General features: G+C 41.0%; 2 protein-coding genes and 1 long non-coding RNA gene across 8 annotated transcripts; 2 read left to right on the forward strand and 1 right to left on the reverse strand.

The window, feature by feature from the left end:
* The first annotated feature begins 6929 nt into the window (after window positions 1–6929).
* Window positions 6930–83900, forward strand: EEA1 (early endosome antigen 1). Of its 6 annotated transcripts, XM_052774236.1 has the most exons (31): window positions 6930–7089; window positions 15629–15721; window positions 18717–18839; window positions 29742–29869; window positions 33491–33545; window positions 33669–33734; window positions 34573–34612; window positions 35498–35605; window positions 35692–35813; window positions 37424–37579; window positions 41243–41257; window positions 42566–42682; window positions 48410–48748; window positions 52974–53123; window positions 54143–54262; window positions 54492–54695; window positions 55890–56090; window positions 56962–57075; window positions 58296–58451; window positions 60386–60525; window positions 61133–61463; window positions 62958–63059; window positions 64536–64730; window positions 65580–65762; window positions 71938–72123; window positions 72582–72713; window positions 74559–74744; window positions 75048–75286; window positions 76749–76869; window positions 77214–77312; window positions 78338–83900. In XM_052774236.1, exons 1-31 carry the CDS (start codon window positions 7066–7068, stop codon window positions 78458–78460), a joined length of 4368 nt encoding a protein of 1455 aa, XP_052630196.1. In that variant the 5' UTR covers window positions 6930–7065; the 3' UTR covers window positions 78461–83900. The 6 variants fall into 6 exon arrangements, with proteins under 6 accessions (XP_052630196.1, XP_052630198.1, XP_052630197.1 ...); XM_052774238.1 differs by lacking the exon at window positions 18717–18839 and having other exon boundaries at window positions 15629–15733; XM_052774237.1 differs by lacking the exon at window positions 41243–41257.
* A 3418-nt stretch (window positions 83901–87318) lies between these two features.
* PLEKHG7 (pleckstrin homology and RhoGEF domain containing G7) lies at window positions 87319–120439 on the reverse strand. Its single transcript, XM_052774163.1, has 15 exons — window positions 119795–120439; window positions 113159–113354; window positions 111806–111846; window positions 109822–109917; window positions 108365–108514; window positions 106292–106387; window positions 103921–104016; window positions 102616–102729; window positions 100753–100927; window positions 98682–98797; window positions 97790–97886; window positions 94586–94665; window positions 93129–93288; window positions 89863–89960; window positions 87319–87854 (listed from the first exon to the last, which is right to left on the reverse strand). The coding sequence occupies exons 1-15, from the start codon at window positions 120314–120316 to the stop codon at window positions 87747–87749; spliced, it is 2145 nt and encodes a 714-aa protein (XP_052630123.1). The 5' UTR covers window positions 120317–120439; the 3' UTR covers window positions 87319–87746.
* A 19379-nt stretch (window positions 120440–139818) lies between these two features.
* LOC128135523 (uncharacterized) lies at window positions 139819–142819 on the forward strand. Its single transcript, XR_008233104.1, has 3 exons — window positions 139819–139892; window positions 141900–142133; window positions 142442–142819. It is a non-coding gene; the product is annotated as an uncharacterized LOC128135523 (long non-coding RNA).
* The last annotated feature ends 798 nt before the right edge of the window (window positions 142820–143617 follow it).

Here is a 143617-nt window from a genome sequence, read left to right on the forward strand (position 1 = left end):
ATTAAGCATTGCATGATTACTGTAAAGCTACAGGAGTATTTGTTTACTGTTTTAAGAAAGCCTGTCAACCTCCTTTTATAGTTAAAATTTGCCCTCTTTATTTAGCAGCCTCTATTCTGACCATTTAAAAATATTTAACTGAATTGCTGATGCAAAGCATGTATACAGTGATTCCAACAAAGCCAACATTTATTGCATCTGATTATATACAAAGCCATAAACAAATAGGACATTAATTTTCAGAGAGAGAGGACAGTGTTTGAATCAGTGCTGTATGGACATTCGTATATTAAAAAAAAAAAAAAAAAAGCTTGTTATTACATTTGGTTGGATTTGTGTTTGAAAAAAAGGAAAAACCCCACAGACCTTCAGCTTTTTTGCAATTATGCAGAAAGGTGATCAAAAGAATGCCCATAACCCTATTATCACTAAATCTTCATACATGACATTGAAAAAATCCATCTTGTGCTTCTGGTGTAGCTAGGAGAGTCCTAATAAGATTAATTTAAATGATCAGTACTACTGGCATCCCCTACAGCCTGCATAACTAAGGGCTCCCCTGCTTATTTCATTTGCATTTCAAGCATTTTGCTGAAAAATCTTTGAAATAGCCTCAGATGTGCCTAGACTGATGGAGATGTGTCTAAGACCCAAAGACAGAGAAGCTACATATATATATTAGCACATACCAAAGTAAGCAGATAAGTAACCCCAAAGAATGTGTTCTTTAAAGTATTTGAATTTTACTCTGCAGTGGAATTCCATCAATCCCCTTTCTTGTTCCTATTTACCCATTTTCTTTGACATTTACTGGAAAGTGCCTAGGAAACTTGCCAGCAAGAGCTAACGTCTCTGAAGTAAAGGGATCAGAATGGCCATGGTATCACCACAGCTGAATTTGAAAGTGTTTGTTTTGTGGCAGGCTTTCAACTTTATACGGAATAATTTCTTAGCTGAGGCATTTGGCAAAGTGCTCTGCATGACTCAGCAGCAGTTCTTCTCTATCTCAGATTTTGGTTATATTAATATCAGGTTTATTTTTTACATGAACTCATACATATTTATGACTTAAGTTCTCTTGCATGCTGCTGGGCTTTCTCTAGTTCCAATGCCTGTCTCTCCAGCTACTCCAGCAAAGCTACGTGGCACGCTCCACACAGTGATTCAGTCTTGGGGTGGGTGGGGAAAAAATCAGTCACTGGAGCGATTTTTTGTTGTTAGTAGAGCTAATTCTATTATTTCTGTCTTTAATGGGGGTTACCTGGGGGGAGCTGTGCAAAACCTACAACGTTGAGGTTCTGTAACACTAGATAGAAGTCATGACTTTGAGCTCTTGGATTTGGTATTAATGCTAGCCACGCAACCTTTATTAGTACACATGCTCGTTACTCATGCAAGTAATTGCACTGACTTGAAAGAGGCTTTCTGTAGCACAGGAGCCGGCCTGCAGTCGTCAGCTCTTTGTTACAGACATCATCACAGAGTCAGCCTGGTTCTAAAGTAGCCGAGCAAACACACTCACCCTAACACATGCAGGGGGAAGTACTGATGCTCTGGCCAACCCCTTCAGTACCTTGAGTGAAGAATTGATGAGCTGTTATTTTTCTTTGTAGTGAGAAGGGAATGGGTCAGGAATGATTGGTGACTAGTTTGCACATAGACTAAAACCACCCTATGGGTTTTGCCTAGCTCCTTAGGGAAGCAGAGGTGACCTCTTGTGTCCTTCAACGTCCTTCCCCTCTGCTCCCCACCACATACCTTTTGAACCCATGGGGCAGCTTAAGTCTAAACTGAAAGAGGCATAGATGTCTCAAAGGTAGTTACATTTCCTGAGTTTCTGAAAAAATTGACGACTGGGTAGAGGTAAAAGGTCCACATTTATGCTACTGGAAAGATCAGTGAGCCAAGCTGATGTACAGGAGCTGCTGTGCAGCTCTGGACTGACCACAGCACGTCCTGTCGCCTGTGTGGTGGGAGCCCTGAGTGGCCTTGGAGAGAAAGAAGATGGAGTTTCTGTAAAGATGAAGCTGTGGGATATGTTCTTCATGGGAAGCTACACTTCATTTCTTTCACTGCTCATAAGTCATTTGGTTATCATCACCTAATTGATTGCCAATACATTTACATTAGTAGTAATATTTGACTCTTCTATAATGCTTTTCATCACAAGATTCCAATTTCTTTTCACAGTAGACAGGTATCAGTATTTCCTTTTTTACAGGTGGGGAGTGTTACTCAGAGGACTAGTTTTGGGCTGAGTACAAAATTATATGCAGTCTCCCAGGTCTTAGACCAGTGCCCAAGCCACTGGATAATCTTGATTTGCTAACACCAGTTTAAAACCACCCTAAATATTTTTCCAGGCTAAACACATTTGTTTCCCCTAAAAAAGCTGAGGGGGAGCCAAATGGTAAATAATGAAATACTGGGAGTTCAGTCCAAACTGTCAAACTCTTTTGAAGGCAAGATAGATGCTGTCATTTCAATACTCAGCCATTGTCCGTTTTAAAGTACATTCCTACATAAATAGTAAGATCAGTAACAAATACAGATTTTCATATTTTGAGAACTCTGAGAAGCCTTTTAGCTGTTCTTAATTGGATACCGTAGATCTCCTATGGCTATTGTGGAGCAGATGCGCCCTATATATACAGGTGGCAGGCAGGGAGGGACTGGCAGCTGCTTTCCTTAGCACTGTCTGGCAAGGTCCGTCTACCCCCATTACATGGCAGTGGCCCATCTGTGCTGCTAAGCAGCCCTGCCTTCACCTGAAAATGCATTTGTGCCCAAATCTCTACTTCATAAAACTTCCAAATTTTGTCATATGCTTTTATGACTTGGTGTCTTTGTAAGTCTACAAAGATTGTAACAAAATGTGGAATTTCTGTGGTTTCCAATCTTTTCCACCCTTTTGACTTTTCGCCTTTATATGTCACTTTTAAAATTAGTTTTTCTTGATGTACTGTGAGTGTCGCTGATGTCTCATCCCAACCATGTAACACTTATTTCTCCATATCACTAGTTTCACCAAGAACTTCTCTTTCATCAAGTGTTTTCTGCCGTTGGCCTCTTCAAGCTTATTGGTGCTGCCTGCAAGAATGACAGGTTTCAGTTGTAGTTTTTCAGCAAAATGAAGAAAACATGAATGCGAATTGCACTCTGCATACTTTGTTTGCAAATATTTTTGAGGGATAAGCGTATCAATAGCTGAAACATTCTTCCTTCACAAATTTTCTTTTGTCCAGCCATGTTCTTCTTAAATGACAATTCCTAGTAGGCATTTTGATGAAACGCTGCTTTGATTTAGGAACACCCAAATCCCTAATTTTCTGTGAAATACATGCTCGAAAGCCACTTGGAGGAATTTGAAAATCCCAGATGTATGTTTTCTCTTGGTTTCAGCAATGTTGTAACTTAGGCTGTACAACACTTACTTATGAATTACAGTTTTGCACTTACAATAGCTTGCTGCTTTTTCTAGTCACAAATTTACTAACTTAATCTGTTTATGAAATGTTAGGTACTTTACCATCATTGTAGAATCCAAACTCCAGGTGGCAGGTTTTCTAAATCATTGAGGATCGAACAGGAGATGATGGCCATAATCTTAACCTCTGTATTGACTCCTTGGCCACCATTTCATAAATATGCACAGTAGTTGTTGCATGAATATTACAAACAATTTCCAAAAGCTAACAAATTTGCTGTGCTTGTATGAAGTATTTTAAGATAAAATACTTCTTTTGATCAGTAATTTCCATACGGTAAGTTGTATCATTTCTTGGGGCTTGGGGGTGTGGTGTGTGTTCATATTTAAATTGTGTGTAGAAGGCAGTTTTCTCCAATACCTCAAACATGGGTTTATTGGAAGAGCTTGGCTGAGGAGAAAAAGGGGAGTTTATGGCAAGTTTTAATCTTTGAAGAAAGATGGCAACTTTTTAATACTCTTTTATCTTATTATTTCTCTTTGTCTGTTCCATGGTTTGTGATGTGGATTTTTAACATGATACTACTTTTACCTGCTAGTTATTATGGTTTTTAACGTACCAATCCTTTAAACAAACTGTTTTCAACTAAGTTTCATAGTTTAACGTGAAAGGAGAGAGCCTCAGAAAAAGATGTGGGTAAATTTGAAAGCTACTTGATGAAAGTACATGAGCAGCATATAGTGACAGTCAAAAATGCACAGTTAAAGAGCTAGGAAAAAAAACCCCAACCCACCAGAGGCTGATACCTCTTATAAATATGATACTTAAAAGCAACATCTTGAAAAAATGGGATACTTTTGCAGTGCAGCACACCATAAACCCAAGGAGCTTGTGACCAAGAGATTTTGAGGTCAGGAACCTTACATGACTGAAAATAATCATCCGTATGAACACTGAAAACATGTAGGACAGTAGCGCAGCATCTTTGCAAATTTATAGGCCACAAGTCTAAAGTGAGCATATGTGGTATGAGCATACCACACATTATTTTCCCTGCCATTTTATACCAAGCGGTGGTGGTTCCTTGTGGCCCTCAGTCATGGCAGCAGGCTGCATGGGCGCTCATTCCTGTGAGTCATGGTCTAGTAATCATTGCTTTTATTTGGCTATATGCATAGCCATTTAAAAAAAAAAAAAAAAAAGGCAGTTATCTGTTGGAATGTCTGAGAGGTGCTGGTGTATGCTGGGCCATCCTGAATACTGCTTGTACAGTCAAAAGATTGATTTCAGTTCTCTACTGAAATAAAGGCATGCTGTCTTCTGCAGGTGTGCAAAAGCTTGATGTAGTTCAGACTTCCAGCCTTTGGCTCCTGTTTAGAGGATGAAGTACCTGCTTCCAGCTGGATTCGGGAAAGTCTTTGCTGTGATTGTAGCGTGAAACTTTCTGCCACCAATGGACTCCATAGAAAGGCACCTTTTAACCTTCCTGTCACCAAACCTGTCACAGAATTTATGAGGTTGGATGAAATGAAAATTTACAACTCCCATGCCTGAGGACATAACCTATATTCGAACAGCCTGAGATTTCAATATTAGGGCAGCACATGATGCGAATTCATAGGCATTATCATACAAACAATAATTAAACCCAAGGACTTCCACTGGAAATGGGACTAATTTAATCTTTTTTTTCCTAGATCTCTGCCCCAAGGGTGAATTTTTATGTGCGTTCTCTGGTATTTAGTAAAGGCAGTCACGCTGTAGCCTTTCCTTTACAGGTGGGCATCAATAGGGTCTCTTTCTTCTCCCTGGCTGTCTATTTGCATTTGTAGGAACTTAGTGTCTTTGAGCCTTATCTGGCTCTGTTGCATTTGATTGAAATTGGCCAGTGGATTCATATGTTACTGAGGGAATGATGGGTGGACAGGGAGATGGATGCATATGTTCACACAAACATCCACACAAATAAAGGGTCATGTATTTCCTCGCAAGAGTTGTCTAAGAAAATCCTCCTCTGATGCAAGGCTTTTAACTAGTGTCCTCAAATCTCTATCACCCTCCTCTAAGCACTCAGGATTGCTAACCTAGGAGAGTAAAAAATATGTTGCAAAGATGGGCTGCTTAAGTTACCTGGATATGGCAAATTGAGCACTTCAGCATTCATCGTCGAGGCTGTCACTTGCTCTTGTTGAAATATCTGGTAAAGGGAGCGAGATATTAAAATTTGCAGTCATTCTGATTAGATCTACGTCTACAGGCTGCCTAGATATTTAAAGAACTGTACAGCTGTACAAAACCAATCCTATTCCCATTATTAATCCCATGTATGAAATTCAGAAACAACCCCAACTGCCAAATTTAAAAGCCATTTCATACTGTGGACACGTAAATGAAAATGATGTGATGGATGTGACCAAAGACGTCACCACTCATCAGCTGAAGCCGTTACCAACTGCGTGTGCGCTCTTAACCCGCCCCAGTTGTGGACTAAACGACATTAGCATGAAACACGCTGGAGCCTGTAGCTGGAGCAAACCGAGTTCAATCACATAACGCCGCTGTGCCTCGAGCCTTAAGCTGCTGCAGCCGAATCCTTCTGGTCATGCGCTCGTAACTCACGCTAAGTCTGAGGACTTGAGAGCGCTTAGAAATGTCAACCTTTGAGTAGAAAAATGTTTTCCATCTTTGCAGCACAGCTGGCGCTCTGCTATGATATTTGTTCTACGCGGCACAATCAGCCGTTGAAGGGATTTATTATTTACTTGTGGCCCTTTGTCTTGCATGCAGTGTGTAAAAGTTGCAGCTTTGGAACAGAACAGGGAACCGTAGCGTGCTGAGCTACGTATTCTGGCGGATACTGGTATTCCAGCAACTCTCCCGCTACTTCTCATGGGGGTTTTTGCCTCAGCACCTACAGATGCGGATTCTTTCTCGGTCGAACTGACGTTTTTGGGCTGTACTTCTTTTTCTGAAGGCAGGCGTGCGTTTGCGCGAGCGTTTAACAAACACCTCATGGGTCACGCCACGAGGTCGGGGCTCGAAGGCAGCGGCTGCTCCTTCCCAATTAAATTCCCAGCCACTTATCCAAACGAGCGCGCTTCAACGATGCTCCTCCGACGTGCGTTCCTCGGCGCTCTCAACACCGCACGGCTAACAAAATCAACACGGAGCTGCCTTTGCGCTTCGCCTCACGCAGCCGAGCCCTCAGCTGCAAGTTCCAAACGAGCTTTTCCTCCCTTCCTTCCCGGGGCCAGGGCCCGCTTCCAGAGAACGTTGTGAGGCCACAACAGAAGGAAAGCGCCCGGGCCCCCCCCGCCGGCCGGGCCTCCTCCTCCTCCTCCCGCCCCGGCCTCCCGTTTTTCCCTTCCCCCGGCTCCCCGCGGCCGGGCGGCAGCCCCGTCCCTCCTCCTCCTCCTCCTCCTCCTCCTCCCCCTGAGGCGGGCCGGCGCCGGTCCCGCCCCGGCGCGGTGGCTGCCCCCGCCTCCCCGGCCGCGGCGGCGGCGGCGGCGGCTGCTGCTGCTGCTGCTCCTGTCACGGGGCGAACGGGCCGCGCCGGGCTCCTGCGGGGGCGGGAGCTCTCCCTCCTCGGCTTGGCCGCCGTCGCCCGTGAGGGGAGGCATCCGGGGGCTCCGCCACCATGTTCAGGCGCATTCTGCAGCGGGTAAGGCAGCGAGATCCGCCCCGGCGGCGCTGAGGGTGGCGTGCCTTGCCGTGGCGTGGCGGGGAGGTGCCGCTTCCTGGTGCCGGCCGTTCCCCCCTCGGCGGGGCCGCAGCCGCCGCGGCCCAACCCGGCCCGGCCTGCGGCGCGGGGGAAAGGGGCTGGGGGGGGGGGTAGGCCCGTGGCGGAGGCCGTGGGCTCGTCCGCCTCCCCCGCCGCGGGTGGGTGCTCGGCCCGACGGTAACGGGACGGGGCCCGCGCTTCGCCGCGCTTCGTCCCCGGGTCGTCCGCCGAGGCTGGGCGGGCGAAGGAGGCGGAGGGGGGGGGGGGGCCCTGCCCCGGCGCGGCGGTGGCGTCTGCGCCCGCCGCCTTCGCTGGTCGCCGCGGCCGAGGGCCGGCCCGCGCTTGGGGCAGGCTCAGGCGATAAGCCCGGCCTGGGGAGAGCCGCCGGCGGCGAGCTGGGGTTCTCTCCCTGGCGGGCAAACAGGCTCCGAAGGCCGAAAGGCAGCCCGGCAGCCGCCGGCCAGCCGTCTGCCTCGTGCCGGGAACCGGCTTTCCCGTCAGCTCTGCCTGGTTGGAAAAACCCAAGTTGTGGCAGTCGTTGAGGAAACCCTTCTGGCCTTCCAAAACCCTCGCGCGTCGATCTCCGCCGCGGTGCTGGACCGCCTCGCGGTTGGGTTGCGGCCGGGGTGGAAGCCGTCAAGGGAGGTGCTGCTGGCGAAGGGCAGGTGTCGGCGGTGGTTCTTCCTTGCTGGCGCTCGGCTGGAGGATGCAACCGAAAAGGGTTGAGTCACGCCGGGCCGGCCGTGGGAAGGCATCGCTCCAGATCCCACGTCGCAGGAGAGCGGTGTCGTGCCGCAGGCGCTCGCGGATGGAGGGGGAACCGGCTGCCCTCCGTCTTTTATCCGGCGTCTCTTTCGACGCGCGCTGTCTGCGTAACGCCTCTGTGAAAGGGTGTTTTGTTGGAAATGCTGGCACGCTTTCCTTGTCTGCCGTGCAAGGGAGCGTTGCTGCGAGAATGAGAGTTGACGGAGGGGAAGAAAGTACGTCGGTATGCGTACCGCCAACTTTTTCAGCGTGAAGCGTGCCTCAAATTGTGTTTCGGTCGTGGACCCTGAGCAGGTGAAGATCGCTCGTAGTCTCTTTGGACCTTTGTGTTTACGGGGAAGAACTTCCTTCCTGAAGTTTGATGGGAAGCCCTGCTAACAAGCAGGGAAACTCAGTACGGACCTAATTAAATATTGGCAGCATTTAACTGGGTGTTTATTGATTCTGACAAATAACAGGCCGTCAAGGAAAGCTTCTGTGATAGAGGAAAACTTGATGCAGTGCCAAAGGAAATTTGCCCCTAAGTTCAGCTAAACGCTTCCTATAAAAATGTAAATTCAGTGCAAAAGTTTTCGTGTGTTAGAAACAGCGATCTTCTCTGAAAAGTTTAAACAAATAACTATTCCCCAGTGGCTCCCGAAAATTACAGGATTACAGCAGAGCCGATTGCCAACAAAGGTGAAACAGACTTCTTCCTGCCCAAAAAATAAATAGAGAAATGCCAAGATTTTTAAAAGTGTTAATCTTCTAATTGGTGCAAATAACTATGCTTTTAAAAATCCACCTCTTATTAAAAGGGCTTTAGGCCTTTTATAAAAGTAGTGATTGCATGCACAACCTCATGCATACCTTTTTGACTTAAAATCTGTGGCTGGCAAAGTATGAAAAAGACTTTTGATGTACTTTGGTGTTAAAAGTGAGCCTTAGCTCGCTGTCAGATTTGTTCATAAAGAGCATAAGTATTAAAATCTTTCACATCTGTGAGGCAGTAATTGGAAGGCCAAGGAACATCCTCTTGCCCCTTTTCTTGTGCATCATTAATGTAGCTGGCAACCCCCCTCTTTCCAGTCACTGAAATGTAGTTTCTTGTATATGTACTGGGTTTATTATTTGATTATAGGTGATGCCATCCTTTCTAGCTGGATGGCTAGTCATTACTGGTGATACAACTTGAGTTATGAAAGTATGTTTAAAAAAAAAAAAAAAAAAGGAATTCTTTGTTGCATTCCTTTTTTTTTTTTTTTTGTAACTCAGCTGGCCATCAAGCTGCAAAGGAGGAAGACAAAAGCTACAAAGATACTGTTTATAGTTTTAGTCAGTTATTTGAAATTCTGATTCCTGAAGTTTTAAAACACGAGATGTTTCTTTTTTATACTTCTTCTGTTCCCTGATCACCTTTTTATTTCTTCCACAGTTGTAATTTCTGTTTTTAAAAGCATCTTCATGGTGACTTTGAATGGCATATTTTCCAAATAGAAAGTATTATATACTTGTTACTACTGAACATTGCTCATTTAGTTTTTGAAGTTAGTATCTCCATGCTGTCTTCAACTAGGTCCTCGTTTTAGGTCCTTTTCCTGCAAGCTGTTTCTAAATTTTACGTATGTTTTCAATGTGACATCTCAGGAATCCATCTGTTGTGTACATTTGCACTCTACCCTCTTTCATGCATTCTTGCCACTTTTTGGTTTCATGCATTGTTTGTCGTGCTCATCTAGAAAAAGGTAGTCTTTCCCAAAAACCATCTGTGTGGAATGTCCAAGACACAACTTTCCTGCCCACATACTTTGATTTTTGTCAACATATTCTTTAGAGAGCTGTCTTTTCTTTATTGTGTTCAACTCTGAAGGCCCTTTGTGGCCATTGTGTCCCCTCTCTGTTGTTCATCTACTACTGGGACAGTGGCTGTTGCCTCTGGTTTCTTAAAGCAGACCTCACTTCTTATATTTGCAAGATACCAAGACTTGAAAAAAAACACTTTTTGTAAGGAGGAGGCATTTATTTTCAGCTGGTGGAAAACTGATTACTTTGACCTTCTTCTGAGCCTTCTTCCTGTCACTCATGTTTTGTAGTGTAGGAGTCATCTGTTGGGCCAGCATGACTACTGTTTACATTAGTTTTTGTCTTCGTTCTTTGTGTTTAACTGGCTGTCTACAACTGTTAGTGATTGTGCTGTGTTTGGGTGGTAAGATCCTATTGCTCTGTTTCTAACAATGCTTGAATTCTTGGTCTTGAGTCTGGGTGGAGAACAGGGCTTTGCAGGCATTGCTGCAGCTTGGGTAGTACAGTCGCCTTTTCCCTTACTCCAAGCCCGGGAGCAGAGGTATTTATTTGTCTGGGATGCATTGCATCTCATGCCTTACCTATAATTTTCTTTTTACATTTATAATTGCAGGACTCGGTAGATAGTGTATTTACTCAGATGGATGCTGAACTGCAGCTGTGCTCGTGCCCTCCCTGTGGGGTTGAAGGGTCTTCCTGGGCACAAGGTCTGCTTGCGTGGAACCGATGGCACGATGGGAAAGAAAGGTTTTATGTCCTGTGAACTCAGGAGTCGTTTCATTTTAGAGTCATAAAATAGCATCACACTTCTTTAGAAGTAAACAACATTACTGTTCTGTATTGCACTGTACTCTGTTTCTAGCACCGAGAGCTGTTTGATAACAAGGGCTTTGGCCTTCTTACCTTCTCATTCTTGTGTCTTGTTTGTTGCTTCAGGACCTTAATAGGTTTGGACAATAGTACCCTTCTGTAGTATTTAAATCTGTGCTGGGAGAACTGTATAAATTGATATTTTTTCAGACTTTCTCAAGGCTTAACATATTTTTTCAAAGGTTTAATTTATTCTGAATTTAAAACTGCTGAAAAGGGTATCATGACTGAATGGAGTGTGGCTATAGACAGATAAATGACTATGCAAAAATGACACGGTAGCGATCCATATTTATACTCCGTCACTTTAATGGATTAGCTCAACTCATTCATTATATAATTTTCTATTCCTTTTCAGAAAACAAGCTGCAATCGTTGTCATCCTTTTGTTGTTAATGATGTTTCTTTATATTAGCTTACAGTTTTGCGAAAACACAGAGAACAACATTATGAAGTTTAGCATATTACTTCTACAACTCTAGTGCTAGTAGTAGAAACATATGCTTCTCCACAAAGTAAACAAATATAACTCTGACAGCTAGGAAAGAAATATGCTGGGTGAGAGACTAATTTTGCATCAGTCTTTCAACTCCAGGTGTGCCTTTAAGGGTCAAATGTTAATTTTGTAAAAATACATATGCAGTAGCCTGTGTGAAAATTTACTTTTCCTATGGGATTCATAAGTCATTCTTTTCCTCCTCTGTATAGTCCAACTGAAAACAAAGAGCATCATTCTGAGTCTTCCCTTAGTTCACAAAGTCTAAGTTGTTTGATGTGTTGTGATTTGATTTTTTTTTTTTTTTTTTTTTGTGGAACGTGATATAACGGTGGTCTGGGACTCTAGCTTAAACGTGTGTGAACCTATTTGATCATGCAATGATCAATTAAAAAAAATGTTCCCAATCCCTCATTCTTTATTTGCCTAGTGAAGGATGTTTCAATTATATTACAGCCTTGAAAGATAAGTTAATTGCATTTATGGTCTTGGTTTCCAGAACATCCTTCCAAATTTGTTTCAACTTTTTCTTGCTAGTCAGTATTACTTTGCAAATGGATGCTATGGGGTGTTTCTCCTGGTCTTGAAAGTTACTTAATGTCCTCTTTCCTTCCCACCCTCCTTCCCTTTGCATGCCACTCACCAGAAGATGCCACCTATTTGTACTAAGCTTTCTAAATCTAGCTTGGAAATATGCTTTCTCGCACATTGTTTTTTGAAAGGTTAAAGGGATTTTACCAGGTACTGTTTAATAATTTCTGCCTTGTATATTGTGTGTAATAAGACATGCCGTGCGGTGCCTTTTAGTACGATTATAGCATGTCTGTAGTGTTTTTTAAAGCAAATACTTTAATCAACCACATAGTAATAACACTGTACTTTTAATATAAGAGCTTTCATCCTGGAGGTTGTAGTAATCTCCAATTTGTAGTGCTAGAACTAGCAGAACTTAATATGCAAATCTTGCTGTGAAATGCAGTCAACTCTGGGGTGAAATGTGATGAGTGATTAACAATGCAGAGCAGCATCGTATAGGAAGTTACGATATAAAGTGAAGAAAATACTGTGTTAATTGTCTCAGGAGATTCTTGGGTTTGGGACGAAATGACTCATTAGGTATGCTGGAAGCATCTGCTCAGGTATTGCAGAAGTGGAAGGTATATGCTGCCCATCTAAAGAGATGGTTGGACCATCTCGTATTGCCATTGCCCAGGCTATCAGGTCTTGTTCAGGTTCTCCCTCTGCTCTTGTGTCTTTCTGTCCAAGGCTACGTGAAGGTACATTGTTCAGTTTTTGGAGCTGAAGAGTGGAACGAGTCTTTTTGTAAAGCATTAGTAAAGAAGTGCATATCCATTAACGCTGATGCTTTCTCCATTTCAAACCATCCCATTTCTACTTGTGGATGTAGATGCTGGGACAGACAGGGGTCCCAGTTTCCAGGCTTTCTAGAACAGAAGAGCCGCCATAGTTAACTGCCCTACAAAAGCCTTTTTATCATGTTGAGATTTCTAAAGCCTTTTTAAAAATTCCTCTCAATAAGAAAATGATTCTTATATCATGAAAGTTCAGCTCCTTTATAGAAGAAAGCTTTAACACCTGACCTCTTCATCTTCCCTTAGGCAGACAGAAGTGTATATATATATATCTTCTTTGGATTCTTTGTTCTTGCACAAAATGGGTTCACAAGTGAGCCTTACCTCTGGGTTGCATGAGTGTGGTTTCTGGATTGCATGGAAAGGGAACTTCTGAACTATATAAACTGAAGAAACCTGTTTATGCAATATTCTATTAGATTATGCAATAACTGTTTAGATGCAATATTCTAACTTATCTGCCTTACTGAGAAACTTGGCTACGCCTTACCAATTGTTTTAGATATTGTTCCTCCGACCGTCAATGCACACAATCCATGTCTTCATTAACTAAACTTGGGTTTCGGAGCTCTCCTGCAGGACGTGGGTTTCCGCAGGGCAGCGCCTCAGAGCTCGCACAACAATTTGGGCGAGAAGGGAGCTCAGGGGCTCTCTCGTCTGAGCTCCTGCTGCGAGCAGGACCATCTCGGAGGTCAGGAGCAGGCTGCTCAGGCCTGGCCTCATGGTGGAGAAGCTTCTACTTACGTCCAGTGGGAACCTCTCGTGTTCCAGTTTTTGTGTCCTGTCCTCCCACTGTGCGCTGGTGGGAGCAGCCTGGCCTCCTCTTTTTGATGACCTCCTCATAGGTGATGGTGGGGCTGCTGCTAGGCCCCCCCAGAGCTGTCTCTGCCCCAGGCTGAGCCAGCCCCCTTCCCTCAGGGCAGGTACTCCAGCCCCAGTTTGTCTTGGTGGCCTTTTGCTGAACCCGCTCTGGTTTATCAATGTCCTCCCCGGACTGGGAGAGCCCAAACTGGTTGCGGTATCTCAGTGTGGATCAACGTGTGCTGGCCAGTGGGGGATGATCGCTTCCCTTGGTCGGTTGGCCGGGCTCCTGTTAATACCGCCCAGGGTGCTGGTGGCCCTCTCTGCTGCCAGGGCACACTGCTGGCTCCTCTTCAGCTTGCTGTCTGACGTGAGCCCCGGGTCCTTTTCAGCAGAGAGGCCTCTTGCTGCCAGGGATTTTCCTTCCCAGGCACAGGACTCTGCGTTTGTCCTTGTTGAATGGCATGAGGTTCCCGTTGGCCCGTTCCTCCAGCCCATCTAGGTCCCTCTGAATGGCAGTCCTGCCCTTGAGGGTATCAACTGGTCCTCCCAGTTTGATGTCGTATGAAAACTTGATGAGCGTGCAGCCGTGGTCCATGCTGGGATGTGCCTTGTTTACGGTCTATATCAGTGACCTGGAGGAGAAGGGCTAATGCCTTCGTTTTGACGTCCTCGCATGTACGTTGTATTCTTTGCTTACACCCTTTTTTGCCTCTCCTATTATTAACTTGGAGAGCTTGTGTCACCTTGCCTATTGCTTTTGTATGCTGTACTAGAAGGAAACTATGTTGTGTTCTCATTTTCTTTAGAAACATAAACCAGCTAAAATAAAAAAGACACAGGAGCAGGAAAGCCAGCATATGTTGATCACTTAACTGGTGATGCCAGAGAAGGCTGGAATGAGGAGAGATGGTCCTCTCCTTCACTTACTGTCACCAGCCCTGATAGCTTGCTGTGTCACTCCTCCTCACTTCCCCTTGGCCAGTCTTCGGAGCTTTTCTAAAACTGAACTGCATCTCGCTGGGAATTAAGTCCTTAATCAGTAAACTTGACCTTTTTATTACATATTTTTTTATTTGCTCAGTAATAAAAGGCTGTTATCTTTATGAAAGTTGGAAATACAACATTCTTTACAAAACAAAGCAGGAAAATGGACTTAATTTTCAAAGTATGGAGAAGCACACGTGCTGCAGGTATCTTATAAAAGGTTATATAGCTGAGTTGTCTGGAAAAAAAAAAGGATATATTTGAGGAAGAAAATTCTAAAACAAGTAAGATTTTGGAGACACCAAGATCTAGAAACTAAAACTGTTTATCTGCTTCTGTCCCTCTCTCTGTAGATTTCCATATATATATTTAAAATTCTGTACCTTTAATCCCCCTATATTAAATTAGAAAATCCCTTATAACATTACAAGTATTTCCAGAAGGGCTAAAATACAGCAGTAGCATTACTTCATCCCATTTGCAATTGTCGTCATGGAACTGGATAATGAACTTCTATTTTTTGTTGAAACTAGGATTGCATATCAGTATTAAGATAATTTCTTTACTGATGTTTGCTTTGAGAATGCTAACTTTTCTGCCATTGGTCAAGCAGTGGTGTTCTGGAGATGAGTAAGAGAAGTTAAATCAAATTTAAATCAAAGTTACAGTTAAATAAGGATTATAAGCTGTGATCCATCTATCCAGATGTTGAATCATGTAGTTTTTCAAATTTATTTGGTTATTTTCTCTAAATCTATAGTTTCAAATCAATACTGTTCTGATTGTCAACATATTCAAAGGAGTTTATTTTTATAGGTTGTCTTATTGATTAAGATGTTTTAACTTTACTACAGGCTTGATTTTTATTTTTATTTTTTCCAAATCAAGCCAGTGTACCTGCTTGCATGCTTATTGTATCAGCAGAGTCCTCACTCTTTAGTTTTCTGTCTTTCGATTATTTAAAGGCTTGTTCAGATTGTAGACAAGTTGTCAAGAAAGTAGTATGATACTATTTACTGCTTCTGAAACTGTAACTTCTAGTGTTTTCCTATTGGATATAGAGACTTAATTTAACATCAGATTGAGTGATATAAGGGCAGAGTTTAGCCCAATTCTTTGTTTTGTGTTGAGCGTTCATGAGAGGAAGTGGTTTAAAGTCCTGGCCTTTGCTTCTGGTGTTTGCCTGTCCTTTGATGCATGGAGAGTCTTGGATAAAAGCTTTTGTTGAAGCGTTGCACTGAAAATTACGTAATTACTCATCAGTTTGTTCACTTCATTACTCTTTTGGAGGGAAAATACTTCTGTATTCCAGCAAGTAGAAGAGAGGCCTTTACATAGGATATGTACCATGCTTTATTAAATACAGTCTGTAGACACTCATTTTTCTCTCCCCCTTCTATTTCAGACTCCGGGTAGAGGTGGGTCTCAGAGCTCGGATTCGGATTCATCTGCCACACCAGGAAATGCCGTGGATGTGAACAACGAAGGCTCCTCCGAGGTACTGTACACTGTACGTGGGACTGGAGTCTTAAACCTTGGGTGCTCTTGGGAGTAACTTTTGATGCCCTGCCTAAATAAATGAAATGCTGTACTAAATAAACAGAAGTGTCATCTTCTAAGAATTGGTTGTTACTTAAATAAAAAACGGAAGGCTAGGCCATATTTATATGTGACCGTGAATTAGCTTTATCTATCTAGATGGTCACAAGCAATCCTTTCTGTAATCCTAGAGATGAATTATTAAAATTAAAAGCAATGAGACATAAGCTTAAGACTCCTCGTTAATAAATCTTTTATGAGAGTTCCGAAAAATGAGGCTTAACATTTTATCACACTTGTACTCCCTTTCCACCTTGCTTCTGCTAAGCTAAAATGTATACTGGAAACCACCTCCTCCTCCTTGTGAAATATCAAACATGTTGGGTTTTGTTTGGTATTGGTGTATAAATGTACCACTTGTAAATCCTACCCTTTTTTTTATGTGCTGTATGCCATGCTTAACCAGCAGAATAAGTTGTTATTCTTGCTTCAATCCCATATTACAATGTCTTTGGATTTACAGTGTTGTCAAATATTAACTCTGAAAAATGCAAACTGACTTCACTGGCTGTTGAAGCTAGTTTGTGCTAATGTAGCCTGATTACCTAGCTTGAAAATGTTTCAAGCTTAGCATACAAATGCAGTGCAAGGTTAATGACTCCTATTACAGCATTAAAGGGAGCAAAGTGCCCTTTCTTACACTGAATAAAGTGTATGATGACTCAAATACTCCTATGTCTGCTATGATAAGAGATAAGAGAAACTTTCACTGCGCTGTTTAAAATCCTAATTGTGTTCGATCTGTGCATCTGCTTTTTCTTATTTCTTGAAGCCTTATTACAGTCAGTATGATCAGACATTCCTTAATATTTTGCTGCATGTTATACATTTCACGCATTTGTGAGTCCAGATCTGTTTTGTACGCGTATTTACACTGTCCCTGAAGCAAATAAATATTCTTAAATTGCAGACTAAAATCTCATTACTTTTGTAGTTAATTAAGGCATAAAAATGTGCAATGACATAATTGCTTCTTTCCAAAGTTTGGCTAAAATTGCACAATTCTGTTAACAGGAGTGCAATATCAGTGACTGTACAGCTGGTGGGTGTCACAAGATACCTCAATACTAATGTAGTAGTATTTTCTTGACATAGGACGAGCTTTCAAAGTGGTGGTGTGCCTGCACTATTGCACCATTGCTACTGAGTTGAAAACGGGCCAGACCAAAGGCTGCCGTGTCACTTCTGGTTGATACTGTATAACACGAAAAAGTATCTTTTAGTTGTCAGTAATTCCACCATCTGTTGCGTTAATTACAAATGGGGTGTTCTCCTTAGCATACTATTTCAAAAACTATTTGAAACTGAGCTCTGAAGCTGGTGACGGGTTTTTACTCTCCTGCGATTCACGTGTTACCGCATGCAACTCAAGCCTTTCTGTTGGTCTTCCTTTTCCTGCGCAGCTGGCCTGAGGTGTTGGCTCTCTGAGAGCTTCTCTCCAGGAGCACCGTAGCCAGACTTTGCAGAACGTTTGCTCTCCGTTTTATCGTTACGTTCCCGCCTGGTTCTCCAGTATTACGTAAAGTCAGAAATCCAGTTGACTTATTTTCACTCCAGTTTCTTGGCTAGAGTTTCTAATTTGTATTGCTGCAAGATTCAAGTGGAGAGTAATTATTAAATCCGTGCAGATTCTCATGTTTTCTACCTCCTCAAGCCTGGTGGAAATCAATCCTGATTTTTGAGAATAGTAATATGAGACAAAAGGAGTGGGGAAGTCTGAATTCAAACTGTTCCTCGCTCAAGGAGAGGTGAAGGTCTCTTTTAATCCCATCTGTGGCCGCGTCAGTACTTAAGATCACACGTAGACCTGTAGTCCAGTGTAGATACATCTTTTATTCACTGTGCAGTCTGCCCAAGGAGGAAGCGTTTGAACCTATCCTACATTTGTAGCTTAGGTCCCAGTGCAACTCTGCCTGCAGTACAGGGTTGCTAAATATTCGATGCTTGCAGCGAGTCCACTGGCGTGCTTACGCTTTCATTAGTGTAATGTGGCTGTGTTAGCTAGACGCGGGTGCCACAGACATCCTTTTTGGAAGGGGCCTTAACCTTTCCATGCACGCACGGAGGGTTGTGTTCAGTCTGTTCTGCCTGCCTCTGTAGTGCTCTGCCACCGAGGCGCAGGCATCCTCCGGCCAGCGGCGTGGGGCAGAGCACTTGACTCTCCACCCTGCTTTTTCTAGGGGTTTAAGCATGTAGCACGTGTCTTGAAGATGTAAAGCTGTTGTTCTTCAGAAACCAATTTAACTTTTGGCTTTGGTAAATGTCTGGTGAGCATACTGAGGTGGTTCGTTTTTTTTTTTTCATTCTACCGAGGTGGTTTGTTTTTGTTTTTTTTTTTTTTTTTTTTCATTCTACCAAGGAAGGTACGTATTTTTCCCTAAGTGACCATGCCAGCCAGGCGTGCAGCTGTGCTGGCGCCTAGGCCTCTCCTGCTGCAGCAAACTTGCTTATTAATTTAGAGGGGTATTTCTGCAATTTCACCGCACCACTCTTGTCTCCCTCTGTGAAACATCTGAACACCCTTGTGGGAAACTGCGCGATGGATCTGACATGAAGCCTTATAATGGTCCATTCACAATTTGTTATGCAACTTATTCCTCTGTCACATGAAGGGGGTACCAAGAGTGTCTGGAAAACATAGTAGTGCGCAGCATGGTGCTAGCTTTTAAAGTGTGTTTTAGATTTGTTTTTTTTCATGTTCTTAATAACTGTTCCTTCTTGCCTTTTCTGTGGTATCGATATGTGGTTTGCAAAAACTATCTTTCCAAAAGGAAAACAGACTTTGCTTTTGGTGATTGTAGAGAACTTTCAGCGTAAGAATTTGAACAGCACTTGATTCCAGATCTGCTTTTTTGTCTTTATTAGTTTCTTAAAAACAAATATACATTCCACAGGGCTTCATCTGTCCACTATGTATGAAAGTGTGTGTAACTCCCACTGATCTGTCTGAACATTACCAGAATGAGCACGCTGGGACAGAAGGAAGACAGGAGCTTCGTGACCTCCCAGCTGTTACTGTGGGTCTTGTTTATTTTGTTTCAATAGCTTTGGTAATGGGCTGCTTTAAATGAACATACATCTTTTCTCGTGTCTTGGGTGTCAGCTTTTTAAATTGTTTCATTTGATTCCTTGCTGATACATAATTTGATCTCTTATGCATGATTCCAAAGTATACATTCAGCAGAAGAATGAATCTGTGTTTAGCTTTCTGGTTTGCAGTTGTCTCTCACATGAAACACTTGCAGTATTGGGAGACTTGCAGTCACCAATGTATTCTTTTTGAGCAGCTTTTGCTGACTCAGTATAGTGATAAATGTGGTATTGGATCTGGTACATCCTTTGTGAAAAGAAATGTTTCGAGCTCTTATTAGCTAACTATTTTTAAAGCAGATTTCTAGTGGGAGATAGGTACATTGGGTAAAAGATGGAACAGAGGACAGGAATATAAAAAATTTAGAAGCTTCTCTTCTTGAACATGTTTAAGAGCCTTATGTATTGCAGCAACATTATAAAAATAATTATAAAACCAATTTTTTACTTAGAATTTTATTGGAATTTTTTATGCCCCCAACAAAATGCAAAGGCTGTCTCAGACATTATAAATAGTGCATTTCTACATTCTTCCAATTGTGGAGCGTAAAACTGCACAATTAAAGTATGCAGTTTTACGCTCCTTAATTGGAAGAATTTAGATTCTGTAAGGTAACAGCCTCCAGCTGCACTAGGCTATCTGAATTTTTCCTGCTGTGAACCTTCAGAGAGTAGATTTGACTTCTGGGAGCAGGCAGCTTGCCATGCACAAAATGGGTTTGTATGGAGGTGAAGTTTTGCATTCTTTCTGCAGATGTTACTTTTGTTTAGTTTTGAAATCAAAGTGTTTATTCTAGGCTGTGCGAGTGATGTGATTTTATTGTGTTTGTTGCTGTATGCATTTGCTAAGTAGGGCTTTTTTCCTTCCCTACACTTGCTATGTATTTACACTTTATTTTTGAAGGGAAAACTTCAAATTGTGGGATGTTATTCCCAAAGATGATGAAAGCCATCAATACACTGATTGTCCTAGAGTTACTTGAGATCTCTTTTCAAGGGTGAAGTGTCATCTGTTAAAGTGAGCAGGATCTGTGGTAAAACTAGCCTGTGCTGCTCTGCTGGAGTGCTGGGGGACCTCCTCAGAGCCAGGACAACTGGGGACTGGCTTTCGCTTGACTCCTCACTGCCTCCTGTTGAAGCAGGGACCATCTGTAGGGCTCTGATCGTGGTCAAGTCAGCTTTTTATTTTCTTTATTATCTGGTCACAGCGCAAATGCCTTACTTGAATAAGCTGTGACTTACCGGTGACAGACTGTGGCATTCCTGATGCAATGGTATCAGTTGGTTGTGGGATGTGAGCCATCAGAGGTGGTTTGGTTATCTGAAGAAGTTACTCTTTTATTTAAGCTGGGTTGTGTTTAACGTAGTTTCATGGAGCTGACTGCTGGTTCTTGCCCACTTTGAGTTTTTGTTTTTCCACCACCATTACTTGTCAATAGCTGATTACAGCTTTTTAACTTGATTAGAACTTGTGTATTGAGTGTAACACATGAAATGCAAATTCAGTCATTTCTAGCTGTTGCTGTTTCCTGTTGCTAAAGCTGTTCTTCTTGGTACAGCGGTTAAGTAAATATCTGGAAGAGGTGAGAAACAAAGAATGCAAATATATATGGGGTTTTTTTTTCAGTTTGATCTTTTGTTATATCAGCATGCATAGAAGCATTGAAAAAGTGGGGAAATCTGTTAATGGCTTTCATCATTACTAGTATGTAAAGTTTAAAATACTTGACTACTGAGAAGCTGATGGTTTGCATTTGTTGATGGAAACTGATAGTCTGCATTTGCAGCAAGCACACTGTGATCCTGTAACAGCAACACAACCAGGTTGTCAACCTTCATTCCATCTTTGCCGTTCCTGGGGCAGCATTGTAAGAATAATATGATGTTATCAATGTCATCTTATGTAGCAGGCACATGAAGCATTGCTAAGCTTGGCTTACTTAAACTGGTGTTTGGCTTTCTATTGTGTGTGGATACTACTCTGAAAAGTTCAAATACATTTTGTTGGAAACAATGCCGAAGAAGCTCCCAAGTTCAGTTTTTTTGCCAGTGCATTCTCCTTGAACATGGAGATAGGATGTGCTGCAAGGCCAGTGTTTAGTCACACTTTGAGAGACCTGAAAAATTATCACTTGGTTGACAAAAGCATTAGTAGTTTGCTCTTAATTTTGCCTATAGCCTTCTTTACTTACCTGTCTTCCACTGATAGAACCTCCTGGCTGATGAAAATTTTAGTAAATCAGATCATTTGCCCCTCTGTTCTCCTTGCCCTTCCCTCCTCTCCATCCTCCACGCAGTGAGAGTTGGTCTTGTTCTTCAGACAGGTGTCCACACCTGCAGTTTCCAAAGGTGTCTGATGTCCTGTTGTGGGAAGGGATCCTCGCCCCTCACCTACCGCCTTATTTATGGTCTTCCTCTTAAACAGCTCCCTGTGCAGCCCTCATTTTTCTAACTAGGGGTTGCACCATATGATGACTGGTGAAAATGACAGTGAAATACTTTCCCCTGCCCCCTAAACACTGATGAAGCCTTACTTTAAAAGACAAAGGCTTATTCAGCTGCAGGAGCAACCACCAAGATGTTGGCAACTCTCTCTGTCTGTATATAGCCAACTCAGCCAAACAAATGCCGTGTGGAAGTCACACGCGTTGCCATGTTCCCAAACAGGGACATTGTTCCCCAACTTTCTTGTATACAGTGGTGTCAATAACAAAAGCTGTGTGGCTTCTTCTGTTTTGTTTTCTTTTTCCTAAAGGAATGATACATTTCTAAACCATGTCCAGCATTTCCTGACTGTGTCTGTTGGATGCTCAGGACATCTAAACAGTGAGTCAGTTAGAGAGGCTTAGTTTCAGACTTCCCTTCCCAGTTTCTCATGAGGCATCCAAAAAACCCACTGTATGATACCCCTGCAATGTTTAGAATATAGTGGCTGTTAATATCTAGTCTTATCTACAACTAGGCTAAATCTAAGGCAATTTTTAAACAGGTCTTTTGGGTAGTCCTCATAACTTTCCAGATGTTTAGTAAATACGTGGTTCTTGGCCGATAGGAGCAAGATATGACCCTGATGTTTTCTGAATAGGCTTTTCATAGCAGGATTGCCTAGAGTGTAAATTGGCATACTAGTTGTGCAAAAATGTGGGGGTTTTTTGTCTTTCTTTGAAAAGACCTCATTCCTTATGGTGTTTTTTTTCCTACTTGTCTCTTATTGTAGACGCAATTGGTTGCATCTTCTGTTATTATGGATGCTGTTAGAATGTTGCGGGCTGGTTTTGCACAGAACATTGTGTCAATGCTTTAATGCTGATATTTTATTCTCTTTGGCTGCTCTTTTAGTTCCTTCTCAAATTAGGTTGTGGCAGCTGTTTTCACCTTGCTTGCTTTCCACAGGAACAAAAATCGCTGGTTGAACTACATTAGTACATTAGTTTGCTGCAACATCTGAACAATACTAAGAGAATGAGGAATTAGAGATACTGGATTGATTTGACTTAGCTATGTGATGCGACTTTTCTTTAAGAAACAGAGAATCCACTGGATTAGAACTTCTAATTCGTGACAAAATTGTAGTCTTGTAGGTTGTGACAGAATTGTAGTCTTACTCATCAATACTAATAACAACAGAAGAGAACTGAACTAGAAATTACGTTGGTTCTATTCTTCTCAGGAAGAATCCAGCTTCTTTTCTGGGAATACAGAGAATCTGCAGTCTGGTATAAAATAAACTGTAGCAAGACACCTTTTTTCTTTTTGTCCAGAAAGTTAAATACTTAGTTGTAAAATTGAAATGGACTGCAGGTCTTAATTATATAAAACATGACCTTTTAACCTACTTTTCTAATGATTAAATAGAGATGTTATCTGAGGAAGCCACTGTCATCTTATTGTTTATGTAAACACAGGGGAAAGGGCTTTTTCTGGTGGAAGGCATGGAAAAAATGTCAACTGTATTTTCCTTTTAACAATATATAAAGGGAGTGGCCTAATTTATTTATTCTTTAACTTAAAATCTCTCTTTTTTTTTTTAATTAGTATGTAAGACTTCTGAAATAAATTACAAAATGTGGTCTTACCCTTGCTGTCTAGGCAGACAGTTTAATGTGCCTCTGAGAACTTCCTGAGGGTTCAGTTAATTGTGTCAATACATATTTGGGAAATAAAACCTAGAAAATACTTGATACATCTTTCAGCTCTGAAACATCAGTACGTTTCTGTCCTCTGGCCCTAAGTATATACAGTTCCTAATCTTCTGTCGTGTAAAATGTTTCAGCCTTTAAATCACTGTAACTGGAGAATATCTGAGTTTTAGTTTAGAGTTACTGTTTAAATGCTGGTGAAGATGCGTATCTTCTATCAGGGAAGGTTGTGGAGGTTCACCTGCAGTGGGAAAATGTGAATGGTGAATTTAGAATTTTTCCAAATATTCACGACACACAGAAAATAAAATCAGCTCCAGGAAAGCGTTTATGCCTCTGAGCATGTGAACATGCCATACAGCTCTTGAACTTACTTTCAGTTTTTAAACAGGCTGGACTTTATTCACGGCATACAGCTTATCGTACCAATACAGTTGTGAAAGAGCTGTTAATGTAAGACTGGATTCTGAGACATGGGCAAACATAGGTCATGGCTGGAAGGTGTTACAGCTCTGGGCTTGAATCACAGCTCTTGCTTTTTCTTCATGTAGCTCACTGAAACAGGCTGTAGGCTTGAGTGCTTGCCCAGTATTTCTGGAAGGTCAAAGACGAAGCCAGAAACTCGAATTTATTTAAACTTAAAGCTGGGCATGTGGATGCCAAGCATGTTAAAGTGCATACTGGATTGGGCTTAGCTGTCCTATAGCATCTATATGGTAGAATAGTCACTGATCTTTTCCATATGGTACAAGTATCAATTATACTGAAATTCTGTGGAGTTTTTTTTTGGGGGGGTGAGGTGGTGGTGTGTGGGGTGTTTGTTCACCACAGTACTTAAATATTTTCCAAGAAGAGTGTTTGTGGAATAAAACTGACTTCTCAGTGGAAAACAGCAAAGTTCCTTGGTTCTTTAAGCTTGACTCACGACATAATTGCTGGAATAAAAATTCAAGATGTTGCAGGAGCTGTGTGCGCGCTATCCATGCTATATGGCTCTTGAACACATACAGCTGTAGATCAGCAGCAATCATAGCAGCCTGAATGGGACCACTTGTTCACTTCTATGCAGTATTAAAATGGGATTGGAGAATAGACTAGACAGTCATCACATATTTCAAGAAAATGCAAAGGAAGCTGGGTAGATATGGCTGTGACTTTCAAACTTAAATAGGGTGCCTTTTTTCTTGGACTTCAACTAGATGAGCAAATCTGAATTCCATCCTGTAAAAACTGTTTTGCCCGTGGGACTGTTCTTCAAGAAGTCATCTTCTTTCTGCCAGATAACTGCAGGTGTTTTGGGGTTTTTTTGTGAAAAAGGAGCTTTGAATAAAGTAAGCTGTGCTTTCACTCATTAATTGCTTAAGACAAGATTTCATATTAGCTCTACAAAGACCATTTCATTAAAGCTCTGGGGAAAAAAGAGCAGTTGGCAGATGAAGACAGATTTAATGCATGTATATGTAGGTGTCTCAAGCTCCAGTTATTGATGATGGAGCCCAGGGAGCTGTTATGCTGACCCTACATATGGTATACACATTTATTAGGTCAGCTGACTGGTTTCTTCCTCCATTAACTGTGTTGAATAGCTCTCCATTGGTAGTGATTGAGGAGTAGACACCTACATGTAAATGTTTGATTATTTTTTAAACCTCAAGTGGAAGGCTTCAGCCTGTTGAGGATATATCTTTGAAAATCTTCAATTTTCTTTGCTAGTGAGTAAGGAAAATACTGCTTTTCAAAATGTCTTGTCATACTACACAACTCCGTTACATCAGGTTTGCGCAGAATGGTGAGGAAAAAACCATTACAAGTAAGACAATATTCTGAGAAGGCTGAAATTTTCAGAAATACATTTTTATACCACTACCCTGCTCCCCCCCAGTCCTACAGAGTAATACAAGGAGAACCCAGAGAAACAGAATCCATTCAGTCCTGTACCTTAATTTTTTTGTTACGTATACTATTTCTGAATCAGTTTTAAAATAGCCTGAGGACTAGGGGGGCTCTACGGTAGCCTGCAGTCAGCCTGGCTGTGTGCCATGTGCCTGTGGGTCTGCGCCCCTGCTCCGCTGGGCAGCGTGTTTCGATGTGGGAGGCCAAAGTTCTTCCAACAGTTAATAGCCCTGTAAATTATATTGGTACAATAAAAATAAATACGGTATTTCTTGTGGCGAGAATTTCCTTCCAGTGTTGCTTTTGGCATCCTGGCATACTTCCCAAAGAATACTGTATTAATGGTTCGTACGAATATTAATGTTACCCGAAAGGAATCATTTATCTCGTATGCCTTTTAGGAGAGAGAGCACTGAGAAGCTTAACTTTATCAGGCCTGAAAGTAAATTTTAACTATTAGAAGGGGAAAAATAGCTACAAACGTTCTTCTACAGACTTACTCGAAAGTCTGTCTTGAGAAAGGCAAGTAAAGAAGCCTCTGGTGCTTCCATGGAGTCTGAGATCTTTGGTAAATTTGGCGTTATAACTCAAGCTGAGGTGAGACACTTTCCTACAAAACTTCTATGTAGCAGTTTCTGTTCTGCTCCGAGTGGAACTGGTGTGTTTTGGGGTCTTTGCTCCGAGGAAGGCCTGTCCCACCGTGAACAGCATGGTGCTGTGGAGGTGCTGGGTGCTAGGCATGGCTCACAGGCGTCCACCTGAAAAAGAACATTTCCCTTGGGATCAGAAAATTGGGATTTGAAGTTTATCACCTCTCTCGTTCTCACTGGAGTGCCTTGACTGCTGGGCCAGGGGCTATTTTGAGCTGTAAATTGTGTGCTGACTCCTAGGGGCTTGTTTGTGCATGTATATGGGGTTTCGGTTTGGATTCCTTTTCTTTTTTACCGTTCTTGCTCTGTCTTGCTTCAGCAATTTTGTGGTGATCTTAAGAACTCTTTCCTCATAAAAACTTGTGCATGTGGTGGTTGTGGTTTTATTTTTATTTTCTGTTAACTGACAGGTGTCTGCAAAACGCTTTGGATTCAAGAAATTGTCATTTCCTGGTGGAAAGATTCTGTATTTATAAAAACAAAACCCAACTAATCATCCTTTAACTTCTTTTGGGCTTTTTTCTCCCTATGTAGAGCGAAAGATAAAGCCCAATTAGAAACATCAATTAGGGAGTTATGAGTTACGATGCAGTGCTGCAGGGGCTGTAAGTGATGTCTTTGCTTTTATTAAATGAAGAATATGAATTGCCTTTCACTTCTCTGTGGCTGTGCTTTATGCAGAGTAACTCCTAAATGCATTTTAAAATGAAATCTACCAAGTGTCTCTTGGCAAATACAGCCTTTTGAAAAGTGTAACTGTGCATGTTTTATATGGTAGCTTCCTTCTTCAAATATAAGAACGTTGCTCTCATACTTGCTGCTTCTGTAAAGAAGTCTGGTACTTAGGGGAGCCAAGTGCAGACTTACTGGAAAGGACACCTCACCGCGGTGACCAGTGTCACATCTCATGGTTGTAACTGCACAATCTCCTCTTTGTCCAGGGCAGGCATGGTCCCAATATAGGAATATCTTGCACTTGATATAAATTCCTGCAAACTAACAAAAATGCCTACAAGATTTAAGCATCTCGGACCATCAGGTTTCTTCCCCTCTTCCTTCTTCTTACACATTTGTCTTTAGGTTAGTAAAATACACTTTTGCATTTATTTTCAAATTCATCTCAAGATGATGCTGAGAGAGAGATGTTTTTATGACCGTATTCGAAATTTTTTAAAAAGAGCTAAAGCAAGAGACCCACCAGTTCAAGTCCCCGAACAAGATTGTCACCTGGGGCTAATAGTTGCAGCGTGGGGAACCTTTACACTTCTGTGTTTCACTGTCTGGTGCCCAGGAAGATCCTGATGATTCTGATTTTCTTACTCTAAAGAGAACTGAATTAACGCTGCTGACGTCAGAGTCGACATTTGAATATTACCAGCCTGCGAGACGCAGCTGGGCCCTGGGTTCGTGCAGTTTAAGGCTCTGATGTGTGAGCGGTGGTGCCTGCAGCTGCAGGAGCCCGTATTCCTGCCCACCCCAGCTCTGCGGAGGAAGGAGGACGTTTTCCATGGTGAGGATGCCCCGTTGCAGAAGGGTGACGTCTTACTCTGTTAGAGCTTGTGCCTCTGACCTCAAGGAGACGCTGCATTGGGGTAAGGGTGTGCGTGAGAGCTGTAACCCAGCGCTGCCTCCCAACAGCACCAGGTCTCCCAAAAGCGAGGCTAGCCACGGTCACGGCAGTGCTGGTGGAGAGGCTGGGGCTGGTGGGTGATGCGTTTTTATCCCTCCTTGTGTGAGAGGAAGGGGGTTTCTACCATGAAAAGGAGGTTTTGTCCGTGCTTCCCCCCTGTGCTGGTGACAGCACGCCTGCCTCCCCGGAGCTCCCGTCCACCCCACGGGCTCTCAGCTGCAGCATTTTCCCTTGTCCTTGCAGCCTTTGCCTTCAGATCTGCCTGCCTGGGAAATCTTAGGCTGGCTTTGCCTAATAATTGAGACAAATGATTGCTGTCCCCTTGGGCTAATTGCACATGTCATCTATTCTTTCCTCTACTCCAGGGCTCCTCTTTCTGCGGGATAAAACCCAACCACAAAAAAACCCACCAAAAAAAAAAGCGCAAAGAAAACAGATTTTGCTGTTTAAATGAAAAGAAATAAAGGGCAAAAGGAAGGAGAGGCCAGAGCAATTTTCTACAGTCGTTCTTTCTAGATGCACTCACTGGTGCTATGAGGAACATTTGCTTTTCTCTGTGAACAGCAGACCTTCCCATCACTGGGAAACTAAACACAACACTGAGAACTGCTTAGTAGCATTTCGTCCCAAAAGGATGCTGTTGCCCTGTCATTGTATGAGACTGACTACTTTCACCTACTAGGAAAAAGAAATCCGTTGCTTTTTGACCCCTCCTATAGTTCATTGCCCTTGCTGTTTGCCAGGAATCTCCCTCTGGTTCTTTTGCTTAGAGTGACTGTCACTGCCATCATGTAATTAAACGCTAATTGTATCAGATAAACATTACCGGGAACCTAGCAGATCAACCAATATTCTGTACCTATTTTGGCATGTATACACACATGTGAGTTAACTTTGTTTAATCTGGAGTGAAACTGTGCTGATCAATTTTGGAAATAAATAAATGGTTGTTAAGGGTAAATGCCTGTTTTCTGCTTAGGAAGGAGTATACTGTTTTGTTTGATCTAGTTGTGCCAAAAATTAGTCTTCAATATGATCTGTGGTGGGTTTGACAAGCAACTGTATTCAGTTATTTCTGAAGGACTAAACAAGTAATAGCAGTTAGGAGGTCCCTGTTCAGTGCTCTGGAGCTCTGGCCATGTTTGAGTAGCTGAATGTGATGGTTCTCCTGGGATAAATCCGTGTAAGTGTTTGGTTGTTGAATTCTTAGTGACTAGTGAAACAAAATACTATGAGTGTTGAGTTAGAAAATGAGTGCTATTGTGGTTATCAACATACACGTTCAGTATGTTCATTTTGTGCTAGTATTTAAAGTTTTGTGGCTTGTCGTGTAACATCCAAATGCAAAGTTAAGAAAAGGAGTGTCGAAACTCTTCATATATCCTTCAGAAATTGTACAGGAGCATATGTTACGTGAAGTGTGATAATCCCACAGGAGTACTCTCATCTTGGATGCTGGAGAGCCTTGCTTTAGCGTTGGAGTGCACTACAATTTATACTGGCGTAAGGGCCTTAAGGGTAACATATAAATATGCAAAAGCACATTTGAAATTAATTTGAGAAACAGGGGCCTTAATCTCACTTACACAAGGTTCTCTCTGCACAGCTTGGAATTACAGGGAGCCTTTAACGTGAGATTAAGTTGTTGCCTCTCACTCTGAAATGTCTCTCTTTTGCCACCGTGGTGCAAATGGGCTGTAGTGTAAATGGGAATTGGGCTTGGAGTTGGCATGGTAGCCAAATGAGTGAAGGACCAATATAAAGTCCAGCACTTAAAAGCAGGTGTAATAGGTTGCTAGATAAAATGAGATGGATGGTACTTCTGATAAATGGCAATTTGGACACTCCACAAATGTTTAGAGGTACATAATATATATACTGTTTTCATTTGTCTGTGGGCTAATGGGTAGAATGAGGGCATTGCTCTGCTAAATTTCACTCTGGTAAGCTTGCAGTAAATAAGCTGGAATGAAAATGGATGATTTCTGATTCTTTAGGCTGTAGAGATCTGATTTTCTTGAGGTAGTATTTCTCTTAATTGCATTTAATAATTAATAGCCTAAATATGGTGGTAATAGGTATATGAATAGCTGTGCTTTAGAGTGGTTTTTTGTATCTCCTTTTTCTAAGACCAAACTCCAAACCCTCCCTCCTCTTTGGAAGAAGAATCTGATTTTATGAAAAGTTGTATGGAAAAATATTTTCTTGGGGGGCAGAAATTGCAGAGCAGTCCTTCTGAAATGACTCCTTATTTTTCTAAATAAAGGTTTTGTTGCTAATATGTAATGCTGTTGGGAAAAACCTCACTGAATAATGAAATATGACTTTTGTAGGCATTTTCTAACTTTTTCATTGCCAAAACTGTTATCGGAGCACAAAATAATTAGTATGAATCTTAACAATTGTATTTGCTACCTTTTAGATTTGCAAACAAAATTTAGAATTCTTTGTAAAAATAAGATGGAAAAACCTAAAACTTTACTTCTAATCTCTCTTTTTTTTTTCTTTTTATAATAGGGCTTTATTTGTCCTCTCTGTATGAAGTCTCATGGATCAGCTGAGGAGCTGTTCAAGCACTATGAAGCAGTTCATAATTCTGGCATTGATTCAACTCATGGAGGGGAAGGTCATCTGTCACCGGAAAGGTGCAACAGTACTCATTTGTGCATGTGCTTTTGTGTCAGTGTTGAGCTGCTTCTAATTACACTGAAGGCTGTATTAATTTGAACACTTAATTATGTAGTCAAGTATTTAAATGTTCATGCCCCATTTCCAACTACAATTAAAAAGCAGCTTGAAACTTACATTGGCTGATATTGATCTGACAATAAATGAAAACCAGATACACATGTTTACATTGTTAATTAAGTCACCTGTTTCTCATGCAGCTGACAATGCAGTATTTCAGTCCGGAATGATTTTTAGGAGTGTGGCAGAAAAAATACAGGTTCCTTCTAATTTCCAGCATAGAGCTGAAATTTCATCTTTTGAAGGTGGGGGAGGACAACCCTGAAGATAAGAGAAGGAACCTGATTTTGTCCCTGGGTAGTAGTTAGAGTACTTACTGGGTAATTACAACATCAGTATTTGCCTAACTAGGTTCCCATATTACCTAGTTATTTGCAAATCTGAGAAGTTTCTGTCTGTCTCGCTAATTGTCCTTCTGTGTTCCAGAAACTCCATGTTGATCTTCAGAAATCTTTTCTGATTTATTTTATTTGACTGTTTGGTCAAAACTGTATTGTTAAATATATTCCTAGGAAACATATCAGGTTGTTTTATTTTTGAGAGCAGCGGTATGTAGCAGGAACTGATAATGTGAAACCGCGGGTGGTCACCTGCTAACAGAGCTGGCTTCTGCCAATGCTGGGAAGTAAATGGTTCAAATGTTTTGTCACTAGTAGAATTGTGACTCCAAATGGTAAATAATTCCATTGACAGAAATACATATATTTATGTAATTAACTCAAGAGAGGGTAGTTCTTCAGTGAGAAGAGTGTGGAAGGTAACATATTTCAGTTGTTACCCGAATGAAGATCTGTATCTCCCCAGTATTGTGCAGAGCTGGCAAGCCAGTAAGAGCCAGCATTAGCAGAGGTCTTGACTTCGTGCATGGATCGGCCCTTCCTTGTGGATAGCTGCCTCCTCTCCCAGCTGCTGCAACAAAAGGAATTAAAATTAGGGCTTTATATAGGCGAAAATGGTAGGGTACTAGTGAGGCTATATTGGGTTTCCTATGTGCACATTTATTCAAGAATGAGTATTTCTTTTCTGTCTGATTTAAGCTTTTTTGGAGTGGTATAACTTGGACCTGAAATGATACTCTTAGTAGAGTAATAACATTCACATGGGGGAATTATTGGTCATAACTATATTGTTTATATAGTTTATGAAATATTTATTTTTATGCCTGCAAGTTTCCAATGTCAACCAGATGTTGGCTGGTGAAATTTATTTTTTTTTTTCCTGGCTCTTGACAGTTTAAGGACAAGTGGTTTTGTTTTTTCTCATATAATTGAAAAAGGGGACAAGGTCAGGGAGTTTGGATGGAGTGAAGGGAGTCTGGTGAGAGCTGTTGTGTAACACATGAGCTATTTCTTCCTATTAGTGTGGCATTCTTTAATGTTTCTCAGTTGCATGCTTGCTTGAGAAAACTCTCATTCAACATAAACATGTTTCTCCAAGACTTGGAATCCCGTATTAAGGAAATATTGCAGCCTGCAGCAGGGAGCCACTCTGTTAGCCGTCTAGGAGTGAAGCTTCCATGTAATTCATGGGACCAAAACTGGGAGGTGAAATTCCTCATTTAGTCAATAGAGAAAGCTAGGTGCTATGAATTACATTGTGTCCTCTTCCTCCCACCCACCAATAAACTACCATGATTAAGTGCCAAGAGTACATCAGGTAACTCAGGCTATTGGTACTCGGTGCTAGGATGGAGGCACTGGCATTACAGGTGGGGAGCGGAGTGGAGCATAAGGAAAAGGTAGTAAGGATTTGCCAGATGGTGAGGCTCAGCTGTGCTGAGAGAAGGAAGGGATTGTAACAGCCGTAGCAGAAAGGGAGATTTGGTAAGGATTTGGATGGCAGTAAGAAAAACAAACTTACAGTGTCTAGAGTGATCCCTTACACTTTTTTTCCCCATTCATTTTCCACTAGTCAGCTAAGCTGAATTTAGTTTTCAGCTTAAAATTGTCAAGCAAAACTGTGTTGGGAATATCGAGGCAACTACTGTAGAAGGGTCCTTACTTTACAAACTCTCTCTCTTCCCCTCCTCCTTCCCTTCTACTACAAACTGTTTTTATACAGCTCAAAACCTTTTATGTGGTACGAAGACCAGAGCATCTTAAATGCTTTAGTAGCGCAGATCTGGTATATGTTCAGCCCAACTTCAGTATAGTTGACTGTTTAACCTGCCTGAGATTCTGTTTATAATCTTGGGTGTGAATATTAGTTGATTTAGTTACTCATACTGGTGAGAAAGCTGCTCCCTCCTCTCCACCCACAACCAACGTATGGGTTTTGGATTACAGCTACACCTGCCTCAGTAAAGTTGTATCTGCAAACCTCCAGTGAATGTCTCACACAGGCAGAATAATGTGTAAATAGCAGAAAATCTTCCTCTGAAAAAAATTCGCCTCTCAATGTCCCATGTTTGTTTTGCCATTAAAAATGGCCCACCCTGGAGTTCTTGCTTCACTGGTTCAAGTGCATGTGTTTCACTTGCTGCTTGATGACCCTGACCTGATGTTAATATGCTAGTGTATATTGAATCTATTCCTTCCCAGTTTAGCTAAGGAATAGCTTGCTTTGGGTTTTTTTTTCTTCCTAAGCATGAGATAATTTAAAAGAACATCTGTGGGGGAGGGGATAATGCAGCACAGTAGCAATAAAATTGTATAGTATAAAACTGAGTGAATTTGTTGGCATCAGCACCGACACACATATATTCTGTGTACTCCTCAGTGTTGCCGCCGTACAAACAACAAGAAAGGGTATGTTTGCATTATTTTAATGACCTGTGTATTCTAGATTTGGAGTGGCTGTATAGCAGTAATGCAACATTATCCTTATATGTATAGTTGTACAATTCTGTAAGGAGACCTGTGATTTAGAAGGGTGCTGTCTAAATCAATTAGTAACAGTAGTAGTTGTGGATCTTGGGCTCTTGCATGGCTGGAGGCTTGAGCACGAAATTTGAGAATTTAAAATCCCAAGGCTTTAAACATTCAGACCATTAAGTGAGTGTGTCTGTGGGACATACTGAATTGCTGTGTGGATGAAAAATTATGTAACTGCGTATTTCAAAAGGAGTAGGATAGCATGCTGTCTCTTAGCAGTGTTCTTTTACGTGATACGGGAAGTCAAGGAGAATAAACCTGTCCTTTTCATAAAAAGGCATGTAAAACAGTTAAATGTCACAATGCACAGCTTTGCCGTTCTGAACTCATGTGGTTGACCTGATGCACCGATTTAGATTTACATTCTGTTTTCATGAGCCTTTTTGCATACCTGTTTCTCTACTTATCCAATTAATATGTTTAGCATTTTTCAAGTGATGTGCAAAGTGAACTAAGTATCTATTAATCCAGTTTGTTCCAAGTTTCAAAAAATTTTAAAATAACTATTTATAGTTATGTAACTTATATTTATGTAGTACATGGCTATCACTCCAGTTATTTAATACATGTTATAAACTGTATGTAATTGACAAAATGTAACCACTGCATATTCATTTTCTCCACTCCGTGGATATATATATTCAGAGATGAAGTATCACTGCTCCGACAAGAAGTCCAAGACTTGCAAGCTTCGCTGAAGGTTGGAAATGTATTTTACTTGCACTTGGTTCTTTGTTTCAAATTGCAAAGTGCTCCACTGTCTCAAGCAACCAAATTTACAGTTCTTTCTCCCCCATCTCCTTTTTTTTTTTTCCTCCCCCAGGAGGAGAGGTGGTATTCAGAAGAGCTGAAGAAAGAACTAGAGAAATTGCAGGGGCAGCGGCAGCAAGTAATTGCTTTAAAATACTTGAAGCAGGTTTATCATCAGCATTGACATTGAAGATTAATACCTTTTTTGTAAGGCACGTGGCCTGATTTAGTTAGTTCCATAATTTGAATATTGACATGTTCTTGAAAACAAAGCTAGCTGTCTCTCCACAATGCAACTGAATACATAAATCTGAAGAACAAAGTCAGAACAGATAATGATTCTCCTATACTACTCCGTACAAGTTCAGTTCAGACTTTTGCTTCTGTTGGGCTTATTCAGAACTCAGTTTATTAAAGAAAATAAATTGAATGTGGTGTTTCATCTGTTATGAGAAAGGGTGATGGGGTCTTTCTTGTAAGAACTTTTGGAGAACAGTAGTGTGATTTCACAGATGTCCAGATGAACTGAACAAACAAGGCAAGGCAAATTGTGGTGTGCTGTGCCGTAAGGAAGCTCTCACTTCTTTTATTACTGTGAGCTACTTAAATACTAGATTGTCACAAACCTCAGAAATTGCTTTCTGACAGAATGTCTTCTCAGAATGTATTTAATGATGTCTGTAACCTCTGTCTTTAGGGCAGATTTCAATATTGAGGAAAGGGAAGGGAGGGGATTGTTACTGGAGTCTTGCAAGTCTGGAAGCCTGATAGTGTAGTGATACATGAAATGGAAAATCGTCTTGGCCTTTTCCAGTTTTCCAGATGTAATGGTTTGAAGTCTGGTATTTTTATACTGCTGTGCAGTATTTAAGCACAGAAGTCTTTATTTCCCTGTCTTTTCCAAAAATGGGGTGAGCTTTGGAAGTAGTAGTTTTTATTCCTACTGTCTAATGATGTGTTTATTCTGTTTTCTTAAGGATTCTAAGTCTGATGGATTGACAACGGCTACATCTGCAGGTGGCTAACATTTTATTATATTAATTTCTGCACTGTTCTGGAATTTCTGATTTTTTTTTTTTCACTGTAGCTTTTAGGTTTAGGAAAAAGCACTTTTTATAAATTAAAGAGCTAGAAAGCTGGAATGGTGCAATTACTGGAAAAAAAGTTCATTGTAAGTGCTTAAGATAGATAGCTCTTGATAGCTGTAGTCTGGAGAAATGTTCCAGAGGCTCGGTGTCTGTAATGTCTAGAAGTGAGACAGGAGTTCTCCTGACTCTGAAAGCAGTTCTCATGAGTAGTTTTGAACATGTTTTTAATTATTTCTTATATTCAAGTGTTCAGTACAAGTCTTTTGCTGAGAAAGACAGTGATAGTTGATACTTAAACTCTAGCATTTGTCAGGGCTGGTTTTATTTAGTGTTTTTCTGTACTCATTGCTAGCAAAGAAAACCATGAATTTTTGGGGTTTTTTTGGTTTGGTTTTTTTTTGTTTTATTTTGTTTTGCAGACCAATAATTTTTGCTCTTTGTTTTTCTCCATGAGGCACTCATGGAATAAAATTTTCCTTATGTACGCATGAAGTATCTGACTGATGATGATTAAAGAGCTTTTAATTGCAGTTCGGGGCTCAGAATTCAGCAGCATGTTGCAGTGATCTCAAGAGCTATTTGTGACCAGTGAAAACCAATATGTACTTAATCCTGCAGAGTACTCGACTAGTGACAGGTTCCAGTATCATGCTTGTAGATATTTAACTTCAATAAAGTTGTTCACTTTGCTAAGCTAATTGAGTGTTAGGTGAATTTGGATTATTTATTTCCCTGCTCTGGTTCATTACGGGTGTGAGTAACTGTGTTGTCCTAGCTCTTCCAGAAAATAATACTATTCTTTTTATGGAAATAGAATCATTAGAACGGCAACTAGAAGAGATCCAAGTAGAAAATTTTAACATTAAGCAAATGAAAGACTTATTTGAGCAAAAAGCAGCACAACTGGCCACTGAAATTGTGGGTAAGTATATTAACATGAAGTCTGATTCTGTTCTCTACTTGTACAACTTGTGCAAGTGATCATTTATTCAACTTCCTTCTTATTAGATCTTAAATCAAAGTATGATGAAGAAATCAGCCTTCGGGAAAGTGCAGAACAGAAAGTGACAAACCTGACACAAGAACTGCAGAAGGAGAGAAGTACAGTGGAAGACTTAAAGACAGAGCTGGTATTCACGTCACACTAGTGTTTTTGTTATTTTCAAGTCAAGGGAGGGATATACTTAAATGCTTGCAAATGCAGTTTGGAGACATCTGTTTGTGGGCTGAAAAAGTTCAGAACACCATTGTTTCTGATCTGTTTCACTGACCTACATTTTCAGTGTTTTTCCAGTGAGGAAATGTATGTTGTTTCTGACTTGTATATTAAAATTTACCCTATGTTATATTATAGTCTGCTTGTTTGATGCTCTAACCCTCAGCGATTTTGCAGAGTATTACACACATAGATGTGCTGTGCAGACCTGTACTTGGAGCATGCCATTGCTGACTTCCACAGCTGTCTTTAGATCACCCTTTTTCCATGAGATGTCATGCTCTGACTGTCCCTGGACAGCTGCATTCGTAAGAAGTGCTCAGAGAGGTATTTTGTGACATGGTGGCTGAAAGGCTGGCAGCTGTCACCACCGTGTCTATGTTAATGTTGTCCCTCTTGCGCTTGGCTGATAATACCAATGTGCGTGTATTCCAGGATTTTTGGCTCCTGGTGACTTTTATATACAGCCATGGCTCCAGGGAGCAAGCCCAGTGACTCAGCAGTCGTGCCGCTTCTAAAGAGTAGTGAAGGGGACTTCCTAGTTTATCCCACTCGGCCACTGCTTAGACTCTGGAGGAAAGAAGGACTCGTTTATCCCTCTTCTTCCTTGTAGTCGGCTGCCCTGAAGGGCTCATGAGTCCCTCTGGCCCTGCCCAGCCATTGGACCTTTCTATTCCTCTCTGTTTAGGTGTTTGTCTTCCCTTCTCCTGCATTCCTACCCTTTTCCTGTACCTTTTCTCTTCTAGATGCCAGCACTCCTTTTCTCTGCTTTGTTTGGTGCCCACTATTGCCTTCCCTCTCTTTTCCCTTTATAGCTTTTCATTTTGAGGGAAGTTACGGTGCTTTAGATGTAATTACCAACAGATTTACCTATGGGTCTGGTATGAGGCATGTCTGACAGTACCTTCAAGACATTTCCTTCAGCTGCCCTTTTTTTGTCTGTTCTTGTGGTTTTCCAAAATAGTTCTTGAAGACAGAGGCAGTATCATTATAAAAGTCTGTGTAGCACTGGATTGTTATGTGTCTCAGCCCTGAGATGGGCTTGTGAGTATTACAGCAGCAAAGCATATATGGTAATCCGTTCTGTAGAGTAGAGGAGTCAATACAGCCTACTTCTCAGAGTATTGTGACTTCAGATAAATTTCTTGCATGGATTCCCTGTCACTTCAGTGTTTTGTCCCAGGGAAGCTTTCCCTCCTGTACCTAGTCATCTACACACATAAAAATTACAGAAATTTAATCTTTGGGACCTTTTCCCGTTTGTGAGATTTGGTTGAAATCAATGAACAAGTTCAAAGTTTAGCAGGCAAGAACTGACAACCAGCCATTAAATCCTGTTTCCTTTGGGAGTGATAAGTACTTTTCTTTTTCTTTCTTTTTTTTTTTTTTGTGTGCACAGCTATAATACTGTATATGTCACCTTGTCTATAAATTAATGATTTGTAAGATTTTTAGAGATGATATCGACACTGGAAGCATGTCTGCCAACAGTGTGTTGCTCACTGCTACTCTTCTACTTTTCAGCTACAAAGGCCTGGTGTGGAAGATGTGGCTGTCCTGAAAAAGGAGCTGGTCCAAGTTCAGACACTGATGGACAAAATGACGCTGGAACGTGAGAGAGAATCTGAAAAGCTGAAAGATGAGTGCAAGCACTTGCAGGCAGAACAGGCTAACTCGGAGGTAATAATTATACCTAAAGATGTGTGTGCTAGCTTTGCCATGATTTTCATATGAAAGTGGAAATACTAATTCATCATGATGAAAAAGCCTCTTTCTTAACTGAATCTTGTAATTTATCTGGTAGACATGTTTCTTCATTCCAGTAAATTGCATAATTCTGTCAATATCTACCCTCCAAAAGCCCTCATGCTTTTTGTTGCAAAGCCTTTTCTTGGCATAAAAAGTTATTACAAGAGCCCAATAGCAGAGGAAAAAACCTTCTGACAGAGCTGTGCTCTTTCTACTGGGAGAGAGAAATAGAGCAATACCTGTGTGATTCAAAGACTTATTTCTCTTATTGAGCTACATGCAGCTAAAAACAGTTGTTACTGAAAATAATGGTTTTGGTTAATGTTTGAGTTGATGTGCCTGAAAATGGATGCTAGTGTGTTAAAATACATAAAAAATTATTAATACAAGGTCGATAATAGTTTCAGTATTCTTATAGGACATATATAATTCTTGAACTTACAAAAGATTTGAAAATCTCAAAGGATATTGTAAACTGGTTTTCATTTTTGTTTTTTCTAGTTCTTACTGTCAAATGGGAGGCCTTTTTACTCCTATTATTTATTGTAGGAATATTTTGTGTGTAAGGTACAAATCTGTTCTGCACACATACCCCACAATCCACTGCATAATGGCCTCCGAGTGTTGCCTGTTGCTGACTAGAGCAGAAAGTGAGTGACTGCCAGGCCTCACCATGTCCGAAGGTCAAGATGTCAGGATGTCACCTGTAATCTGTTTCCAGGCAACACCACCTTAGTTTTCCTCTCTTTGTTGCTGCAGTCTAAAGTATGAAAGAAAATCTATTGTTCTCATGTTAGTTGAGGTTTTTTTAATTTTATTTTACATTTTTTCTCCATATTTTCCTGAATTTGAACTTCTAAAATTCATCTCATTTAAAAGGGACCTCACTGTCTACTTGAGTTGCAGAATATGCTGGTTTCTTCAGAAGTACTTTGTGAAGGCTTGCCCTGCTTTGGCTGAGTCAGTGGAAGAAGCTTTAAATTGCTGATGGGAGATTTGAAAACATTTGTCCGTTTTTGTTGTTCTTGCTTATAGAATTGATGATAACTCTGTGTTTAAGGAAGCAAAGCTAACTGCCTTTCCCATAGCAAATATTCAGTTTTCTTGGTTTTGATTCCGCTGCTTTTCCACCAGTGAACACTTCTGCTTCCATACAAGATGGAGAAAAAGGGATGCAACAGCTCTGACTTGGATCTTTGAGAAGAAACCTTACTCCTCAAACTGTCTCAGATCACTCCTGGCTAAAGCCTGTTTGATGTTGTTTACCATGACAGTGAGGGAAATCTCTGACAAAGAGAATGGCAAGAAATCCTGGTAAAAATACAGTATCACCAAAAAGGCTTTTGTCCAACATGTAATTTATTCTACTGAGGAGTTGGTAAATCCATACCTGCAGAAGAATTCTCTTGCTGCATGTTGTTGCACCTCACTGATGTGTTGGTTGGTATAGTTTTACTAATGGATGACTTGACAGTGTAACAGTCTTCACCGAAGGCTGTCAGCTGTGTTTGAGACCTTTTAATTTTGCCTTCCTCCTTTTCCGTTTTGCCCTGCCAATGCAGCAATGCCAGGTAAATGTCAATGCAGAGCTGTGGTCCCTAGTGAAGTGGGGTCCTTGCAGAATTCACCAGCTTACGTGAGGAAATGCCTAGGGTTTCTGTAGGACTTCTAGTATCCTCTGTCCTGTTGTGAAGGATTTTTATTATGGGGTTTCATGTGCCCTAGAATTCAGAACCACAGTTTTAACTTTCTGTTTCTTCATTTGCACTGCAGAGCTTTAGAGAAGTGCTGCCCGGCATTATTCTAAACTCCTTAGGGCTTTCCCTCCTGCCTCCCCTCACAACAGATATGTTGAGCTCCAGGAATTGTACAAGGGTACAGTATTGTACTAAACATGAATCTACCATTGTTTTCAAGTTAAAATTATGTATGCCAAGAGCTTCATCAGACATGAAAAAAGGAATATCACAGTTGGAGTTATGAATATAATGTGGTTATGTGGCCATGTAAGTTGCTGCATAATTGTAATTTGGTTTTAACTGTGAGATCCCACAACTATGCTGCAGAATTTAAATTTCATTTCAAAATACTGTCTCTGTAGCCTTTTGTGGTTTTGGATATTTAGTTTTCATGTGAAGATAAAATGACATAGTGACATGGGTGTAACAAAAATCTTTCATCTTAAAACATCCTCACAGAAGCATGCATTGGTCCTGTTCCCCCAAATTAGGTATGTTTAAGTTTTGACATAACTAGCCATTTTAAAATGTAGCTTTAAAGTGCAGCCTTTAACAGGAAAAAAGACAAGTGAAGAAGGTTTTTTTCAGTACTCCTGGAAGTAACGACAGCTTGGGGAGAAGGCTGCATGACACCCCTAGCTGTTACGATGTGTTCACATAAGAAGTCTTAGATGTATAGAAGGATTATAAACTACATTGCAGCAATTATAATAATATCAGATGTCTGTGTAGTATCATCAGTATGTAGGCTGAACCAGAGAAGACTGAGTTGCTGCGTGGCAGAACGTGGTAAGCAGTGGCAGTCTGGTTCTTCTCAGAAGTGTTACTGTCTTCTCTGCTTAATTCCAACATATGGCAAGAATAGCCCAGGATGTGTTCAAAATAAAAGGTTTTCTGTTGATGTAAAGTGACAGATCAGACATTTTAAAAAAATAAAAATTACTCAAAGTCACAGTGGTGAAAACTTTTCTACTTTTCTTAAAAAGAATGCAATTGTGAAAAGTGTTAGCCATAAGAAAACAAGAAATGGAAGTCCTTCATTGGCAGAATGGGTACAGTTCTGGCCATAAAACTTTGGCCATGTTTCATCTCAGGTTTGCTCTTTAAGACCACCTCAAGGGCTGAAAGCGTAAAGTGGTTCTTACGCCATCCTTGGCTATTTTGCCAAGCTGGCTGAGGATACCTACATTAATATTGGTTCCCAAAGTGAGCTGTCTTTAAAATGTTAAATTCGTGGTGTAGGTGAAGAGAATAACAAAGATCATCTTAACCCTACATGAGCATCTTCAAATGCTGCAGGAGAGGGATGTGAAGAATAGTATAGCTCTACAATTGTCACCTAAATGTATTCATTGCTGTCCTTTTTTTTTGTTTGTTTGTTTTGGTTTTTTTTGTTGGGTGTTTATGTCTTATGTCAGAATTGTGCCTGAAACTGGTGTCGAGAGATCTCAGATGAATGCTCATTCTGAGCTACTCCTTCCATGTTTACTTTTTCACTATAGTGACTCCTGCATAGTAAACACATTATGAAAACAGCTGCACTGCTGTGGAGCTAGGCGTTTCTATGAATCTCTGCAGATTGGGATTTGTTTCAGTGTCTGATAGATCTTCATAAAATACAGGGCCTAGGCTTGACTGTTAACTTGAGTGCCCACAGAATTAAACAAGATGAGTAGATTAAATTATGTGTAAATTTAATAAAGCCAGGACTGTTTTTTTTTCCACTAAGCAAAGGCATTAAAAACACCGGAATACTTCAAAAAAAATTTGAGGAAGTGTGTCTACTAACAGCTTTTGTGACTGCTTATTTCCATCTTTCATCCATCCATTTTATTTTTTCTGCTTTCTAATGGAGACACTTAAATTTGAGGTAATTTTTTTTGAAAGCTTTTTATTCTTATAGTAGATGTCTGTTGTATCAAGATAATTTCAAGAGGTTAAACAGATACATTCCTGTTTGCTTATTGGTTCATTAATCATACAGACACATCAGCCAGACAATATCAGGAATGAATATTCATCCATGATGTATTTTCATGTTAAGAATGAAATGTAGGATGGGCTTATTGAATTGTGAATGAGAGAAATGTATCTTTATGCATATAAATTACGATTCTAGTTTGAAAGGCTGCAGTGGTGTCCTTAGCAAGCTTTTGCACGTTTTCTGCATTATATTCTCTCAGTAGTGAAATATTCATACACCGTTTTCTGAGAACATCCTGGAATGTTTGTCTGCCAAAGACAGATCTCAGGATGTGTTTTAGCTCATAGCTTTGTAATGAAACAGTCTTGTAAAGCACAGCATTACAGAAAGTCAGAATTAATCACTATATGTAGTCATATAATGCGTTCATATGTTCTCTTCGGTCTTCCTTTTTCTGTAGGAAGGTTGTAAATAGTATGTTTATTGTCTACTACTTCTGCTCTGCTTTAGTTCATTCTTGAATTCAGTATTTATACATTTCTGCTGAAATCTGTGGTTATGAGAACAATAGGAAAGAAAACTTCTTTAAAAAGGTCACTATTATATAGTGTATTCAAAGTGAGTGCATTCATACACGGCATGCTTTAGGGCAGCCATTGTTACCCATCTAAAGTGCTTTTCTTGTTTGCTTCCATTACTGTATTCAAATACTGTGCAGTCACTGATATGTTCTGTTTTGTACCAATCCTGTTTAATGGGGTAGTATTGTTCCCCTGATTATGCTGACCAGCAGGGCTGATGTGCCCAAAAGTCACACACCAAGTTTGCATCGGATGCCAGACTCGCTTCTAGTGCCTTTTCCAGTACATTTTCCTTACCAGGGAGGCAAAGATTTTGGCCATGTAACTGCAATGACTTGGGGGGGTTTCACCTTGAGCTAGAACTGTGATAACAATTAACGGATAATCTGTTGTGATTTTCATCAGTTGTGGGCTCAACCTGGCATTCTCTATTGGACTGGGGCCAATTTTTGTCTTCTGAAGTAGGACATGAATGAATCTCAGCTGGGAAATTATGCTCAGTGGTACTTCTGTAGCTGATGGTGCTCTGAGATTAGTTTGCAGGTGATTTTTTTCTTCAGCTGTTTATCTGTATGCAAGATGCTTTTTATTTTGCTACCAGACATCTTGCTTGTGTTGGGTTATGCATGCAAAGCTTTGTTTTAAATGTGGATTTTTTTGTTTGTCTGTTCAGGCTACCATTAACCAGTTAAGAGCTGAGCTTGCCAAAGGACCTCAGGAGGTAGCTGTGTATGTTCAGGAGCTGGAAAAACTTCAAAGTTCAGTCAAAGAGCTGGAACAGAAAAACCAGGTGAGAATGCTGTTATTTCCTATGCTTATCAGCTCACATTAAAATGGAAACACGTCACACATTGCCTTGGGAAGCACTGAAGACTGCAACAAAACACTTCTTGGTGTTGCAGAAGTTGAGAATTCCTTTGCCATTTTGCTTAACACAAGGGTTATCATAATGTACAAGCAAACGCTGTATTTTAACGATCATCAGTATGTTACAACTGAAATCCTATGGGTTGTTATGATTGCAGATTTCTAATTGCTGCAGTTTATGCTTACCTATTATTAAGCAGTATTGCCATCTCACACATTAAAAGAAAAAAGAAGTACCCTTTGAAATATTACGATGTTTGCCTAAAAATCATAATTCAGAAGACATATTGAGCTCTCTTCATTGGTTTTCCCGTTTCTTAGCTTTTAGATTGTACTCCTTTCATATTTTCTGGCCATTTATCAGTCATGCATGGTAGAAAATGGAAATAAATTCCAGAAGCTTCTCAACTTATAAGTATTCCTTGAGAGCTTTCATCAAAGCGCTTTAACCTTGCTGTATTTTGTATTTGCATTAAGAAGGCATATGTTGTGGGGTGATAAATGGAGGTAAGGGAGGAAAGGAGACAAAGAGAAAGATGCATACTGCTTTTTGTTGCGTGTATATATAACACTGTATCTGAACTGTACACATTACACATATGTATTTACCTGCAACCTTGTCAATCTTGGAAAATAGGAAAGGGCAAAGACCAAACAGTGTGTATTTAGTGTAATCAGTATTGGAACCGGTGCTGTTTAATATCTTTGTCGGCGACATGGACAGTGGGATTGAGTGCACCCTCAGCAAGTTTGCTGATGACACCAAGCTGTGTGGTGCGGTCGACACGCTGGAGGGAAGGGATGCCATCCAGAGGGACCTGGACAGGCTTGAGAGGTGGGCCCGTGCGAACCTCATGAAGTTAAGGCCAAGTGCAAAGTCCTGCACATGGGTCGGGGCAATCCCAACCACAAATACAGGCTGGGCGATGAGTGGGTTGAGAGCAGCCCTGCAGAGAAGGACTCGGGGATGTTGGTTGATGAGAAGCTCAACATGAGCCGGCAGTGTGCGCTCGCAGCCCAGAAAGCCAACCGTATCCTGGGCTGTATCAGAAGGAGCGTGACCAGCAGGTCGAGGGAGGGGATTCTGCCCCTCTGCTCCGCTCTGGTGAGACCCCCCCTGCAGTACTGCGTCCAGTTCTGGGGTCCCCAACGTAAGAAGGACATGGACCTGTTGGAGCGAGTCCGGAGGTGGGCCATGAAGATGATCAGAGGGCTGGAGCACCTCTCCTATGAAGACAGGCTGAGAGAGTTGGGGTTGTTCAGCCTGGAGAAGAGAAGGCTCCGGGGAGACCTTGTAGCAGCCTTTCAGTACTTAAAGGGGGCCTACAGGAAAGATGGAGGAAGACTTCTTACCAGGGTCTGTAGTGATAGGATGAGGGGCAATGGTTTGAAACTGCAGGAGGGTAGATTTAAATTAGATATAAGAAGAAATTCTTTACGATATGGGTGGTGAGACACTGGAACAGGTTGCCCAGAGAAGTTGTGGCTGCCCCATCCCTGGCAGTGTTCAAGGCCAGGTTGGATGGGGCTTTGAGCAACCTGGTCTAGTGGAAGGTGTCCCTGCCCAGGGCAGGGGGGTTGGAACTAGATGGTCTTTAAGGTCCCTTGCAACCCAAACCATTCTATGATGATAATCTAATATTAAAGCAGCATTTGCGAAGAATATAAGAAGGTGCAATTAAAATTCGGTAAATTAAACTTGCCTTTAGTAGCATGACTCTTGGTTTGGCTCATTCAATCAGGTGCAGAACTGAGGTGGCAAGAATTGTCATGCTGTACTTTTCCGCAGACCAGCAACACTGAATCAAGCTTCTGGCAAAATTACTGCTATACAGTAGAGAGCCCTTGCCTGAATATCTTGCTATCCCATTAACAATGTGGAGTGAAACAGATCGATGCATAAGATAACCATACTTCAAGAGAGTGTCCTCTGCTGTGTCAGGTTAATGCAAATACTACCTGAGGAATAGGAAGAAGTGGCAGCGAGTTACTCTTCCTCTTTCAGTTTCAGTGACTTAAAGCAGTTTACAGCCACCTCTTTATGCAGCTTTTTGGAAAAGTGATATCCATAAGAATGGTATGCTAGCCAAGGAATCTTGGCCCTGGAGGACTTGGACCTAGAATTGGAAAAGACTGGACTAGCTTCCCAAATAACAGAAATTGCTCCCACTTCAAACAGTTTACTGTCCTTGACGAAGCTGTAAGCGAAGAGGGAGGAGCCATTAATGCAGGATAGAATATATTGCATTTTGATATGTACATCCATTTATAATCCCATTGCAATGTGGGAAGATATTTCTGTGCATTGACGCAGAGTTTTTCAAGCTTATGTACAACCTCAAGCAAGCAAGCTGTTTCTTACATTTTCAGGAGCTATACTGAGAAGAGCAGATGACGAGTAGATAAGATCAGTTCTCTGAGACCAGCAGGAACTGCCTTTCCTTCATTTATAAAACACTGTAATTACGGGGTTTGGCTTGTCTTGCAGAGGCCAGTAATGTCCTGTAGCCCAGGAGAGACCTAGTGTGTAAAACCAGCGTATTCCCTGAAGTATAAGACTTGCTGTAATTCTAAACCCATTGCATGTGGGTTTTTTTGTTTGCTTTTAGGGAAATTGTGATCCATTATCTACAGGGAAAAATGCTTAGTTTCTAGCCTTCTACTGACGTAACTATTCCGAAATTTGATCACTGACCACAGAGTTCGTTCTTTAATGCCTGGCCACTGTCACTACTGACATGTATCCCATGTATTTTTCCAAGGAGCAGTTATAAAAGAAGGGATCAGTGTGGTGTTCCCCCTTGTACCTTGTGAGCTTTGAAGGCTCACGGCTCTTTGTTGAGTCCTGTAACATACTCTCATTTTCTTTTCTGTGGAAATCAAGGCTTGGGGAAGAGAGGTGGCTCCTGTGTGCCCACATATCCCTTGATATATCTGGGATGCAGCTGGGACACGCATCCAAGTAGGAAACACCGCTGAGTCCGCTGACGTAACCTAAACGACCATGGCTTGGCAGCTCTGTGGCCTCGAGTCTGCTCATGGGCTGCAGTCACGCATGGAGGTAGCAGGCTGTCGCGCAAACCCAGCTCTTCTCTCGTGAAAGCAGCAGTAGCTGTTTGCGGCTCTGGCCGTTCGTGACTGCAGAGGGTGTTCGGCTGCCAGGGGCAGTGGCTTTAAACACTGGTATTCGTTGCTGTATCGGTCGTCAGACCAGGGAGGAGGAGAGTAGTGCACGATGTGGAGCAGCATCTCCAGCTGTGTGTACGTACCTGCTGCTCTTGGCTGTCCTTTGGATCGCTTGTAAGGTGATGGGTAAGACGCTTTGCTGCTTTTTGTTTTACATAGCGTTCCTGAAAGCTTCCCAGAGTCTCAGTCTGCTTCAAGACAACACTAACTGTTTCTCTTCCCCCTCACCTCCTTGAAAATTTAAGTTAGTGCCCTGCAGTGTCTCTTCATAAAGTAACTCACGGCAGTTCTATGTGACGTGTGGATCTTGTTATGAAATAATAGCGAGATTAATACCTTAGCTCTAACTTGCCCAGCTATGATAAAGAAGGTTCTGTGGTGTGGTGTTATTTCAGGAACACTATTCAGTTCAAATATTAATGATCCTGTCTGGTCGTTAATGAAAAGAGAATTGCAACTTTATTTTACGTTCTGAGGGTGAAATATATTCTAAAAGCAGTGGGAGCCTTGCCACTGACTTCAGGAGGGTTAAGAGGGCACCTGGCCTCAGTATCTTCCTTATGTGCTCTATTCCTGCATTTTATATATGCGTATATAAAAACTTCTGCATAACTGTAACAGCAACAAGTTGTTTTATTTTTCAAGAAACATTGCAAAATATACTACTGCAGGGCTAGAATTCAATAGCCAGACTTTAATCTTGACCCATAATTTTTGGCTAAGTTGTATGCTTTAGAAAGCATGTATTTTTTTTCAGTGGACACATAGGGTATTAACTATATTTGTTCTCACATGGGTTGTTGGACTGCTGGAGTTGTCATTTGCAAGATTGCTTGTTTTCTAACCTCTCTTTTTGTTACAGATTCTTCTGTTTCTTTTGTCACAATTGTAAAATAAAAGTGTTTTATAACTACCAATATAGTCATCATTTGTTAAAATCTGTAAAGAATAAAACTGTTCAACTTATTTGAATAATTTTGCAGCTTTTTCTTCTGGCAAAACAGGTTTCTTCCCTGGATACCGTGCAGAAGTGCACTTCTAAGATGCCCAGCATAGCTAGAATTGCGGCACTATCTATCTTCTCTTTGGAGAAGAAACTGTCTGAAATTTTGATACATAAAACTGACCTCAGTGTTGGCATTATTTCAGGCTGACGTGCTAGATGTGTCCTTTATTTTTCTGTATTTAATTGAAAGGGTCACTAGAGAATATAGTAGTCACTAAAACTGCAGGAATAACACAGGCATTTAAAAGATGTGCACAGTAACGCTCCACTGAGAGAGATATCAGTGAGATGCTGCAATAAATGGAACCTGCTGGTACATTTCAAGAAGATGGAATGAATTACCTGGGTTGGATGATGACCAGGGCCTCCCTGCAACTGTATTTCTGTGCTTCAAAAAGTGCCACTGGAAAATTGAAATGGTTCTCATGGCTTCTTTGTCCTGCTTTGAGATCTCTGAAATTCTAGTTACTGCCCCAGCTAAGCTTGGGGGAAACCCCAAGCTTTCTGGAATTATATCTTGTCCATGAAGATATATATTTCTATCTGAATATAGTTTTGATTAATTAATGAAATTTGATAAAAAGAATTATGTAACTGCTGAAAATTATCTGTAAATATTTTTTTTTCAAGTATTTGTCTCAGCGTGTAAATTCAATAGTATGACCTTAGACCCTGCAGTATTTACTGTTGTTAATGTGGGAATTAAAATCTGGTGCTCAGTGATGTTCATGTCTTTCCTTTAGGGAATCCTGATTTTTAGTGTTTTCAAACTCAAAGCAACCATCCTCTTTGAGCTGATTTGTATGCAAGGAAATTAGATGGTATGAATTAAAATGTAAAAACATCATCTTCTAAAATGAAGGTTAAGTAATGAGTGTTTCATTCTGTGATTTATCAACATCACAGATGTTCTTAGTTTTCACAGGTTCTCTTCCATAATTTGGATAGCAGATCATGCTGTTAAGTGTAGTGACAGGGCAAAATTAGGATACTTCTGAAAATGACCAGCATGATGACCGCACAGTGTTACACAGGAATTAAACCACAAATGTTGTTGCTTAGGAAGTTGTGTGATACTTGAAAACTTTTTCTGTATACTAATAACTCAGATTAGTATTGCAGCTTTTCCCCAAGCAAATGCAGTTGTAATAACCTAGAATTTGAACGTTCAGGGAAAGCAAATTAGTCTTCAGGATAGAGAAATAGTTTGTGTGGTGTTCTCGGAGGAGGTAGATTTATGTGAGAATATGAAAAATAGTATTTCTAGTTGAAACCGTGTGCTGTATGGGCTCCAGAATTAACTTGTGTAATATGAAATAGAGGTCAATATTTTCTTTAATAATGTTTTTGAGCAAGTTCTTCACTGTTCAGGATGAACACTTGAGAAGAAATTTGAATAATGCATTGAACAGCTGTAAGCAGAATTGCACCTGAATTGCTGTGTAACTCTCTTCATAGAGTCTGACTGAGAAGCTGCTGAAGAAAGAACAGGACTACACCCAGCTTGAAGAAAAACACAATGAAGTATCTGTGAGTAAGAAGAACGTGCAGGCAAGCTTTCACCAGAAAGACCTGGACTGCCAACAGCTTCAGGCAAAGCTGTCTGCATCTGAAGCCTCGATACAGAGATTACAGACAGAGCTAGGTGAGAAGGGGGAGGCAAGCCAGAAACTTAAAGAAGAGTTGTCCGAAGTAGAGACAAAGTACCAGCACCTCAAGGCAGAATGTAAACAGCTCCAGCAGCAGAGGGAGGAAAAAGAGCAGCATGGCCTGCAACTCCAAAGTGAGCTCAGTCAGGTAAGGTTCCTTAAGCCTCCTAGACCATCCTACCATCCCATTAGGGTTTTTTAACTGTGCATGCATATTTTTCATGCACATGCATCTGCATTTCCTTAAGCTAGCTGGTATTGGAATAAATATAAAGCATTCATCCTAACACTGCAGAGAATGAAGTACAATCACCTCTTCCCCTTAGAGAAGTGAAGAAAAGAACAGGCAGAAAGAAGAAGCTGTGATAAGAGTGCAGAAATCCTTTGGTATTTGTTTGTCTGAATCTTTTTAGTAGGTCCAAACTCTTGTCAGGGACAAATGACGATAGTTGTAGATCCTGTGTCACAATCAAACTTAGCAAGATCTACAGTTATAACCACCTTTGTATGTTTTTATTTCTGGGAAGGCTAATGTAAAATCTGTCTATCTGTAGTATAATTCCCCTTTCTCTGAAAGGGAAAAAGCTTACTAATTCTATTCTGTCCGGAACTTCTTAAAACTATGTTTATAATTTCAGTTTTGAAGATTAAGGCTGAATGAGCATAAACTTTGTAGCTTATTTCTCATGTTCTGATATGACTTTTTTTTGTATGTGAAGAAAAAAGGTTTTAGCTGATCTGAGGCAGGTTTTTTGTCTACTCTTTTTCTCTTACAGTGTTAAATGAACTCTTCTTTCATCCTGCAGTTTTTCCCCTCCCCTTTTTTTGTTGATGCATTCCCTGAAATAAGGGAAGTATTGTCAAACGACAGGGCAAACCAGAATACTGAGTTTCCATGACAAATATGGTAATAGACAAATCCTAAGAAGTCAGCAAGGTTATTTATTCTGGTTCAGTAAGGTAGCTGAAGTTATAATGAATTCAGGTTATGAGAAAAACAAATTCAGGTAGAGTATCAGAAGTAGTTTCACTTCTAGTAGTGATTTTACTACTCTATAAGAAGTTTCGGAAAAGCGAGTCTTCGTTTTACATTAGAACGGAAGAATGCTTGATTTGCTTTAAAATTGAATAGTGAATACAGTAGGGAATACTTAGTGTGAAAAGCAGGGTCATGTGAAGTCTTAATATTGCTTCCTTTTATGTCTCTCCACAAAGACCTTCCCTTTATATTGCTAATAGCTATGAGAACACACAGAGCATATGTCCCCCCACCGTTTACGTATTGTTCTGCTGAGTCCAATGAGTTACGGAAGCAGGACTTCCATACAACATTGAGCATACTGAAATTTGAGGCTGGTTGAACTCTGTTTTATCTAGTGTCTTGGGGAGTAGTGTGTTAAACTGGATAAATATTTGTACATCAGGAATCATGTCCAGTCCTAAGATGGAAAAAATAATCTTTTATTTTTTTGTTAGTGTGACATAATTCATTTTAATCTCTCGCTAAAGCTTTATCATTTTGAAGTGAGCATTTCTCAATTTTCAACCCTTTGTCAAGTCTGAAATAGATTAAGTTGCAGGCTGTGCATGTATAGTTTATCTTGGAAGAACTGTGGCTTGGCAAAACTCCATTTATGTATGTACTACATCCCCAGAATGACTTTCCTTCTCTCATCAGTCTTCTGTCAGGGGGAGGGGAGATAATTATATTAGTTACCTGCTTAGGAATCCTCACTTGGTAAAACTGCCTCAGTCTGCCTAGGCAACATCTATGCAAGTTCAGAAGCACAGCCAAGAGGTTGAGCTGAATTCTGGCTTCAGCCTGAGGAAGGATTTTTGGGTGGGAAAATGAAGGAGGAGGAAGGTGAATAAAGCGTTGCAGAATGAATTCCTATGAAAGGAAATGGAGGCATTGCACATTCTCTGGTGATACCATTGGGAAGGAAGACAGTCTAAGCAAGAAAACCTGAACAAGCTGCTGGATCTCAGGATGTGTTTTAGAATTGTATTGTAAAAGAATAGTGGAGGAAAAAAAAGCCCTTCATACATGGTATAAAGTAAAATTAAAGCCAAGCAAAAACTTCTCTTCCTCTCTCTCCCTTCAAACAAGAGTTTGGTTACTACTGTGAAAAGACTAAATTTCTTGTATTTGTTCACTTAATACCTTGAGGGATTTATCTTTTTATGCATGTAGTCCAATAGTTTATGTTGACACAATGAATGCTGCTTATGAAGGAATATGTATAGCTGTTTAGTCAAACTACATTTTCAAAGAATCCTTGCCATCTTATCAAAATTCAGTTGAACAGATGCATGTCTGGTTGAGTTTGTATATTTTAGAATTTGGGTGATGTCAACAAAGCGATCTTCACAATGGAAGGAAACTTCAATGATAATGTTGGTTCCAGCACAACAATAGGAAGTGGGTAACACAAGAAAATATGGGCTGCTTCAGTCCTGAAGAAATGTTAATTGCTAATAAATACTGTTGTTGAGAAAATTTGAATCTACTTGATTGTCTTGAAAGTCTAAATATTTTTTATGATTTTTGTATTCTGTAACATAGGTTAATCCTGGATTTTATGGTTCTGTTTACTTAAAGTCAGTCTTAAAGTCCTTCAGAAATACTTAACTGTGCCTGTAATAGCAGTGACTTTTGTAAAATGTTGTTTGCTGATTTCCCCCTTTCCAAATATTCTCTCCGAGTATCAACATAACCATGAGCAGTCATAATAGTTATCTTGTTGCACCTTTCTTCATTAGGTTTCTTCCTCCAGCTCTTGTTCGTATTTTCAGTGAGGAGGAAGTATTAATAATTTAGTGGTTCCTGTGGAAAAAGACAAATGTTCTTGATCACTGGAGGAGAGATTATGGTCTCTTTCCTCACCCTGTCCTCCCTCTTCTCTTATGTCTCTCTGAACTGTGCAGTCACAGTTAGCAATCAGCATCTTGGCCATGTGCCGAACAGCTTTTCCTTCACAGTTTTTGTGGTTGTGGACATATAAACAAATAATTTAACTTGGTTTCCTAAGAAAATAAGGCATAGACACATTTGTTTCCCCTGTCTCCATCCCCTGTAACTTTTGCATTGTTTGATAACTTTAGACGAATTTTGACAGATAGCCCAAAGGTCTTCAGTGTTAGGTTCTTCAGTTTTAATTTCTTGTGGAAACAGGCGGCTGGGTAAAGGAGAGAGACTTATGTTCATGCCTCACCCCCTCAATGGCTGGGGGCAAGATTTAGTGTTATAAAACCCACTCTTCCTTTTTCTGTCCTGCTAGGCAGCCAGCTGGTCAACAAGTGGTAGCTTGCAGCGAGCAGCAAAGTTGTGCTGCCTTTTGCCTACGTATTAGGAATTTGAGGAAAGCATGAGAGAGGTTTAGGGATATCGAAGGGAGGACCTGGAGTTAAAAGGTGGGTGGTTCAAGGGTCTTGGACATAAATTCGTAGGGAAGCAACCTTCATTCATCCTGATAGCTGTAGAAAGTTCTTGCTGTGCCGCAAGGCCTGATCCATCCTCTGTTTTTGCCTTGAGTTGAAAGTTCATTTGTGTATCTGTGAACGTGTTCATGTAGAAGCAGGCAGGAGGTAACCCAGGACCTATAGTGACAGTTTCAAATAGAAGAACAGCTGATTTTATAGAGAGCGCTTTTTATAACAGTGAATAGTAAAAGGCTATCCTTGCACTTTGAAGACGGTGCAGTACTGCTTTTGATGACTGAAAAAATGACGAGGCAGGCTTACGTCCAGCTGGAAGAGTGCATGTCCCTACTTACTCTTTGCTCCTAGGAGGTGCTGGACTATAAGCCATGGAAGTTACTGCGTACCCTACGTTGAAGGTTCATCTGTCTCTTCTCCGCAGAGATACATGCCATTGACGCAGCCAGGTCAAGCTAAGAATTATGCTCTTACTAGTCTAGCAATGCAGAACAGTATATTGTGGGAGCCAGCGGGGCAGGTAAAGGCATGGTGCTTCAGCCACTGGATCTGCAGGAGTGAGGGTGTGCGCTGTGCAAGATGAGCATCACTGTTTTACGTGATAGTCCTTATGCCTTTGAAGGATTGCCCTCTTTGTGTTTCTGTTAAATCTCTGTAACTCATATTGAAGGGCTTCTGTAGATAAATGAGGATGTTTCTGAGTCCATCCAACCTACTTTTTTGAGTATTTGTTATGCTTGTGCAGTTGATGCTGTTCTTTAACATGATTTGTTTTTCTGAGGTGTATGATGTACATACATGACTTCAGGAGCTCATGTAGTTGTTTTACTCTGGGTTATGAAAACTTAAGGTAAACACTGCACAAAGCGAGTCTAAAATACAGCGCTGTTGGCTAAAGAATGACTAAAAAAAAGACTTTTTTTTTTTTTTTCCAGTTGCACAGTAAACTTCTCGAAACAGAGCGCCAGCTAGGGGAAGCGCATGGGCGGCTCAAGGAACAGAGGCAGCTCTCTAGCGAGAAACTGATGGACAAAGAGCAGCAGGTCGCTGATCTGCAATTAAAACTTTCTCGTGCTGAAGAGCAGGTAGGGGCTTTTATGCAGACTCTAGTTTGTTCTGGTTCTGATAGTAGCCTGTATATAGACTTGTGGTGATGTTGCAGTTTATAAAGTTTGTCCTTACGGGAATTTCATTTGACTAATACTGTTAAAGTCTTACAGTAAAATTGTCAAAATCTGCCTAAATGCCACTTGCATTACAGATTTTTGTAAGGCTAAATGCTCATCGGATGCATGTACGTTCATGGTGCTTTACAGATGAACAGAAGATGTGCATATTGCGCTTACGAGCTTTGTCTAAGGATCTTAAGAAAAAAAGACTTAGATGCACCTTAGCCTATATGGGTAAAGTTTTGTGTGTAGATATTTTTGTAAGATAAAGCCCTACATGAAGAAAAAGTAAACATGGCACAGCAGGTCATTGATAGTTAAGAACCTGAGTGGGGTGGATGGGCAGAAAACACTTGTTTTAATAATTTTTGTTTGTTTTAATGAGCATCTTGTATATGTTGCTGATTTTCTGCTGCCTGTATGGGGATTGGCCAAATATGTAAGTGGTACGTTGTCAAAGCTTTAAAGCTTTTCTGTAGCTAATTTGCAAAGCCTTGACCAGTATAGAAGTGGAGAGACTGCTAAACTGAAGTTGCTACTAAAACTGCTAATAATAGTAATAATAATGTTGTTTTACAGGTACCTATATTATCAGTCATGTTACACCTTAACAACTGTTGGAAAAAACTTACTAAAAATCTCTTGCGTTTTAGATTTTTGAGAGCTAAAATACATATATGTCTGATAGTTGTTTTATAGTTTTTGCTTGTGATATAGAATCTCACCTATTAATAGTAATGAATGCTTTGGTTAGATTTTGATTCTTTAACTAGCATTACACACTTTTATTTTTATACCAGTTTTCAAATATTAATGTTTAGACTAAAATCTTTTAGCATCAGAATGAACATGGAGCACTATTGGCATACTGACTGGTACTTGTTCACTCATTAGTCTGGTTTGTTTGTTTGTTTTCTGGTTTTGTTTTTTTTCAGCTAAAGGAAAAAGCAGCAAATTCCACAGAATTGCAACATCAATTAGACAAGGCAAAACAGCAGCACCAGGAACAGCAGACACTTCAGCAAAATACTACAGCAAAACTACGAGAAGCCCAGGTAACATAGTTATGTGTCCTAATATGAAAGTGTATTTCAGATTTCATTATTTTAAATATGTTTTCTCTGTAAAAGTGACTTGCATGACTTATACTAGTTTCAATAAAGTAACTTGTAAATCTAGAACAGAATATACAGAAGGTGTTTAATAAATTTATCCAACATTTTATGCATTAGGAATAACTTCTAAGGTCCTTATAATTAAGGAAGCTATTATGCGATTTTCTAGAATGATTTGGAGCAAGTACTACGACAAATTGGAGATAAGGACCAAAAAATTCAAAATCTTGAGGCTTTGCTTCAAAAAAGCAAGGAAAACATCTCTCTGCTAGAAAAAGAAAGAGAGGACTTATATGCAAAAATTCAAGCTGGTGAAGGAGAAACTGCAGTTCTTAACCAGCTGCAAGAGAAAAACCATGCATTACAAATACAGGTAAGAACTCGGAGACTTGTTTCCTTTCTTTCATTCTAATTATTGAATCCTGTTTCCATTTTTTCTATCATCAGATATGACACTAATCTTTTCTGTAGTTTGCTGTTTCTTTGATACTTACTGTAAAGATCTTATTGTAAATTTCACAGGACTCATCTTTTGGTGTCTTCCTTGCTATCAGCATAGGGGAAAGAATTCCTAGACGTTTCCTATGTACATATGTGTCCTGCTTTCAGCTGGGATAGAGTTAATTTTCTTTCTAGTAGGTGGTATAGTGTTGTGTTTTGGGTTCAGTATGAGAAGAATGTTGATAACACACCGATGTGTTCAGTTTTGGCTGAGTAGTGTTTAGACCAAGTCAAGGATTTTTCAGCTTCTCATGCCCAGCCAGCAGGAAGGCTGGAGGGGCACAAGAAGCTGGGAGGGGACACAGCCAGGACAGCTGACCCCAACTGGCCAAAGGGGTATTCCATACCATGTGATGTCATGCCCAGTATATAAACTGGGGGGGAGTTGGCCTGTGGGCTGGATCGCTGCTCAGGAACTAACTGGGCATTTGTCGGTGAGTGGTGAGCAATTGCATTGTGCATCACTTGTTTTGTATATTCCAATCCTTTTATTATTATTGTCATTTTATTATTGTTGTTGTTGTCATTATTAGTTTCTTCTTCCTTTCTGTTCTACTAAACTGTTCTTATCTCAACTCACCAGTTTTACCTTTTTTTTTTCCCAATTCTCTCCCCCATCCCACTGAGTGAGGGGGAGGTGAATGAGCAGCTGCCTGGTACTTAGTTGCTGGCTGGGGTTAAACCACAACAATATGCTAGTAATATGTACTTACAAATAATTTTTGGATACATATACATGTTTGTTTTTCTTATTTTAAAAAGAGGCTTAATTCCCACTTTCAACACCAAAATTTAGTTTAGTCTGCATCTGTTGTCCCCTTAGTATTTTGGTTTTATTACAATAGGGCCAAATTGATGATTCCCTTTTGCTTACATTTTCCACTGGTAACCTATTTAAATTGTGGTATTGTGTACAATATATCTTTACTGTAATAGTTCAGAAAAAGCAATGTGATAGTGTTGAGTCTCCAGAGCCATGATAAGACATGCTAAAATTTAAAAGATACATGACTTCCTTGGACATGCTTTTCCAGCTTTCTCTTCTCCTTACCTCCTTTCACTGCAGGTAACTCAGCTGACAGAGAAGCTGAAGAATCAGTCAGAAAGTCATAAACAAGCCCAAGAGAATTTGCATGAGCAAGTGCAGGAGCAAAAGGCACATCTAAGAGCTGCTCAAGACCGTGTGCTTTCCCTGGAAGCAAACATCACTGAACTAACCAGCCAGCTAAATGAAAGTAAAGAGAAAGTATCACAACTTGATGTACAGGTAAAGGAACTCTATACTGTCTGGTGATGCTAAATCCTGCTTGTGATTTCTGTATTCTCTCCAGAGAATGTACAAAGCAATTGAGGAAAAATTGCATGTTTCTACTAGCAGATCAATAAAGTAGAATAAGGCAGATAAAACTGAGGAAAATGTAAGTGCATTCAGAATAGCAATAGATAGCAAGTGTTGGTTTTTTTGTTGGTTTTTTTTGTCTCTATTGGGTTTTTCTGGTTTTTGTTTGTTTGTTTGTTTGTTTTGGTTTGGTTTTTTTTTTTTAATTTAAAACCCCCCAAGTTCACAACTGAGTTGGGAGAATCTGTCCTCAAGCACCTCTTGCTGTATTTGTAATGATTAGCCATCCAAACCCCTGCTGAGTGTTTTGGAAGGAAGGGAGGCTGTTCCCTAACAGGCAGGTAGGAGCAGAGAAAGATAGTATGCATGTGGAAGCATATTTTTGTTGTTTCTTATTCTTTTTGCTTTTAAAAATTTTGGAGGGTCTTAAATGTGCGTATAGTCTGAGGTTATCAATGTATACATGGGTGTGAATGCAGTAAGTATATCCCATTGTTCCTTGTTAGTAAGTAAAAATATTTTCCTAGAGTAGATGGTGAGTGGGACTGGTGGTTTGTTCTGGGGTTTTTTTTTGTTTTGTCTTTTTTTCAGCTCAAAGTAAGAACTCACTTTGGCTTAAAATCCTGATATTTGTCTAAACCTTGAAAATCTTTCTTTCTTTTTTTTTTTTTTTTTTTTTTTTTTACACTAGCACATGAAAGCTACTGATGTTACTATTAAACTTACTGATGAGTATAAAAAAATTTAAAATGAGTTACGGTAAAATAGATGTTTTAGCGAAATACAACTTGTCTTTCAGGTAAAAGCAAAGACTGAATTGCTACTTTCAGCAGAAGCATCGAAAGCTGCTCAAAGAGCGGATCTTCAGAATCATCTGGACACTGCCCAGCACGCACTGCAAGATAAGCAACAGGTTATAAGCAACATATAAACATAAAGTTTGTGTGTTACCTAAAAAACTACTTAAAAACCTAAGAATAGTCTGTTTACAAACTAAACAAACGTGAATACGCATTTAGAAATTGTGACTTAGGATATTTTAACCATATGATATGTATTCAGTTCTTTTTGCTGTAATCTGGACCAGATATATTTTGCAGTGTAAAGAATTTACTTGAAAATCTACTCCTTCCTGTACAATTATGGTTCAGAATCTAAGCTGTCCTATTGGGCTATAATTGAATTTTTACCTGTATATTATGAAGAAAAGATTGTAGAATGCACTGCCTAAAAGTGAAAACTCTTAACTGTTATTGCAGATTCAGATAAATTCAGAATCAGATGCCTGAACTCAGAAATAATTATCTGTGTGCCAACTGACACAAAAAACCAAAAGGCTGTTGTTAAAATTGCATGTTTTAATGTGTGTTAATCCTAGTGAAGCATTCCACTGGCTGCTGAATCAAATATTTGCATTGTTAGAATCGGTGCTGCTGTGGTCTTCATGGAAACATCCAGCAGATGCTAACATAGCACCATTTTTTAGCGTGGCAACGTAATTAATTGCTGTAAACAGAAGACCTCTTTTTGCAACTGTTAAATAATTGATTAATAATTAAATAAATCAGCTTGGTTGGAGAGCAGTGAGCTTTGATGTAGATGTCATCATAGTGGTTACTAGGTGAATGTGTTCATGTCTCTTGCAGAAATTACATTGTTTTGTGTTGAACAAAATGGTTTGAAATCATCTCTGGTATGTGGAGAACTGACTGTTTCCATGGTATTGGCTTTCCTCTTCAGTGGTGCTTGATTTCATGAAGACAGCAAAAAATTTCTCTGAGGTTTTGTAGTGTTACTTTCTAGTTAATGTTGTGCGAACTGCAGGATCTAGTGTATTTATTATCTACAATTCCTCTTTCATTTATAACTTAAAATACCTTTGTTAAGATTTAGCCCACAGCCTGTAATGTTTGAGAGGAATATTGAGGCTTCAAAAGAAATTTCATCAGTTTAACAGAGAGAATTTTTGCACATGTTTGTTTCCCCTCTCAATTTCCTGTCCCTCAGAATAAAAAAGAAACATTATTTTCCTTTTTAATTTGAACATGTTACATCATTTAAAGCATATATGACATTAGTCATTTTTGGAATTTATTTAAAAACTAACAACCTTGTATTTTTATTTTACCTCAGGAGTTAAATAAGGTCAGCGTTCAGTTGGATCAGGTTACAGCTAAGCTAAATGACAAGCAGGAATACTGTGCTCAGCTGGAAGCCAATCTTAAAGAGTACAAGGAGAAACATCTTTATTTAGAACAGAAAACTGAAGAGCTAGAAGGACAGCTTAAGGTTTGTATTGAATTCGGTATCTGAGCTTACAGAAACTGATGTTCTCTGCTGTTTGGTAGTATGTGATAAAAGCTGTGCTCAAATTATGGGGGAAGGATTTGTAGGTTTTCTTTTTTCACTAGTGTTTCCTGATCCACCATTTAATCCTATTCTCCTCTTCTTCCATGCTAGCACATCACACTAAGAAGCTGGGCTTAGGACATTGCCACTATACTGTCATTTTCCTGTATGTGTGCTTCTGCCAACCTCTGTGCTACCTGGAAAGTGTTATGAGACGAATACATCCCAAAATTAGAGTCTTCAAGTTCAAGCTTATACACTTTACAAGTGGTAGCAGGGAGTACGTGTTACATTGGTTAGCCCAAGTTAACACTACCTGTCTGGTTTAATTTGTTTCTAAAGCCTTCCAGTAGGCTTCTACAGAGGCTTTTTATCAAGATTTATTTATCAGTATTTTTCCTCTAACTTGATCTTCAGTTTTGCATTCCAGTTCTGGAATCAGTTTTTCTTTTACAGCGCACATAATTCTGGCAGGTTTGCAGAACCTTTTGGTGTTTTGAGATACTAGTATTTTCAGTTAAGGATATGAATGAGTCCTAATGCTTGAGAGCTTTTAAATTTGGGCTTTAACCTTTGTTCAGTATTTTTTTAAAATTCTTGGTAGTCAAAATTCACAATATATAAAAGCATATGATACAGGGATCTCAGGAGCAATGCAGAATTGGTTTTGCAGTGTTGTCTGTCTGTTTTGAGGGAGATTAGCAGTATATATGCTCAAGACTGAGTTAAGTGGTTTTCCTAGCTTATGTGGACTATAGAAGAGAAGGAAGATTGTTTTCCCCATATGAAATTTTAAATCCAATGCTATTAAAAAATAATGCTGTCATACATTTGCATTGTCAGCATAATTATTTTGTGCTTCCATCTCTCTTCTTCTGCACACTGTTTTTTTCTCTGCCCACTTTGATTTGTGCTTTTATTTTTCATCCTTTTGCTAAAGTTTCACAAGTAACCAACAGACACAAATGCTTGGGAGGAATACAGTGCTTGCTTGCACAAGATTTTACGAGGTTCCTGGTAGCTGAAGTGTGAAACTGAGCAGGGTTGTTGATGCTGTCAACAGGAATGTAATTCTGTGTAAAATCTTGGCGTCATCACCATTCTTTGGGATTATTCCAGTTGAATGCATGGTATTTAAAAAAAATAGAAAGAAAAAATAGAAAACAAAAAGCCCTTGGGAATTTTCTTGGAGAAACTTGGCCATTTTGTTTTATGGCCACTGCGTGAAAGCAGAAGTGCCTGTAAAACAGTCAGTGTGTTGAAGAGTCTAAGCAGTGCCCATTTGCTGAAGACTCCTGTGTTCTTTATACTCCATGTAAATGAACAAATACCTTTGGGAAAAAAAAAACCCCAAAACCTCTTCCAGGCGAGCACAGGGTTTCTTCACAGCTGTAGTTCATGTCTTTGTTTTTGTTATAAAGAATGGCAGAGTTCTTGGGATATGTAAATCAGCAGTCATTTGAAACTGCTGAAACTACTTGATGGTGGCTGAGAACCCAGCACCAAAGCTGAGCACTGTGTATGGCCTTTTTTTGTATAGGTGTTTTCGATAAGCTCTTTAAAGATTCTGCTTTTAATCTATTATTTTGCAGTAAAATGGCTGCTTGGTCTTTAATTTAAAGATGATTTCAGAATGTTTTACCAAAATAGTTTGGTTCTGGAGGAGCAAGAGATTTGCAGGAACTCAATAATGAAAGATAAATAGCAAACTAATGAAATAGGGAGGTGATGCCTGAGAATTGTGACTGCTTTCTACAGTAAAGACTTTCTACAGTAAATGCTACTCACAGACTAGATGACTTCTGCTTTCTATTACTGTTTTTATTTTGTTGGTTGTGTTCTGATGGCTCTAACTTTTTATTTTTCTCTCTCAGAAACTTGAAGCTGACATTCTTGACGCTAAAGCAAGCAAAGAACAAGCTCTTCAGGAGTTACAGCAGCAGCGACAGCAATCTACAGAATTAGACCTCCGAACAGCAGAACTGAGTAAACAACTTGAAGCAGCAAGAGAAGCGTATGCATTTCCTTTGTTACAGTACTTTTCAAAGTCAGACATAAAACCAGAGTGCCTTGGACTAGAGTTGAGATTTTGCTGTTCTCTCCTGTGGTTTCTTAAAATCGTAGATAATTGATGTGTTCCCTCTGCTCTGAGAACTGAGTTTTATCCCACCTGTTTTCTTTCACTCTATATGCCAAGCAGACTCCATCTGCCATGTTGTCTCATGTGAATCACTGACTGCTGTGATTCAATACATTTCTTCAATTTATTCACTGTGCTTGTTGTCAGCTAAATATCTGAACAGTTTGATGTACTGAGGTCCATCTTTAAATATCCATAGCTCTGCAACTTTTTTCAAAGACTAATTTGCAATTTATGCATAAGCAGCAAAGGGGTAGTTTCTGTACATTATAGTTGAGGAAGAAAAATCCATCTCAAAATAGTTTTTAGAGTTGCTGACATATCTTCATTGGAGAGACAAAATGCCCGTGCTCTGGATGAAAAAGCTATGCTTTGAAGTAGTTCTACAGTTAATATATGAAATAATAGAGGTATTTAATGATACAAAAGAACCTGTGAAGAATAATAATTAAAAAAAAAAAAATTCTCTTTGTATTTGCAGGATGTCTAATGCTAAATTGGATTTGCAGAAGAAATCTGAGGCCCTTGAACAAGCGAAACAGCAAATTTCAAAGCAAGAGGAGGAGAAGGCCAGCCTGAAACAAAACCTTGAGAAATCAAATCAAGATACAAGTAAACAACTCAAGGAATTAGACTGTAAAATGCAAGCAGCAACATCAGAGCTCCAACAAGTGAAATTAGAGAAGGATACTCTATTAAAGGACCTTACAGCTACCAAAGACAAGCTCTCAAAAAGTTCTGAATCCTTCAAAAAAAAAAAGGAGGAATTAGAAAAAGAAATACAAAAAGGAAAAGCTGCTGTGGCAGAAATGGTTAGTGGTTTCTTTCGTTAGACATTAAGTTTGGTGTATTTACAGTCTGATAAAATGACTTTGCTTTCTGTCTGAAAGCAGCGTACACGCAATGACAATGCATGGAAATTAATTGCCTTAAGGAGAAACAAATTTTGATTTTTAGTAGCTCATACATGTGTCCTACCTTAAATTTTGTCCGGATGTTTACAGTAGTAAACATCAATCGTATCACACAACAGGATCCCTTTTTCTTGCTGCATGCCTTTAATATGGTGAAGAAACTAAGTGGAGACAATTGGTGAAACAGTTTGATGGGAAATGTCCCCCTTTTTAAAAATACATCAGCCTTCTTATAACAGCACAAAGTTATAAACCCTTCGCTAAAGTGCCACCGTATTGAAGAAGATGTTATTTTTCTGAGGCCATTTTAGTTTCCTTTCTGGAGTCTTTGTACATAGAACCTTTCTGTGCACTTGTCTGGGCATGCTGGAAGGCTGCGTACTGCAGGCAGAGAAACATTTGTCTGTTGTTTGGGGAGATGCCTAGCTTAAGGTATTATCAGAGTACTAGAATTATTTGAGTTTCAGAAAGGTCTCATGAGTGGCGGTGTAACAACAAGTGCTTGGTCACCAGAGCAGCCTATTATGGTAAAGAAAGTGAACTCTTACGAGCCTTAAAATACACCTTTTTCTTCCCACTTTTGCTTTGTTGGTGATACGAATGGGCACTATATGAATACATGTTTTATAGATTTTCTTGTACAGTTGTTCTGACGCCCATGCCTCAGACATGGTAGGGGTGTCTTTCTCGTTCCTTTCTCATCTTACATATCACCATTTCCCAGAACCCGGTCAGAGGTGCTTTTATTCCGATCTAAAAAAAATTCTGCTCCTAGTTAAAAATAACATTTTTTCCTTTACTCTTTCACCTTTTTAAGATAAGCCTTTTTGTTTGCTTTACTTAGTTACTGCTGTTTAAATATTTGTTTCTGCTAAAAACTTGAAGGATTTTCTCCCCAATTTAGACTTAAAGATAGGAGTCCAGATTCTGCTTCTAATTCTGTAGTCATTTGGAGGCTTACCACTGTCTTAAGTGCATAGTATTTGGGCTTAAAATGTAATTGTATTTGCATACAAGTCCCCCAAATGTACTTGCTCATGAGTTTTAGAACATCAAGAAATTTTGGATCCTGAGGAGTGTGATGAGCCTACTGCTTCCCACAAGAAGGAGAAGGGCTGCCAACAGCAGGTTCGAACAGGGAGACTGTCCCTAATCAGAAAAACTCTTTGGCACAGGGCTGCATTTCTTAGTACAGGGTATCAGCTGTGTTCAGATTTACCACTGTTAAAGTTTTGAGAAGTTTTGAGCTGGAAATATGTCTGCAACTGAGAAGGAAAGCTTTTTCACTGAGAAGGAAAGCATTATTTTTCAAGGCTTTGTAGATCCTGCAAAAATACCGGGTACCTGGTCTTAGAAGCTCACAGGAATATTTCCTTGTCTTATGTTTTTTAGGAAAAATCTTGTCAAGAAGCAAAACACCAGCTCCAGCTACAAACAGAGTCTGTAGCTAAAGAGAGGAATGAATTGAAAAACTCACTGGAAAAAAAGGAGGGGGTAAGCTGTCCGCTTAGTTTCAAAAATCTAGAAACCAATAACAATGAATGTTTAAAAGGTTTGTTTTCAGTTTCATGTGCTGGGACTGATGAGAGATAAAGAGGATGCAGTTCTCAAATTGTAATCTACCTGGGGCACTAAGGTCTTACTAAAAGGTGATATAAGTTGTGGATATAAGGAAATAAGGTGATACTAAAAATTTCCTAGATGTTAATATGAAGCTTTAAAATACAAGTTTTAATCCTAACTTCTGTGCCTCACATACCTTAGGGGATTTTAGCCCTTCAGGTTTTTTCATTAGTGAAACAGTTACTTGATATTACCATGTCCTCATTTTTTTTCATACAATAAAAGTTGTTATCTCATATCCTTAGATCTGTTTCAGTCTCAGACTTAATCAGTACGTTCTCTGTGTGGTTGACAGGATATTTTTCAGATATCCTTGAAGGATTTAGTTGCTTTTGCAGACTTGTGTTAAGTCACTTAGCTGTGACTGCATAAGGACCAAATGCACTTCTTTTTTAAAGATGAGCATTCAGGCTGCAAAATCCTGTAGTCCAGTTGGCAGCCTGAAGGCCAAATCCGCTTTTGTGGATTTCTTTACCCAACCTGTCAGCTGTTTCCTAAAGGAATCAGAAGAGGTACGATCAGTGGACACAGTTTGATGGGCTGTGATGGACTCTTACTGCCTGGAAGAGGGTTTGTGGATGTGGAGGTGCGATGGCGATTGCTCTGTGACTGCTACTGCTGCTCTCCTGGCTACTCTCTCGTTCAGCAGAAGCACTATGGTCCTCTGTGGCAAGGGCAGGAGGATGAGTTTGGTATCTGCTGCAGTCAGCAGCAGGAGAGCCCAGACCACTGCTGGCTTGAGAAGAGTTGCCTACTCTTAATTTTGAATGGTGAAAAAAGACTGCAGTTGCTCTAAGGTGTAGGAAATTGGGAATAACAGATGATTTTAATGTGTTACTGTAGCTCTCAAAATCTACTTGCCAGTGTTCAGTCAGCTAGCTCTGAAGCAGAAGGTAGCAGCAGCGACACTGTGGGATGGTCTGGTTCTATGTTCAGGAAATAACAGTACCATGCTTGGAAACTGTTTCCTGCAAATAATCTGCAACTCTTTGTAAAAATGTAAGAGTGGGCATACTGGATTGTAAGAAAGGTATAGCTTAGCATCTGGTCTCTGGCAGAGGAAAACAGATGCCTAGAGAAAAGTAGAGTAGGGCAAAGCTTTCAGGTTCCTACAATCAGGGGATTCTCCCCAACTTCTAGCAGTCTTTTGGGAGCTGATTTCCTAAAGCTGTATCTTCAGCTTTAACAGCTTTGACTAGTTTTTAATCTGTGAAGTTGTCTGTTTGCTTTTTGAACTATGTAATTTGTCATCCACACAGTTCAATAGGCAGTTTCACACACTACAGCATGTACAAATAGTGATTTAAATTAAAATTATATACAGTTATTTAATATTTTTGAATATAGATTTCTAAGCAGTTGTCGATAGAACTTGATTCAGCACGAGCACAAGTACTGGAAATTCAGGGTCTTCTGAAGGAGAAAGAAAAAAGTGAGCAACATCTCCAGGGAAAGCTGAGAGAGTTAAAGGAATCTTTTGAGCAGAAGAAAAAACATAGTGAGACACTGCAAGCTGAATTAAAAACTGCCCTTTTAGAAAAGGTAAGACTGGCCTCTCTTACTCCTTTAAGAAAACTAATGTAAATTTCTCTGATAAACGCGGCAGCTTTTATGTCAATAACTTTGTGATAAACAGCTGTTTGCTGTAGTCTAGTTGGAAATGATAAGGTCAGGATGTGGAAACAAGGTCTTCAGATGCTGTTGGAGACAGAAACAACATCAACAACAACAATAATAAAGTAAAAAGAACCAGTGCTGAAATATGAATTCTGTAGGAATTGAGTTTCAATAAAGTGATAAAAATGGCTAGATTGTGTTTATTTTGCTTCAGGAGCATGCTATGAGGCAAGAGCTGCCATTTTCTTGTAAAGCAGTAGAATTTTGTGAGAGTAGTTTAGACAAACCCCACAGTGTTTTGGAACGTTCATGGCAGCTTTAAACCAAGTCTTCTCTTATTATACCAAAAGAATTTATCTGAGTGACAGTATGAAACTCATAAACCATAATGGAAAGAGTTCAGATGTCTTACAACATTAGGGAATGTTGTGTTCTGTGCCATGCACTGTTAAATGTTGCTCCAGCTTTGGCTGCCCTATGCTACGTGATCATATTTGTGCTTTAGACAGTCTGTGGAAACTTGGAAACATTATTTAGATTTTTAATGTTTGGTCTTAATGTGTTTCACTTAGTCTTTTGACATGAATTAAATTTTGTTGTTAACTTTAAAACTAAATATTAAATGTAAAATCACAAACATCAGATTACCGAACTGCTATTTTGTAAGTGGAAAAAAAAAATCTTGTCTTGCAGTAGAAATGCAGTTTATTGAAATGTTTAAGCTTACTTTACTGTCTCTAACTTTGACTGAAACTTCCTATGCTTATGTTTCAGGCAGAACTGGAGAATAAACTGCAACAGCAGTCTATTTTGTCAGCACAGGAGCTTAAAGCAGAGAAAGTCAAGCTAGCAGACTTACAGAAGACCCATGAAAAACATAAGGAAAACATGGAGAAGCTGCAGCTGGACCTTTATGGGAAAGAGTCTGAGCTGCTGGCAACTAGGCAAGACCTTAAGGTACTTACAGTCATTTTAATGTTATATGTGATTCAGTAGATACAAACAGATCTTGAAGTAGATATACAGATTTTGAAGACCAAGAAGCAGTGCAAGAACTGTATAGGCAGAAAAAAGCTCTTCTGCTATATATAGAATTTAGTGCTGTTCAATCCCTTCCTCTGGGACAAAGGATATCTTGAAACTAATTTAAAGCCAAGGGTATTTGCCAGTTTACCTGAAATACCCTTGCATTTGTGCAGCAGCAAAGTGAAAGGTGATTTATTTTTGTGTTATTGTAAGAGTTAATTTTTTGTGTTGCTTTTCCTTGTTATATATTGTAGCTTTCAATGACTTTAAACAGCATAGCTGTTTAGGGCAAAGTCTGCCAGCATGTGAGTAACCGCTATCTTCTAGATGATTGAACTAGAATTTTAGTTGTCAGTCTTTTCCCGTGTCCTTGCCCTTTCTGCTTCTTCCCGGCTGACTGTGGACGTTCAGAGATGTCAAACTAATAGAAACAGTAGGTTTAGAGTCCTGCCTGGAATACAAGTGTCCAAACTTAGTCCTTGAAGTTTTTGCTATTCCTAAGCTGAATTTATCTGATTTATCTGGCATTAGGGTGTAGTGCCTTCAAAGAGGTATTGCTGGGAGTCGAGTCAGTTAGCAAAGGTGCTTTTTGTGCTTTCGGCCCCCCTCCTTCATGTCAGTGCTAAGCCAATGCTCCAGTTAGTCCCAGGACATGCTGTGCTGCAGATACTGGCTGTCTGCTGGCAAGATGTGTAGCTTTGGCACTTCTCACTTCAGACGAATCCCACTGCAGCTTTGTCTGTGTCTGACGCTGTTGTTCTAGGCTCTTCTGAAGTTTATGGAGAGAAATAGGCACTTGGGGAGGACAGATCGTCTGATCTGGTTTAGATGTCAGCTTCTCTTTGCTTCGGGATGTATAAAGGGAGCCTTTTGTGACTGCTTAGATGTCATCGCTCCCTTTCACCTGTCCCAGTGGAGCCTTTCAGTCCCACCACTGAAATCGTTAAAGGTCTTGTGGCTGTTTCAGGTAGGCCCATGTGAGTTGTGGAGCCCTGGCCAAACTCCAGGTTTGGGTTATTTTAAGAAAAAGACAAATAGCTCCTTTACGTACAGGCCATTGGAGTTTTATTAATCTTACTCCTCCTCCGTAGCATTAGATTACCTGCCACATTTCCCTGCAGGTTACAGAAGCTTTTCTTTCAGTGCAGCTTCGTTGAATCAGTGTGTTAAATTGTGAAGAAATTCCACATGGTTAACAAGCAATGGTGGTTTAAAGATACTCTTTTTTACAGTTAGTTACTATAGCACACATACCTCTGTGAGTTAATTTCCTGCAATGCATTTAGGTCAACATTTGGTAATGCAATGACCTGTAAAAGCATTGGATGTGCTCGGTAACTGGGATTTTTGGTATAGTTTTCATTTAAGTACTGCTTGGTGCAAAAAATAGCTCTGAAGAAGTATTATTAAACCAGCCTGATGACTTCTAGTTCTGGCAAGTATAAAATAGGATGGTATGCGTCTCACATGCTTTGAAACTTGAATGGGGATGGTAGCAAGAAAGAGAGAGAACATCCATGCAAAAAGGTAAAATAAGGTGATGGCAACAGGAAAACAAGATTTTCAAGATGAGAAGTCAGGTAACTTGATTTATTGTGTAAGTCTCAGTGGAGCCTAGAGAGCCTGAGGAAGATTGGGGTCCTCAGTACTGATGCGATATAGAACTTGGAGGCTGTTTGCTTGATTTTAAAAAGATTTCTAAAAACATATATTAATTGGAGTTAGTGAAGTCTGCTTGCCACCACATTTTTCTGTAAAATGTAGAAGAGGGAAAAGGTGGGGAGCCGATCTTCATTCATGGATGTGCTGCCTCATTGCAATGTTGACCTAAAGAAGCAGTGATAACTTGTCTTACAAGACTGCAAAGGAAAAAGCACATTCAGAAAGCCTCAGCGTGATAATGTTGGTCTTGAGAGCTGAATATCAAAATGCCACTCACGTCAGAAGAACTTTATGGTAGAGTTTCACAGTCCAATTCAAAGTCAGTTGTCTGGCTTGTTTTGCTTTGGGCAAGTTACTTAAAAAAAAAAAATGGATAGTTTGAGCCAGAGCTATGGCTTTTGATTAAAATTTGGAACCGAAGCTGGTGGGTGGGCTGGGGTTCAGACTGGTCTTAGTCTTATTAGTAGGCAGTAGTAGAAGTTTTTAAAATGCGTATGTGTGGTGAGCTTGGGTGTCTTTCGGTGCAGGATTTTTAGTGGAGATATGAACTCCCTACACAGCTGTGTTGAGCCAGCACGGTTTGAAGCCCAGCATTGTCCGGGACAGGCATGGCCAGGCTGTATCGAGAGATCCTTAGCAGTGCTGGGTTTTCTTTAGTTAAAAACACTACGAGGGAAAACTTAAATATTCTCCCGTGGTGTAGCACCATGCCATTGGTGAGGCCAAGGTCTCAGGCGTGGGGACAGACGGTACAGTGTATGGGTGACGTGAGTAGGGTGGTAGGTCTGGTTCTTGGGGGGGTGGCAGGAGCTGGGCTGTACACCGAGCACCATCTGCTGGCATCTGCTCAGAATATCACTGCTGGGATGGCTGGGTGTGATTGAAAAGTAAATGTATGCCTCAGTGAAGTTTTGCAGTTGGAGATACAGCACTGCGTGAGGGAGAGCAGCAGGGCGGGCAGCCGCTCTCTGGAGTGCCAGCAGCATGGCTGCACCCTGGTTTCTGGTTCCCTAAGAGAAGATCCGAGCTATGTAGCTATATCCAGATGCGAACTTTGAAGCTGTTAAGTCTTGCAGAGGAAAAGCGAGAAGTGTTGTAACAAAATCAGAAGTGAGAATGTAGTTATAATTTTATGGGTACTGTTTGCTGCAAATTTACTTTGGTTTAAAAATGCACAGTCTATAACAGTAACTACACTCATACATTTTTGTCTCTGTGACTGGAAAAAGAAATTGGGTAGGATTTGAGTGCTTGTTGGAAAAGCTATGGTTTTTGATAAAAAAAGAATACATAGATAATAAAGAATACTACTAAATATTTTTTGTATATATATGCACATATATATAAATATATGTGTGTATATGCATATATGTATAATATATAAATATCTTTTGTATATGCACGCACAAAATTTTTTTTTTTTTTGTGGAAAAGGCATATAGAAGCATTAATGAAAATGCAGAACTGTTATTTTTGCCTTGATTTTGAGTTAGTGCAAACATACTTTGTGTGAATCCTGCTCTCCTGAGCTCTGCCAAGTATCCTTCAGTCTTGGCATTTGTGCTTTTTGTAGTCAGTCCTGGTTTCCTCTGTGTTCTCAAAAGAATGTTTCTTTGCCGCCAATATTGGCATCGCTGTCAGTGTATCTTCAGCGGACGTTCTGGGACAATATTCGTGCTGCCAAACCTCAGGTCTGTACGTCAGGAGCCAAAGTTGCCTACAGTCAGTCTAACCCTTCTTCTTAGGAAGTGAAGAGAGATCAGGTTAGCATCTGTGAATAATTTCATGTCTCTCCTTGTGGACTGGGATCAGGGAGCACGCAGACTAAAACACTCATTTGTGCACCTCACTTAGGTGGAATGAATCCAGGTCTTATCACCCAGCTAGGACCAGTTCTGGTGTTGGCACTATTATTTGTACTGCAACGGCCCAAGTTGTAGTGAATCAGACTGTGCTATCTTATCTTTTTATTTATTTAAACTCTGTACCTGTCATCCTAGCATCTGTTTTTATTTAAAAAAATAAGTACAGATTGGCTTCTTTTGTTCTGTACCTTTTCCTCGCATTCAGTTTGTCTGTCATCCTAAAGAGCAATCTCATGACTGAGGGTACCTTGTTGGGAGAATACCTGTCATATTCTGGGAGCAATGGCAAAACTGAATGGTAATTAAATAAGGTAAATGCCATCAGATGTTTTGAGAGGTGATTTTATGTTAAAGATGTGAGCTCCTCAGCAGTCCAAAAGAATCGGGCTGAATTACGGTCTCAGTGGAGACTGGGACAGGAGCAAGGATAATAACTGGAATGTTTAACCATGTGCCAGAAGATTTCTGCTCATTTCCAAAGGATGCTGTGAGAGACTTTTGAGCAAAGCAGAAAGGAAGGCATAAATAGATAGAAGGTTGATTTACTGTTAAAATTATATTGAATGGTTTCCCAGTTAAGCTAGGTAGCATCATTAATCACAGCACAATTAAGAGGCACTTATATATGTAAGCTATAGTATGCTAAATTGTATGCAAAATTCCAAGTCTCTTATATAACAAACTACTGAATTATAGAAATATTTGTGCATAATACAGTGCAGAGTAGGCTGAATACTGGCTCCCCTTATAAGAACGTTTACATTGTCTTAGCCTAGGTATAGACACAATGAGATAACCTGTCCAGTGGACACTTTGGGGGGCGGGGGGGGTTGAGAGAGGAGTATCCCCTACGCGAGGCTTTTAATTTGGGTGTCACTATCCACTTCATCAAATTTCATCATCCTGTGCTAACAAATTGGATGTAACCACATTTCTTCTACTGGACACAAATTTGAATAAAAGCTGTGGCTTCATTATGTTTCTCTCTAAAACTGCAGAGACTATTGGGTTTTCCCATGAAAATGTTATATGATGATGCTGCACTTCCCATCCTTTCTTATTGTTAGGAAAATACGGTACTCCACTGCCCACAGTAGAGCAGAGGGGGATAATTTTGCTTTCTGAAAGACCCACACTGCTGAAAGCTTGAAATTGCAAAAGCACCTCCTATTTTGCTTAAAAAAATTTCTGAGTTAACACCTTGTGAAGTGTTAAACTCTAATAGCTCAAAAAGCAAATAAAATAATTTGTCTGCAAATTAATTTCAGAAGCCAGTGTGAGCTTTCTGAGAGCCACTGGAGTTGTTGAAAATGCTATTGAATCAGCTGTGTTCCATCATTGGTGTTTCAAACTGAGTCTGACTGAGGCAAAATCCGTCAGATATTCCAAGGGAGGTTTAGGAGGCATTAGAAATCAATTTGTTTTTAAATCAAAACAGGAGTGGCTAAAGCATATGCATAATTAAGTGCAGTCAAAGTTGTGCTTATTGTTCCTTTTAAAATCACTAACCTTCAACAAGAGGTTTGATTAGGATTTAAGTAAGAGCTTCAAAAAGAATTTAGTTTATCTTGAAAGAATTTAAATACTTACTGGTGCACTAAAGGTAATAAACTTACTACTACTACTAAATCTCCTCACCTCATGTTCTGTATCTTAGCATCAAAAATTTTCATAGAATACGAATATTTTGGAGGAGTGGAGGATGAGTTTTGTATTTTTCTTTTTCATTGGTTCTTTGTGAAAGAACATCCTTCTAAGTGGAGCTAGTCCTTGCCTAAGCCGAAGGCTTTTAAAAAAATAACCTCCAGAATACTAACTCAGGAAGAACCCCAAAGTTTGACTTTGCTGTGAGCAAACAGAATGAGCCTTGGGTGCAAATTTTAGGTTGTTTCTTGGGTTTTTGTGACCTGTTGTAGAAAGATAAATCTGGGTTCTTTTTCTAGGTAATGAGGAGAGTTGGAGACAAACTAAAATATAATCTGTAGTAGACTTTGAATGGAATTTTAAATTTTGTGTTTAAAATGCTGGTGCAGCTGAGACTGTGAAACGTTTTGTCCTGATAGTAGCGTTTTTAGCTTGTACATTTCACTTCAGGATTTTCAAAAATTTTACAATTGTCCTAGCACTAGCTTCATTAAGTCATTGGTAAAAAATAGCATTGAATGACTTTTGAAATCTTCACAGTATAGCTTCACTGCCTCTTAAGGAACAGCTGTCTAGAGTTATAGAGCAGCTGATTTGCCCAGAGAATAGAACAAATTTGTGTGAACAAATTCAAGTTCATTCTCTCTTTATCAGTCGCCTTTCATTCTCTGCCCTTCTGTATGTTTTCACCTTATCTCTGTGGAAGGATGCAAGCTGGAATATGTACAGTAAGGTATTGCTGCTGGAAATGGTACTGTGGTAGTTTCTTTTTACTTAGGGTGACCTTGTAACCTAGAGGTTTCTGTAAGTATGCTTTGTCAACATTTGGAGCTAAATGTTGCACACTAGATAACGATTTTTCCGTGTGGAAAATGTTTAAGCGACTGTTGAGTATCTGAAGCTCTTATACTGACAGATACTCTCTTTGTAATCAGTCCACAGAAGAAAAACTTGCTCTAGCTCAAGAAGAATTAGTTTCCAGCAGAAATCGAATTGCTAGCAATAATCAGCAGATTCAGGAACTGAAGAAAGCAAAGTCTACACTGGAGCAGGATGCATCAAAGAAGGAGCAGCAGCTGGGTGAGAAGACCAAAATGTTACAGGATCTTCAGAATGACAGGGTAAATGCCTCTGTCTCTTGAAATCTTCACACAGACACATCAACCCCACGCAGGCACCCTTTATTAATTTCTGTTACATCTCTAAACAAGGGGTATTTTGAGGGCATAGCACTGTTGTAGTGCATAGCAGTGGCAGTTTTTCTGAACCTCTGGTGCAAAGACTTTCAACAGACAGTTGAAGTGAATTTGGTTTGAAATAGGCTGTTAATTTTTTCTAAGTGGCTAGACAGATGGAAAAACGTTATTAGTTTTAAATCTAAAACTGCAAACATGCTGCTAATTGTTTGCACTATGAACTGTGGGTAGAGATATGTGGCAGTTGTTTCCCCTTAATTACAAAGTCTCCAAGTAGGTTTTGGGCTCTGGATATTTTTTGTTTGGTTGGGTTTGGTTTTGGTGGGGTTTTTTTGTGAACTTGGAAGAAGTAACTTTTCTAGCATTTTTTATTTCTCTTCAAGATTTTGAAAGAAAAAGACTTGGCTAATGAAAAATGTAAAACAACAGAGCTCCAGGAAATAAGGAGTAGACTTGAAAAAGAAAGTGCTAAGCTGGGTGAAGAGCTTAGAGCCTGCAAGCAAGAATTTGAGAAGGTATATCGAGACAAACTGAGTCTTCATGTGGTTGGTTATCTGATAAGAAATATGTGCCTGCTCAGTAGGTGTTATCTGGATTGGCTTTGCAAAGATGGTTGCTGTAAATGTCAGTATTACAGGGAAGGGAACCAAAGCACAGATTTTGTTGAGGTTCCTGAGCAATGCTGACCTGATTAGTGATAATCCTGTAGCACCGGTGCCCAGTGTTCTTGGCCAGGTGGACCACATAACTTGTCTTAGCTTCAGGATGGGTTGTATGTCCTGGCTTTTCTTCTGTTCCACTGTAGATTCACTGTGCATACCCTTGCTTGACTATTCTGAAGTGCAGAAAAGATGTCCAAAAGTGTAATGAATGTGAAGTTTCCCAGATATTCTAGGCACATCTGGTACTTCTCAAGGATATGTGATAGAACTGAAACTCCCTTGATGTGCTGAGGTTTCTTAAAATGCCTTAAAATGTCACAGTTGGGGAAGAAACAATGTCAGGAGCCTCATAAAAGACTAACTCTCTGCCAAAATTGTAACAATCAAATGAGCTCTCTAAAGGGTAAAAGTTTGGAGGCTTTAATTAAATAATTTTAAGTCTTCAGTAAAACAAACTATTTCTCGCCACATTCTACGTATTTCATTTTTTAGTCTCTGTAGAAACAATCACTCCTAAAAGTCCACAGTTTGTGTTGTCCATATTATACTATTAGTAGTTATATTTGCATCTGTTAAGCACACAGGGTTTAAGTTGCTGCACAAGTATAAATGAAGGGACATTCCCTATATGCTAATAAAAAGAAAGTAACGTGATATCTTATGAGTTTCAGATGTTCTTTTGTTCTCCAGTGTTTAGAAAATGGTCTCTTATTTTTAGATAGAAGTTTGTACTTTGTTTCTGTCAAGCAATCTATGCCCAGTACTTTCTTGGATTTTGGGGAAAGTTTATTATAATTCTCTACATTCTTAAAATCTCTATTCTAAAGAAGAAAATTTATAAAGATGTATATAAAACGTGTGCACACCAATGGCAGCTTAATATTCATCTCTGGATCTCCCTACAAGCAATCAGACTAAACCAGAAATTCTTTCCTAAAGGCTTATACTCTGTTTCCCATCTCCTACAAAGGAATGGATAGATATACATCTATAGGGCATCCCCCTGTCCTCAGGATATGTTCTCTTGCTGTCTTTGGTCGATTTTAATTTGTGATGCAAATTCTGATTTATGGAAAACTGGCAACCCCGTTAGTCTGTTAGTACCTGCATGCTTGTCTGTGTAATTTTAAAGAAAATGATTCCTATAAGTTTAACTAACTATTTGACTCCAGGATCTTTTATGTTTTATTACAGAAGAACAAGTAAAACTAATATTTAAAACCAATTGTATCATCCTACTTGCTTAAAACATAGGGTAATTATTTATACATTTAAGACTAGTAGAAACTAGCTTTCTTCCATCAGTGTTTGGTTTTTACATTGTCATTACAAAGCTTTTAACCTCATTATTGCGACCAGAGAACAATGTGAAGTAAATTTTAGAACAGACTCTAGAAGATGATGATGGATGTATCTTTTCAAAGAACTGTAGAAAATAAGCCAACAGAGCTTCCACTACTTTAGTAGAAACATATATTAAATTTATTTTAAAAATTGAATGTTGTTCATAATATAAAGTTTAAAATCTTTGATCATGAAAATCACTGACACTTTGTGCTATAAAATCATCCTTTCTTCCAGTGATAAAACTAAAGATTATTGCTGTCCTCTCCTTGGAAACTATTACAGTAGATTTGAATTTAAATCATTTAGACTTTCAGTGTTGCTACTTTAACTTTGAGCTTTGTATCCTAACAGGAGGTGGCAAATCTCAAGGATGCAAAACAGCTATTGATTCATCAAAAGCTAGAGCTGCAGGGCAAAATAGATAATATGAATTCAGCTCTGGAACAGGAGAAGAAAAACCATCAAGCTGTCAAAGATCAGCTGAAAAAGAGAGAAGAGGAGCTGAAGAAAGAATGTGCTGAAATTGAAGCTAAACTGGTTAGTATGTTAGAGAGTATAAGACTGTTGTTTTGAGAACACGCCTTTGGATTCTTTCAGGGACAGAGAGGGAGCAAAGAGTTCACTTTAGTTCCACGTTACATTAATTTTTAAATGACAAGGTCTGAAATCTGAGGCGTTAATGGTGTAGGAAAATTCAGCGGGATGACAGCCTTGTCTAATAGAGTTTGTTGATTTAAAGTAGTGATTCTAGTACAGTAAGATTCTTTGCCTCAATTAAATGTAGGAAATAGGGAAAGAATACTTGGAAGGTTGTTTTTCATTGTTCCGTTGTTTTCTTAGCACACAGAGAAAAAAGAGAAAGAAGAAGAAAACCGGAAACATGAGGAAAAGGAGACCAAGCTCACCATGCAGGTCACAGCCCTGAACGAAAACCTGGCTACCATGAAGAAAGAGTGGCAAAGCAGTCAGAGGCGAGTGAGCGAGCTGGAGAAACAGACGGATGATTTACGTGGGGACATTGCCGTCTTGGAAGCAACGGTGCAGAATAATCAGGATGAGAGAAGAGCGTTGCTGGAGAGGTAAGCTGTGGTCATGACTATGTGGAAGCATGGTCTGGGAAGTGCATAGCCTCACGCTGAAAACTTGTTTCAGTTGATTCAGGATTCTTTATGCATGCTTTATTTAAATCTGTGTTTGTTCCTAGTGCCTGGGCTGTGGGTGCAGTTTCCAGAGTGCAACCTTCTGTCGTCCCTGCCAAAGCACAGCAAGGGGTGTTGGGAACTAACTGTGCTCTTTGTGGCTTTGACGGGGTGACGGTTTTGTAGAAAATCGGGCAGGCTTATCAGGACCTTACTTATCACCAAAGCCACAGCTCTGTGCTTGTGCTGGAGGATTTATGCTCATCTGTAAGAGCCTTCTAAATCCATTGGGCTCCTCTGAACTTTGAGGTGTATAGGTTGTGGCTTCTCATCTCAGCTGTTGTGTGAACCTGGCAGAGAGAGCTTCTCTTACCTGAGTTAACTATCCTTCTCCATCACTCCGAGGCCCCCCTGCCTTGACTCCAAGTAGATGCACTAGTCATCCCGAAGCCTGGAGAGACTCCTTAGTGCCTCCAGTAACATAGAATTTGCTTAGGGACTTCTGGGTATGCCCACGGCTCAGTGATAGGAGATTGAACGTGTAATTGGATTAGATAGGCTAAGGTTTACACAGGAGGCATTTTCTTCCTCCTGAAAACCGACAGTCGTCTTTTCTCCAGTTCTGCTGTTGTCTCTACAATGTATTTAAATCTTAAGTAAGCAGAGCACCTTTTCTTCAGGCAGCAGAAGGCATGCAAGGCAGCAGGACTTACCTGAAAGCGGCGATTGCAAGGGTAGAAGAAACACCTGTGAGACAGGAAGCTTTCTTCGTCCTTGTTTCCTGACATGTTTGGTGAAGGCAGAGTGGAAAACTTTTTTTGATACTGTCAAGCTTGCTGATTTGGGTTTTGAGCAGGAGACCTTGGGAAAAGATGGGATCAGTTCAAGTGAGATCCTCTTTCTTTGGCAATCCTTTGCCATAATGTGCTGAACTCATCCAGTAGCTCTTTACAGCTTGGCAGAAAAACACCCTTTGAAATTTGGATTTCAACAGTTAACTGAATTTCAGCTGATGGGAGGTGGCCTTGCTAAAAGAAAAAGGTTTCTTTTCTGCTCTGTTGTCTGACCTGATCTGCTGCAACTGGTTCGTGCGAGTGTCCTGTGGCGCAGGGATGCTTTTTGGGGCTTGCTGTTGATGGACTGCATTCAGTACTGTCACTGGTTTGGGGAGTAACTCCAGGTATTAATAAGCCACAGATATTTGGGAGCAATGCCAGATAATCTTAAACTGGTTGTTACAAAAGAACATTTTTCCAATCAAGGCATCCAAGAACTTTTCACAGCAAAGATATTTTTGGCTGGATTTTATGAGAGTAACTTCTCAGACATGACAACCTGCCCAAAGGAGGCAGTGTACATTGCCTCATATGCTTTGAGCTGACTATTTACTATTTTTCCTCAGGTGTATAAAAAGTGAGGGGGAAATTGAAAAGCTTCAAGCCAAACTTGTAGAAATGAAGAAAAAGCTGGACAACACTACTGCAGCAATGCAGGAACTTGGCCGAGAAAACCAGTCATTACAGGTATAATTTCATTTGAAGCAATTCAACCTGTTGTTTTTCTGCGTAGGAACTTATGAGCATTTCAAGTTCATGCCAGGGTGGTGGTGGGTTACCTTTCCAGAGTGATTAAGATGTTACACTTGCGGTGTACAAGGGCCATATTGCTGTCTGTGGGTTCTTAAATCTGTTCATAGTTTTGAAACTTAGAAGATTTTTCTCCCTGAACAAATACAAGCTCTCAGTATCATGTCAGAATTGATGCTTTTATACTGCACTGGGTAGTGTGTGCAGTGAAAATAGAGGACATTAGTAGGCATTAGACATGCATTTTTAAAAAAATGCTTTTTTTTATATCTTCTATATAGATCAAACACACCCAAGCTCTCAACAGGAAGTGGGCAGAAGACAATGAGGTACAGAATTGTATGGCCTGTGGAAAAGGCTTTTCGGTGACAGTGAGAAGGGTAGGTGTGTTTTACTGTGTGTCTGTGGGGATTTTCTTGCTCTATTGTGTTCAAACACTTAGATGGGATACAAACTTCAGAAAATGGCCTTAATAGTGTTGTTATACTCAGGACATCTCAGAATACAGTTAATGGCATGCAGTGCCTTAAATATTAAAAATAAAGTTTGTGGAGCTTACTTTATTCATGATTCTTTTGCCATTTTAACAGCATCAGCTTATAAACAGTGTTATAATAGCTCAGTCCCCTAGGCAAGCAAGCAAAATTACACCGTTTTAAGGGTATTTACAGTATTTATAAGCAGTCTGAACTGGATTTACAGGTATAAAAGGAATGTAAGTTTGTTGAAATTAGATATATGTGAAAATACAAGGCATCAACATGATCTGGTGCTTTGTGACTCTGTATTTCTGCACACTAACTCAACATGGAACAGAAGAAACAACTGGATGTGTTTTAGGTGTGTAGTCAGACCTTCTTTGTAAAAACAGCTGTGGTCAGCTAAGGTGTTGGCATCCCTCAATTGACGGGGTCTGCCCCTCATCCAGAGATAACCGTCCCTTCAACAAGTGACTTGGCAGTGAAGTAGATGAGGGATATTCATGAGGTTCATTTTGCAGTGCTTCCTGACTTGGTCTTAGGTGGCTCTCCCTGTCCTGCATTATTTCAGTGATGTTCTTTGGGTAGTCTTTGAACAAAGGCTGCTGGATCCTTTGATTCAAGGATACTTCTCTATGTGAAAGCAGGTAGTTACATGTGAGAAGAACATGTTCTATGTGACCAGAACAAGTTCATTTCTGAAACTGGTATAGCCTCCCGACTCAGTGAAGCACTTCTGAATATTTTACTCCTATACCCCTTAGAAAGGATTTACACCTTTGCCCTTCTGTGTGCTGTGTAACTACTATTGAAAAATTCAAACTAACTTCTGAAACATGAGAGTTGACTCGACATGATAGTGATCTCTATTAGTGATCGATGCCCTATTATTGATGTTTAGCATATATGTTTCTTCTCTTTCACAGCATCACTGTAGACAGTGTGGAAATATCTTTTGTGCCGAGTGCTCAGCAAAGAATGCCTTAACTCCTTCTTCTAAGAAGCCTGTCCGAGTCTGTGATACTTGCTTTAATGACTTGCAAGGATAACTGGCTATCGTGAGTGACAAAGAAATGTTACACTAAAATTTATAATTTCTGTTGATGCACTTCGTTCAGCACTCAGACTACTATTCAGTTTGGACAATGATTGTAACACTTGGCAAAATTTAGTATATTTTAAAATGTTTATTGATACCAAGTAAAACTATTGTATTTTTTGTGAGACATGGGCTCAGATCATCCATAGCTTATTGCCATTTATCCTGGAAAGAGCTTCTATGTCTAGCTTAGAAATACCCAGTTATTTGTAAATAAAGTTTAAACAGAGGAGTAACAATGTATTTTTTTATCTTTTATTTTTTTGTTCAAGAGAAACAGTGTTTATGTGATATTGCAGTTTATTCTTGTTTCCTTCAAAAAAAAGGAAGATGCAAAAACTTGTGAGGATTTTATGTATCAAATGTTGCTGTAAAAGCGTAATTAATTGTTGCATTTGATTGCATATCTGATGTTCTTTATAACCCCTTGTGAATTTGTTTCCTTTCTATCTCTCTGGTTCTTGGACTTTCTCTCTGAAGTTCGAACTCCACAGTGAGGGTAACGGCTGGACTTGACTCTAACTCAGTTTTATTTGCCCACTTAGAACTTGTTGTAGTATCAGCACCCGAGTCGTTATCCAACTACAGTGCTTGGATGCTGGAACATCTTTACACATACTGTATTGCATAGTTTGTGTGTGTGTGTCTGAGAGAGAGTATGTGTGAACAAATGATGAGACAAAGTTTAGCTGGCATTGTAGGAATGTTACATGATGCATTACGATATTCCATCCTGTATTGATTGATTTCACTTTTACATATTCAGTTGGATGGATTTTAATATTCCAGAAACCCTTATATGTGGGTTTTAAAAAGCAAAGAAACAATACTGGTAGTAGCCTGTAGCGCGTCTCTCACCCTGCCAATACCCTGGAAGCCCTGAGAGGTCCTTGTGCTTCTAAGGGACATCCAGACGCTAGGTATCCTACTAAGAAAAAGTCTTTTTTGAGACTGCTGCAGTTTATCTGACCTTTTCTTCTGTCCCTTCCCTCAGCTTTTGGTGGAAGAAGCTGAACTCCTGCTACACCTAACAAACCTCAGTTTTCCATTTCTCCATCTGACCCTCGTTATCAGGGGGTCTTAAATGTTACGTTAGTCATGTGATTTAGTCTGCTCAGAACGCTGGTGTGAATGTCCTGCTACTGGCTTAGTTGTAAGCCAAACAGCTCTAACTAAGAGGCCAATATATATGTCTTTAGATATTTATTCATATTGTCTTTTCTGTACTTGCGACAGAGGTTTCTTGTAGAGTTCATGTAGGCTCCAAAATTCTTTTTTGTTGTGACTTTATTTACACCTGTTTGTTCTTGCCTGCCTGCCTGTCTCTAACTACTTCCCTTTGTATCTGGTATTTCAAAAACCTTAAGGTTATTTCTTTCGAGCGGGGGTTATGCCTTCCAATATTTAGGGACCCTTTGTCTTAAATACCCTAATAAATTCCCCACGCCCCAAGCCCTTCTGTGTCTTAGAAAATTTTGCTAGCTGTTCAGAGAAAAGGACTGTGTCCTGAATTCCTCTACTTTTTGCCCAAGGTAAGGAATCAAATTCTGTAACAGTGGTGGAAGCTTAGCCATCGTTAGGCAGGTTTGTTTGCTTTTATCTATTGACAGCTCTATATGTGAATGAAGAAGAGTCTCTTTTATGAAAAATGTCTAGTCCTGATTAACTCTCAAGTGAAAAAACTTCTTAACCCCTCTTCTCCAGAAGTAGTGATCTATATGTTTCATATCCCTTCTTAGCTTACCTGTGTAGTTCTACATTTGCAGCCTCAAGGAGTCTTCCTCAAGAATGTGTCTTAAAATTAAATTCTTATTTCCCAAAAGCCAGCTGAATTACGTAACTGGTTTTCCTCGCTGTAAAAGGGTTTGGGATACAACCGTGGTTTATATGAAATACTGACCTGCCTTTCTGGTTCAAACTTGATTGTTGCTTGCTCAAAAGAAACAGTTGCTGCAATGATTCCATATGAACAGAGCCTCTGGACTCGCTGTTTCTCCTCGTCAGCGTAACCGTTTGGCATAAGAATCTTTTGAATAGAAAATATGAATAGAATCTCTGCCTCTGGGAATTGTTTTTCTACTTATTTATTGAGAGAATCCGAAGAGTTTGCTTTCAAGCCTTTCTTTGTCTGACACGTGACTTCAGAAATGTGGGAAAAGTGAAGATGTGACAGTCGTGCTCCAGCGTCGATGCGCTCTGCCGTGTTGTGTGACAAGCGGAGCCTTGTGCTGCTCTCAGGGTGAAGGACAACCACGTGGAGCAGAAGCGATTTTGAGAGGGAAGAGAGGAGCTTCCCGTGACTGCACAAGGACAAAATGCGTGAGGCAGAGGAAGACGGAAAACTTTCAGGGGGAGCAAGGAAGATGGTTCAAAGACTCACTTGTATTCAGGCATTTTGCTTTTGAATGGGAACGCGTGAAGGGTGAGGAGAGAGCTCTGCAGTAAAGAGGAAGAGGTAGAAGCTGTAGTAGGGTTGTTCTTCATTCAGCCTTTTGGGATGCCTTGGTGTAAAGACAAGCAGAGTCACCTCACTCAGCTGGCTGCTGAAGCAGTGCGGTTGGTTGACCGCAGGTCAGACCTTGGTCTGGAGCTCCTCAGCTTCAGGGGCAAAACCAGCTCCGTTTCCGAAGGTTGCTTTGTGCTGACCAGTTAATACGAGCAACTTTTCGAGGGGATGGAAATGCTTTTCAAATACACATTTGTAGAAAAAAGGATTGTTAAAATCTGGAAGAACAGTGGTGGGGTAGAAGCTTTCATGCTTGAGCTTTGAGCCTGCAGCAACAGGTCAGGATTTCTACAGCTTTTCACTGGAGTAAATTTATGACTCCATTGCTAAATCTTATGCTCCTTCTTTTGTGCTTCTGATTCTTAGTGCTGGTCTGTATTTGTTGACAAGTTGATGGCTTACTAGACCCTATAATGCCCTTGGCCTGACTGCCAGGTTGGAAGTTTTGCTCAAGCTCAGTAAAATGACCTGTGAGAGACATAATAAGGGAAACTGGAACGTGAAAAGCTTTGTATTTATAAATCTGCTTGCAGAATCTGACTGTTTTGATGGGCATGTTTCGGTAGGAATGTGGGGGTTTTGTTGTGCTGCTTTAAAATATAAATAATAGGAAAACCTGGTAAAGAGCCTGGTAACTTTTACCACTCTGAGTTAAAGGATTCCAGACAAAATAGTTTAATGCACTGATTTTTCAGCCTGCAAACACAAGAACAGCGGGAGAACCTAATAAAATGGCAGAAGAGACGAGAGCCTCGGAACTGGAGGACGCACAATGATGTGTTTTAACAGCCTCTAGCAAGAATCAGATTGCTCTGATTCACTGAGGAGAGGCCGTTATAGAGCAAGAGGTGGAAATAACGGTACAACCAGCGCTCGAACCAGTAGGTGTGTGGGATCCTCAAGCTGCCTTTGATTTCTAGCCATTACCACGGCATCAGGAATGGGACAGTGAAGCGTGGAGTTTGTTCCTGAAACTGTCCCCTCTGCAGGACACTCCATCCGCATTCAGAATTGCTGGGGGAGCAGAATATGAGAGACCAGCTGCTACAGGGGCTGAGACGAGCTACAGAGGCAATCGGAAAAGTGTAAAGGATAGTCTTGTTAAGGATGGGGAGAGGTTCTTTAACTTCCTGCAGACATCACCTCACTTGCCAGTCAAAGAGCCACAATCCCTCGCGTTGTTGCCTCCAAAATGCCAGATCCTACTGTTCTGCGCCGGCCTCGTGTCAGCAATACATACTTCATACTTGTGTCCTGCAACCCCTCTGGAGGCAGGTAGCGTTGCAGAGGTCAGTGGCAGGCTTTTGCTTGGGTGGCTGTGCTTCACTGGTATTTATTTCTTCTCCCCATGTATTCCTTCCCTCCAGTAATCTTCCCCTTTCTGCAAAGGTTGAACAAAGGGGATAAAATTAATGAGTCACAGTAGGAAAAGTTGCTGTCTGCAGATGAAGAGACAAAAGGAATTTTCTGCTGCAGCTTCCAACAGAGGCAAGAGGTTTAGAGGGATCTTGTTTTTCAGCTGGCTTCACGCTCTGGCACAAGAGTCTGAGGCTTGAGGGTACAGTGTGGGTTTTTTTCCTCTGTTTTTCGAAGGTATCAAGTAACCAAGTTGCCATGGAGTGTGGAGCGCTAGGTACACAAGAACAACAAATAACTATTTTTGTTGGGTTTGGGACGATTAGGATTATTTGTGAATCCTCACTGGAAAAGCTTTCTTAGTGAAGCAAGAAGGGATTTGGGAGCAGAAACCTTGCTGTGTTTGTATTACATTAGCAAGAACAATTGAGTCTCTCATGCTAGATGTAAGAGAAGTGACATTCCTAAAGAAGGGACCTGGAAAACTCAAGTACTTTTCTGGATTGTTAAATGTCAGTTAAATGTGAAATGGGAACAAATGCTTGTTGCAAAACTTAAAAAATTTATGACCAGTACTCAGTGGCAGACAGAAAACTGCTGGAACTTAAGTTCAAACAGAATATGAACTATGCCAAGAAGAATGATACCATGGTTTGAGTATGTTGAAACTGATAAATTACTCCTCCAAGTACCACCCCTCCCACTCTGATATTCTTGGAGGACTACAAAACGTCACTGTCATTTGCACTACGCACTTTTTGCTCTCTAACTGTATATAATCTACAGTAAGTGGAATGGTATAATTTGCATTGCATGTGTTAGCTGTAATCAATGGACAGAAGGTTTATCTTCAGCTGGACTTTTCACTGTATTACATTTGGCCCCTTGCTATGTAAGGAGAATTGCACTCATAATTCCTTTGTACCAAAAATGCGATCATCATCTGTGAGCACATATAACAACAAAACCCATGTAATCGCGCACACGTTGTCTTTGTAGAGCTTCATTTTAAGATTATAAAATGAAAAAACGTGGATTTTATGTATTTTCAGGGGTCTTGCCAGTTGTCCAGTTCTTAATTTTTGAAGTCTTGACCTCAGCATCTCTTCTAGGATAAGTTTAAAATTATTGTCCAACCACAGCCTCTCCAAAAGCACTAAATGGTGTACTTTTCAAAACCAGCAATAATTGGATAGTAAAGTCCTGCCACAGAAACTCAGTTTTGGGGGATGGGTTTTTGGTTTTTTTAAGGGGCACTGAATAAAGAGGTTTTCTTCTTTAGAGAGAACATTAGATGCCACAAGATCACAATAATGAAGAGGATAGGTACTAGTTAATGTAATAAACTCTGCCTTTTGTCTGTAGCTCACCACATACTATGCACTCACTGTGCAGCAGATATAGGAGTATCTGCTCATTTGAAGATCACTGAAGCCCTGCTAACCCTCTTGGATCAACGTTACTATGAAAGCAGAAGCCTGGTAGGCGTGTTTTCCAATTCTTCCTCCCCCTGTGACCTAAACTAAAAGCAAATTCATCTGTATTTCCTGCCTTTTTTGGGTAAAGAGGTCTGGGAAAGAGTGTTCGTCGTTACATGTCAACAGGCCAGTGCTGGCAGGTCCAGGCTCCTGCTGTTGGCTTTATGGCAAAGTACTCTGTTGTATCACGCTAAAGCTTGATTCCTGGCACAAAAGGGATGTTTGAAAGAATGTCTCGCTGGGTTAGCAAATACCAGAACTTTTTATAGTAATGTGTCCAAAATGCTGCTTGTATAGGATTTGTCACTTTTGTAAGAAAAGGAAAAAAAAAAATTACAAAAAAAAAAAAATCTTAAAACCCCACCATGTGATGCCGTTACATAAGATTTCATTTAAACTACCTCTCAGCGTGAAATTCAAACATTAGGTAAGTTTAATAAGATTTGCTCACTGTCATGTTCTGTAAAAGTTATAGTGAATGCCAAAATTGCAAAAGTTTATCACCAAAAAGGAAAAAAGTTAAGTCTTTCTTTTTCTATGTGTTTGAAAGTATCCGATAGTTTCAAGTTGTTGTAAACTCTGTTGTATTCTTTTAACTTCTGTAGTTTCAATCTTGCAAACTCTAGCTGCTGGACAGGAAATAAATCATAACCACAAGCTTACATAATCACGGTCTGCTGGATAAAAACAATTTTGTATGCAGCTTTGTCATTTGGCTATAGATAGCCTCATTCACCAAATGTACCATTAATTTAGTCGTCTTTTTTTTCTTCAGTACTCGAGATGTGAACTTGATGAATGGTATTCTGTAATGGATGCGTGCCACAAATTATGTTGTCTTGTTTGCCTCTTTTCTGAATTTTAATGATGAGTTTATTATTGCAGATGTGAATATTGCTCATACAGCTTAATTTCTGTCTAACTGTATGAAATACAAATGGAAGAAGTTTTAAGTTCTTACCCAGTATTTAGAGGTAATGTATTGTAATAGCCTTATGTTGCAGTTTTACCTACAGAGTACTGCACTTTTAAACTGGATCATACCACCTTGGTAGGTGTAGATAGCTTTTTTGCATGAGTGTGTTTTGGTTTTGTTTCTTTTTAATTGAATTTTGATTCTCTTAAGTTCTATTTTCAGTGTTTGTGTTTACTACTTGTGATCATGTAGTTGTGCCTTACATTGTGAAAGAATTTAGTCCAGCGTGCACTGTAATTCCTAAACTCTGCGGTTTGGAAGGTGGCTGTGGATTTGGATGAGGAGGTGACACCATGCATCAACCAGTTCTGTATAAACTATGATGAAATGTTATTGAAGTGTCATTTTTGTTTTCTAACCTGTTAAAGGAATGATTAATGACAATAAAAAAAAATAAATTAGACCTTTCTAATAGACCAGTTCTGTCATTCAAAACTACCTTGCCCCATTTCCGACAGCAAAGGTACTTTGAAATGGGGGATATATCATTTTACAAATGAACTGTTGGGAAGCCACACATCTAAGAACAAGCTAAATCCTCCAGTTTCTTAGACTTACAAGGAGCTGCAACAAAAGCTTCTGTGTTCCCGAGGAGGCAGTGATAATGACTGTTTTTCAAATCTGTTTTTTTCCCAGGTTAAATTCAGAGTAGTTTTTCCATTCCCAATGATTGCACAAGGCTGCTGGGTATCCCGCGTTCAGTCAAAGTCCTTCTGTCACCGGCTGTGTTCAGACATCGCGTGCAATGCAGTCAGACAACTGGTGTAACTGGAAGACTCGGAAGTAGCACTTGTTCTAGTTCTTTAGACTAATGAAGGGCTTGCTTGTCAGATGGAAACCTCTCAGGGTGGAGCTGCGTTGCAGGGGGAAGCCAGGTGATTAACGTGTGTGTGATCAGTCTCATGACAAAGCCACTGTTGAATGGTGGGGGCATTCACGAAAAAAATGTGTTTAGCTATTGAAGCAGACCTTCCTAGGGGCTTTGTGTAGACAGTGGAGAAAGACAGAGAGAAGAGGTCTCCTCTGGGAAGTTAATTTCTGCCTCGACTGCTTTTCGAGGCGTCTTTGTCTCCAGACCACAGAAGAGCCTGTTGAACTTATGTCTCCCTAAAGCTTATGTCTCTGTGTGTGAATACTTCCTTCCCCTCAGGTGTCCTCCTTGGAGATGTGCTGGCCTCCTGGAAATACTGAATCTCTGGGACTACTTAGTTGTCTGGTAAACTGAGCAGGCCTGGCTTAAGGTCGTTTTTGCAAAAATACACAGAGATGCAAAGCCCCCCCCCTGCTTCTGCCAGCGCACAAAGGGCAGAGCTTAGTCTGCCAGGTGTGACTTCTCTGGGCTTGAAATATCTTTCTGTCCTCTCATCATTGGTTTCAAGATAGTGTGAGGTTCTTGGGGGGCACCAGGGGTGGAAGGGGGAGGTGTGACACGATGTGCAGCTGAGCTTGGGGTTGCAGAAATTGAGCGCAGCTGTGGTGTGGCTAAGTGGTTGCAGCTTGCGCGGTGTCCTGGAGCAGATCTGCCCTCTCCACCCTGTTCTGCTCTCCTGCCTTACACATTGACCACTTGGCATGGAGCCTCGAGTGGCTGTTCTTTTCCCAGGAAGCTGTGACAAAAATCTTGCCCACCACAGGCACAGGGGGAAGAGCAGGAACGTGTACCGCAGTGGCCTAGGCTGCATCTGGAGGGTGCTGAACCAGGTAAGTACCTACATACATACATATGTACATACAGCCTCCAGACCGTAGCTTGTATGTACAGATGAACCAGCTCGAGTGGATAAAAGGTACCGCCACGTCCTCATCTGGGTGGCTTCTCTGTTCAGTTCCCCCGAAGTAATCTCTGACACCGAGGGGATGTTCTAAGGGCTACCTCTTCTGCTGAGGGAGACTAGCTGATTGGGGATGGAAAGTGGGAGAAGTGACGGAGTCACTTAAAGTGGCTGTAGGGCAGTCTCCTTTTCTCTCTTGACTGTGACTAGTCTCAGGGGATTAGCCAAGACTAACCTGGTGAGAGCACCCTCCCTCCACGGTAGTAACCTGCATGAATGTTGTGGCAAGCAGTTTTAGGCTGTTCTATGGATCTCTTCCAGTACCTCAAAAAGAGGGAAAGATGAAGTGATCAACATGGGCATGCTTCTGCTATGTGGACCACAGATCTGGGATAGCAGTCAGCCATTGAATGGTTTAATGCAAAAGGAACACTCAAGTTTGGGGAGCAAACAGGAACTCTGAAGGCTGCAATGGGTATAAACGATGCATAATGACAGATAATAAAGTTGTGAAAAACCTCAGGTAAAAAAAAAAAATCCCAATAAAGCAGGGCATCCTTGCACTTTTGTTCTTTCTTTTTATATACTCTGTAGCATCTCTAGTTAAACTGAATGTTATATGCAATTATGACCTTTTTCAAAGAAACTTTAAAAACCTCATTTTAAAAATTAATGAGGAGTCAACACAATATCTGCTTTTACTGCTTCCACAAGCTCAGTGTTAATGCAAAAAACATCGTGATATTATAGTTTAGTAGGTAGAGAGGCATAACTATCGTGAGCTATGGCTACGCGGTTTTAATTTCATTAAATTTATTAATGAAGTTTGAATGATCTCAGAGTAACCCTTCTAGACTTTTCTGGTGAATAGGTTTTTTTCCTCTGTCCCACTTTCTAGGAAATGACAAGCTGTGTTAAAGCTTCCCTGGATGGCGAGAGCCTTCCCCTAGCTGAAGCAAAGGAGCATTTAAGAGCGGTACACTTATTGCATGGCTCATTTTCCCCTTCCAGTATAATTCCTACATCCTGTGGTCAGAACTCCTCATTTCTGTCGAGTCAAGTCAGAAATCTGGTAGCTTCAGAAACTTCAGGCATGCTGGAAGAAATAACTGTCTTCCACTGGCTCTGTCGGTGCTGTGCTGACATTATTAAATTTCAGAGGATTCAGCTGGGAAGCAGAAAGCAGTGCTTTTCTTGGTTTCATGATGTGCGGTATAATTGGAGATTGCCGTTTCTATCTGTGACATCCATGTTTTCTGTAACAAGAACAAATAATTTGTAAACCACGACAATCTAAAAAAGTTCCAGTAATTCAGATACATAAACACCGAGAGCCAGTTTAATTTAGCCTTTCTTGAGGTCCATGCTCATAATTCCTGAAGTGAACGTGAATTATCCCAGAACCGAGACTCTCCCAGTTGCTCAGGCCGCTAGACGCTGCTGGAATCTGTGTCTGGGGCCGGGGATTTCCAGTGAAGGTTTCCTTTTTGGTTGGAAGGCAGGATTTTAATGCTCTGTTTGCTTGTAATGGTGAAGTTTGCTGCAGGCTATTTCACCCGGTTTTGTGTAATATTTATTAGTTTAATGCTGTCCCTGCAGTTTGGGCTCCCTGTTCCTCTGATTAAGACAGCCCCAGTGCTATCAGCATCGCAAGTTCTGTCCCCCTCCGAGATCTGTCATGTGCTGCTACGTGAATTTCAGTTTCTAGCATCACGCTGACAACGTTCGGCTCTATATCCTCTGCCATCCAGGTATGAGGGCAGGGGGTGATGGCTGGAGAGATGGATTTTAAAATACGTAACTTCCTTCTCTCTGTGCTAGTCCAGATGGTCTGGGTCATAGAAGCTGAGTTGTCTCTGAGTTGCTATGATTAGACATTACAAATTAGTTGGCAGCAATACGAGCTTAAGGTCTAGCTGTGCTTCTCCCACCCCAGGGTTTTTATTTTGCCTAGTCAGGAGCTGCTCTCCCCGCTGTAACGCGTGTAGAGACGCTGAGCTTTCACGCAAAGAGCTAGAAACGCGTGAGAAGGGGCAGCCTGCTCTACTTCACGCTGTGCTGGGGTTCATAGATTTTGTTATTGACCCTCTCTGCGTGGGCAAACTGTCTGTGCCTGGCAGAGCAGGAGCCCGGCTTTGGCGTGGGGCTGCGGTGGTTGCTCTGGCCCCACTGGAGCTGCTGGTGGACGAGGGTCCGATGCGGGGGGGGTGGTGGTTACACAGGGGTTTGCCCGGCAGTAGTGGGCCCGCGGAGGCAGGATTTAAACTGTTGAGCTTTTCGCTTCATGGAGCCGGTGCTGGAACGTCTACCTTTCCGAGGGCTCAGAGCGCCCAAAGTCAACAAAATGCGGTCATGCCACCACATCCGCGTGAAAAGAACCTTTCACAGCAGGGTTTTCTCCTTTGATAAACTGGGCTTGGGGGACGTCGAGAAGATGGTAGCCACCTGGTGAGAAGGCAGCTTTGGAAGGGAAAGGTAATATTTTAGTAACGGGAGAAGGTAACGACTTCTTCAGTAGATACCTATAGTAGATACCTATTCCAAGTACCAGCCCAGTGACTTGGAAATGGAAAGAATTCAGTCATTGCTTTTCCCTGAAAAAGTCTATCTACTGCGATTTACTTTTAAGAATTAGTATTAGTGGTAGTCAAATTTCCATGCATTAGGTATTAGAGCATGAAATTCAACTTACAGGAGAAAAAAACCACTTCTGTGAAGTGCCTACCGCACTTTCAGATGTTACATACAGCGCTGTTACTAGAAGTGTGATGTGGTGTGAAAATGAGGGGTAAATTTATATAACAGTGGAATTAATCATACCATCTGTTCAATCTGAAATTGCAAGATGTGTGTCATGTGTAGATGAGCATGATACAGTTGTCTCGTCTGAGTACTACTGCATATGATTTGGGGGGGGGTTGTTTTGGTGTTGACTTCTCTGGAGGGGCTGACCATCTTCCTTTCTGTGACACAAGAAATGGCATATTATTTTTTTTTTTTAGCAATCAGAAACGATAATGTTTTTCAACAAGAATAAGACCTGCTATCAACCCTGATATAAAATTGGTATGTGTTCAACAGCAAAGATTCTGTAACAAGTGTGTGAGCCAGAGCACTGGGGTGTTATTTTGTTTTGGTTTGGTTTTGGTCAAATGTCACAACTGTAACAGATTCTTATCACAGCATGGCCTGTGCCTGCAATCCTCCTTTAGGGAAAGCGTAGTTGTGTAATTAGAGAGGAAAAAAAAAAAGTGTGCTACTTACCTTGGCAGTCTCTGTCTGAGCTTGTAGCAAGAAAACTGCTATGCACTGACGATACCTATTTTCATGCTGTATCAGGAAGGCATTTCGCAGGCTGAAGACTGGGGGAAAAATATAAAGAAGTGATGTAAATTTCCTCATGCAGCTGTCAGTCTGATTTTACATCACATTGATTATGATTGAAGAAATGATAGATGTAATCATCTTTTCTGATTCTTAATAGGGCAATGCACCCTGATAGGGTTAGTTTTTTGTTGTGCGGGAAGCTTTGTTATTTCAAAAAGTTAATTCCGCTTGCATTTGTTTTGTTTTTAATTACTTTATCATTGTGCAGCTAAGGTGCAGGGCCAGGCACGTTACCAGCAGCCCTTCGGTTCCTGCCAAACTTCTGCAGAAGTTAATTGGTGACTCTGGGTGTGACAGCAGCATCTCCTGGGTCCTGCAGATAACTTTGGGCGTTACGGGGCAGGTTTCCCCGCGAGGGGATAAATCGGCAGCAACGTCGCGTGTCCGGAGTGAAGGGGTGGCTTAAGTCTGCTACAAAGCAAGTTTGGGGCAAGAGGAGGGGAAAGCATCTTCAGGCAGCCAAAATCCTGCGGCAGGCGGCAGGTGTGCTTGGGCGGGCTGGTTGTGGCAGGGAGGAGGGCACGGTAACCTGTTGCAATGCACTGGATTTGCACGGCGTTGCTTTTTTTAGCTGTAAACGTTGCTGTCAACGAAGCGACGGCGAGCGAGGAGCAGGATTGCCTCCCTGTGAGCGGTGGCCCTAAGCCGAGCCCTGGCTCCTGAACCCACGCAGCCCGAGGGGAACGCAGATCTCGAGCTGCCAAGACAAGGCAGCGTTTTTCTGAGTCTGCTAGAGTTGACATATCTTTTTGATAAACTTATCTACTTCATATAGTTTGCTCTGAAGCCTTGTACTAGGTAGAATATCTTGCTGCTGTGTAATGCTTCTTGTCCAAGCATTTCCAGGTGCTCTACAGTCAGACCGCAAAATGTTTCTGGAAGATAAAGTGTCCTATAATCCTAGTTTTATGGGAAAGGAAAGTGGAGCACAGACTGGTTAAATTGCTGCAGCAAATCAGTTAGCAGTGGAAATTCGTAGCAGCAGAGGGGCTGTGTCTCAGAACTCATGCCTTATGTCTGTCTGTGGTCAACGGAAAATAAACTTTGCAGTCCTAAAAGTGAATTTTCTAGGCAATGCTCAGCATCAGGCTCTCAGTAGTGTTTTCTAAAAGAAATTCTGTGGCTGTAAAGATTACCAGTCTTTGATATAGCGACGTACCAGTGGGTCTGGCCCCTTCAAACTTAGTGTAAAGCATTATTAGCGGAGTGATAATAAGTAATTGCAAAGATTAAATCCAGAGCGGAATGTTAAAAGGAAAGCGGTTTCCTAATCAGAAAGTATGTTGCTGCTTATGATCTTCAGAGATGGGTTCCTACTGTTACACTTATTCGTAAAGTTACATCTCTTGTACAAGGTGCTGGCATTTGCAGATAGTTCTGTTTTTAGGGTAGCTTCCCAGTGTTATGAGCACACCATTATATCTCTTATCCCTTCACTGATACGTAGCAGGCTTTGGGCTAGAATTATCCTGCATAATTATCAGCCTCCTGCCTGCTGCCAAAAGCGTATTTCTATGATATTGCAAGAAACATATTGTTTTTCTAGTCCTTGTATAGAGAGATCTCCAAAGTGAGATCAACCCTCAGCAAACTAGTGGATGCAAAAGTACTTGTTAGGTCAAAAATCAGGGTTTCATTTCTGATTAATGTGATGGATCACTAGAATTCACATGCTGCCCTTTCTGAGAACGTGCCAACTAATCTTTTACTGCCACCAGTAGTAAAAGTCTCCTTGAGACTACAAATAAATTGGCAGCATTCCCCAAGGTCACACTTTCCTGACAATATTTAATCTTTTCTTTTTTTTTTTTTCTTGTAAAGGGAGGACATTTTCCATTGACACTGCAAGTTTTGGTTTTGGGGTTTTTTTACGCAAAATGGTGGAAATCTGAACTGCAAGCTCCTTTTAGTCATTTTTCTCACAATTTTTATTGTACCCTTCTCCAAGAGGTCCTGGATTAGGATGGGGCTTCCAAGGTGTTACAAGACTACAGGCAAGTAAGGGAGACTGCCATAGCTACAGCTGTAATAAAGCTGGTAGGAATATATGGGAGAGAAGTTGGGCAGTGAGGTCCAGAGTGCAGGGAAGGGCCATAACCGGTGGCCAGAGCCTGGGCTGGGATGCAGCAAGGAACTTTGTCTATTCTGCTGGTTGCAGCTGGATCACGGGGATGGAAGGACCCTGGTTAGAAATCTCTGAATGTAGGAAATGCTGGCTTGGAAAAAAAAAAAAAAATCCCGAAACCTTATTCCCTTCTCCATTATGGCTTTCATGCCCAAACTTGTATGTGCAAACTGGTGGCTGCACGCCCTCTCCAGCACCCAGAAGCTGTCGACCTTGCATCTACTCGGGGTTTAGGCAGGAACATGGGGCTGCCCTCCCCTCCACCCTGCAGGCGAGAGGCGGCCGCTGCCTTTGCTTCGTTTCTGCTGGGTTGGTAGGGAGACTCGTTAGGCAGACAGACAGTGCCTGGAGCGTGTTTAAAAAAAGGTTGTTGTTCTCTGTGTTCATCCCCCTACCTCATCTTTACTCACTCACCTTTTATTGCCAATGTTTGTCTCCTATCAGCATTGATGCAGAACGCTAATTACTCTGGGTGAATATAGTTGAAAGTTATCATAAATTTTACGGGCTCTAGGTTTATTTTCCATATCTTTCTATTTCCTACAGAGCACTCTAGCTCCCTGAGCTTTTCCTCCCAGTCTTTAGGATTAGGATGGCTGACAGGCCCTGCAGCCCAGAGATTTGCTTTTCTCTTATTTCTTTTTGATATAGGAGGCTCCTGGGATCTGGGCAGCATTAGACGGAGGTGTGTGAGAGCCTGCATGAGCGGCTCAGACCAAGGGGAGGCCTGATGGTTTCATGCCTGCTCCCTCACCCAAGCTCTGATTTGGTGACTCGAGGGACGTTGTTTTGGCAGGGTAAAGCTGCTCACTCTCTGTGGAGGTCAGTCCTCCTCCCCTCCTCACCCAAGGACACAGCAGCAAAAGTTATTGCAGCAATTTCCTCTAACGATGCGTTTGAGGCACTGGTGTTTGCACTCCAGGCATCTGGGCGTGGGTTGTGGGCAAACGGCGTCTTGTCCTTTACGCTGCGTTGAGCTGGTGGTAATGAAGACGTTCAAATGCGCACGGGCACGTACCTGTAACGTGGATGGGGTCAACGTTTTTCAGTATCAGTCTGTCTAGCGGGATGGGCTGGTCTAGGACTGTGCAAAATCCTCCCTCCCTTATGAAGGACTGCAGCTCAGGAGTGAGGGAAGGACAGACAGGGATTAAGCTGGTGTCTGAGCCCCCGTATTTCTGGGAATAGAAAATGGAGTTGGTTAGCTGGCTGTCTGCCATCTGCTCATGAAGTATACACGCTAAACAGCCCTAAATTATGTGTTTTCTCTTATCAAAGGGACTCAGCTTATTTGCCTGAGGAACCTCAGAAAAACTCATCGGTACCTGGAGTTCTCCTGCAAGGTCACACCTTGTACTAAAAAACTACAATTGAAGCACAATACAAGTCCAGAGGCAAAAAAAAGTCAGTCTAAGGTGCTCAAAGGTCTTTTTTCCCTCCTTCCCCCTGTCCCCCCCCCCCCCCCTTTAATAGCAGGACTTTTTCTCTGTTCCTTGGAGGTGCGTTTCCCCATCTCCCCTTGCATACTTGCAGAACACACAATCGCTGGGGCCCCAGATGGGTCGCAGCCCCTCACGGAAGGATCACCACCACATGCACGTGGGGCAGCTCTCAAAGAGACTTGCCTGTGGGCACCAGGTCCCTTGAATCCCGGCTCCCTTCATTCCCCCTGTACCAGGGGATGGTGATGCTGTTCTACCATCTCCCACTGCCTGCCTTCTCTACCTCCTACAAAGGCAGAACAGGTGCCTCTTTTAAAAAAACCCAAGGAGTCTTTAAATCAGACACAAACTTCTTGGGATTTAGCATAGGTCAGCTCAGCCTTAATTTACATCATCTTCATAGCCTTCATTTACATCGTCTTCATAACCTTAATTAGCTAGATATACTCCTACACTGAAGCTTTAGGAATTTCAAGTCATCCAGTGCCTTTTTTTGGTGGCTAAATACGGATATTTATCATCTATAGAACTCTGTCTATAGCATCTTTCATCAATAAAAATTTCCTTAAGAAGAGTCATTATATTTCCATTTTAAACTAGGGGAAATCAAGGCAAAGAGAGGACACATACAACAGTTTTCTCAATTTTTAAACTTCTTTCCAACAGTTCTGATACCTTTGGGATAAAATTTTCTCAGGTTGCTGGACTGAGTCATGAGGGGAGCATTAGAAAACTTCTTGCATTCTTGAAACTTCTGATCTTTAGGAATTCAGCACATCAGAACACCAGGGAAATATTAAGGTCTTGTAACATAAATTCTGTAAGCATTCCTGTGACATACTAAGCCTAGAAGCAGGGTTTGAATCAGTGTTATGGTTTGTTATTAGCATAAGGAGGTATCACCCGTCCTTCATATGCCGATTAGTCATCTTGTATTTTTATCATTAGATCAATCTTCCAAAGTACATTCAAAATATTTACCAAGCTAAAAAACATAACAACTGCAACCATGTATATGTCTATCCATTATTACCTTTTTGTTACGTTTAATTTTGGTAATTAATAGGAAATCATCGAATAGGAAGAGGTAGGCATCAAGCAGTCTTGTGCTTTCTGAGGAGGAAAACAAAAAAAATCAATTTGATGGTGTGATTATTGTAAGGAATTGCTACTTCTAAGATGAGGCACATCTATGAATCACTGCATCTTACAAAACGCTTCCAACAAAGAATCGTGGTTTCCAACATAGTACACAACTACTCATCCCCTAGTCTGCACTCTCAAATGCAGCATGTAAAAAATCATACGTCTCGTGATGATTTTGGCTACTAATACTTGTACCTTGTAGCAGCTACCTCATTCTGAAAAAACAACTACTTGCCTGCCAGGAAAAGCGACCTGGATCACCTGGAATACCCACAAATGCAACAACCGGCATGCTATAAATTAGCAAATCCTACCTGGCAAACAGCGAACCTTCTGAAAATGGTGGAGATAAAGAAAGAGGGAAGTGCCACCTTTTCCTGGTACCTTTAAATATTGGTATGCTGCCCTCTTCACAGGCTTTTGTAGCGATGAAATGTTAACTGATAGCATCACAAAAGCCTTTCAAAAACTACACAAAATAGTGTTGGTTTATCTTTTGTTCCTAGCTTAGAGGTCATGACGATGTGAGGAATATAACAACAGATGTCTGTGAGAATGCTTCAAAGTCTTTCAGGCTGATCTCCAAGCTGTGTTGAAAACTCAGGTATTATTATAATAAATAATAGGGAGCAATTTAACAAAAACAGGAGTAACTTTTTAAGCAACTTCCTGCAGGAAACCTGGACTCTACTGGATTTGCAGTTTGGTCCTTTGACCTCTTCCTTGTTTATGGCTCCTTCTATCCCTTTCCATGAATCTTTCTTTCATTTCCCTTTTTGGTCCCAACTTGCTGTCCTATTTCACTTCCAGAATCACCTCCTTTCTCTGCTGCAGGCTTTATCCTTTATAATTTGTCCTCTGGCTACTCTGTACCAATAGGGCATCTCTGGGCGTGAAAAGTAGGCATGAAACGCCCAGCTACTCTTCACAGCAAATGGAGTTGGTCAGAGCTATCGCTTCCAGGCAATCCTGCAGGATCCTAAAATACTTTCTTGGGTGTTTGGTTCTGAAAGGTTTGGCTTGGAAACTTCTTGTCTCATTAATGTTGCGCAAAGCAACATCAGCAACTACTGAAAATTAAAATTCAAACTAGGTCATGGATCAGCTAGATGCACGGAGAACAAAGAAACTGCCGTGAGGACCTTCTTAGGTGCCACTGGAGATTCAGAAGACTACAAACAAGCAAGTTAATGTCTATTAGACATCGTATAAAAACTATCCTTCTGTAAGTTTCTGTGAAGTCACAAACTTCGTAGAGGGCTCTCCACAGCATCTCTTGTACAACAGTAGGCTTTTGTGGGTGTTACACAGGAAAGAATTACTTGTTGTAAACTCTGTCTACTGCTGTGGACAAACTTTTCTGTGTCTTTGATTTATACTGTGTTCACAGAGTCATTCAATGGCAACAGTTGGAAGGAGCCTCTGGAGGTGTCTGGTCCAACCCACTGCTCCAAGCAGGCCAGGCTAGAGCAGGTTGTTCAGTCAAGTTTTGAATATGTCCAAGAAAGGAGATTCTGCAACATCTCTGGTCCCCTGTACCAATATTTGACCACCCTAATCGTTAGCAAGTTTTTCCAAATATCTAATGGGGGAATACCCCATGCTGCAACTTGCATTGTTATGTCTCATCCTTTCTCTGGGCAACTCCAAGATGCCTTTAGCTCCATCTGCCTTAAGCCAGCCATTAGGCAGTTGAAGACAAGGGTAATGTCTTCCCTGAGCCTTCTCTTCCTACACCTGATCAAACCCACTTCTCCCAGCTGCTCCTTTTCTCAATTACAGGATTACAAAAAACCATGCAACTGTGGTCTCGGTGATCTTGGTTTCATTCAAGCACAGTTCACCTTAATACCAAATTTGTGTGAGTCTGTTCAGAGTGGTGACTTTAGGATATGCTTCTTTCTGTTGTGTAGCATTCTATTTGACTTGTGATTTCATTTTTTTGTCTTGAGAGATACTTAATTCAGACACGTGGCCAAATGCCAGGCACTTTTATATTGCAGATCGCAGACAGCTGGCTGTCTTGGTGGGTAAGAGTTATGCTCACACCTCCTTCTTCTCCATTTTCTAGTTACATATTGCACAAAGAACTGCGGACACCTGACGGCCACCCTTACCTCCTGCATTGGGGGCTGATGTCTCCCCAAGAGCACAAACAAGAGTGCAGAAGGAAGCATTGGCAGGAGAGGACTCGGTGGCTTTGTTTCTCCTCTGCCCGCCACCCCCTAAACATCAGCAGCAACCTTTTCTTCTGCTCTCCGTGTCCCTCCCGTTGCGCCTTCTCCTCTGCTACTGTAATTCTCCTCATGTGGGAAGGAAAACAAAAACACTGAAAAACGGACCATGTCCCTTTTGCTGCTCCCTTTATAACAGTAATAATGGGGGTGGGAGACAGAGAGCGTTGCGTGCTTATTCTCTTCCCCTCTGCTCCCGAGAAAGTGGTGAAGGAAATGTAAGACCATTGCTACAGCTCTGCAGCCACCACGGCACGCAGCCTCCAGCATCCTTTCAGATGATGATCTTCTCCAAACCGCCCGGGCTCTGGTTCCTGCTCGTGCCAGGAGAAAATCCTCCTCTCCTGCGCACGTAGATGTTCTGCAGCAGCTCCCCAGCAAGCAACCTGTGCCCTGCTACAAAATGGTGCCTGTGTGTCTGGAGACGTGGACTTTTCAGTAATTTTCAATGAAACACATAGCGGATATGGTGCCAGAGAGGTGAGGTATGTTGACATTGGTCCCTGGGTACGTGGGGCACCTCATATAGGACAGTCTAAACTTCCAGTGTTCCTATTGCCACGCTGTTGAACGTGACAGTAAAACGCTCCCTTTGAGGGGCAGGCATTAACCAGTCAAGCTGATTTCTTCAGCACCTGGCAGACTGAATACCCAGATGTGACAATAAACAATCACGCCGATTACTCATCCTTTTGGCAGTTTGGCTGTTTCTCAGTCTCTCTCTGACAAGCTGTACGTTTGCTTTTTCTTTCCCGCACCTGCCCACGTACTGCTGCAGAGGTTCATTCTGGACCTGCCGTAACAAAATATGATCCTATTAAGCTAATTCCTGATACAGGGACATTTAGGGACGTTACCTGCTAGTGTTAGTCTCCCTTCGTGAAGGAGAAGTCTGTTCGCTGAAGACAAAATGTTTTCACTGCTGTTGTTTTCTCTTATGCTTTGCTTCAAACACTTGACCCAAAAAAGAGAGAGAGAGAGACAGAATGGGGAATCTTCCATATCTAATGATGAACTGGGAGGCAACCGGCAGTTAAACAAACTGAGCACACGTGTGCTCTTATCTCAGGCTAAATACATCACACAGCTAATAACTGGCCATGGCTGTGTTTCTTCAGCAGTGCTATTGCTTAAACGTGTTTACGCTTTTGAAATGTTAAGCTGGGTTTTTCTTTTCTGGAGTGAGTTTAATGGTTTTTGCAGCCTTGCATGTTAACAGACATAATCCTTGAGGTGAGACCCACTTGCTGTTACCATAATGCTGCTTAAAGTCTGTCTGTCTGGGTAAGGGGGCAGCCACAGCAGGAAGGTGCACAGGTTTCCAGGTATGCTGTGTAATTTTCTGTAATGCTATTTAAATATAAGGAGAAATTTCTTTGGCTCAGCTTGAGGAGTGAAAGAGGCGAATAATTTCTACTCCGTATCCTTATAAAAAGGTAGTAATGCTTACATCTATCCCATTTCATTCTGCCCCCTAAAAGCGAACGCTGGAGAGTCCTCCTGGACCATACAATCGCACTCTCTTGGATGCTAGCTGAGAGCAACCCACGCACCATCCAAGGCCCTGCGGGCAGCCTGCGTGTTCAGCCGCAGCGTTTGCAGGGCTCAGGCTGCAGCTGCTCCCGTTAGAGCAGAGCCATCCCCAGTAACTAGAATATAGACAACCAGCCAACTTTAGACAGCCCTATAAAGATAGATAGGAAACTAAAGCTTCCTCAAGGAAAAAATGCCCTTTAAAAAGCCGCTTACCTCTGGAACAAAGAATCTCTTGTCACGATCCCAGACCTGAGGCCAAATTATGACCTCTTGCAGCTGCCTGAACTTCTGAAAGTTGTCCAACCACTTGACTTTACCTTCCAGATCCCCTGAAATATGTGAAACATCAGTTATTGCCAAGGCTGGCAAAAACAGTCCTGTTTCTAGAAGATGCTGAACACTGATTTTCTCCAGTGGAAGCCAAAGCGCCTCACATGTGAAGCCCCAGATGAAATCTTGGCCTCATTATAAGAAGTGCCTAAACTCTGCTCTGGTCAGCAGAGCCAGGATTTCAAACCATGCGTTAAAACATGCTTAAATTCACTGCTAAATGAAAAGGTTGTGTTTACTAATCTGACTGGGGAACAGGGGGAATCATACAAAACTCAAACGGTATTCTTAAAAAGTGCTTTAAAAAAAAAATCCTGCCTTTCTAAACTGTCTGGGGTAGTGAGAGAAAAATAATCTTCAGTATATACAGCCTGATCAAAAGACTGTTTAAATGAATGAGAATTAATTTTGGGGGAAGTGGTGCCAGAAGTGACTGAAGTATTTAACTGGGATGGGGGCACCTCAGAATGTGAAAATTGGGGACTAAGTCTTTGCTGATTCAGGGCTGTTATGGGGAAAACTTTAATGGACCTGCAACTTAAATTCCAAGTTTGAGTGTTGAGTGATATTGCAAATAATGGTTTCAGACACACACACGCACACATATATACACCAGGAGGGGAATGCTGGGACTGCAAGTGTTCCTTATGTCGCTGATTCAAAAAATGAAGGCAGATCTTTGTCAGGTGTCTGTGAATAAAGAGGGGTCATCCCTCTCTCTTTGGTTTCCTTGACCCAGAGGTATCTAAACTGTGGAAGGAGCTATTTCTTTGCCAGTAATATTCCCTAGATATTTGGGGCCATACCTAAAACTGCTCTCCTCCCAGCAGAAGTCCCCAGACTAGCGACAAAACCATCTTCTTTTCCTATGGGACCCGTTCTGTGCTGAAAAATGTGCTCCTTGCGTGGCCGTTAGGCTAGACTCCTTGTAAGACTTGGCTAGAACAGAAGGAACCTGAGTATCTCTTTTAGGTGGTAATTCTGTCATTAGAGTATTTACCCCAGAAGAAGGAGCCCCAGATTTATCTATCTTTAGAAGCCATTAACTCTCTCTCTGCCTCATCTCCCAAGGAGATGCTCGAGCCTTCAGCCTCCAGGATGGGGAGAAGGACGGTGGCAGAGAGCGAGCCGCCGTGCTGGGTGGCTGGAGGCCCTGGTGTGCTGCTGGTGAGGATGAAGTGCTGCCCGGCTCCTCTCCCTGCCAAGAGTGGCAGGATAAGTGTTTTGCTGATGGACTGTCTTGTCTTTGATTTCAGTGGAGGCTGCAGGAGGCCTTTTGGGGGATAAACCTATCTGCTGGTGTACTATATGACCATAAGACACTTAGAGATGCATTTATAGCTTCCTGAACAAGACTGAATTACTAAATTATTTAGAATTAATAAATTATTTACTTGCAACAAAATGCAGGGGGGGGAAAAAAAATCCTGGACCAGCCCCTTCGTTTTCCACAATAGCTAGAGAAAATCTGTAGGTGAGAGAACTCTTCAGCTACTTTACGTGGTAGGACCCTGTCATTTAGTGGAAGGTCACTGACATAATATTCCCCTTGTGAGTGCAATTTTATCCTATTAAGGATTAGCCCCAACAAATCCTCCCTAGACATAAATCCAACTCAAAGACCTCTTTGTTCGAGATCTTTCTTGATTTGTTCCAATTTGTGCTCTGCTGTTAATTGTTTGCCTGTCACTGCGGATGATTCTGAGCAAATACAAGTGACTCACTGATTTGGGAGTCCTGTGACCTTGCTCAGAGAGGCTTTGACAGAACAAGGGTGGCACCAATCATTTCCTACAGAACGAGGAAGGGCTCAGGGTTGCAGAAAGGCATGTACATCCTCATTGCATCTCTGCAGGGAGACCGGACCCATTCACGCTCAAAGGACACGTACAAAAAGGCCACATAACTTGCTAAGTGTTAATTGCACGCTTGGCTTTTAACCTTAGCTACTTACGTATGGACTTTTCCACCTTCTCTTTGAGTGACCGGACAAAGCCTTTCTCTGTTTCGTCAGCGCTCCTCTTCCAGATGTTGTCCAGGAGGAGCGGGTAGCGCGTCAGTCGATGCAAAGGAGCGACCAGCAGCTCCGGCAGATGCAGCCTCTTGCACTGTTCGTTTTGTTCACACCACTGCTGAAGACAAGGAAAACCTGCCTTAGGCCTCAGCTTGCTCCCTGCCAGGGAGGTAGCAAAGAGGTTTCTGCATCAGCAGCTGACTGTAATGAGACAGGGGCTAATTAAAGATGAACTTCTCGCACAGGGAGAGCAAGGGTAGCGTAAAAGCTCTGTACGGGGGGAATCGCTTCGCTCCTCCAGGTTCACTTTCTGCATTGCTGCTTCCCAACGCTTTCAGACGCTGTGGCCATGCTTGCAGATCAAGCAGCACTCTTAATTATCTACCATTTTAATTTCATCAGAAAAGCCTTGATACGTTTGAGGCCCACCTTAGGTTTTAGGGTCACCTGCTACTTCCCACTGGGGAACTTTTTCCTAGGCGTGAGCGTATCCTTCTCGGGGATTTCCATGAGAAATCCTTCTCGGAGAAAAAGCAATGCGAAACTCCCAGGCCCTACAAGCTGCAGAGTTTGGCTACTACAAAGAGGCGTCCTCCCAGGCCGGTGAGAAAAGCCCGCTTCTTCAGGTTTCTCTTTCTAAGTCTGTAATGTAGTGATTGTAATGATCAAGCTTAAGTATTTTCAGGACACACTGGCCTGCTAAGAATAAGTGAGAAAGAGCAGAGCCCTCTCCCCGGGGCCCCACCGCTGCGCTGGCTGGAGTTGTCGCTTCAGGCAGATGCGGTGTTGGCAAAGGCAGAACCCGCTCTAGTGCTGTAACTTTACAAAGACATCACTGATAGCTCTTTCCAGCCTTAGAGGGAGGTAAACGCTCACTTACTGGTAGTGTTTTGATACCGAGTTCTATATTTCCTTTATCTACGTTAAGCAAAACCTGTCCGAGGAGCTAAACCACTGCCATTGCAGAGGGGTTGCTGGCTGTTCTGTCCAGCCTGTTCCTTCGTCCCTGCGGGCACTTGGGTCAGCAAATACCCGTGAGCGAGGAAAGCAGCCCGGCTTTTTTGGCAGGGCTCAGCCAAAACCCACCCCGCTCTCTCATCGCCGGCTCCCCAAGACACACGAAAGCACTGGGGTGCTCCTGGATTTCTATTCCCCTTGTTTTGGCTTTTATCATATACCGCTTTCCTTAAGCAGAAGGAAGCCATCGTAGGCTTTTTCAGTTTTGAGGTTTGGGTTTGGGTATGTCACTGTGGCACAGCGTAGAGGCTGGGGGCTGGTTTGTACCCAGGGAACGTGAGCCCTCTCGCCTGCTAAAGCATATAATACGCTACATACTGTGCTCCCACCCAACATCTAAACCAAGCTGATATGCAGGACGTGTATCAAAGTAAAACACTTGAGAGAGATTTTACAATCTGGCTTGATTTTTGTTTCTTTTTTTCTGTAGCCATTTCACTTTGTTAAGGTGGAGGTCACCAAGTCAAGGGATTACGCGTGAAACATCTGAATGATAGAGGCTGGCAGAACATATTTTCTGCCTGCAAAAATGCAGCCAGTTGTTCCCTTTTGGCTTCTCCCTCTTGCTTGTTCTAAATTACAAGTATGGACTTTCACACGTGCAAGGGAACCCACACTCAGAAGGGTGACTTCATATCTGTGATACCCTCTGCAGTGCAAAAAAAATCTGTGTAAAATGCTATTTACACAGTTTTGCTTCCAATGAACTCTCCTGGTCTGCTGTTAAAATCCTGTCATAAGGCAGGAAGGTTGAAGACAATAACAACAACAAAACCATCACTTTACTTTCAGGTAGATGCCAAAATCTTCTCTCTGTCTCAGGTTTTCCAAGTAGAAGACAGCGGAGGTATAATTAAGGCAATAAATCTGGTGTGTCTGGCAGAGGTCACCCTGGAAAAACTGCAGAAAAGACTTGGAAACTTATCAAGAAAGAAAAATGTCATGACAAAGGGAGGAACAACAGTTTTGGTTTTGTAATGTGCATTTTACCTGAGATTTCCTCGTGCCTAGGAAAATAGAGGAAGAGGGAAATGGGGAGTTAAAAAAAGTAAAGGGCAAGTTAAAAAGTAGTGAAAGTGGGAAACTGGTAAAAACCCCACAACAGTGCTCAAGCAGTGCATGGGAGCACAGTTCTAACAGCTCTGCAGAGGTGTGAAGCATTCTTAGACTTCGTTCTCATTAAAAATAAATAATGTGAAATTCATGTAGAAGCTGAAGATAAAAACCGCTATCTATGCAACAGCTTTACACGACCTCATATAGCATGTCCCTTTATATCCGAGTGTGTTAGATAGCTCTTAGAAATGTTGCATGCTGTCCGTGATAAAACTCACACAAACATTATCGATAAGAACGCCTGGAGTCGGAGGTAATGGGGGTGAGAAGCCGAGCTCTTGGAGAAGCCAAGTTTTCTAATGGCCTCTACTGCTCAGGAAAGTTCAGGTCCATGAATTGATTTTCTGTCTGTATTAATATTTCCAACTTTTCAGTCATTGGGAAGCTGTGTGGAGCTGGAGGCAGTTGGACGACCGCCTCGTTTACCACGCAGGCTGCCCCAAAGGGTTGCAGGGCAGTGCTTGGCAGCGGCAGGACAGCCCTGGCTGTGCTTAGCAGACACAGGCCAAGAGTGCAAGAGGTATTTCAGTCCCATTGAGCTCTTAATTAAGCACTTCAATACGCTTGCGGGTCTGGTCCACGGAGTAAAGGAAAGATCTATGCGATGGAGTGGAAGGAGGCAGGGAAGATCCAGCGATGGGGCTGGGATCTGGTCTCTTCCATAGAGCGAGGAGCTCGCCTCTGCCAGTGGCAAAGTCTCCTCGGGGTCTGGGCTACTGTTCCCCAGGAAGGGAAAAATCTTTCCGCGATTTGTTCCACATCCAGAGCACCTTTCCACGACCACCTCAAACTTGCCAATGAATAAAAAGAAAAACATCCTGCTGACAGAAGGTGCTTGAGGCTGAGACCAAACTGCCTGTGACAGATGGCACGTCCTTGCCTGACTTGATTGCTCTAAGGCACCTGCATGCCATGATAAGTGGTCTGCTGCAAGCACCTGCTGATATTAAGCAAAAATACTTCTAATTATGTTACCTTTCTGAGTATGGAGCTGAAATCCATAGCAGAGTCTGACTTGCTGACGTGCTCCTTCACAGTTTCAAAAAAAGTTTTCAGAAAACTGTGACTTATCTAAGCAAGGGGAAAAAAAGAGAAATTGGCATTAGTGATCTTCTGAAGTTAAGTTTAAAACAACTTTATTTCCCATCCCTTGTCTCTTCAAAGGCTCCAAGCCTAATGGGGTGCCTATACTTATCTCCTTAACGTTGCCAGAATTAGCTTCAGAATTACGCCCGGAATGCTTTAATTAGAAGCTAAAATAAATCTATACAAATACCCACTTACGTCATGCTAATGCCATATGACAAAAGCTTTGAAACAAGATTAGTTACTCCATTTAAACTAATTTAGGGTAGCAGCTGTATTTAACATGAATTGACATGAAAAATTACAATGGATGAATGGTATCTACTGGAAAACACTGATTGTGTATGACAGAGCTGTGACAGTTAAGGAAGACTTCACGGTCATTTGAAGAAGATACCATCTTTCATAGTCTGGGTTTGTTTCATGCTATTGGAGGTGAGGGAAATTTCTATCAAATGCTATAAAAAGTCACATACTTGCCATAAGTTAACTTTATGTTTGCACTGGATTCGAGTGTGCCCACACTGTCAGTCAGATGCAGGTGAAAGCCCGCTCCTAAGCCCACACTTGCGTCCTGAACACACTCTTTGCACGCAAATTCATGACCACGCTCAGCTTTAGGCCAAATTTTAGGCCAGAAGAGAACATCATCCTCTGTGATACTGCTATGAACTGCTGTCGTAGCTGCACATGCTGCTTTGTTTGGTGTATTTATGGGGGCAGGGTTGCTTATAGGATGATGCTTATTCTTTCATTTTGACAAGGAATGCATTTTACACCTTGTACAGCATGCATTTTTTCATGGATTCAGCCTGCTGTCAAGAAGAAATGCATGCTGTAAAATGCATGAAAAAAGGCATAAAAGGCATTGCGAGCAGCTACTTTCTCCTACATCTGATCACTATTTTATACACAAGTATGCATAAACAGATGATCATTTGTCATCCTCATTAATAAGGACAACAAAATTAGAAAACAAAATAGAAAAATGTATTAAAGATAATTCTCTCAAGACATGGCCAAGCTCAAAGCTTTTGTGATCGCTAAATGGCACACAGCAATATACCCCACTCCCTTCTTTGAACAAAACCGAAAGAATCAGCAACCACACATCAGCTGAACTCTCGTAGCTGACTGCAGGTATGGTCTTAGCCCGCAACAAGCACAAGGTGAAACACATCAGCTAAAAATCTCTTTCCTGGTATCTCCAAACCTGCTCGGGTGGTCACATACAGCAGCTCACCTGGTGTGCGGTCAGTCACTGAGCAGAGGTGACTTGCTCATGTGTTTGAGCTCTGGCTAGTTGTCCCTACTCTGAAAAGCTTTCCTGCTTTTCTTGGTTTTGGCTAAAAAGGCAGGTGTTAACTGTTAAGGCAAAGGAATTAGAATAAGGGAAAGAACTTGAAGTAAGCAGCTGCTTTAGGTTATGTGATGTGATTGGGAGCAGCCATTCAACTCATACAGCTGAAGAGCCCCTTCCAAAATTCACTTTGCTATTAAGGGTGAGGTGTCCTATAAAAGAGCTCGTAAGCTAAGAAAAGCTCCTGTTTTGCTTCTAAAGTTATGTAAGATTTTGGACTTATGGGTTCCTTTAACTTTCAGGAGTTGAAAATGGTCTCTGGGGAAGTGGCCACAAGCAAGAAAGAGCTTGAGCACCTCACAGCCGAGCCTCGTGGTCTCCCTCCTCCTGGAAGCTGGAAGGTGAGTAGCACACGGACACGGCGCATCCAGTCCGTGCGGGAGATACTCTTGTACCTGCACGGAGCAAAACTCCAGCCGGAGAGGGGTGGTCATCGTTTTATTTTAACTTGCTCTACCGGAGTGGTGTAATAGATAGCAAAGTCTTTGTGCCCATCTATTTGTGAAAGGAAACTTGTTATTGGAGTTCTATTGCCATTTGTACTGTTTTGCTGTAAGGGTTGTGCAGTCGGAGTTTATCTTCACAAATTCTTTTAAAAGGATGCTGCTTACGAGAATTAGTCTCAAACTCGTGTTTACTTCAGAAACAACTGCCAAACGAGCTCTCCTCCATGTTCCATGCCTGTTTATCTTTTACTGGAGGCATATGAGAATAATTTGCACTGGTGAGATTTGACCCCCACTGATATATCAAATAGAAATGCAGGAAAGATGAATTATTTGAGCTAAGATCCAAATATGAGTATTGAATCTGAATAGAAGTTTTATGGATGGTTTCTTGTTTGCTTTTATTGGGCTGGTTGATTTCTGATCTCAGGAAGACTTTTATTTTCTTACTCACCTTATTTAACTCCTCTAAGTTTGCGAAAAGTCTCCACAAATCCACATCCAAGAGAAATTCATTACTCTGCAGGTATTTTAAAGTGTTCATAAATATCTTCAAAAACAAAACAAATCCATGTTATTTACTATTTGTGCCAATTCCATTTTTTTTTTTTTTTTTCCTGAAAAGAACATGTTTGCACTGTAATTCTCATGGAATGATCATTTGAAACTTTTCCTGACCTGCCTGAAGGATAAATACTGGGATTTGTGCGATGAGGAGGGTATGAGTGATGTCTCTGGGGTGTCTCTGCGGCTGCCATGGGGGCAGCTGTGTCCCTGCTGTGCTCTTTGGCAGAAGAGAGGCAACCGAGCCCCCTGCAGATCCATGTGAAGGAACTAATAACATCAGAGTCATAGTTACAGATTTCTGTGACCTTTCTAAATGCTTTTCTACCCACCCCATGCATCTGCTGCTATATAAGTTGCTTAGAGTTACTAGGGGGGGGGGGGGGAATGTTGGAATAGTGTTAAGTAAAGGATTCAGGAAGGTTTTTCATCTCTTTGGATTGTTTTATTAACCTGTATTGAGTGAAACCTGCATGTGTATTTATTGGCTGTTTAAGATTTTATATTATTTAAGCTCTGATGGTGATCTGGGAGCTGTGCTGAATCTCACCTAAATCTGAAAAAGGCTTAAAAAATGTAGATTACTGAGTAGACTTTTTTTGCGTCTGTGTGGAAAGCATTAATGAAAAAACCCATCACCCAGGTGCCAAGACTGAAGAGCTAGTGAGAGTGTTTGCTTAGCCTCATGTAATTCTTTGGCCGCCACGAACAGTTGACCTGAGAGCTTAAAGGGGATTTATGGTGGTCTTAAAGCTCCCTGTGGAGATTCATTAAAATCAGTGGAATATTTCTATACTGGGAAGTATTTAGAGTAGCGGGTATCTGTAAAACTGGCTACCCAAATTCAATGGGTTCGTTCTTTGGCAGGAGAGTTTGGGAAGGTGGCATGGCCCGAGTAGTTTATCATTCATGGGTCGCGCAGGGCTGGCTAAGGCTTGTCTGTGGGTTCCGACATCAGACTCGCCACTGGGCCTCCATGTCTCCTGCTATCCTCATCCTTCCCAGGCTTTACCTGGTTTTAATCTTCTGAGATCTCTGAACAAAGTGTGTAGAAGGAAGGTGGCTTCCATCCTGCCTTGGGCCAATACCTGCTCCTGTCATCCCCTTTCTTCTCCTTTCCCGTTCTGCCCCACCAAGGAGGAATCCAGCCCTCTCCTCTACTTATTCCCTTTACTTTGCAGTACTTCTTGTACTGCCTAGGCTAATTTTCAGCAACATGGAAAATCTTTCACTGATTTTTTTTTTCCTTTGACTAGTAAGAAAACAGAAATTGTCTGTGCAGAATAAGAGAAAAATGATAGGAAGATATTTAGGGAAGCTTCCACTCTTTTCAACGGATACACTAACTTTTGATGTGTGATGAATATAAATAGTGCAGCTATTCTTGTAACAGTGTGTAATATTCTTGTCCATATTTCAAAGCTCTTAAAATTCACCGTGATGGAGGCAATTTGGAGTTTTGGGGAGAGTTGTTGGTTTTTAGTTTGTTTTCTTGTAATATTAGAACTACAGGTCTGCTGAATTCTGAGTTTTTCATGCTCTAGTCAGGATAATCTAACCAGAGCTTCATATGAAGTTAAATGAAGAGTATAATGTTACAGACTAGTGGTAAAGAAATATCCAGTATAGTCCCAGTATAGTCAATTGGAGAGTGGCTTCAGTTTAGCGTTAGTGAGAGGAATGGTGGAATATCAGCTGAAAACACTGGAAGGCTCTGCAATCAGATGGTGTTTGCAAAGCACTAGAAAGTGATGTCCAGAAGAAGAGATGCCATTGAGAAGATAAAAAACAAAGGGAACTGTAGGAACAGGATGAGCAGGCAAGATGGGAAAAAACCCAAGCACTTAAGTCGTTCCCCCATAGAGACCCAATGAGAGGTTACAGGTGGCTTTACGTCTGCCGTGCTGCCAGCAGGGCAAATAATGTTTCATCTTCATTTTTGAGATGCGAAATCTGAAGTTACCGTCTTGAGAACCAGCAAATGATCCAGAAAGTAAGTGCATTCACTTGTGAAAAGTTCCCACACTGCTGCTTCTTTTTTCACGTCTAACCGGCTGTCGACATCTTTCTGCTCAGTCTGTTGCTCTTTTATAAATTCATGCCAAGATTTACTCTATTGATTGAAGAAGAAAGAAAACCACTGACTGTTGCATCAACTGCTTCAGACCTTATGAAAAGAATCTATGATCTATTTGCCCATGTAAAGAGCCTGACTGCCAGTATTAGTGATTCTTCTTCTGAAAGCTTAAAGATTCCTTTAAAAAGATTAAAACCCCTGTCATTTTCCTCCAAAATATTTATAATATAAACACACTAAATTTGGAAGTAACACAGTATGATAGTGTATGTCTGTAGGATGCTATATCAAAAAATGGTGGACAGCTTGCAAATGCTAAGGAATTTAATCTGTCATGCTGTTGGAAAGTAGGGATGGATGATAGCTTCCTATTTTCCAGATGGCAAAATCAAATTACCAAAGGACTAGGTCTCCATAGGTACTTGGATATTGTTTTGTTTAGCCCTAAGGTGGCCACTATCACCTTGCTGACCTGCTCCAAAGTCAGATGTTCACATATAATTTATCACAGAATCGTTTAGGTTGGAAAAGACCTTTAAGATCGAGTCCAACCGTCAACGCAACACCACCATGCCCACTGAACCACGTCCTGAAGTGCCACATCTACACATTTTTTGAATACCCTCCAGGGATGGTGACTCCACCACTTCCCTGGGCAGCCTGTTCCAATGCCTGACAACCCTTCCAGTAAAGAAATGTTTTTGAATATCCAACCTAAACAAATCTATGGGGAACTGCATAGAACAGCCTGCTGTGAAAGCATAAGGGTTGCTTTGGAGGGGGGACGGTGTTGGGTGTGGGTTATGTGACTATCACCCCGGTCGCCCAAGCTTGCTGTTTCTATGGTTAGGGTCTCTGAAGGCCAGGAGCCTTGTTTAACTTAGAAACAGGTTTTGGTGGCATTTCTGCAGCTGAACCTTGGTGTCGGCACAGACCTCCACGTGGCTGCCCCTGAACGCACCCCTAAGGCGGCAGCGGGGGGTGACCGTGCCCTGTTTGGCATCTTTGCGATGCTGCAATTTCTTTCCCCGGATCTGCAGGCACTGCTGAGAGGGTTGTCCTGGTGCCTTCTTCTGAAGGTGGTACCTCCCGGATCTAGGGCAGTCTGGATGCCTGGCAAAATCCAGGTGGTCGTGAGGGCCCTTGGTAACCTTCTACGACACTCACAGTTTCCCCCTTCACCCCTCCATTTCAAACAACAAAAATATACCTTATGCTTAAGCGTTAATTTTGCAGAAATGTCTCATATCCAGATTAATGTAGTGAAAAATGGTAACTCGAACACAACATTTTTATCCCCATTTTTAAGTATCCTTGGTACAGTATACTGAGTATTTTGATACCTTAAAGCAGAAAAATTCGTATGTGCTGCAGTCTATGATCTTAATGGTTGAAAGACAGTTTTCCAGATCAGATGCTTGCTTCTGTTTGTCTTTACCCTGTTGAATGACAAAAAACCCACCTGATTCACACAATGTTTTAAAGACCATTAAGAAGTTTACCCAGCTCGGTAACCTTGCTCTGATCTGTAAGGAGTTTGCCCTTAACTGAGTGATTTCCTTATATTTTCAGGCTCTCCTACACAGAGATGAGGCAGTGATGGCAGGTTTTTTTGTAGCTATGGGTGGGGTGTGGGGGTGTGTAAGATCTTATTTATGTAACACAGAAGTCTTTGGCAGGGCAAATCATTGGTATGGCAACAGACAATGGGCTACCCTCGGAAGAAACAACAAATAAAATATTTTGCTTCCTTCAGCCCTGTCAGAAGTAGGGGACAACAAACTTGTAGTTGAAATCATCCTCCTGCCATAGGTGTACAAAGCTTCTGTGTGTGTGTGTTTGTTTTTAATTTGCTATTTGAGCTACGTATTGAAGAAACTCCGTTGCTCAGCTGCAGAGTAGGGTCTATAAAAAGAGCTTTTAGAAAGCTTAAAGAGCAGGAGGAGTTTGTCTGTGTGAGGGATCATGAAATAAAACCAATTGCTTTTGGTTTGGCTTTGTTTTTCAGGCCGACAGTGCCATGTAAAAAGTTTAACCAATATTTATGAACTCTAATTCAGTGGTGTGAGCATAGACTTATAAGGTATTTGCCTAAGTTTTATCTGCTCTCTGGAACAGTATACTCATACTTCATGGATTTTTGTTGTCTGAACTTTAGGCACTGAACTTAAGCCAATTTTAAAATGTGCATTTGATTATAATATTTGAAATTCAGAGTTTAAGCTCAAGTCTCAATTTTGAAAGATAGCTTGAAATGGAGCAGAAACAATAATGCAATTATATATACACACACTTAACCAATGGATCAGCAAATAAATCTTTGTAAATTAAATTTTATAGTGTTTAATAGTTTCAGAAATCACTTTTGGCTAAATATCAAATGCAGTTTATTGCAAATTTCAAATATTTTGCTGAATTTAAAAATTCTCAATTTTAGGCCATGCTCATTCAAATGCTATAGAAATGCTGTCAAGTGAAGTGGGAACTCTTGTACATGCTGATCTGAGTACTTGCATTGGTTTTACTTGCACAAACTCTTTGATAGTTGAAATTTAGAAGATAAAACGTAGAGAATATTAGGAAGTGACTGCTCACAATTACATGTTTGGGGTGCAAAGTTATCAAGGCACTTGCAAATGATTTTCTGAAGAACAACACTCAGAAAGGAAATTCAGATACGATAGTAAGTGAAAATCTTCATAACTGGAAAAGACAAGGAAATGCGTTAGAGAAGGAAATTAACTGAAGTGTATTGGTGTGTATACTTTTACTGGCGAGTGTGAGGGTGCCCATGAGGACAGGAAAGGCCTAAGAAAGCATCCAAAAAACTACTTGGATAGATAAAGCCTAGATCCCTTCCACGTGAGTGGGAGGTAGGCAGATCCTCCAGAGCCCTAAGGCACCGAGGTCTAGGTTGGCACGCAGAAAATACAGGATACGCTGTATTTTCTGTGACTGACTTACCCACCTTGTGGTCTCTTACCCCGGGGAGCTGCACTGGACCCGCTGCCACCCCTGAACACCTCGAATGAGATTTTCTGCGTTGCCCGTCCCTCTCTGCCCTCCCGCCACCCGTGGGGATGCGGCGCTGACCGTTTTTCACGTGCATCCCGTGCAGCAGCGCTGGTGCCTGTGCCGGAGCCACCCTACCTTCGTTGGAAATTAATGTCCAAGCAGTCCCAGGGTGGGCTGAGACCTCTGAGTTCAGCTCACTTGCTGGCTGCCTTTCTCCAAGGGCAGTAAAGTAAAGAAACTCTGTTTACCCAGGTTAGTTGTGGGAGAAGGCAAGGTCAGGGCAAGGAAAAAAAAACATGGTGAAATACTCACAACTCCTCTTTTGGCAAATGGCCACCTTGGCTTTTTGGACTCTAATGGGTAAAACAAATGCGTTATCAGTAAAGGAACAAATAGCTAAAAATAAAACTGTTATTTATATGTTGGGGTGGGTTTTTTTTTGTTTTGTTTTTTTTTGTTTGTTTGGGTTTTTTTAGATGAAGCCTGATATACTTTACTCTTCTTGGCTCAGATTTAATACTTGTGTTTAGGCAGTTTGTGCACCAGGCTTAAAACCCATTAAGCCTCTTGGGTTCTTCCCAGCAAGAGTTATGTCTATCTGAGACGGGATCTTGGATGATGCTAAACACTCCCACTTGCTGCAGATGATCAGTGTGTGATTGCCAGTTCCTTACATGGGAAAACACATCATACCTCAAGCCAATTCTTGAAGGTATTTATTGTTTTGACAAGAATTAGGCTACGTCTGCTCTTTAGTGATATCTTGGAGTTATGCTGGTACTTAAAACTCCTGTGAATAAACAATCCTACAAACCCTAAGCCTCAGATCTGTCATGGGGCAGGCTGTAATTCGTGGTCCTTTGTGAGGCACAGGGAAAGCTGGGGATCGAGATGTAGGAATGCACTGGGGAGATGTGAGGAAAGCCTGTGTGTGTTCAGCAAGAAATTTGAAAGAGTTGTCTATATGTGGCACCTACCTTCAGGCCTGTGTGTGACTGGGAATCACAGTCGAAACTTTCTCCTTTTGGATTTTGAAGGCCTTGGTTGTTCTTTCTGGGGCTGCCTGGCTTGTTTGCTTTCATGAAACTGGTGGTTGTGACCTTGACTTACTTTTTCTTTTTTTTGAGAAAATTTTGATCTCTGGTCACCAGCCTCTTCTGGTCTCTAGCAATCACACTGCACGCTATACTATATTCCACAATAGGTATTTGTGGAAATTGCTTGCAGGTCAACATTTCAGTGTTGGAAGGTCTTGTGAGCAACCTCTAGGCATGAGTTGGGTCTGCTACCCTTGAGATTGGAGCACTACTGGAAAGGGTGACATGGGCCACTCTCTTCCCTCTGCTTGAAGCTGTGCGGGTAGGAATTTGTAACTCAACCGCTTGCAGATGGAGAACCTGGCCTGGGCTCTGGTTGCTCCTAGCCTGTGGAGGAAGGAGCTGATCCATGTCCTCCCCCCCTCATCTACCTCTTACATTTTGCATTCAACAATAAAATGCACGCCAAAAAAAATAAATTGAGGGCAACTAAAAATCAGCGATGCAGTCACGTTGGCGACTCGTGCGCCGTCATTGCACCGATCCTCCCTCCCCATCCCACGTGCACGCGCGTTTTAGTCGTGGCTTTTGCTGGGCTCAGGCGAGCGAATCCCACCCTGCGTCTGACCTGCGCCTAGCAGGAGGGCCGTGGTGGGCAGGTAGTCCATGGCACTGTCTGACACCAGGAGATCTCCAGGGAACACCTCGAGTCCCGGCAGACTCACTACCACGGAGCTGCGCCTGCGCTCGGCCGATCTGTGAGACGCAACAACAACACGCGTCATCTCTCGCGGCTGGAGAGGAAACTTCTGAAGTGCTCCTTGCTGATACAGGAGGAAACGAGCTAAAAAACCAAATCACAGCGGCTATGACATGATGTGTTAAAGGAACAGTGAGTAGAAAATTCCAGTGATCGACAGCAAATATCTAATTATCTTTCCAACTCCACGTTGTTGCTGAGATCAAGGTGCTTATGGCCATGGCTCGCCTCAGCTAGTAGGTACTTAGAGAATTTAAATATCGGAAATTCCTGGGTTCTTCTGAGATTAGGGAAAAAGTGAGTAGAGATTTCAGAATCTATGTTTTGGCACTGGAGTCCAAAGGAGCAGTTAAATACCACGTCCCTAACTGATACGTGGGTTGTCATTACTTTTAACCTTCATATAACTTGGGTGACTTCAAGAAAAGACAGCATACTAGTGAAACAGCTAAACAGTATTTTTTTTTTTTTTTTAATATTTGATCTTTTGGCTAGTTTGTGCTATTTTCTTTCTAAATCTTTTCAGTGTTTTTTCTGCTAATTCAAATATTTTGTATTTTGAATATAATATGACTTAGCGGCCTTGCTGATTGAAAACAAATAGCTCTTTCCAGCTATCGTTGTTACTAACGGAGGGCATTGTCCAGGATGTAAATCCATCAAGTGAAGTGACACAGGCATTCTGTACCCAACAGTGTGTTTGTGCCAGAGGCTCCTTGCATTCAAATACAGAAACTATTGGCACACATCAAAAACCTTTTTGGATTTTGCTAATAACTCACAGTGATACCTAATTAATTGTGTTAGTATACTGTTGCAAAGTGGCTGGTGCCTACAGCTGCTGTTGTGCTGTCTTCAATTGACTGATGCATGAAGAGTGCATTAGAGTTCAAAGGGTCAGTAATTAAGTAGCTGAGGGAGGAGGCATGAAGCGTGTATACAGATATAAAAATTCTCTTTTTCAGTCACCATTTATTGTGTGTGGTATTTTTGGTCAGTTAATTATAATACTGCTTTTTTTGCCTGGGCAGGTACCTTACTGTGACTATCTAGCCATTTGCCAACAACCAACGTGAAACCTAGCAGATATATTTTTCCCCTTAAGCGCATGAATAGTCACTTGACAACTTATCAACTGGCAGATGAGCTCTGAGGTAGAGAACTGGGATTTGCTATGTATAGTAGGACATGGAGATTATGCTTTTTGTTGTGATCTGACAGTGACATTGCTTGCAATTGCCTTGGCAAAGCCAATTGAATTGTATAGATGAAAGGAAAGACTGCTCCTAACAACAGAGAGGCTGTAGGCTATCAGAAGGGCCAGGTCTGGGACTTTAACACTTAAACATGGACATATTAGGCTTGAAAACTACGTGTTGAAGAGTTTACAATGTGCAAGTTCTCTAAAAGCTTTTCCTTTTCTGATAGTCTTACTGAATGGGGAACATAGGATCTGTTTGTTTAGGGATTTACAGTGAATCTCTGAGGTTTCTCATGAAATTGAACCTAACACATGGTTTGAGAGCTTCCGTGGAAGGGGTCTGGTTCTTGGTTGTGTGCAAGCCCACACCAGTGCAAGGGAGACTGCTTCTTGATGAGGTGCACTGAGTGCTACCCAGCGCAAATTTTAGGTACTAGTAACGATTGTATTAAGATGCTTCTGAAACCTCTAGTGATTCCACGATGCAATCTCTTGGGCAGCCGGGTTCTTATACAAGCCAGATACTGCAATATAACACAAGGACAATTCTTAAAGTTGTCACTCCTGTACTAGGAAATTCAGGAGATTTATTTCAGGGTGGATTCACAGTAAAATTTTGCCACTGTATTATTGATTTTTAAAGTATCCAGCCTACTTCAATTTCAGAATATATTTTGAAGTTGGAGGTTAGTGGCTTATGAAGGTTACTAACGGGAAGCATAGTTGCATTGTAACTGAGTGAAATGCTGTTATTTCCCTAGATCAAAAAGGCCTTGAACTTCAGACACATATGTCTAAACAAGCTCTTCACATAGGTATGTAAGCCTGTGATGTGTGGGAGCATGCCAAGGTCACTTGGATGTGTATCTACAATATACCTCTGCAATCTGACATGCCTGGGCTGATTAATGACTTAGATGCCTAAACCGTGCTTCGAAGATGAAGGTGCAGGTATCTGTAATCATCTGGCCTCATGCCTGTACACACATTAGATACATTAGATGCTTTTGTTGGTTTTACTGGAGAAATTAAACTACTGAAGTTCTGTGTAATGCAATTTACCAGTTTTGAGTCTGTATGCAATATTTTAGCATCTTTTCATGCCTGCAGACCCTGTAGCTTTGCCTTTTTCTTTATTTTTTGTTTGTTTTTCTTACTTGGGGCAGAGGAGTAAAAGAAATGCTTGTACTTTAGAGATGAACTCAGGTGCTTGAGGAGATATCATCTGCAATAATTCCTCCTTTAAATCTGCTTGTTTTGTGAAACAAGATAATGTCATAGGTTTCCATTACAAAGTTATGGAAAATTATTAAAGACATTGAAGCAGCTCATGGTCTGGAAAAATAAATTTCCTGTGTATATAGTTGTTTCTAGGGCATGGAGAGTTTCAGCTGATGGCTTTTTAGAGTTCTGTATCTTTATATGTCTATAATCTTAGCCTAACTAGCTGTCCTAGGGAACAGACTTCTATATAAATCACCTTAAATAACAGATACGTTATTTAAAGGAATACCCACTAGATGAGAATAAAAGCAACTGAAGAGGTTACAAAGGTTAACATTATAGGGTGGTCACAGTACTGAGATAGCTGCCAGGTGATGTCTCTGTTACCCAAGCCACTCGGAGAGGATATCTGGACTCCCTGATTCAAAGAGTTAGCATGACACTTTATGGGCATATGAGACATTAAAAGAGGAAGAGGAGCACTTCAAGATAGATGAGCCTAGCTCCCTCAATTCATTGAAAATGAGCTGCCTTGGCAGTTACGGAGAAGACTCTTCATTAGCTGGTTGTCTTTAGGAAATTGTGCAATCCACTTTTCCACCTAGTCTCTGATATGCTGAATGGTGCAAGGAGAAAATGAGCTCAGAGTACACTAAAGGTTTTGTTTTATCAACGCTTTCTTCCACGGCAGCGTTGGCTTTAGCATCTCGCCTTGTCTCCACCACAAACGCCTCTCTCTGTGCTGCTCCTCTTGCCCTTTTTGTTTGTTTATTTTGGCTGATTATTTTTAATCAGCATCAGTTCAGCATGTTGCCATGCCGACAGAGATGTACTGGCACTCCTGACTGAGGGCTGTGTGGGGGAAGGCTGTTTAAAATGAGCATTGCTGCTTTAAGAAAGGCTTTTGAAGTACAGCCTAGGAGTGGGGAGAAGAGATGTTCATTCAAACTGAAGGATGGAGGTATGTTTTTACCCTGGACGCTATATAAAATCAGTCTTGGATGTGCTTCTAGATGGAGAGAATAATCTGGCATTTCAGCAGTTTTCTCTGGCTGTGATAAGAAGGGATTAGCTGTTAAGGAGTTAGACTAATGGTTTGAATAAAGGAGGAGCTGAATACAGTCCTTGCCCAGACCTTGGACCAAATTCAACTTGACAAAGAAAGCTTAAAGCAGAAACTGGTGATTTTTGTTTTATGTTTTTGCACATTCTAATATCGGTCAAGACAAAAAATAGAAATCGTAATACATTATCCAAACCTCGGTCTGTCAATCTTTCCTGCTGGTGGCTATGGAACAAAGCCTGCGTTGGTCCTTGTGTGATTACTTGATTTTAAAATGTGTCTGAATAGAAGTCCAGAGCCAGTATCCTAGCTGGCATGTAGTGGCTTCCCTCTGAAGCTGCCAGACAAGTGGCACCAAGAGAAGGTGTGTACATTAAATGTTCAATGTTCTCCTGTTTAGCCATTTGCATTCAGTATTGTTCAAATTCTCCCCTGAAGTTTGCTACAGATCACACAAATCTTCACCCTGTCAGTGAGATATGCTTACGTATTAAGTTTTGAGTTGGATCAGAGCAGACTCTTCCCGTAAAATGGGTACAGATCACCCGTCTTCACAGTGAGACACAAAGATGTCTCCCTCTCCTCCTCTCTCCATCTCCATTGTAAATTCAAAATGCTAAAGAGTCGGTTGGAAATTGCAACAATTTGGAAAGTCTAGGAGGCCGCTTCTACAGTGAACGTGGGATTTCAGATGCACACACACATCTGTTAAGCCTCGTCTAGGGAACTGCGTTGTGTAATGACTCGTAGGCTGTATCAGCCTGCTCCAACCCAACCGGTCCCAAATACAAACATACTTGAAACACAGACCTGTTTGTAAACTGCAGGTTATAGCAGAGCTTTTACCTGAAAAATGAGTAAGTGTTGAGAAGAACAGGAGATAGAGCTCAACTAATGATATCTACTGCCTTAACAAGTGAAACATGTTATGGTAGAGTCACAGAAGAGTGTATTGCTGTTTGTTGTGAGGCTACTTCTGTCTTCACCAAGACTTGCTCACCAGTGCTTGTGCTTTCAACATACCCCACTCACCTGCATGGCCCCCCTGAAATCTGCAGTAAAGTGAGCACTGCACCATCGGTGACAGAGGTATGGTTATTAAGGGAAGGACTAGCTCCTACTCCCTTGTGGTGTGGGGAGAAAATAAGCTTTGTTTCCCTTCTGTAAACATCTGAACGTCTTAAGGAAACAAACATGGCTGAATCAAACTCATTTCTGATCAAGCTTTTGCTTTCTGATGATTGCTTGTAAGAGCTTGATGCAATTCACTGCACAGATCTATGGTATGCAGCACCTTATCTTGCCTGCACTAACTTATAAAATTCAAGTATTCTTCTTCGTTTGTAGGATTAACAATCACCCCATCCAGTAGCAGTCCCAGATCTGCTTTGCTCATGTGTGAGAACAATGTCGAGCTGTTCAGCTAGCTTCTCTCCTCCCTTTTCCCTCCCACAAAGCTTTGAAGAATGTCGCTCAAGATTATGAGATGTTTCACATTCTTCAAGCTGAAACTTGACACTGCTAATCCAAACAGCCAGACCTTTTGGCAGTTAGCTCCTAGTGCAGAGCTCTCCGATGGTCCAGCTGAAATATTGCGTGAAATATAGCTAAACGTGCTGGGGAGAGGGCCACCTTTGAAAGAAAATCTCATTATAAAGCTTAGTTTAACAAGCTGGTGACAGGCATTTCACAAAACAAATCTACAAATTAAAGTTGAGTTACACATACGTGCGTCACTGTTCAGTTTTGCCTTGGTGTGAAGCGGATTCATTAAAAATGTAGAGAAGTGGAGCTTTGAATAAGATAGAACAAATATATGCATACCTTTGTATAGGAAATCCACTCTTCTGAAAGAAAGTGAGACATTGTTACTTGGTCAGAAAGCAATCAATCAATCTGATCTTATGAAAAAAGTACTCATTTGTTAAGAGAAATGTACTACATAGACTTAGGCATTGGCTAATTATTTTCACTGTTGTGGAGAAAAGACAACTCATTTGATATCCAGAATGTTTTTTGTATTTGAAGGGTAGGAAAAATAGCTTTTGGTCTGTGGCACAAAACTAATGGGTTAGGAAAGAGCTATATGCCTGTTTGACATCATCCACGTTCAGCGAAGTGTGTATGTAGGTGCTTCGGTGCTTTGTGTAAGGACAGAGTCGAGCATGTGTCTGAATTTAACCGCTTGTGCAAGTAACGCAAGGTCTTTGAGAGTAGATCTAGTAGCAAACCTGGCCTACGCAGTGCGTCTCCTTTTCTCCTTGGGGTGAAGTTATGGGGGATAGCTGAATGGTACTTTGCTGCCAGGGAAAGATGGAGGCTTAGCTCCTTCCTTGCTTATTTCTCTTTACTGACGCTGGTACTTGCTGGACCAGCGTTTCTTTTTTTCAGAAAAGATTGCACAATTGCCTGCTTATTTTTGGAGGTGAACATAAAAATGGAGGGGGCCAGTGAGTGGCAGAGCTAGGTAAGTGCAAATAAAGAAAGGGCATGAGACGTCTTCCATTGGTAGTAGGGAACCTTAAATTTGGCTCAACCATCTTGAATGACTTCATTCTGGGTTTTGTTGGGGTTAGTAACGCTATTCAGTAAAACAGAATAGAGAACTCCTCTGGCTTAGGAAGAACCCTGCTGAAGGACCCTGGAAAGAAAATAGTCTTCTAAAACCCAAACCAGAACTGGGTAACTTAGTCTTCTTTTTTTCATAGCTCCACAAAGAGTTATACTGGCCCACTGAGGTGAATGGACAGAGGTGGGAAAGAGTGGCCATGTGCAGGAGTGGGCTAGGCCAACCTGGTCACCAAGAGACAAGGCTGGAACCGTTGTCTCTTACTGGTTTGGAAGGAAAAATCTCCCTTCCCGATGAGCGTAGAAGTTGGTCTGTTGTATCAAAGGGACACGGACCAGGTTGCAGTTCAGGTTAAGAACTGTGGTTTTGTTTATATGCTGGGCCATGATGGATCAAAACTGAATATGCAAGATGGAAAAGGGGCTTGCGTCATCCTACTCCTCTTACCTGGACACCCTCCTGTGGTGTAGGGCTGGGCTGGGGGAGTCTCCTAGGGAGCGTAGCAGAGTTGGCTTTCCAAGAGTTTTGGAGTGTCTCATTGGGACTGTCATTGCTGAGAAGATCTTTTTGGCTTGGCAGCTTTGATCTGGTGCCAGCAGACTCTGGGTCTGCTATAGTTGTCTCGGACTTGACTTTGGAAGACAGTAATTTTGCATGGACACAAGAAGGCAATGACAATGAGGACGTTGTAGTGCACCGAGGTGGACTCTTACAAATGTGGTGGAGAGAGCCGGTGTATTCCCTTTGATTCCCCAGCTGAGCTGTGTCAGAGCCGCCCTGAAATGACAGTGCTTGTGAGGCAGAGGCCATCCTCAGGCGTCTTAAAGTTGGGGAAGTGGAAATTCTGGCCAGAGCATGCCGGTCAAACTGGAAAGGTGCATGGTAGCTCCCGATGTACTCCTCTGCGGGAAGGTTCAGAAGCGAAGACTCTGTGTAACCTCGTCTTTGAAGGCAGTCCCCTGGAGGCATGGTGGTGTCCCTACAAACTGATACCGCCTGCGTTGCACAGGAGCTGAAGACGTCTTCTGGACTGCTGCTTCCAGACAAAGCAACATTTTCTTTATGAAGATCAGCTTCCCTGCTTAGAAGTTCCACGCTGATGTAGGTTTCTTTGACCGGGTCTGGAGAATAATCAGAGCTTGGTTGTTGCATTCTTTATTTGCAGCATGAAGATTTATAGCTGTGCGTACCTAGGAAACATGATCAGAAAAGGTTCTTAGAAACTTGCCGTATGAATTTTTATATGGGAAAATATGCAAATGGACAAAAAAAGTCTAAACAAAAAAATGTAGATATGTGCACTAGTACAGAAACAATTGCCTACGCTTGGAATCCTCCTTAAATGCAGGTTTCAACAGTTTCAGGACCCAATTTCAGCAGGCTGTTTAAACAGCTGCTAACTTTGAGTGTGCAAGCAGTGTCAGCATCAGTCAGTGGAACTAATTAGATGGTAAAGACTAACTATGTAATTAGGAACTCTGCTCATCTGGTACTGCAGCTGCCTAATTTCCTGTTGCCACTCCCCCATCAGTAAGGGAGATTGTGACACTGCTGTACATGGGATAAAAATGAAGTCACTAGCTCTCAGGCCTCCTGCTTGTTGCAAAATCTTTTATGTACAAATGCTAATTACTTGCTGAATGCTTAAGCAAATACAATTTAACATTTAGGTAAGGTGAGTCTAATCACTCTTTCTTTTCAGCAGGAAAAGTATTTTGTAGTAAACATTATGTATAAGTTGTAATCAAATAATGAAGACAATTTATCAAAGTAACTTATCTGTTGATTGGTCAGTAAATAATCTGTTCTGTGATTAATGAACCACTATTTTAAGGTATTTTGATGAATAGTCTCTCTAAAACTGAACTGACATTTCAAGTTATAACTGAAGGTTATTACTTCAACCCTTTAATTCAGCTTCTTTGTTTGCTGAGAGGAATCTTAAATCTGTTCATGATTGCTGGCTTCTTTGGGGCACTTACTCATTAGAATGAGTTTATTCAAACATGTTGACTTTTTTCTTGAGCTATTGAATATCACACATTGAATATGATTTTTGTCTAATTATATAGTCCCATCAGATTGATTTATAAAGTGATTAGAAACAAATTATTTCATCAAGTTTGCTAGTTCAAAGTATTGCTTTTTACAAACTTTTTAGCCATTAGAAGACAATAATTCAGATGCTTACAGGAAGAAAAAGCATATCTTTATGATGGAAATGGCTTCTTTCACAACTGCAGTGAATAGTCACAAATATATTAGTATCTATTTATTCCTCTTTAATAGATCAGGGCTAATTAACACACAAGTTTATTAAAACGGTCAAGCACTAAAAATCACATTCAAGATACGTCATAAATGACAAATTATTACTATTTGACGTTTCTGAGCAGAGATATGATTGCATACCATTGCTCTGAGATTTGCTGTTATTGCTTTTTAATCTTTCAAGACCTTTATTTTGTGAAGTGCTATCACATCTAACTGATCATTGTTCAGCCAGGCATTCTCTTTGCATTTTTTAATATATATTTTTTTAATAATCACCTCTCCTCCATGCATAATTTTGCAACTCAGCATGGAGCTTCCAGATATTCATGTGAATAGTGTTCTGTTGCAGAAGTAGAAAAGATTAGAGATATCTTTTCATGGAAATCTTATATTAAAAATGTGATCTTTTTATTGCTTTTCAGTTTACCAAGCTTCTTTTTTTTTTTTTAAATAAGTTGAAACTTCAAATTTCTTTGAGTACTTTTGACTTAATTTTATGAGTAGAATCTCTCAGCAGCAAAATATTTGTAAAGAAAATACATTGTTAAAAAAAGTGCAGAAATATGCCCCACACCTGCAGAAAAATTAGTGTATATGATTAAACTTACCAAAGTAGCCAGGTGAAGATTTACCAACTTCCAGTATGTCACATCCTTTTCATATGCAATTAAGTCAAATTTTCAACAATTGCTTCATTAACTGATAGAAGACTTAGCAGTAGCGTTTTCTCTTTTAAAGCCTCCTTACTGAATGCTGGTATAGGGAACTAGTTTTTCTTCTTGTAGATTTGTTTCTAGGGGATTTGTTTATCAGGTCAGACGGAAGTGGCTTCAGGATCAATGCCCGTTTACAAAAGGTAACACGATCCATACATTTTACTAAACTTCATTCCTTTCATAATTATTTTTTTTTGTACTTTCACATTGATAAAGTTTGGCAAGAGAGATCTCAGTCAAGTATGTAATAAATTGCAAGAGCAGATGAAATGCCTCCACCCCTCCAACAATCCTTTTTTTTTTTTTTTTTTTTTTTTCCTCTCCGCTTGTCTTGATTCATTCGGTTGGATCTAACTACGCATTGTTCATCCTTCATGGAAGAATAGTAGTGATATAGCCCTTGGTTACATTATGTACAATTAGATTTTAATTTTAACAAGTGTGCTAACTATCTGAGTAATTCTGAGCACAGACAGCTTTTAGTATCGGAGTATTTGAGAGTTCATCCAAACATTGATAATTCACTATTTTGTTGTGTTGCAAAACTGATTGGAAGCCGTCAGAATTGATTTAGGTGTTCTTTGGTTGGGTGAATTGAAAGTGAAACTTGGGAAAAGATGGTTTATTTGGTAGATAACTTGTGAGGAAGCACTAACTGCCACAAATGTTCAAATCTACTGTGTAACTAACATTTTCAGAGGGCTGAGTGAACACTTGCAAATGCAGACAACCCTTGCAGTGTGACGTTTGCATTTTCTGTAAAGATTGTGACTTTGGATTGAGGAGGGATTATTCCAAGAGAATGAAATAAGAAAAGAACAGCCTGGGAAGGGGACAACCAGCAAGTGAAGCCATACCTTTCCTGGGGGGGAACCTCCTCTGTGGTGGGGGTAGCTGAGAGCTATGCCCTCTGCACCGGGCACTCTTTACATTTTTGTGTAGTGCATAAACAGGCTCTTCTGCTGCCTAACTGAAATCTTCTGAACATGCTGTAAAGCTGCTACTATGATTTTACCTCCACAACTTCGTATATGAAATTATCTAGGTGGCCCTTTGCAAGCATCGGTCCCCAAATCAGCACAGGGTCTACCAGACCAGACCTTACTCCTGCTCGTGGAAGCTGCATCCTAAATCTAAATCTAACCCCAACTTCTGAATGTCTGAACATTCAAATACTGCTGTTCTGTTTGCCGGTGTGCAATTCAGAGGGTAACAGAGATGGCTGGGCTAGAAAGAAGGCTGTCGTACATTTTTCAGATACCAATACCCATACCTGGGCCTTGATAGCAGCCATGTGGGATCAATTTTGAGAGAGGCGGTTGGGCAAATATTAGTAAAAGGAAGAAGCTGGAGTGCTAGCCTGAGGTCAGGGCTGGTGCGAACTACTCTCTGACATGTAGTGCTGGGACTGGTTTAGGTGGCTTTGGGTGTAGCTAGGCAGAAACTTTGTTTTTTAAGGTTGTTTTTGATCAGTTAGCTCTGACAGAGACCTGGAGTGGTGTGTGGTTCATTTTTTTTTTTTACTTTTTTTTTAATTCTAGCTGAGAATTATTCTTAATGTGATCAGTATACTTATATTAAGCTAGTAGCAATTATATAATAAGAAGTTATTCTAGTTCCTTCCTTCCCGTTTCCTGGTGCTATAAATTGAAAACTGTCTCTAACTTCCTTTGCCCAGAATTAAAAATATTCTTAAAGGTTTAAGCACTTCTCTGGCTTAACTTGGGGAGCTATTTTTGGATGTAGGTGAAGTCATAATTGCCTTCCTTTTGGCCAGAATTCATTTGTACTGCCTAGCTTGCCTCTTGGTTCTGTGATAAAGCAAGTACCCCTCTCCGCTTGGACCGGGTATGAGTACTTAACCGGCTCCTATCACCACCTCTTCTCAAGTTACATAAGCTACTACCTTTCCAAACAAGTATCATCCTAGCTCCAACTATAAACTCAATCCTAGACAATGCCTTTACCATAGCATTAATTCCGTGAACTATAATTTTTGTTCCCCAGAAGCAAATGTAGCCAGGTCATTTAACTGACTAAGCTCCAGTTACCTTGCATGTGCTTTCTAAATTAAACAATTACATTAGAAGAATGGCCTCTTCTGGACTAAATCCTAACATTTATGCTCAAATCTCAGCCTTCTGTCAACTAACTTTATTCTAAAATACACCTCTAATCTGAAGCTAAAGTTGATCAGTTCTTTTATGCATCTTTTCCTGGCAGTCTCCTTTGAGCACAGCCAGCGTCTCAGTTCACTGGCCTTTGCTGACCCGGACTGTGATGCTGCCATCAGCCTTAGCCATGGTCTTTTAAACAGCTGCAGGGTTTGCCCAGTGACACCTCCCAGGGTTAATCTCCCAGTTAGACCTATGCCCTTATGGATCGAGATGATACTTCAGGTCAATGATCTCTGCTTTGAACTTTGAACATAGCCATGTCTATCCTAAGCATTTTCTCCAGCCCTACCTCCCTGGTTGTTCCAGAAATAGACACAGCCAGATGTCCTCACCGGCCTCTGCAGTTACCTTCCAAACTTGCATATTAATTGTGCTACTAAGCCTCTGTATGCTGAAACGTTATGCTTCATGTTGCCTCAGCGCTGTAGACCAATGGCTGCTCCAGCCAACCCTCTCCCCTCTTCACCTGGCAAGTCACTTCTTAACGTAGGAGATCCTTGGATTTTGTTTGTACAACTCCTTATCCTTTCATTGGGTTTAGCCTTGGCATTAGGGTAGCCTCATTTGTTTGCCAGAAGACTAACTATAGCTAGGTGCACCAAACCTGTTCTCAGCTTTGCTGTCTTGCCTCTTAAGAGCTAAGCAATTCTTAGAGTTTACAGTTTTCTACCTTATCTAACCCAAAACTCAGGCTGAGCTGTAGCCTTCAGGCTTGTCTTTCTAAATAGGTCTCTAGAGTGCAAGTGAAGCTTGGTCTCAGGGCAGAGAAATAAATGAGTGCAGCATTGTCTAGAAGTGCCTCGCAGCTCTGTCATGGATCTCCCTCTAGCTGTAACACACCTGGCTGGCCTTTTGGCTATGGACAACCTCTTTAGGGTGGAAGGCCCAGAAATAAAGTAATGTGGTCCAGGATTATGTTCCTCCAGCGATGTCTCTGCGGAAATACATAGGTTATCAGAGCTGGCTGGAAAAGTCCTCAACTTTCTTCCTGGGTTTTCAAGCATCATTTGTTCTCGGAGGTCTCTTTCTTGTTCTGTATCAGACGCTGTGTCAGATGCAGCTTGTCTCCTACTGCTGACAAGTGTAGAAGTTCTCTCAAACATTGGCAAGGACAAACAACATCTCAGCTATACCTGGCTGGCTAGGGTTGCATCCAGGTCATAGGACGGGCTCATAGATGGACCTGTGCTGTATTTTCCACGTACCAGAAAATGTCAGGTTGCTGATCATCTGTTACATCTTGAAAGGTCTCTGTTCATCAGCCCAAGGGACCTTCTATTACAATGCCCCAACCTTTCTGCCTGTTTGTCCTCAAAATCTTGCACGTTCTCTACATCGAGGTAAAAAGCTTTCTCTGCTCCGCTCTTCTTCCTCCAGTCCTCCATTGATGGAGCTGTTTGGAAATGGGTTTTACTATGTCCCGTTACACCAAACCCTGGAGGTTATTTGAATCTTGAACATGCTCATCTAGCTATTACGTTCTCTGAGCACTGCTCCCAGGTTAGCCCCTCAAATGGATGCTTGCTTCTGAGTTCATATGACATGTTTATGGCTGCTTGACAGTCCTTCCAAAACAAGAGAAGCAAATGGCACGTCTTTGCAGTCCTGATAATAGTCCCGTGGGGTCTGTGGAAGCTTTGCGGTGTGACCTGGCCTTAAAAATTGGGCTGTGTATCCCACCTCACCTGCTGCACTCTTGTAGGAACAGGCCAAGCACAGTGGGTTACCAGTACTGGGGCATGGTGTGAGGTTATGGGTTTCCAGCTAGAATGCAAGTCAGTGCTGAGAGCTGCAGGGCAAGCCAGGTAAGAGTTGGTCCTAAGATCGGATAGTCTGCGCTGTGTGTGGTCGTCCTAATGAGGGCCTAAAACTTCAGAACACACTTATCTCTTGGTCTATCAGTGAGATTTCTCTAGGAACATTTCTGTGGCAGATGTGGTCTCAGCACAGATGCTTTCACAAGACAGGGTAGAGGTAGCCATGCCAATTAAAAGTAACTTGGCAAAAATAACCCATTCTTGCTGTCCAAATCAAAACACCTGAGATCTTGCTTTCCATATGCTTAGCTCTGAATAACTCTTAACGGGCTCAGAGCATAGGTGCTACCAACATCAGCTGCAGCATTAAGTGTTCAGCTCCCTTGGTAGTCAGACCTCAGGTCTCAAGTCAAGTACCCAGAGAATAAAGAGCATGCACTTCATGACCCCTGTGAAAAGTTCAGTTTAAATGGCTTGGGCAGCACCACCAAGAAACTATGTGGTAGACAAAGAGATAAAATCTATTTTTTCTGGGGAAACATTCACATGAGAACTCCCACTCCTCTCCCTGTGAATGCCAGCTTCAGTCACCTCGTGCTTCTCAGCTTTTCAACAAATAAAGAGCAGTGGTCCAAAGACAGCAGTCTCCTATATGCCTTAGTCTTGATTCATTCCCAGAGCTAGGACGTCCTGTACCCATTGCTCCATCATCTGAACTGGGTCCTTCCCGAAAGAGACCCAAAAAGGTACCAAAGGGAATTTATGCTCCGGTACTTTCTCATTTCTGGGTGCGCGGATCTGCAACCAAAATATTGGTCTTCTAAAAGCCTACAGCCTCTTTCTCCTATCCCTAATTAAAGAAAAGAGAAAGGAAGCCTCCTGTTTTCAGTTAGAGAGGGAAGTCTTGGCTTGTCCCAGAGCTGCAGCCGCAGACCATGCAAGTTCAGCTGATCCTTTCAGTAAGTGCGGAGAGAAATCTTTTGAAATTTAGTCAGGGAGACACTGTTTGCCATTTTTCCAAGGCTTTACCTTAGACAAATTTTGGCAATTTCATCGGACCAACATAAATTACACAAACCCCATTTTTCTGTTTACCAGCAAAATTTCAAGTGACTAATCCAAAGCTAGACTTATAAAAGAAGAAATTCCAATTTTGTTATTATGGCACAAACAGTACATTTTTATCCTCTAGATTTGCCCTCAAAAATACAAAATATTTTGCCTGAGAAGTTTCAAAGACTTCAGTTAATGGCAAACACCTATTGTATGAAATCTTTGCCAAATGGTTAAAATCTGGCAAAGCAAAGAGGAATTTAATAATAATGAGAGCAAGTATTGGATGATTTTAACATGCACTGCCAGCTCTGCCTTTAAGTGGTTTGTTGGTTGGTTTTTTTAAATCAGTAGACAGTAATACTTTTACAGAAGTTAACGAGTGATGCAGCGTACATTCCTACTTTTACACAATGATTTCTGTATAAAGCATTTATTTTTGAACTTCCTCTGGAGCAAATGAAGATATGATTTATTTTTGGCTTTGTTTTTCTTCTATAAAAAAAACCCCACTATTAATAGAAAAACTTTCTAAGATGCTATCAAAAGCAGAAACCTTTTCTATTTTTCAGAACCAACTTCTATGGAACTTCAATGGTCATTTTTCTGTGTATCCAAAACTGAATGGGGTAAAGCCTCTTTCCGTTCAGAAATTTGTGACATCCACAATATAACTAATATCCAAAGGGGATAAAAGGCAGAGGCAGAGGAGGAACAGAGTTGTTATTTCACAAACAGTTACCAATTTTTGTATGAAACTATTTGGTTCGCAGTCATCTGTAGGTATTTTTATTAGGGTAATGATATGTAAAGTAATAATGAAGGAAGTGCTTTGTTTTGGGCTGAAGTAAAACAGAAATTACTTGACTGTCTTGGCAAAACTTCCTGCTATCTAGCTTTGCTCTGGGTCTAGTGAAGCATTGTTTTGGGTAGGTAATGCTTTTACCATTAAAAATAGGTCACTTAAGAGTTGAAACCTTTCCATTTGAAGAGTTACTTCCAAAAAATATATTTAGAAAAAAGCATTTGTTGAGTATTATTACACCTAGTGAGAGTTACTTCCAAACTACATAATTCAACAAAAATACTCTTTTTAAGACGACTTTATTCAGCTTGCTTTATACACCTCCTTATGGTTCCTCTTCTTTTCTGAGAGTTTCTATGAATTCCTTGGGTGTCAGCTTGACCTTTAGTAACTCGGTCATGACATTGATAGCTCTTGGAGATCTAGGTGATTGCCTTTCCTGTCAGATGCTGTGCCTGGTTTTCATCTCTCGGCACCTGATCTAAAAACACGTGGTGTCATGCAAAACAGAACGCTGAAGCAGAATTAGGAGACAACAGCCAAGGGATCAGGTCTGAATCTCACCTGGCAGATCAGAGAGCTCCTGACCTGCCTTCTCCAATTTCACTTCAAGTGATTTGGGAGAGGGATTAATCTCATCCACGTTTAGACAGGCACACGTCTAAAGCAACCATTCTCCAGTCCCTCTGTAGTCAGTGACAAAGCCTATTATGCGTGTAGTGCGCTTCAGGGCGTAATTCCTCTGACCTATATTAGGCACCCGTTTTAGGATCCTTGGTAGATGTTACTACTTCTCCTTAGTGGCTTTAAGTGTGACTATTCCAGATGTATCTATCCATCTTACATGAGTCCTTCCCATGGTCTTCAAGCTGCCTGGCCCCCAGCTGCTAATGAGCGTGTTTACTGGCCTGAGTGTTAAACATGACGCTGTCAGATGCATGAAGTTTGCACAGAGGTTGCCTAACCTTGTCTGTTGAGTAAGGAGTGATAAACTTGTGCCTTATCTCGATTTTTGCGTTCTGATCCACGGGCATGACTGATGGAGCCCGATTTTGCGTTCTGATCCACGAGCATGACTGACGGAGCCTGGTCCCTCTACTACTGCGTTGCTGGCAGAAAACTGCAGTATATGAGGGTTCTTGTAGGCAAGGAGAAGACCGACAAGAACTTTCTCTAGCTGAAAGTGGCACTGGCTAGGTCAAGGATATGCTGTGCTACATAGGCCAGCATATGGCAAGAGGTTACAGAGCTGCTTGGTGTGCTTGGGGACCCTGACATAGTCTGGGTGATGTGTGAACATCCTTTGTTTTTCAGAGCATCTTAAGGGTCTTGCAAAATATTTTACCTCATTTCACAAGTGGCAAACTGAGAGAAAAAGAAAATAAGTAAACCAGCAATGATTCGATGAGACTGTATGTCAGACATCTTCAACCCTGGATTCCAGACCTCCAAACCAGTGTCTTCTGTGCAGCTGCACTTGGTTTCAGACAGTTATATTCTCCTCTCTGCAAGTTAATTATTGCAGGAATAGGGGTGTAATGAAGGAAAAAGCTATAGTTTTCCAGCTGGAGGCAAAGTGACTTTGAAATGGAGAAAGGAGTCAGCTGGCAAATCATCAATCAAGAATACAGTGGTGAAATCTGTGCACTTGAGTGTTGATAAATGAGACTGATTTTTTTTACTTTAATGTGGTTCCCAGGACAGCTGTCATTAAATTGAAAATTGCAGAGTTTTTCTCCCAATGACACTCATAACCATCTTTTTCACAGCTCAATGTAAAAGCTGTAGGCCGAAGAGTAGCACTGAATCAGAAGGACCCGGCGTCCTCATCACCATGAATGCTATCTAAGGCCCTTATGGTGATAGATATTAATTGGTCAGCTATGGGGTAAATCACAAGACAAATTTGTAGGTGAAGAATTGTAGTTTTACATTAACTTTCTATTAACTAGCCTCTATTCTAGCCTTAACGATGTTTATTTTTTCCTGGCTGGCTCTGTATGGCATACTACCAGGAAACATGTAACATTGGGAAGGAAAAGTTCTGAATCCCCCCCTACTGTTATACTTTGGCATTGGTTTATCCAGACAGCTGGATTTAGTGGATACAGTAATCCTGCCAAGACAAGACATGTTGTAAAGAATGACATCTGTTTCTGTTTGCTCATCAGTGGCTTCCCACGTGATAATCATAGTAATGAAAATTACAGGATCCCATCAAATAACTACAAATGTTTTTCCATTCTGTGTATGATTCTTAGGACTTAATGTGCTGTGAGAAGAGATTACTTTAGAACAAAACCCCCCAATATTTTGGGAAGTTATAAACTCCTATCTAGTTTCATCAAGTTCATTCAAGTTATTCTCTAAATTCAATAAATTACCCCTGTTGTCCAACTGAAGAACGTATCAATAGAAAGGCAAGTTAAAGGGAACTTTTGTTGCGCTTACCTGCTTGCCAGATGTTGCTGTAAGTATTAGGTGGGCAAAGAGCTTTTTGATTTTGGTAGCACATATCAGTTCACTGTCTGGATATGCAGACAATGGATCATTTTTTTTTTTTTTTAATAGTGGCATTTGAAACCTTAAGAGGTGATGTTTGGATGTTAGCAAAAAAAATTTGTGTGAAATGCTATCTTATGATGGAAATAGATGGTATGAAGATCACCATACAGCTAGCACCGCTTCTTGTACCTCTCTGAGACTGAGTGTTCAAGTGATGTAGTTCGGTTCAGCAAAATCACTTGAATTACCCTGAGTTACCTTGGCTGAGAATTTGTCCTGTTTATTTGCCTGACTCGACCATATATAGAATTATCTAAGTACAGTGTGACTGACCATCCCCCAAACTGGCAAACATTGCTTTGGATTTTAAATGAATTTAAATTTTTTCAGTGAAGGAAGCATAGATCACTCTTTCTTATGGATGTTCATGGGGATGAGAGAAAATTTCTCTCTACTATGGACTGATGAAAGAATTCGTCTACTATGAATTACCATGACTACACCCACTCCTATGGTCTGTTTCTTTTAACGTTAGCTTAAGGAGAAAAGATAATGGAGGAAAATAGGGACGGTATTTCTTAAAATGAAAATAGAGGTAAACATAAAATAATTGTGGTAGGTAGTCTTTCTGCCACACGGTAATTTTCTTACCATCCTCTTTGTAGCCACTTAAAAACACCTGGGAAACTACTACAGTACAACTAACTTCAGAGGCTATTTCGGTGTTGACAGTCAGTAGGCAGTGATTAGACTATTAGTTCCCTAGTGATTGCGACATAATACAAAGACAAGCAAAAGGAGGCAGCTTTTTGTTGCGTTCATCTTCAACATAAAAAAGAGCAACCTTTGACCAAGTCATTTACAACACGAAAAGCTTATTGTGTGGACACCTCTCAAAATCTCTGGTCTGCATCCATGTGTCCTGGAGAACAAATCCAGAGGTGCTGCTGACTAGCTAAGAGCATCACAAAAACAGGCAGCAATTTCCCTAGAGCTGGAAGTAGCTTGCTTTTTTTTCTTCAGTGCTGTGCCTTTTGCTATTTAAGAAATAGTTAATGATTTTCCACTACAGTGGAAAAATCCACAGATCCATCATCTCAACAGGATATTCATACACATTTCTATATTTTAGATGCTTTGATAGCACTCTGTGGTAACATACAGTTACAGCTACAAACTACTATGAATAGCAGTCTCCATGGACTTGGTGTCAGCTATTTTGGTAATCAACACATCGCAGTGATTTATACATCCCTCTAAGGAATAAGGCTTGGAATTTTAGCTGTGTTGCTTAGACCAAAATTGCACCCACGCCCTCAGACACATGTTAATTTAAAAGAAGGATTAACAGAGTCACAATCTAAAGACTAGTATAGTGACAACTCTATTCTCTTCACTTGCGGAAAGAATGAAGTTATTCAGAGCTCCAAATGTAATTTCCTAAACAGGAAAACAACAGTGTAAATGCATTGAGTGAGTTTGCTTTTACCCTGGATTTTTTTTTTTCTTCAAAAGTTGTGGCAGTCACAAAAAGTATTCCACAGCCCTTTAGCGAAGGTCAGGGTTTGTCAGCTGGACTCATGCTGAGGAAAAACTACTTGGTGAAAATGTCCAAAGAGATCAGCAGAAAACCAATACAGATATGGATGGGTATGTTGCCTGATGGAAGGTATCGGGCAGTACTGAAAGCAACAGTTTGTGTGAAAAATAAGTACTTTCAATAAGCAAGTTTACAATCAATTATTGATATGGCAGATAGAACTCAGTTGATACGATATCCGTACTTACAAAGTGTTGATCTTTTTAATATTTCATTATTATTTTTCAAAAGAATAATACCTCAAGAGGACTGCTGCAATACTAAAAAAGAAATGTTACCTTTATTTCTAGTTGAAGTTTTGTACGTCTGCTCAGAGAAAAAACAGAACTCACAATAAAGTGAAAAGTGACAAGCTGCTGTATGTAGAACTTTGTTTAAAAAAAAAAAATTTTCCGTTTGTTTTTAAATTTGAAATATTCTGATAAATTAATTTGATAGTTACTGAGTTCTCCGTTTTGAATATTGATTAGCTAACAATTGTCTCATGGGCTATTTTCACATCCCCGTATGACAAAAGTGATTGATTTCCGCCATACAAAAACAGGCGAAATCCTTGTTTTGGTGATGGTGGCAGTGGTTCTGTCATTAAAATCAGTGAGCTCTGAGATTTTGGGCTCACAATAAGGCCTTGCCAGTTTAACATAACTTTTTATACGTTGCAGATGGTGTTCACTCCCGCCATCTGCTAAATAAGACCTCTTTTGGGAGCCTGTCAGTCACTGCCTCCAAAAGGCACCTTGCTTTGTGCCAAGGCTGGAACACTGAATTTGGGGCTAATGAGAGATTACTGACTACTCGTTTCAGGGATTTTCTGCTTTTCCCGAGATGTAGCACCGCACATTGGCTGGGTTTGTATGATCAGAAAGAGTCTAGACCTTGTGCTTCATTTCTACGGGAAAATGATCCTGGTTCCACAGAGCTGCCGGGTTGGAGCTTATTGCTAATACATCAGTCACTAGAATTTCTTATGGCAGTGTCTGCAGATCATTGCATCCTTTAGCTTTCAGCTATATCATACTTTGCTCTTTCAGCGTGTTAGCTTTTAACATATAATGTGAACCAATAAAAATTTTGGTTGAAGGAAAGGATTTTTCATGTTTAGGACTGAAATTTGGACTTCTGAGAAATGTCTTTAAGTGTCTTAAGTTTTCAGAGGCCAGAGCCAGTTATTAAATATCATGGGATACATGAGGATTATTTTCACAAAATATTTCTGCATTGTCTATCTTGTTAAACAGTTCTTCCTATATACCTCTTTATTTCTATATTATGAGGACCCTTTCAATATAGAAAACAGATGGAAAAATCTCATGAGTGGGTCATTCCTAAAAAACCCATCTCTAAAAAGTTACGATAATCTAAAGAAATTCTTGTGAAATATTCCTTCCAAAGAAAACCTTTCTTCTGCAGAAACTAAGTAGTACTTCACTTGAAGAAGGTGGCAAGACAACAGCCTTTAAGTCAATTCATGTCATATTTCTATCTTCTTTAAAATAGGAAAAATTTTTGAAGTTGCCTTTTTGCGTTCTTTAAATATTACCTAAATGGTACTTAACTATCTCCATAAAAAAGACTCAATAATTATCCAACAGTGTCTGAAAGTTGTTTGAAACACTGTTCAGTTCTAGCTCATCTCATGAATAAATTTTCCAGTCGGCAAATGATGCCATCTGCAGCATGCCAGCACCATTTTTGTCCCTCTAAAAGAAAAACAAATCTATTTAAACTGCCAAAATAATCAGTTTAATCTTATAATGGAAAGGATAATAAATAATTTGGCATATTATTAAAATGCCTACCTGCTAGCGTATGTACTTATTACACTACCCTGTTTAGACAATCTGCTGCATTAAAACCATTGCGTTTATTTAAAACTGGTGAAAAGGCATTGTGCTTGAAAGTTGAATGGAATCCTTAAAATCCACTGAATTCAAGGAAAAGCTGCTTTTAACCTAAACAGAGGCATAATATTAAGTTCCATTCATTTAGGATTAAACCCAGAGGAACACAACCAGCCTTCTGGACCTTTGCAGGTATACCAAGTCAGAGGACACGTATCTCATACCACAAAGAGCAAAGAGAGGCTCGTATTCAGGAAAGATCACATATGAAAGTAGCTCACAAATGGAAGAAAACATCACACTTCCAGGGATCCCACTGCTCCATAGTGGCACCTGAAGTATAGCCGGGTCTCGGGATGAGCTGTCAATGTCAGCCTTACATGCTTTTACTGGTTTCCTTGCACTCACGCTTGGATATTTAGGTTATGGTTGTTGTGGGATATAGCCTCTATGTGGAAACAGTACTGGAACATCTGAAAAGTCGGTTGTGCTCTGTTCTGGTTCAGAGCGTTTCTCAGAGCAGTAGTAGGACTTGCAAGATGTGGTGTAGTCAGTGGTTTGGATTGGCACTTGCTTGGTCGGAGTTTGAGTCTGCGCTGAACTTTCTTTGTGATCTGGATGAACCACTTGATCTGTATGTCTCTCTAAAACAGGCATCAATCCTCTCTTCCTTTGTGCCGTATCGTACTTTTTCCATTTAAAAAAAAAATCCTATCCACCCTGCTTTGAGGAGTTTGCAAGAAGCTATCACTGACAGAGTAGCTTATTGTATAAAAGGATGGATTTTCTTGTACAACAAGCTGCTGTTCTACGTGAGGAATGATGGAAGAATTTGTCCTGGAACACTTTAAACTTCTAGAATTGAAGAATAATTGAGGTTGAAAGACACACTTGGAAGTCCTCTGGTCCAAACCCTTGCTAAATATTAAAATAAACCAATATTGATTTAGATCAAGGAGTATTATATATCCCGTGCTCATTCTGCCTTGTGATATGAACGATTCAACTCTTCCTGTTATACCTGGTAAGTTCATGACCCCCTCAAAGTGTCTGTGTAGAGACTATGCATGCATTGGTGAGTATAGGAGAAATATATACATTAATGAAAAAAACTTCACTGAATAGCCACACCCGGGTAGAAAGAGCGGGGTGACTGCTGGGGGGAGAGAGAGCGAAAGTGAGAACAATTCCTTGTTTCTAATGGAGAAAACAGAGGGAGACAACTCCTTTTGTGAGAAAGCAGTGACTAAAACGCACAACCACAATAACTTCACTTTAAAAAGTTCTGGAGTAGTATGCAGACATGTTGTTTGAAACCTTTTTAAAAAAACATATAGTGAAATCCAGTCTATTGAAACTGGTAGCTTTGACTACAGTGGATGAGGATTTTACCTTTTTAGTTAAAATCCTTGTTCCCTTTTATTCTCTTGTATTTAATTGACCCTCAGGCCTTTTCTCCATTTCTTATATTTTGGCTGTATAGGTAATTTTAGCAGTGGGCTTTTAAAGCAAGCAGGTGTATTGACCCAAAAGCCAAATGATGACAAGAGGTTCCACTCTGCAGGATACAACTATTTCATATACACATGACACTGAAAATTTTGTGAGTTCTCTGGAGGCAAAACCCAGGTTAGCAATATCCACACCCACAGTTTTCTATATATGTATATTTGTGTGTATCTATGGATATGTACCGTAAAGACCAGGGACATTTTATGGCCAGAAATATGTTGTTGTTGTTATAAGAAGAGAGTAATTTCCAGTAATCAAACTGTATTCAGTGGTCTTAACTAGCTCTGTCACTGAGTATCTTTTCCAAGTTATGGGTCACTGTTTCCAATGACTTTATGGTTAAGATTCAGCAACAATGTCTTATAAGACTGAGTATTATGGAATATAATTAATGCAGGAGCTGGTTGTAGTTCCATAGTTAAAGAAGAGCTGAAGTTTTTATTTAAAGAAATGTTGGGTTTTTTTCCCCCAGTCTGTTGCACTTACTCTTTATGTCATAGCAAAGTGCCTTGGAGATGTTTCTGCATTGCCTATAGAGAGACTAAAGTTTGTTTGGGGGATCACCCCTAAAAACCTGCCCCACAATAAAAAGACTTTTCTGAGTCGTGTAGCTGTTCAGAGTGTGGACAATACTTTTATTTTGTTAACTTGGCATTCATACAGAGTTTACTGTTTTATAATATCTTTTCTCTTTGATGTATTTCTCCTAAAGAAGTAATACTGTGCTTTGAGTTAATTTGTTGGTAACAGACTAACTCAGTTTGTATTGCCAGGAAACAGAAAGTCGTCATGCCTTGGCTTAAACTGAGGCTTCTTAGGATGATCACAGTGAATTTTAGGGTCTTCATTCCTAGCCTCAATGGAGAGGGACATGAATTCTTGCCTGAGAACACCGATAGCTAGAGATCATTTGCTGGTCAGGAAGGATTCCAAAGTTTCTTTAGTGCCCAGACTATCACAATAGTAAAAAAAAACAAACCCCAAATACTCCAGAATCCAGGCTCCAACATAACAAATAACCTAGTGGTCAGGCACTTTCATAGGAAGAAGATTCATTCCAGACTACTGTTTATTTGGTGTGTGCTCTCCACTTCTTAGAGTCAACCTCAACCTTGAGTTCTTCTCTCAACCTCTGATAATGTTCTGCTTTTAATTAATTTAATCAAACATCCCATTCAGACTCGCTACTCCACTACCACTAATGCCAGGTGTTGCTTCTTGCAGTAGTCCCAGCACCTCATACCTGTAATACAGAAGTTGCACCTCTGCCATCATTCAGCACCAGAAGTTGGGTAGAAGTAATTGCTCTATCAGTTTCTGAACCTGTTGAAATCTAGCAACCTCCGAGATGGGTTTTTGCTTTAGAAATATCATTGTGGCTGTAAGGATGAGGGAAGGAAAACACAGAGTAATTCAGGCTGCGGGTGACCTCAGGAGCTCTCTAGTCCAAACCCTGCTCAAAGCCAGGCTGGCTCTGAGATCAGACCAGGTTGCTCAGGGCTTCATCCTGTTGTGTCATGAAACTTCCAAGGGTGGAGACTTCCCAGACTCTGGATAAACTGTTGCAGTGCTTGAACGACTATACTATATCACTGCTCTTCTTGGGATAGTGAAATCACTTTTTCCCCCCCCCCATTCCCATGCATGTCCCATGCATCTGGGGGAGGTTCCCAAGTCCCATTTATCTGACCGTCATACTTAGAGCACAGTTTATAGAGCAGGAAATCAACACATAAGAAAAGGAGGGCAATTTGCCTTAAGCCTTAAATTCTGAGATAGTAGCCAGAAGCAATGTTCAGTATGTTGTAAATCATCCACATATAAAGAATGCTAGTGTCATGCTTTTACCTTGGATCACTGGTGCATTTATCCCTGAGGCATTTAGGTACGTGCAAGGTAAAACCCAATATTAATCTGCCAGGCAGCAATACAAAAAGTAATACAAACCAGCACAAGAGTTCTATGTTTATAGGCTTCTGTATTGTTTACCAAGGCCCCTCTTGCTCCTTGCTTTTAGGGACCCCAGCATAGAGATAATCATTTTACCGTCTAACCCCCTCCCTGGAGTTTTCTATGAAAAGGCAATTGCCTTTGAAAGGTTTTAGAAACATTAGAAACATTTTTAGAAACAGCTAGTGATAGGGGATGGAGTAAGAAAACCCCACATATTTACAACAGAAAAGGTACATTATTTTTAAGCATAACAAGAGCTAAAAATTAAGTATCGGAACTGATGTGGAAATAGCCCTCCCTGGACTACAAGGCACTGTATTTTTACAAAGAAAATCAGGTTTTAAATGATTGAAATATGAGCATTTGGAAAGCACGTCACTAGGAAAAAAAAAGTTGCGATATTGAAAGAAGTAGTCTGTGCTTGCATAGTATAAGCGAAGATCCCTGAACTCCAAAACAACTACAAACTAGATAGGACACAATTTAAAAAAAAAAAACAAAAACAAAAACCAAAATTATACAAGTCTAAGGAGTAATGAAAGATGGTATTCACAATTCACTTATATATTACTTTAAGGCAGCTTAGTTAGAGGAAAGTGGAATAAAATGATAGGATTGGGCTAGTGTCGAGTCAAACACTGACAACATTTGCATAGTTGCTGTGTAATTATTGTCTAAGCAGCATAGCTTCGAAGCAGTAGGGATTAGCCTTTTGAAACGTTATCCTCAAAGGAAAATCACCAACAAACAACAAATCCAAGGGGAATCAAATACAAAAATTGACATTAACCGAAGAGTACATCTACACAGTTAACCACTAAACGTCAGGAAATGCCAAAGCTCAGTCTGGCGGTGTAATTGTGTTGCTGCTTTTTTGTGTGCGTTATCTCACAGGCTGATTACACGGATGCCTAAAGTCTCTCAGACAGAATCTATCAGATATAATGGCCCCACACAGATGTAAACCTATGCATGTGTTCAATATTCCTCACCGATGTGTCAGTAGCCGGCGACAAATCTGTGGATATGAGGTGGGTATAGGAATGCATTCAAGTGATGACTAAGAGGACTCAAACTCTGGTAAAATAAAAGTCAAAACTCCATCATCTCAAGTGCCACAAAGACCTCTGTAAGGGGATCTCCAGGTGAAATCTGGAATATAACCTGATTGTTCCTGTGAAGGAGTATTAAAAAAAAAAAATCTTTGGACACTGCAAGTTAATGCATTGCTCTTCCTAGAAAATTGAAGTCCGAAATGAACATGACATGCAACCATGAGATCCTGCCTCAGAGACCAGTAGTTGAGGTTTCAGAGGTGGCCTCCAGCTGAGGCAATGTGTGAGATTTACAGATAATGTTCACCTGTGACACAGGTTTGTGTCTCTAGTCTTGTAGCCATCATTGATGCCTCCTGCTATGCTGGTCTGTTGCTGTCACATTTGATTTTGGCAGGCTGAAGAAGGTTCACTGAGCCAAATCTCTCATCCTTCCCTGTTCTCTGACAAGCTCTCCCAAAACCTGAGCTACAAGACTCAGATAACAAACTATAGTGGAAACATTTTGAGCGTGTATGTGTATGGAAAAAATCCAAAAGAAGAAGGGAAAATGCCAGGAAAGGACAGGCCTTCTAGGAGAACAAGGCATTATCTTAGGGATGTGGAAGGGGGAAAGGAAAATGAAATTGGTTAACTTCCCGAGTCAAAAGGGACAAATCTCTTCTTCCCATGACTTTACAGGTAAAGTGGCAGATATGCCCTCATTTCTAAGATGAGTTTTGGAGCTAGACACAAAATTCTGCTTTACTTGTTGCCTTGTACTGCTGCCTGATTAAATAAAAAGCAAAATGGCTGCTGCGTTTTAATCAACAGTTACAGCGTCCTGGTATGTGATGTAATTTCTAGCTAACCTTTCTATCTATACGGTCTAAATTCTTTTTGGATGCTAGAAACTGTCCATAGCACCATCCCTGCTGCACTCTTTTCACCTCTTCTCGTTCTGGTCAGGTCAAAGTGGAAGGGATTTTCAGGGATTTGCAGGTGATTCATGGGGTGTTGTGAGCCCTGGAATGGGGAAGAATCTCCCCTAACGTGTAGTGGTGTAAGTCACAAGCTTTCTGCTCTCCTCAGCCTTGTTTCTCATAGCTGGGTCCGCAGTGAAGCGTGCTCGGGGAGCGGGGACAGCCGAGGTGCAGATGGAACGGCACCTGGGAGGTGGTAGAGGGAGGCAGCCGGGACATTTTGTAGGGCAGCTGTAGTGGGAAGGCAGGGGAAATAACAGCAATAAATAGACTGGGAACTAGGAGAAACAGGAACCGGTAGGGGCAGTAGCTGTGGTAATCGCCCCTGCTTTGAAGTAAGTGGCTGCGGAAAAAAATCCATCCTTCAGCTATGTACTCATTCTGCCTTCTTTTCTGAATTTCCTTATTGTTAGAGAGTCTTTGATAGAGAGAGGATTCAGTGGATACAGCAGCAGGCTTACAGGGCTGTGTAAAGAAATACTATCACCTTTCTCTTCCTCTGATGTAGTAGTTCTGTGCAAACGGCAAAAAACTGCATAGCTTCATCCAGTACGCTGCGACTTCTCACCAGACACCTTGTCAGACTTAATATATTGTTTACCACCTTTCTCTGTATACGGTACCACAGCCAGATTTTTCATTCATGTAACTGGTTTTGGTGTAAGCTAACATGAATGAACAGCTGAATAAGACTTCCCAAAGCAGTGCAGAAGTACCTTACTGAAATTTGGATGGAAGCTTTCACTGACACAATTCTTTCTAGCTTCCAGCTACTTGATGGTACAAAGTTACCGCATTAAACACATTTTGCCTGCCTGTGAGGTATTCTGGGTGCTCAGAATAAGAAGTTGGATGAGCAAATAAGTGATGCATCATGTGAAGGAACACAATAGGAAATTTGTGAAGCAAGTTTGGAGTAATTCCAGGAATTACTGGAGTGTCGGGTCAGTTCCTCCCACCTCCCTTCCTTTCATCCTTTCACACTGTCATGTTGGACTCCGTTATTTTCCTAGAAGCTTGGTTTTGATTGCAGTTACTTGGACTGCCAGCTGTATTCCCAACCTCCTCCTGCCAGCCAGCCAGATTTAACATGAAATCCGTGTATTTTAGAGAGGGTGGGTCATGCTTAGTAAGACTCTCACTAGAGATAATTGTGGAGGTCTGGTTGATACAAGCAGTATAAAAATATAGTCAAGGGCTGGAAGCATTCACAGACCAGCTGCTGCAGATGAGAAGAGTGCTCCGTCATGGATGGAGGCAGCACGCAAAAGAAGCATCAGAGCCAGGAGGTACCATCCTCTACTGCTGCAAAACCTCATCACAGTATTTGATGGTAAGAAGTACCCTCTTCAGCAGCTTTATTCTCGCTCCTGGACAGAGTAGGGGAATGGCCCTTCTCATGAGGCACAGGGCTTTTGTGTACTTCACCAGATGCTTTTTTTGGTAAGTCAGGAGCTAGGAGATCTGGGGGCAAATAAAGTGCCTGGGAGGATAGGGGAATAAGCCATTTTGGGAACGCTACTGAGCAGAGGATGTACCAGGCCCAAGGGCACTGTTTATATCTTGTTTTATCTCAGTAAGCCAGAGGGAAATGCTCTTTCAAACATGTTAAAATTCATTAAAGCTTTAGAGAGGAAAGCAGGGTCTGGATAACCAGATGTTTGGATGTGGTAAACTCTGGCAGTTGCTAATTAGCTATTATAGAAGTTGGACAGGAACAGACAGTCTGGTCACAATAGAAATAATAAGATGCTGATCTTTTCTGTTTTTCTGTGTCCCACTCCCCCATTGCTGCCTGCTTGTTCCTCAGAGATATCAAACCATTGGCCACAGCAGTTAGAAATGTGGTTTAAACAGCTGTCATTTTGCATCCTGCTGGCTGCTTAGCTCCCTTTCATCTGTCCCAGATGCAGGGCTCTCTTTCCATCGATGATTTACTTGCATAGCTCCTCTGCTTGAAATACTGACTGTCCTTCCTGAGCAAGTTCTTCCTTCGTGTTACGTAAGAGAAAAAACACCCCCCCCCCCCAACAGTAATTAAATTTATTGTCAAACATTTTTATTTGTTAATGTTTGTTTATTGTTAAATACTGGCAGCTGAGCAGCCATTGTCCATGATGGTGTGGGTAAACCTACACAGCACAATGGGCTGCTGTGTAAGCATACGTTTTCTCTTGTGTTTTCTTTATCAGAGGCAAGTTAAACCAATATAGAGCTATTTCAGCCACAAGCCCTGAGCAAGGAATTAAGAATTTAACAAAGAAATCCTTCAAACTCTTGTAAGAAGCAGCAGCTGAACCTCATTCTCATAATGAAATGAATGACTTCTTTTGGTTTTACAGACAGAAGTAGGAGAAAATACTAGTCTGCTAAAAGTCACCAATGGCTGCCATCAAACAAGTCTGATTCAAAGACCACTAAAGGCATAGTTCACATGCTGGGGCTTCCAGACAGGCTTTTCCAACTGAACGCCTTCAGGGCTGTGACACTGTCAAGGGTTTGCTGGGATCAGACGCCAGCAGTTAGATTTCCTGTGGATTTATCAGCCCAATCCTTACTGTGCAGCCTTGATACTGGTGGGTATTTCACTTGTGGATATGCGTGAGTTTTCTCCCTGCAGTGTGGAAGAAAGGGACATCTCTAGTCTTAAGCAACCATTTTTTAGCAGGTTTTACTTACACCCACGTCCTGCCAGAGGAAAGCAGGAGAGCTGGATGAGCACGGGTAATTTGACAATGCTGCAACAGAAGATACCAGCTCAATTACTTCTCCTTTACTCTTGAAGAGATTTAAATGCATGAATCTCTAATAACTTCGTGGTATTTGGCCTCACGGATCTTTGTGTTTCAGGCAGGAACACTAACCACAAGTGTGCTTTTTGCAGGATCTAGAGTGAGACCATGAGGCACGTCTGTGAATGTATACACGGAGTAGGTTATGAAGACTGGGAGAGACTCATAGAAACATTACCATATTACATATTTAGGAGCCCTACAATCAACTGAGACTTAAAGAATGACAGAATGGAAGCTGTCCTGGGTAACAAAGTCTGAGAAACTCCCTGTTGCTGTCATCTTTCTTGCTTATAACCAGGAGGGGTCTCTGACTTAAGTGACTTTGAGTACTTTTGGGACTGAAAAAGGGGGTATGGCTTGCTGCTGCTTTTTGTAACAAAAGGGGAAGGCAAAGAGCAGAGGAGAAAGATGAGGAAATGAAATGAAAGAAGGCAAGGCCAGTAACAAATACAGCAGTAGTAGGAGGAGAGCTGCCTTCTAACTGGATGATATGACTCTTACCAAAACTTGAAGGGCTCCTGAGGAAACAGAGATGGCTAGGAAGAAAGGAGGGTTTGGGTCAGGAAAAGCATTGCTATGGAACCTAGTGGGAGCCTGACATGGTACTATAAGAGATCACTCAAGACTATGAGTCCTAGGGTCTGAAAATTCCTCTCAGAAAATTTCTTAACAGGAAGGAGGATTTGGGGCAGAAATAATGTGTTTTCTGCCCCTTTTTTGATTCTCTCATTTCTATTCCTGTCTTTGAGCTATTTTTTTTAATCAATTTTTTTTTTTTTAGACTTGTCTGTTCAGCAGTCACAGGCAGTGTGTCTTGGGTTGTTCGCTTGGATATGAAGCAGTCCCCTGTTTTGTGCTTTTCAAGCTGTGCCATAACATCTTCTGCAACTCACTACTTCTAGACCTTGGTAATATGTTCCCATGACTGCCAAAAGCACAGATTTTCCTAGTTAGAAATAATAGTAGTGGATAAAAGTTTCTTATGATGAGCAAGAAGCTAATATGGGAGCGGGAAGATTTATTCTGGTTACAGACATCAAAACCTAAGTGGTAATTCATATTATATGTATTTAATTATTATTGGGGTTTTTTGTTTGTTTGTTTGTTTGTTTGTTTTTCTTCCTTCTGTAGAAGCATTTTTACCAAACCTACAAATAATGCCTTTAGGACAGTCTGCAGTGACTAAAGTCAATGAACCCTTTAGAGACAGCACTGTGTCTCCATCAAGTACATTAAACAAGCTCAGTTTTATGACTTGGGGTTAG

Source organism: Harpia harpyja, chromosome 23 (assembly GCF_026419915.1).
Source record: "Harpia harpyja isolate bHarHar1 chromosome 23, bHarHar1 primary haplotype, whole genome shotgun sequence".
NCBI classification, from domain to species: Eukaryota; Metazoa; Chordata; class Aves; order Accipitriformes; family Accipitridae; genus Harpia; species Harpia harpyja.

Coding starts and splice junctions, on each gene's coding strand:
- EEA1 (XM_052774236.1), top strand. CDS start 7,066: ATGTTCAGGCGCATTCTGCAGCGG. Junction 15,722..18,716: donor ACAACGAAGGCTCCTCCGAG/GTACTGTACACT, acceptor TACATTCCACAG/GGCTTCATCTGTCCACTATG. Junction 35,814..37,423: donor AAGACTTAAAGACAGAGCTG/GTATTCACGTCA, acceptor TCTACTTTTCAG/CTACAAAGGCCTGGTGTGGA.
- PLEKHG7 (XM_052774163.1), bottom strand. CDS start 120,316: ATGCCTCCAGGGGACTGCCTTCAAAGACGAGGTTACACAGAGTCTTCG. Junction 111,847..113,158: donor GGCCCTCCTGCTAGGCGCAG/GTCAGACGCAGG, acceptor TTTACCCATTAG/AGTCCAAAAAGCCAAGGTGG. Junction 98,798..100,752: donor GAAGGTGGAAAAGTCCATAC/GTAAGTAGCTAA, acceptor CACATATTTCAG/GGGATCTGGAAGGTAAAGTC.